Raw genomic sequence first — 143,656 nt, 5'->3', positions numbered from 1 at the left:
TAGTTATTCTGACGTCACTATGCACATGGGTGGGGGGGGGCAGTCATGATGCCTCCATTGTGAGGCATTGATGACCCCTCACAGTAAGGCCTCCCATTGGTGGAAGCTGGCCAATGGCTGCCCTTCTACTTAATCACACCCTCGGGATCAGCGGACAATGTGTTCAGTTACCACCCGAGCATTCCAAGTCATAGGGTCAATCCATTAAGAGGAATAGGGGTGGCCTTAGAAGGTGGTAGGCCCCCATGACACAGCCATACGTGCGTGCCAGGTTTCGTCCTAGGAAAAGAACTCGAGAGGGTGGCAGAAATCGTCCCTTACGTCACTATTCACATGTCAATACAAGGTGATGTCTGATTGGCTAAAGCACCCAGGTAGAGGCAGGTGATGCCTCTACTGTGAGGTGTTGCCATTCGCTCAAACTAAGGTCTCCCATTGGTGGAAGCTGGCCAATGGCTGCCCTTCTACTTAATCACACCCTCGGGATCAGCTGACAATGTCCTTGACTCCCACCTCAGCACCCATATCATACGGAAAGACTGTTAAGAGGCATAGGGATGGCTCTAAATGGTAGTGTTCCTCTCCCACTACATTTCCACCTCACACACTGAATCCTGCTCTTGGGGAAGGAATGCAGAGTAGCCTTAGTTATTCTGACGTCACTATGCACATGGGTGGGGGGGGGCAGTCATGATGCCTCCATTGTAAGGCATTGATGACCCCTCACAGTAAGGCCTCCCATTGGTGGAAGCTGGCCAATGGCTGCCCTTCTACTTAATCACAGCCTCGGGATCAGCGGACAATGTATTCAGGTACCACCCGAGCATACCAAGTCATAGGGTCAAGCCATTAAGAGGAATAGGGGTGGCCTTAGAAGGTGGTAGGCCCCCATGACACAGCCATACGTGCCAGGTTTCATCCTAGGAAAAGAACTCGAGAGAGTGGCAGAAATCGTCCCTTACGTCACTATTCACATGTCAATAGAAGGTGCTGTCTGATTGGCTAAAGCACCCACGCAGAGGCAGGTGATGCCTCCATTGTGAGGTGTTGCCATTCGCTCAAACTAAGGTCTCCCATTGGTGGAAGCTGGCCAATGACTGTCCTACTTAATCACACCCTCGGGATCAGCTGACAATGTCCTTGACTCCCACCTCAGCACCCATATCATACGGAAAGACTGTTAAGAGGCATAGGGATGGCTCTAAATGGTAGTGTTCCTCTCCCACTACATTTCCACCTCACACACTGAATCCTGCTCTTGGGGAAGGAATGCAGAGTAGCCTTAGTTATTCTGACGTCACTATGCACATGGGTGGGGGGGGGCAGTCATGATGCCTCCATTGTGAGGCATTGATGACCCCTCACAGTAAGGCCTCCCATTGGTGGAAGCTGGCCAATGGCTGCCCTTCTACTTAATCACAGCCTCGGGATCAGCGGACAATGTGTTCAGTTACCACCCGAGCATTCCAAGTCATAGGGTCAATCCATTAAGAGGAATAGGGGTGGCCTTAGAAGGTGGTAGGCCCCCATGACACAGCCATACGTGCCAGGTTTCATCCTAGGAAAAGAACTCGAGAGGGTGGCAGAAATCGTCCCTTACGTCACTATTCACATGTCAATACAAGGTGATGTCTGATTGGCTAAAGCACCCAGGTAGAGGCAGGTGATGCCTCTACTGTGAGGTGATGCCATTCGCTCAAACTAAGGTCTCCCATTGGTGGAAGCTGGCCAATGGCTGCCTTTCTACTTAATCACACCCTCGGGATCAGCTGACAATGTCCTTGACTCCCACCTCAGCACCCATATCATACGGAAAGACTGTTAAGAGGCATAGGGATGGCTCTAAATGGTAGTGTTCCTCTCCCACTACATTTCCACCTCACACACTGAATCCTGCTCTTGGGGAAGGAATGCAGAGTAGCCTTAGTTATTCTGACGTCACTATGCACATGGGGGGGGGGCAGTCATGATGCCTCCATTGTAAGGCATTGATGACCCCTCACAGTAAGGCCTCCCATTGGTGGAAGCTGGCCAATGGCTGCCCTTCTACTTAATCACAGCCTCGGGATCAGCGGACAATGTATTCAGGTACCACCCGAGCATACCAAGTCATAGGGTCAAGCCATTAAGAGGAATAGGGGTGGCCTTAGAAGGTGGTAGGCCCCCATGACACAGCCATACGTGCCAGGTTTCATCCTAGGAAAAGAACTCGAGAGAGTGGCAGAAATCGTCCCTTACGTCACTATTCACATGTCAATAGAAGGTGCTGTCTGATTGGCTAAAGCACCCACGTAGAGGCAGGTGATGCCTCTATTGTGAGGTGTTGCCATTCGCTCAAACTAAGGTCTCCCATTGGTGGAAGCTGGCCAATGACTGTCCTACTTAATCACACCCTCGGGATCAGCTGACAATGTCCTTGACTCCCACCTCAGCACCCATATCATACGGAAAGACTGTTAAGAGGCATAGGGATGGCTCTAAATGGTAGTGTTCCTCTCCCACTACATTTCCACCTCACACACTGAATCCTGCTCTTGGGGAAGGAATGCAGAGTAGCCTTAGTTATTCTGACGTCACTATTCACATGGGTGGGGGGGGCAGTCATGATGCCTCCATTGTGAGGCATTGATGACCCCTCACAGTAAGGCCTCCCATTGGTGGAAGCTGGCCAATGGCTGCCCTTCTACTTAATCACACCCTCGGGATCAGCGGACAATGTATTCAGTTACCACCCGACCATTCCAAGTCATAGGGTCAAGCCATTAAGAGGAATAGGGGTGGCCTTAGAAGGTGGTAGGCCCCCATGACACAGCCATACGTGCGTGCCAGGTTTCGTCCTAGGAAAAGAACTCGAGAGGGTGGCAGAAATCGTCCCTTACGTCACTATTCACATGTCAATACAAGGTGCTGTCTGATTGGCTAAAGCACCCAGGTAGAGGCAGGTGATGCCTCTACTGTGAGGTGTTGCCATTCGCTCAAACTAAGGTCTCCCATTGGTGGAAGCTGGCCAATGACTGTCCTACTTAATCACACCCTCGGGATCAGCTGACAATGTCCTTGACTCCCACCTCAGCACCCATATCATACGGAAAGACTGTTAAGAGGCATAGGGATGGCTCTAAATGGTAGTGTTCCTCTCCCACTACATTTCCACCTCACACACTGAATCCTGCTCTTGGGGAAGGAATGCAGAGTAGCCTTAGTTATTCTGACGTCACTATTCACATGGGTGGGGGGGGCAGTCATGATGCCTCCATTGTGAGGCATTGATGACCCCTCACAGTAAGGCCTCCCATTGGTGGAAGCTGGCCAATGGCTGCCCTTCTACTTAATCACACCCTCGGGATCAGCGGACAATGTATTCAGTTACCACCCGAGCATTCCAAGTCATAGGGTCAAGCCATTAAGAGGAATAGGGGTGGCCTTAGAAGGTGGTAGGCCCCCATGACACAGCCATACGTGCCAGGTTTCATCCTAGGAAAAGAACTCGAGAGGGTGGCAGAAATCGTCCCTTACGTCACTATTCACATGTCAATACAAGGTGCTGTCTGATTGGCTAAAGCACCCACGTAGAGGCAGGTGATGCCTCCATTGTGAGGTGTTGCCATTCGCTCAAACTAAGGTCTCCCATTGGTGGAAGCTGGCCAATGGCTGCCCTTCTACTTAATCGCACCCTCGGGATCAGCTGACAATGTCCTTGACTCCCACCTCAGCACCCATATCATACGGAAAGACTGTTAAGAGGCATAGGGATGGCTCTAAATGGTAGTGTTCCTCTCCCACTACATTTCCACCTCACACACTGAATCCTGCTCTTGGGGAAGGAATGCAGAGTAGCCTTAGTTATTCTGACGTCACTATGCACATGGGTGGGGGGGGGCAGTCATGATGCCTCCATTGTGAGGCATTGATGACCCCTCACAGTAAGGCCTCCCATTGGTGGAAGCTGGCCAATGGCTGCCCTTCTACTTAATCACACCCTCGGGATCAGCGGACAATGTGTTCAGTTACCACCCGAGCATTCCAAGTCATAGGGTCAATCCATTAAGAGGAATAGGGGTGGCCTTAGAAGGTGGTAGGCCCCCATGACACAGCCATACGTGCGTGCCAGGTTTCGTCCTAGGAAAAGAACTCGAGAGGGTGGCAGAAATCGTCCCTTACGTCACTATTCACATGTCAATACAAGGTGATGTCTGATTGGCTAAAGCACCCAGGTAGAGGCAGGTGATGCCTCTACTGTGAGGTGTTGCCATTCGCTCAAACTAAGGTCTCCCATTGGTGGAAGCTGGCCAATGGCTGCCCTTCTACTTAATCACACCCTCGGGATCAGCTGACAATGTCCTTGACTCCCACCTCAGCACCCATATCATACGGAAAGACTGTTAAGAGGCATAGGGATGGCTCTAAATGGTAGTGTTCCTCTCCCACTACATTTCCACCTCACACACTGAATCCTGCTCTTGGGGAAGGAATGCAGAGTAGCCTTAGTTATTCTGACGTCACTATGCACATGGGTGGGGGGGGGCAGTCATGATGCCTCCATTGTAAGGCATTGATGACCCCTCACAGTAAGGCCTCCCATTGGTGGAAGCTGGCCAATGGCTGCCCTTCTACTTAATCACAGCCTCGGGATCAGCGGACAATGTATTCAGGTACCACCCGAGCATACCAAGTCATAGGGTCAAGCCATTAAGAGGAATAGGGGTGGCCTTAGAAGGTGGTAGGCCCCCATGACACAGCCATACGTGCCAGGTTTCATCCTAGGAAAAGAACTCGAGAGAGTGGCAGAAATCGTCCCTTACGTCACTATTCACATGTCAATAGAAGGTGCTGTCTGATTGGCTAAAGCACCCACGCAGAGGCAGGTGATGCCTCCATTGTGAGGTGTTGCCATTCGCTCAAACTAAGGTCTCCCATTGGTGGAAGCTGGCCAATGACTGTCCTACTTAATCACACCCTCGGGATCAGCTGACAATGTCCTTGACTCCCACCTCAGCACCCATATCATACGGAAAGACTGTTAAGAGGCATAGGGATGGCTCTAAATGGTAGTGTTCCTCTCCCACTACATTTCCACCTCACACACTGAATCCTGCTCTTGGGGAAGGAATGCAGAGTAGCCTTAGTTATTCTGACGTCACTATGCACATGGGTGGGGGGGGGCAGTCATGATGCCTCCATTGTGAGGCATTGATGACCCCTCACAGTAAGGCCTCCCATTGGTGGAAGCTGGCCAATGGCTGCCCTTCTACTTAATCACAGCCTCGGGATCAGCGGACAATGTGTTCAGTTACCACCCGAGCATTCCAAGTCATAGGGTCAATCCATTAAGAGGAATAGGGGTGGCCTTAGAAGGTGGTAGGCCCCCATGACACAGCCATACGTGCCAGGTTTCATCCTAGGAAAAGAACTCGAGAGGGTGGCAGAAATCGTCCCTTACGTCACTATTCACATGTCAATACAAGGTGATGTCTGATTGGCTAAAGCACCCAGGTAGAGGCAGGTGATGCCTCTACTGTGAGGTGATGCCATTCGCTCAAACTAAGGTCTCCCATTGGTGGAAGCTGGCCAATGGCTGCCTTTCTACTTAATCACACCCTCGGGATCAGCTGACAATGTCCTTGACTCCCACCTCAGCACCCATATCATACGGAAAGACTGTTAAGAGGCATAGGGATGGCTCTAAATGGTAGTGTTCCTCTCCCACTACATTTCCACCTCACACACTGAATCCTGCTCTTGGGGAAGGAATGCAGAGTAGCCTTAGTTATTCTGACGTCACTATGCACATGGGGGGGGGGCAGTCATGATGCCTCCATTGTAAGGCATTGATGACCCCTCACAGTAAGGCCTCCCATTGGTGGAAGCTGGCCAATGGCTGCCCTTCTACTTAATCACAGCCTCGGGATCAGCGGACAATGTATTCAGGTACCACCCGAGCATACCAAGTCATAGGGTCAAGCCATTAAGAGGAATAGGGGTGGCCTTAGAAGGTGGTAGGCCCCCATGACACAGCCATACGTGCCAGGTTTCATCCTAGGAAAAGAACTCGAGAGAGTGGCAGAAATCGTCCCTTACGTCACTATTCACATGTCAATAGAAGGTGCTGTCTGATTGGCTAAAGCACCCACGTAGAGGCAGGTGATGCCTCTATTGTGAGGTGTTGCCATTCGCTCAAACTAAGGTCTCCCATTGGTGGAAGCTGGCCAATGACTGTCCTACTTAATCACACCCTCGGGATCAGCTGACAATGTCCTTGACTCCCACCTCAGCACCCATATCATACGGAAAGACTGTTAAGAGGCATAGGGATGGCTCTAAATGGTAGTGTTCCTCTCCCACTACATTTCCACCTCACACACTGAATCCTGCTCTTGGGGAAGGAATGCAGAGTAGCCTTAGTTATTCTGACGTCACTATTCACATGGGTGGGGGGGGCAGTCATGATGCCTCCATTGTGAGGCATTGATGACCCCTCACAGTAAGGCCTCCCATTGGTGGAAGCTGGCCAATGGCTGCCCTTCTACTTAATCACACCCTCGGGATCAGCGGACAATGTATTCAGTTACCACCCGACCATTCCAAGTCATAGGGTCAAGCCATTAAGAGGAATAGGGGTGGCCTTAGAAGGTGGTAGGCCCCCATGACACAGCCATACGTGCGTGCCAGGTTTCGTCCTAGGAAAAGAACTCGAGAGGGTGGCAGAAATCGTCCCTTACGTCACTATTCACATGTCAATACAAGGTGATGTCTGATTGGCTAAAGCACCCAGGTAGAGGCAGGTGATGCCTCTACTGTGAGGTGTTGCCATTCGCTCAAACTAAGGTCTCCCATTGGTGGAAGCTGGCCAATGACTGTCCTACTTAATCACACCCTCGGGATCAGCTGACAATGTCCTTGACTCCCACCTCAGCACCCATATCATACGGAAAGACTGTTAAGAGGCATAGGGATGGCTCTAAATGGTAGTGTTCCTCTCCCACTACATTTCCACCTCACACACTGAATCCTGCTCTTGGGGAAGGAATGCAGAGTAGCCTTAGTTATTCTGACGTCACTATTCACATGGGTGGGGGGGCAGTCATGATGCCTCCATTGTGAGGCATTGATGACCCCTCACAGTAAGGCCTCCCATTGGTGGAAGCTGACCAATGGCTGCCCTTCTACTTCATCACAGCCTCAGGATCAGCGGACAATGTATTCAGTTACCACCCGACCATTCCAAGTCATAGGGTCAAGCCTTTAAGAGGAATAGGGGTGGCCTTAGAAGGTGGTAGGCCCCCATGACACAGCCATACGTGCCAGGTTTCATCCTAGGAAAAGAACTCGAGAGGGTGGCAGAAATCGTCCCTTACGTCACTATTCACATGTCAATACAAGGTGCTGTCTGATTGGCTAAAGCACCCACGTAGAGGCAGGTGATGCCTCTACTGTGAGGTGTTGCCATTCGCTCAAACTAAGGTCTCCCATTGGTGGAAGCTGGCCAATGGCTGCCCTTCTACTTAATCACACCCTCGGGATCAGCTGACAATGTCCTTGACTCCCACCTCAGCACCCATATCATACGGAAAGACTGTTAAGAGGCATAGGGATGGCTCTAAATGGTAGTGTTCCTCTCCCACTACATTTCCACCTCACACACTGAATCCTGCTCTTGGGGAAGGAATGCAGAGTAGCCTTAGTTATTCTGACGTCACTATGCACATGGGTGGGGGGGGCAGTCATGATGCCTCCATTGTGAGGCATTGATGACCCCTCACAGTAAGGCCTCCCATTGGTGGAAGCTGGCCAATGGCTGCCCTTCTACTTAATCACACCCTCGGGATCAGCGGACAATGTATTCAGTTACCACCCGAGCATTCCAAGTCATAGGGTCAAGCCATTAAGAGGAATAGGGGTGGCCTTAGAAGGTGGTAGGCCCCCATGACACAGCCTTACGTGCCAGGTTTCATCCTAGGAAAAGAACTCGAGAGGGTGGCAGAAATCGTCCCTTACGTCACTATTCACATGTCAATACAAGGTGCTGTCTGATTGGCTAAAGCACCCACGTAGAGGCAGGTGATGCCTCTACTGTGAGGTGTTGCCATTCGCTCAAACTAAGGTCTCCCATTGGTGGAAGCTGGCCAATGACTGTCCTACTTAATCACACCCTCGGGATCAGCTGACAATGTCCTTGACTCCCACCTCAGCACCCATATCATACGGAAAGACTGTTAAGAGGCATAGGGATGGCTCTAAATGGTAGTGTTCCTCTCCCACTACATTTCCACCTCACACACTGAATCCTGCTCTTGGGGAAGGAATGCAGAGTAGCCTTAGTTATTCTGACGTCACTATTCACATGGGTGGGGGGGGCAGTCATGATGCCTCCATTGTGAGGCATTGATGACCCCTCACAGTAAGGCCTCCCATTGGTGGAAGCTGGCCAATGGCTGCCCTTCTACTTAATCACACCCTCGGGATCAGCGGACAATGTATTCAGTTACCACCCGAGCATTCCAAGTCATAGGGTCAAGCCATTAAGAGGAATAGGGGTGGCCTTAGAAGGTGGTAGGCCCCCATGACACAGCCATACGTGCGTGCCAGGTTTCGTCCTAGGAAAAGAACTCGAGAGGGTGGCAGAAATCGTCCCTTACGTCACTATTCACATGTCAATACAAGGTGCTGTCTGATTGGCTAAAGCACCCAGGTAGAGGCAGGTGATGCCTCTATTGTGAGGTGTTGCCATTCGCTCAAACTAAGGTCTCCCATTGGTGGAAGCTGGCCAATGACTGTCCTACTTAATCACACCCTCGGGATCAGCTGACAATGTCCTTGACTCCCACCTCAGCACCCATATCATACGGAAAGACTGTTAAGAGGCATAGGGATGGCTCTAAATGGTAGTGTTCCTCTCCCACTACATTTCCACCTCACACACTGAATCCTGCTCTTGGGGAAGGAATGCAGAGTAGCCTTAGTTATTCTGACGTCACTATTCACATGGGTGGGGGGGCAGTCATGATGCCTCCATTGTGAGGCATTGATGACCCCTCACAGTAAGGCCTCCCATTGGTGGAAGCTGACCAATGGCTGCCCTTCTACTTCATCACAGCCTCAGGATCAGCGGACAATGTATTCAGTTACCACCCGACCATTCCAAGTCATAGGGTCAAGCCATTAAGAGGAATAGGGGTGGCCTTAGAAGGTGGTAGGCCCCCATGACACAGCCATACGTGCCAGGTTTCATCCTAGGAAAAGAACTCGAGAGGGTGGCAGAAATCGTCCCTTACGTCACTATTCACATGTCAATACAAGGTGCTGTCTGATTGGCTAAAGCACCCACGTAGAGGCAGGTGATGCCTCTACTGTGAGGTGTTGCCATTCGCTCAAACTAAGGTCTCCCATTGGTGGAAGCTGGCCAATGACTGTCCTACTTAATCACACCCTCGGGATCAGCTGACAATGTCCTTGACTCCCACCTCAGCACCCATATCATACGGAAAGACTGTTAAGAGGCATAGGGATGGCTCTAAATGGTAGTGTTCCTCTCCCACTACATTTCCACCTCACACACTGAATCCTGCTCTTGGGGAAGGAATGCAGAGTAGCCTTAGTTATTCTGACGTCACTATGCACATGGGTGGGGGGGGCAGTCATGATGCCTCCATTGTGAGGCATTGATGACCCCTCACAGTAAGGCCTCCCATTGGTGGAAGCTGGCCAATGGCTGCCCTTCTACTTAATCACACCCTCGGGATCAGCGGACAATGTATTCAGTTACCACCCGAGCATTCCAAGTCATAGGGTCAAGCCATTAAGAGGAATAGGGGTGGCCTTAGAAGGTGGTAGGCCCCCATGACACAGCCATACGTGCGTGCCAGGTTTCGTCCTAGGAAAAGAACTCGAGAGGGTGGCAGAAATCGTCCCTTACGTCACTATTCACATGTCAATACAAGGTGCTGTCTGATTGGCTAAAGCACCCACGTAGAGGCAGGTGATGCCTCTATTGTGAGGTGTTGCCATTCGCTCAAACTAAGGTCTCCCATTGGTGGAAGCTGGCCAATGACTGTCCTACTTAATCACACCCTCGGGATCAGCTGACAATGTCCTTGACTCCCACCTCAGCACCCATATCATACGGAAAGACTGTTAAGAGGCATAGGGATGGCTCTAAATGGTAGTGTTCCTCTCCCACTACATTTCCACCTCACACACTGAATCCTGCTCTTGGGGAAGGAATGCAGAGTAACCTTAGTTACTCTGACGTCACTATTCACATGGGTGGGGGGGGCAGTCATGATGCTTCCATTGTGAGGCATTGATGACCCCTCACAGTAAGGCCTCCCATTGGTGGAAGCTGGCCAATGGCTGCCCTTCTACTTAATCACACCCTCGGGATCAGCGGACAATGTATTCAGTTACCACCCGACCATTCCAAGTCATAGGGTCAAGCCATTAAGAGGAATAGGGGTGGCCTTAGAAGGTGGTAGGCCCCCATGACACAGCCATACGTGCCAGGTTTCATCCTAGGAAAAGAACTCGAGAGGGTGGCAGAAATCGTCCCTTACGTCACTATTCACATGTCAATACAAGGTGCTGTCTGATTGGCTAAAGCACCCACGTAGAGGCAGGTGATGCCTCTATTGTGAGGTGTTGCCATTCGCTCAAACTAAGGTCTCCCATTGGTGGAAGCTGGCCAATGGCTGCCCTTCTACTTAATCACACCCTCGGGATCAGCTGACAATGTCCTTGACTCCCACCTCAGCACCCATATCATACGGAAAGACTGTTAAGAGGCATAGGGATGGCTCTAAATGGTAGTGTTCCTCTCCCACTACATTTCCACCTCACACACTGAATCCTGCTCTTGGGGAAGGAATGCAGAGTAGCCTTAGTTATTCTGACGTCACTATGCACATGGGTGGGGGGGGCAGTCATGATGCCTCCATTGTGAGGCATTGATGACCCCTCACAGTAAGGCCTCCCATTGGTGGAAGCTGGCCAATGGCTGCCCTTCTACTTAATCACACCCTCGGGATCAGCGGACAATGTATTCAGTTACCACCCGAGCATTCCAAGTCATAGGGTCAAGCCATTAAGAGGAATAGGGGTGGCCTTAGAAGGTGGTAGGCCCCCATGACACAGCCATACGTGCGTGCCAGGTTTCGTCCTAGGAAAAGAACTCGAGAGGGTGGCAGAAATCGTCCCTTACGTCACTATTCACATGTCAATACAAGGTGCTGTCTGATTGGCTAAAGCACCCACGTAGAGGCAGGTGATGCCTCTATTGTGAGGTGTTGCCATTCGCTCAAACTAAGGTCTCCCATTGGTGGAAGCTGGCCAATGACTGTCCTACTTAATCACACCCTCGGGATCAGCTGACAATGTCCTTGACTCCCACCTCAGCACCCATATCATACGGAAAGACTGTTAAGAGGCATAGGGATGGCTCTAAATGGTAGTGTTCCTCTCCCACTACATTTCCACCTCACACACTGAATCCTGCTCTTGGGGAAGGAATGCAGAGTAGCCTTAGTTATTCTGACGTCACTATTCACATGGGTGGGGGGGGGGCAGTCATGATGCCTCCATTGTGAGGCATTGATGACCCCTCACAGTAAGGCCTCCCATTGGTGGAAGCTGGCCAATGGCTGCCCTTCTACTTAATCACACCCTCGGGATCAGCGGACAATGTATTCAGTTACCACCCGACCATTCCAAGTCATAGGGTCAAGCCATTAAGAGGAATAGGGGTGGCCTTAGAAGGTGGTAGGCTCCCATGACACAGCCATACGTGCGTGCCAGGTTTCGTCCTAGGAAAAGAACTCGAGAGGGTGGCAGAAATCGTCCCTTACGTCACTATTCACATGTCAATACAAGGTGCTGTCTGATTGGCTAAAGCACCCACGTAGAGGCAGGTGATGCCTCCATTGTGAGGTGTTGCCATTCGCTCAAACTAAGGTCTCCCATTGGTGGAAGCTGGCCAATGGCTGCCCTTCTACTTAATCACACCCTCGGGATCAGCTGACAATGTCCTTGACTCCCACCTCAGCACCCATATCATACGGAAAGACTGTTAAGAGGCATAGGGATGGCTCTAAATGGTAGTGTTCCTCTCCCACTACATTTCCACCTCACACACTGAATCCTGCTCTTGGGGAAGGAATGCAGAGTAGCCTTAGTTATTCTGACGTCACTATGCACATGGGTGGGGGGGGGGCAGTCATGATGCCTCCATTGTGAGGCATTGATGACCCCTCACAGTAAGGCCTCCCATTGGTGGAAGCTGGCCAATGGCTGCCCTTCTACTTAATCACACCGTCGGGATCAGCGGACAATGTGTTCAGTTACCACCCGAGCATTCCAAGTCATAGGGTCAAGCCATTAAGAGGAATAGGGGTGGCCTTAGAAGGTGGTAGGCCCCCATGACACAGCCATACGTGCCAGGTTTCATCCTAGGAAAAGAACTCGAGAGGGTGGCAGAAATCGTCCCTTACGTCACTATTCACATGTCAATACAAGGTGCTGTCTGATTGGCTAAAGCACCCAGGTAGAGGCAGGTGATGCCTCTACTGTGAGGTGATGCCATTCGCTCAAACTAAGGTCTCCCATTGGTGGAAGCTGGCCAATGGCTGCCTTTCTACTTAATCACACCCTCGGGATCAGCTGACAATGTCCTTGACTCCCACCTCAGCACCCATATCATACGGAAAGACTGTTAAGAGGCATAGGGATGGCTCTAAATGGTAGTGTTCCTCTCCCACTACATTTCCACCTCACACACTGAATCCTGCTCTTGGGGAAGGAATGCAGAGTAGCCTTAGTTATTCTGACGTCACTATGCACATGGGGGGGGGCAGTCATGATGCCTCCATTGTAAGGCATTGATGACCCCTCACAGTAAGGCCTCCCATTGGTGGAAGCTGGCCAATGGCTGCCCTTCTACTTAATCACAGCCTCGGGATCAGCGGACAATGTATTCAGGTACCACCCGAGCATACCAAGTCATAGGGTCAAGCCATTAAGAGGAATAGGGGTGGCCTTAGAAGGTGGTAGGCCCCCATGACACAGCCATACGTGCGTGCCAGGTTTCGTCCTAGGAAAAGAACTCGAGAGGGTGGCAGAAATCGTCCCTTACGTCACTATTCACATGTCAATACAAGGTGATGTCTGATTGGCTAAAGCACCCAGGTAGAGGCAGGTGATGCCTCTACTGTGAGGTGTTGCCATTCGCTCAAACTAAGGTCTCCCATTGGTGGAAGCTGGCCAATGACTGTCCTACTTAATCACACCCTCGGGATCAGCTGACAATGTCCTTGACTCCCACCTCAGCACCCATATCATACGGAAAGACTGTTAAGAGGCATAGGGATGGCTCTAAATGGTAGTGTTCCTCTCCCACTACATTTCCACCTCACACACTGAATCCTGCTCTTGGGGAAGGAATGCAGAGTAGCCTTAGTTATTCTGACGTCACTATTCACATGGGTGGGGGGGCAGTCATGATGCCTCCATTGTGAGGCATTGATGACCCCTCACAGTAAGGCCTCCCATTGGTGGAAGCTGACCAATGGCTGCCCTTCTACTTAATCACAGCCTCAGGATCAGCGGACAATGTATTCAGTTACCACCCGACCATTCCAAGTCATAGGGTCAAGCCATTAAGAGGAATAGGGGTGGCCTTAGAAGGTGGTAGGCCCCCATGACACAGCCATACGTGCCAGGTTTCATCCTAGGAAAAGAACTCGAGAGGGTGGCAGAAATCGTCCCTTACGTCACTATTCACATGTCAATACAAGGTGCTGTCTGATTGGCTAAAGCACCCACGTAGAGGCAGGTGATGCCTCTACTGTGAGGTGTTGCCATTCGCTCAAACTAAGGTCTCCCATTGGTGGAAGCTGGCCAATGACTGTCCTACTTAATCACACCCTCGGGATCAGCTGACAATGTCCTTGACTCCCACCTCAGCACCCATATCATACGGAAAGACTGTTAAGAGGCATAGGGATGGCTCTAAATGGTAGTGTTCCTCTCCCACTACATTTCCACCTCACACACTGAATCCTGCTCTTGGGGAAGGAATGCAGAGTAGCCTTAGTTATTCTGACGTCACTATGCACATGGGTGGGGGGGCAGTCATGATGCCTCCATTGTGAGGCATTGATGACCCCTCACAGTAAGGCCTCCCATTGGTGGAAGCTGGCCAATGGCTGCCCTTCTACTTAATCACACCCTCGGGATCAGCGGACAATGTATTCAGTTACCACCCGAGCATTCCAAGTCATAGGGTCAAGCCATTAAGAGGAATAGGGGTGGCCTTAGAAGGTGGTAGGCCCCCATGACACAGCCATACGTGCGTGCCAGGTTTCGTCCTAGGAAAAGAACTCGAGAGGGTGGCAGAAATCGTCCCTTACGTCACTATTCACATGTCAATACAAGGTGCTGTCTGATTGGCTAAAGCACCCACGTAGAGGCAGGTGATGCCTCTATTGTGAGGTGTTGCCATTCGCTCAAACTAAGGTCTCCCATTGGTGGAAGCTGGCCAATGACTGTCCTACTTAATCACACCCTCGGGATCAGCTGACAATGTCCTTGACTCCCACCTCAGCACCCATATCATACGGAAAGACTGTTAAGAGGCATAGGGATGGCTCTAAATGGTAGTGTTCCTCTCCCACTACATTTCCACCTCACACACTGAATCCTGCTCTTGGGGAAGGAATGCAGAGTAACCTTAGTTACTCTGACGTCACTATTCACATGGGTGGGGGGGGCAGTCATGATGCTTCCATTGTGAGGCATTGATGACCCCTCACAGTAAGGCCTCCCATTGGTGGAAGCTGGCCAATGGCTGCCCTTCTACTTAATCACACCCTCGGGATCAGCGGACAATGTATTCAGTTACCACCCGAGCATTCCAAGTCATAGGGTCAAGCCATTAAGAGGAATAGGGGTGGCCTTATAAGGTGGTAGGCCCCCATGACACAGCCATACGTGCCAGGTTTCATCCTAGGAAAAGAACTCGAGAGGGTGGCAGAAATCGTCCCTTACGTCACTATTCACATGTCAATACAAGGTGCTGTCTGATTGGCTAAAGCACCCACGTAGAGGCAGGTGATGCCTCTATTGTGAGGTGTTGCCATTCGCTCAAACTAAGGTCTCCCATTGGTGGAAGCTGGCCAATGGCTGCCCTTCTACTTAATCACACCCTCGGGATCAGCTGACAATGTCCTTGACTCCCACCTCAGCACCCATATCATACGGAAAGACTGTTAAGAGGCATAGGGATGGCTCTAAATGGTAGTGTTCCTCTCCCACTACATTTCCACCTCACACACTGAATCCTGCTCTTGGGGAAGGAATGCAGAGTAGCCTTAGTTATTCTGACGTCACTATGCACATGGGTGGGGGGGGCAGTCATGATGCCTCCATTGTGAGGCATTGATGACCCCTCACAGTAAGGCCTCCCATTGGTGGAAGCTGGCCAATGGCTGCCCTTCTACTTAATCACAGCCTCGGGATCAGCGGACAATGTATTCAGTTACCACCCGAGCATTCCAAGTCATAGGGTCAAGCCATTAAGAGGAATAGGGGTGGCCTTAGAAGGTGGTAGGCCCCCATGACACAGCCTTACGTGCCAGGTTTCATCCTAGGAAAAGAACTCGAGAGGGTGGCAGAAATCGTCCCTTACGTCACTATTCACATGTCAATACAAGGTGCTGTCTGATTGGCTAAAGCACCCACGTAGAGGCAGGTGATGCCTCTACTGTGAGGTGTTGCCATTCGCTCAAACTAAGGTCTCCCATTGGTGGAAGCTGGCCAATGACTGTCCTACTTAATCACACCCTCGGGATCAGCTGACAATGTCCTTGACTCCCACCTCAGCACCCATATCATACGGAAAGACTGTTAAGAGGCATAGGGATGGCTCTAAATGGTAGTGTTCCTCTCCCACTACATTTCCACCTCACACACTGAATCCTGCTCTTGGGGAAGGAATGCAGAGTAGCCTTAGTTATTCTGACGTCACTATTCACATGGGTGGGGGGGGCAGTCATGATGCCTCCATTGTGAGGCATTGATGACCCCTCACAGTAAGGCCTCCCATTGGTGGAAGCTGGCCAATGGCTGCCCTTCTACTTAATCACACCCTCGGGATCAGCGGACAATGTATTCAGTTACCACCCGACCATTCCAAGTCATAGGGTCAAGCCATTAAGAGGAATAGGGGTGGCCTTAGAAGGTGGTAGGCCCCCATGACACAGCCATACGTGCGTGCCAGGTTTCGTCCTAGGAAAAGAACTCGAGAGGGTGGCAGAAATCGTCCCTTACGTCACTATTCACATGTCAATACAAGGTGATGTCTGATTGGCTAAAGCACCCAGGTAGAGGCAGGTGATGCCTCTACTGTGAGGTGTTGCCATTCGCTCAAACTAAGGTCTCCCATTGGTGGAAGCTGGCCAATGACTGTCCTACTTAATCACACCCTCGGGATCAGCTGACAATGTCCTTGACTCCCACCTCAGCACCCATATCATACGGAAAGACTGTTAAGAGGCATAGGGATGGCTCTAAATGGTAGTGTTCCTCTCCCACTACATTTCCACCTCACACACTGAATCCTGCTCTTGGGGAAGGAATGCAGAGTAGCCTTAGTTATTCTGACGTCACTATTCACATGGGTGGGGGGGCAGTCATGATGCCTCCATTGTGAGGCATTGATGACCCCTCACAGTAAGGCCTCCCATTGGTGGAAGCTGACCAATGGCTGCCCTTCTACTTCATCACAGCCTCAGGATCAGCGGACAATGTATTCAGTTACCACCCGACCATTCCAAGTCATAGGGTCAAGCCTTTAAGAGGAATAGGGGTGGCCTTAGAAGGTGGTAGGCCCCCATGACACAGCCATACGTGCCAGGTTTCATCCTAGGAAAAGAACTCGAGAGGGTGGCAGAAATCGTCCCTTACGTCACTATTCACATGTCAATACAAGGTGCTGTCTGATTGGCTAAAGCACCCACGTAGAGGCAGGTGATGCCTCTACTGTGAGGTGTTGCCATTCGCTCAAACTAAGGTCTCCCATTGGTGGAAGCTGGCCAATGACTGTCCTACTTAATCACACCCTCGGGATCAGCTGACAATGTCCTTGACTCCCACCTCAGCACCCATATCATACGGAAAGACTGTTAAGAGGCATAGGGATGGCTCTAAATGGTAGTGTTCCTCTCCCACTACATTTCCACCTCACACACTGAATCCTGCTCTTGGGGAAGGAATGCAGAGTAGCCTTAGTTATTCTGACGTCACTATGCACATGGGTGGGGGGGGCAGTCATGATGCCTCCATTGTGAGGCATTGATGACCCCTCACAGTAAGGCCTCCCATTGGTGGAAGCTGGCCAATGGCTGCCCTTCTACTTAATCACACCCTCGGGATCAGCGGACAATGTATTCAGTTACCACCCGAGCATTCCAAGTCATAGGGTCAAGCCATTAAGAGGAATAGGGGTGGCCTTAGAAGGTGGTAGGCCCCCATGACACAGCCATACGTGCGTGCCAGGTTTCGTCCTAGGAAAAGAACTCGAGAGGGTGGCAGAAATCGTCCCTTACGTCACTATTCACATGTCAATACAAGGTGCTGTCTGATTGGCTAAAGCACCCACGTAGAGGCAGGTGATGCCTCTATTGTGAGGTGTTGCCATTCGCTCAAACTAAGGTCTCCCATTGGTGGAAGCTGGCCAATGACTGTCCTACTTAATCACACCCTCGGGATCAGCTGACAATGTCCTTGACTCCCACCTCAGCACCCATATCATACGGAAAGACTGTTAAGAGGCATAGGGATGGCTCTAAATGGTAGTGTTCCTCTCCCACTACATTTCCACCTCACACACTGAATCCTGCTCTTGGGGAAGGAATGCAGAGTAACCTTAGTTACTCTGACGTCACTATTCACATGGGTGGGGGGGGCAGTCATGATGCTTCCATTGTGAGGCATTGATGACCCCTCACAGTAAGGCCTCCCATTGGTGGAAGCTGGCCAATGGCTGCCCTTCTACTTAATCACACCCTCGGGATCAGCGGACAATGTATTCAGTTACCACCCGAGCATTCCAAGTCATAGGGTCAAGCCATTAAGAGGAATAGGGGTGGCCTTATAAGGTGGTAGGCCCCCATGACACAGCCATACGTGCCAGGTTTCATCCTAGGAAAAGAACTCGAGAGGGTGGCAGAAATCGTCCCTTACGTCACTATTCACATGTCAATACAAGGTGCTGTCTGATTGGCTAAAGCACCCACGTAGAGGCAGGTGATGCCTCTATTGTGAGGTGTTGCCATTCGCTCAAACTAAGGTCTCCCATTGGTGGAAGCTGGCCAATGGCTGCCCTTCTACTTAATCACACCCTCGGGATCAGCTGACAATGTCCTTGACTCCCACCTCAGCACCCATATCATACGGAAAGACTGTTAAGAGGCATAGGGATGGCTCTAAATGGTAGTGTTCCTCTCCCACTACATTTCCACCTCACACACTGAATCCTGCTCTTGGCGAAGGAATGCAGAGTAGCCTTAGTTATTCTGACGTCACTATGCACATGGGTGGGGGGGGCAGTCATGATGCCTCCATTGTGAGGCATTGATGACCCCTCACAGTAAGGCCTCCCTTTGGTGGAAGCTGGCCAATGGCTGCCCTTCTACTTAATCACAGCCTCGGGATCAGCGGACAATGTATTCAGTTACCACCCGAGCATTCCAAGTCATAGGGTCAAGCCATTAAGAGGAATAGGGGTGGCCTTAGAAGGTGGTAGGCCCCCATGACACAGCCTTACGTGCCAGGTTTCATCCTAGGAAAAGAACTCGAGAGGGTGGCAGAAATCGTCCCTTACGTCACTATTCACATGTCAATACAAGGTGCTGTCTGATTGGCTAAAGCACCCACGTAGAGGCAGGTGATGCCTCTACTGTGAGGTGTTGCCATTCGCTCAAACTAAGGTCTCCCATTGGTGGAAGCTGGCCAATGACTGTCCTACTTAATCACACCCTCGGGATCAGCTGACAATGTCCTTGACTCCCACCTCAGCACCCATATCATACGGAAAGACTGTTAAGAGGCATAGGGATGGCTCTAAATGGTAGTGTTCCTCTCCCACTACATTTCCACCTCACACACTGAATCCTGCTCTTGGCGAACGAATGCAGAGTAGCCTTAGTTATTCTGACGTCACTATGCACATGGGTGGGGGGGGGCAGTCATGATGCCTCCATTGTGAGGCATTGATGACCCCTCACAGTAAGGCCTCCCATTGGTGGAAGCTGGCCAATGGCTGCCCTTCTACTTAATCACACCCTCGGGATCAGCTGACAATGTCCTTGACTCCCACCTCAGCACCCATATCATACGGAAAGACTGTTAAGAGGCATAGGGATGGCTCTTAATGGTAGTGTTCCTCTCCCACTACATTTCCACCTCACACACTGAATCCTGCTCTTGGGGAAGGAATGCAGAGTAGCCTTAGTTATTCTGACGTCACTATGCACATGGGTGGGGGGGGGCAGTCATGATGCCTCCATTGTGAGGCATTGATGACCCCTCACAGTAAGGCCTCCCATTGGTGGAAGCTGGCCAATGGCTGCCCTTCTACTTAATCACACCCTCGGGATCAGCTGACAATGTCCTTGACTCCCACCTCAGCACCCATATCATACGGAAAGACTGTTAAGAGGCATAGGGATGGCTCTTAATGGTAGTGTTCCTCTCCAACTACATTTCCACCTCACACACTGAATCCTGCTCTTGGGGAAGGAATGCAGAGTAGCCTTAGTTATTCTGACGTCACTATGCACATGGGTGGGGGGGGCAGTCATGATGCCTCCATTGTGAGGCATTGATGACCCCTCACAGTAAGGCCTCCCTTTGGTGGAAGCTGGCCAATGGCTGCCCTTCTACTTAATCACAGCCTCGGGATCAGCGGACAATGTATTCAGTTACCACCCGAGCATTCCAAATCATAGGGTCAAGCCCCATGACACATTCACTTCCAGTCACTAAACCTCATCTGAGGAGAAAGACCTGAGAAGGTAGAATTAGTCATCCCTGATATCAGATAATACTCGTATGTCAGCAACAAAGTATTCTCTTAGTGGCTGAGGGACCCATGGTGGGGAGGAGCCTCCATTGTGAGGTATTGTTGGTCCTACAAAGTACGGCTTCCCATTGGTGGATGCTGCTCAATGGCAGCTGCCTCCTGAATCAGACACCCTGTATCAGCAGAGAATTAACTTGTTTATCATCCCAGCACCTCAAATTGTAAGGTCTGGCCATTATGACAAATAGGGGTGACCTTGGAAGGTAGTGCTCCCCCGCCCCGTGACACCTCCACCTCTGCACAGTACAATCCACGCTGGGGAATGAATTCAGAGGGTTACAGAAGTCACTCTGACATTACTATTCACATGTCTGACCAAGGTTCTCTCTGATTGGCTGAAGGGGCAAAGAGCCATGACGCCTCCATTGTGAGGTGTTGCTTGGCCTCTGAAGCCACGCATTCCCATTGGTGGAAGCTAGGCCAATAGCTACCCTCCTACAGTATAATGGTCTCTCTGCCAACCACAGTGGGGGTTTGTGTTAGATCCAAAGGTGAAAAGGTCTCTTCCCCATTACCACTCTCCTGAGTATACAAAAAGCATAAGTGGGTTTTAATGAAGGGATTATTATGTCTTGAGACATTAAGTGATAAATGTCTCTAAGAGTTTGTGGAATAGGAAAGACAATATTACGCAAAATGGGAAAGTGATTTTTAAACATTTTCTGTGTAATTATGTATAAATGTATATAATATATGATCTATATAATTTATATATTATATAAACATACAATGTAAAAACCTCACCAGTCAGGAAAGGTATGGGACTTTTCCTGACCCCATTTGAATCTGTTGAAAGGGATTTTAATTTCCTTTTGGGATATATATATGAACTGGGTCGTGGTTGCTATGGAGATCTCAAAGCTCATCCTAACTTCTCCGTGGTTATGTCTGAAATTATGTCTTTGGGGAGATTCAAATTATGAGAATGAGGACTGTGGGTGTCTGCCTCTCAAGCTGCCACTTGTTATCAGCTCCCCTCATCTACTAAACCAGAAAGACTCATAGATTCCTAATCTTAATAGATGATTACATTTCATAGTAGATCTTTTATCCTGTCAACCATCCTGAATAACACACCAAATTAATTTGGGGGCATAAATGGATGTGCTTTTTAGGAGAGTTTGGCTCTATTTTCAGCTGTGAATTATGCATTAGTAAGAATTATTTGGACAGCATTCATCATCATTTCCGAAGTTAATGAAATTCCATTACACTTCAGTACATTTTCATTTCACCCAGTGGTAAATTAATTCTCTCTCCCTCTTTCTATCTCTGTCTCTTGCTCCTCTTTTGCATCATTTACAGTAGTTACAGAGTGGGAACATGGAGAGGTTGCCTAAGTAGAATAAGTTAAATAAGGGCCAGGAAAGACAGATGTTACTGATTCCCTCCATAATGATGATGTGCTCTATAACTCAATGCCAAGATGAACAAGGCGGCTTGTTTTCACAGCTGTCACTGCTGTTCTAGTGCTCGAGGATTTGGGGCAGGGTCTGGGTTCAGGGACATAGCTAGGCTACAACTTAGACGTCTGACATACGGCTCATCTCCTTAACACACAGCTCCCACTTGTGAGCTGCCCACAGCAGTGCGTGCCGCCCTGTCACATCGCTGAACACATTGCTTGACCTGGGGGAGCTCTCTGGGCAAAAGGCAGGACCAAGAGCATTGCCAGGTCCAGCTTTGCCCCCAAGGAAGAGAAGCCCGGAGCTCTCCTAGGTGCTGGATATTTTCCTTTAATTGTTATTGGTCTCCTTCTTCCTGGTCCCACCCCTCTTCCAGCCTAGGCAGAGGCTTAGGCCAGATCTTCCTCCCACAGGTTCCCTGCCCAGTGGCCAATAAGTCTATCTCTCCAGTTGGGCTCTCTAGCAACTGATCAAAGTGCACCCTGGAAGCTACTTTGACACCCCCCCCCCACCTCACAGTAGGCTTTGCATGTTTCTAGACTCTTTTTTTGGCTAATAGTGCAATGGTTAAAAGGGAGTTCTGGCTCTGAACTCAGACAGATCAGGGTTAGAGTGCCTTGGACTTCCGTGGGAACACTGCCAAGCTCTGTACCAACGTGAGTCCTAGTTCCCACAGCACGAAATGGAGATATGAGCAAGATATGAGATAATGTATGGGAAAGTATGGAGCATGGGGCCTGGAACTTGGTAAATGGCAGTTACTACGATTATCCCTAGCTCATTCTAATGATGCTCACTGACTGCTTTCTGATTTCCTGCACCTTTCCACTTCAGTTTGCGGTGGAGCACAGCCTCCTGCCCATTCCCCATGAGGTTTCAAAGGGTAACGGGAGGCACTAACACATGGCAGGTCCAGGCCTACTCATACTAACAACCCCCAGCTTCCCAGTGTAGGCTGGTCTAGGCCAGTCCAAGCCACCCTAAATGTGCCATTTGCTTCCTCCCCCCTTTTGTAAATACACCCAGCCAGCTTTGTTTTACATTGGCTATTTGGAGGTTGGCATTGTGTCTACATAAGTGAGGGAAGGGTAGGGCTTCTCTTTTTTCTCTAACTGTTCCATTCAGTCCAGCATGGAGCCCATGCAGGCACTGTGCTAGGCAGAGAAATATTTACTAAGTGCCTACAAGTGCTGGGAGATGCTGGGAGTCAGAGCATTCTAGATGGAGAGGGATAATAGATAGGAAAGTCACCCGCAAGATGCTGCAGGACTTGGGGCAAAAAGGAAGGCCATTTTCAGAGTGCTTAGTGATTTAATTATACAAATAATAGGCGACATATAACCAACTTTCAGCCTTCAGACAGGTGTGTGCTTTATCTAAGAAAAAGAATGGAACCTTTGGGATGCTTGGGTGGCTCAGTTGGTTAAGCATCTGCCTTCGGCTCAGGTCATGATCCCAGGGTCCGGCTCCCTCCTCGCTCAGCGGGGAGCCTGCTTCTCCCTCTGGCTGCAGCTGCCCCTGCTTGTGCTCCTTCTCTCTCTTTCTGACAAATGAATAAAATCTTTTTTAAAAATAATAAAAAAAAATTAAAAAGAAAAAGAATGGAAACTTTGAATCATTTCTAGAGGAAAAGGGCTCCAAATTCCAAAATATCAAATCCATACAAAAACAAGTCTGTTTCCATGGGTGAAAAAATCCTCAATCAATCAATTCTGTCAGAACAATTAGAAATGATCACAGTCAGATGGATTGTTTTCTGGTCGATGGTATTTGGCCAAACCAACCGGAATGAAATCAAGCAGCTGGCAATCCATTGATTGTACCATCATAGGTCATTTTCTAGTCCAAAAAAATGACCTCCACATGAGCAATTCAGGCATGTAATAACAACACAGACTGTCCCTTCTCTACAGTAGTTATCCCTTTAGATAACTCTTCAGCTTGATTTAGTTGCCCCGTGTAACACAATGTATATTTATTCAGATTATTTGGCGTTCTCTATTTCAATTAACTCCAGACAGGTCCCCTCCAAAGGTAAAAGGAAGAGAGTATAAGTGTATTTACCCACATTAACCAAATTGGCAGGTAGTCAGGCAAACAGAACCATGGCAACATCTGTCTAGAAAGTTGCCCAGTGCTCCCGAGCCAGGAGGGTGATTTGAATCCGGTGGAGATAAGAGCATAACCTTGACTGTAATTCATAGTTGTCAGGGAAATGGCAGAACTGGGGAGGCGCCCTATTCTTGCTGAAAGCAGAAGCCATTGATGCGGGGAAGTCATTAGCATTGATTGAGATAGGTACAGTATATCCTGGGACCACGTGCAGCCCCCTTATCAGGAAATGGTTTCCAAGGGTCACCAATCCTAGGAAGCTCAGGTTGCTGGGACTCGTCTGGAACACAGTAAATCTGTACGTGAACCTGATGGCTAAAAGGCTGCAGGAGGCATTCATTAGAGGGGGCCCTGAACTGGACAGGGTGCCCAGAAGGAGAGTTAAACCACCTGATCACAAGGTCTCTCCCTCTGTCTCTTTCTCCCTCCCACCTCCCGCCCCCCACCATTCCACAAACTTCTCCCTACTAAAAGCAATCTACAGAAGCGATCAATTTCTTAAAATTAAAAGGAGACCTGTGTTCTTTCAGTGGTGGAAATTAGGTTTCCAGAGGGGCGCCTGGCTGGCTCAGTCAGTAGGGCATGCGACTCTTGATCTCGGGGTTCTGAATTCAAGCCCCACCTTGGGCATAGATCTTATTGTAAATTAAAAAAAAATAGGTTTTGGGGCACCTGGGTGGCTCAGTGGGTTAAGCCTCTGCCTTCGGCTCAGGTCATGATCTCAGGGTTCTGGGATCGAGCCCCACATGGGGCTCTCTGCTCAGCAGAGAGCCTGCTTCCCCCTCTTTCTCTGCCTGCCTCTCTGCCTGCTTGTGATCTCTCTCTGTGTCAAATAAATAAATAAAATCTTTAAAAAAAATAAAAATTAAAAAAAAAAAAGGTTTCCAGGGGCACTGAGCTGGCTCAGTCAGTGGGGCAGGCAAGTCTTGATCTTGGGGTTGTGGGTTCGAGCCTCTTGTTGGGTGTAGAGATTACTTAAAAATAGAATCTTAAAAAAATTATGTTTCCAGAAGTAATTCTAATAGAAAGAATGTCAAACTCCCCATCTTTGGAACAGGTTTCAGGCTGAGACCAGGAACTTAAGTGTTTCTCCAGAGTTCTTCATTTTGCTCTGGAATGATTTAGTCACTACATAATACGTGGCCACTAGTGTTTTTAGCTACGGCCCTAATCAGGACCTGCTTATAACAATCCTTTATTTTAGCCGCCGCCAAGAAAAGGTCCATTCTAGATAAGAGACCAAATTAGTACACATTTTCATCTTGCTCTCCTTGAATATTTCTCCTCTCACCAGCAATATTCAAGAGATCCAAATAACTCTGCATCTTTGTCAGCATGTTGATAGTATCAGTTTTGGTTTTGCTTTGTCTCTATTTTAACCAACCTGATCGGGTATGCAGTGGTACCTTACTGTGGCTTTAATTTGCATTTCCCTCATGACTAATGAGGTCGAGCATCTTTTCATATGCATGTTTGCCAGCATTATGCCTGGCACATAATAATTGCTCCCTGCCAAGATTTCAGGTGTTTTTTTTTTTTTTCACCCTCTTCTTTCCAAATGCATGATTTTAACAGAGGCCACCAAGAGACAAGATCTTCACCTCCCTGCTGGGGGGGTTTAAAGTAGCTGTCTCGGGCTGTAGGAGGAAGGCAGGGGGGAGTTAGGAAGACAAAGGGGTGTCTTTGGGAACTTCTCAAACACCACACTACGTAAGTTTAACACAGACTTCTGGTAGTGAGAATTTTCCTAATTCTAAAAATGCTTTGTATGGTGACTAACATAATATAATTTTAAAAATTATTTAAAACAATTAAAAAATAAAAAAGCTTTTCAATACTAAAAATTCTTTTCAATTCTAACTTCTCTGGATTAAACATACAGACAACACACACACGCATGCACACACGTGCACACACACATGCGCACGCACATGGGCACGCACGCGCACACAGCAGTTTTCTCATTGTTTCCGTGAACTGTACCCTACAGGTAGACAGCTGGATTGGAAGCTGTGGCTGGCTGCATTATTACACTTATGATTCATATAAAATAAGATGAGAACATTCCCTTATCTTTACAGCCCCCCTTCACGCTCTGAAATCAAGTCTCTATAGTTCCTCATTTCTTTTGCTGCTTAACAAGAAAAAAGCAACTTGATTCTTGAAGGCTGAAACCTGATTGCATTTTGACTCACTCAATATTTGCTAAAACATGTTAAAACTAGGCTAGACATGGGGGGTGGGTGGAATTTAATGAAATATGAGACAAGATCTTAACCCCAGGAGGGCAATTTGTGGTCCTATACCTTGGGCTTATTTCAGGAAACAGCTGAAAATTCTGCTTGTAGTCCAGACTTGGTGCATGGGGCCTAGACATGATAGGCAAGGCATCTTGAAAAAAAAAAAAAAAAAAAAAAAAGGCTTTTTCTTTTCTTTCTGAACACAAAGTTTCCTTTGGTCCCCGACTCACTTCCTCTTTTAAACAGCATTCTCAGCTTGTGCTCAACTGTTTCCTGTTCACATTTTCCAAATGCCCTTGTTTATTATTCTCTGCCTTAAAAAAAACTATAGAGAGACAGCATAAAATGTTATCTAAGCCTTAACATGTATTTGTAGCCCAAGGAACCAACACAAGTCAAAAGTGTGGAGAGAGGAGGGGCGAGAGTAATATTACTACTGTTCAAATTACAGAGATGTAATTCCTCTATTACATATAGAGGAATGATAGATGTTCTTGTTTTTTTTTTTTTAAGATTTTTATCTATTTATTTGACAGAGAGATATCACAAGTAGGCAGAGAGGCAGGCAGAGAGAGTGAGAGGGAAGCAGGCTCCCCGCCGAGCAGAGAGCCCGAGATCATGACCCGAGCCGAAGGCAGCGGCTTAACCCACTGAGCCACCCAGGCGCCCCGATAGATGTTCTTGTTTAAGGAAGCTCTTCACCTAATTGATAATTAATCGGAGGAGGACGGGATTATACCTGACAACAAACACTGGAAGAAAGTCCATCCTTTTCAATGAATAATTCTGTGCCTGCTTATTACCAAAGAGAATTTTATGTGAGCGAGGAAGGTTTGCACCACTTAACTATGCAGTCAATTCTTAATTATCCATGTTAAGAGAGAGAAGCAATTGCTCTGATAAGCTGAAACAAAAGATAATCAAAAATTCTTCCCCTTAATTAGTCACCTGTCCTCCTACAGTCTGTCTCTCCCTCCGCCTGCGCCCAGCAAACATTTGTTGTTAATTAGGGAAAATGTTTTCCCGAGGTAATCTCTCCCCCTACAGGCAACTAGCCTACCAAGCCTGTGGATCAGCTCCCCAAGGGGAGGCTGTTATCACCCGAGTGTCCCTGCACGCGTCTCCGGTGGGGTCTGTTGGGGGGGCTGGCGAGGGCCGCCCCCTCTCCGCGAGTTGGAAAGGTGCGTGTTCACCAGCCAGAGTGCACACGCGCACCTCCTGCTCCCCGTCCTCGCGCATCTGGGAGGCCAAGCTGGCAGGGAGGAGGTGGTACGGGGTAGTGATCACGGGCTGAGAACATCAGGGGGAGCTGAGGGACTCTGGGTACAGTGCTCTCTGAGCCTCAACTTACTCGGTTGTAAAATGAGGATCATAATAATTATTACCTCATTGGGCTGTTGTCAGATGTAAATAGGAGACAGTGCAAAGCCCCTGACTCCATGGGTGCCCTTGGTGACGTCAGCCATTTTAGTCTTCTTATTAAAGATTGTTGATTGTGCCACGAACTGTTAGAGAGTAAGTGGATCCGCTCAACGAGGCTCCAGTGGTTCGGCTGCAAGTGATTCATTACAATCGTACTAAATAAAAACTTTTGACTGCTTAAAATACATTCTATCGGCTGCCGGCTGACCTGCAAGGACCAGTGCTTCAGTTCTCACGTCTGAGAACCCTTTCTGGGAGTTCTCCCGGGGTTCCCAAGGGTGGGAAAGGTCTCTCCGGAAATTGAGATTCCCGGGCTGGGGGCCTCAGGGAGTCCCGGGGAGCACTTCCTTCCGCACTGAGCACCCTGTTGAGCTTAAAGCTCCGGTAAGCGAGGGTTCCTGGGGCGGGGGATTCCGGCCTGACCACCCCCACTTCCCCACCGGAACTACTCCGGCTTTCTTTAAATATGTAAATATCATTGATTCCATCTCCAAACCTTGCTCCGGGCCTGGGAGCTAGTCTCCTGGGAAGGTGATTTTGCAAATAATTTAATCTCATCCCTTCCGGGTGGGTTTTATCAGACCACCTTTGGGAATTCTGGGACCGGTCTACAGTCACCGCTGCATACGTTAACTACCTGTGTGACCTCGGTGAAAACACTTGTCCTCTGGACTATGAAATGGGTTGCCTTGGAAATTCTCTGAGGATGGTTCTTTCTTGCTCAGACCTAGCGTTCTAGGATTACAGGTGCCGGCGAGGCGGGGGTGGGGGGGAGGTATGGGAAACAACACAATAACTGGCACATTTGAAGGAGGACAGAGATGGGTCACACGTACTTAATTAATAATACTGCCCGGAGAAGCTCTTCTCCTAACCTCATTTTATTTGTTTTTAAAGCTAGTCTTTTTTAAGAGAGCGAGAAAAGGAGCAGAGGGAGAGGGAGAGAGACTCTTAAACAGGCTCCACACCCAGCACGCAGCTGCCGGCAAGCGGGGCTGGATGGCAGGACCCCCAAGATCATGACCTGAGCCAAAATCAAGAGTCAGGGGCTTAACCAACTGAGCCACCCAGGCGCCCCTCTCCTAACCTCATTTTAGATAAAAGTAGAGACTAGCTTGCAGAAACACCGTAAGGCTGAACATATCTATGAAGTCCCGCAAATTATTTGGTCAATGGAATGATTTTCTCCTAGTTTTTCCCTAGGCCACCCCAGAAGGACCAGACCTTGCAGGAGGCTATGATCCTTTTCCTCACTAGGTGGCAGCAACACTTAGCTTTGTCAAAGAGAAAAAGGGTCTATTGTCACCAGTATGAGGATCTCTATCATCTCATGTTTGATTTTGGAGCATCGCCATACTGTCTGTTTCTATTTAATATTTTATTTTCCTGAACAACTAGTAATCATAAATAATGATACAGGTTTCGTGGGGGCGGGGGAAGCCATAAAAGAACCAAAGCAAGAACTGACTAGGACCCTTTAACTTGTAGAAGATGAAACAGTTCTAGCCAAGGTCATAGGAGTAGGTGAAGTGGCAAAATGGGAACTAGAGCTCCAGTCTCTTAACTCTGCATCCCAATCTCTTCCACTTTCCTTCTTCAGGGAGGTAAATATTGCCCGAAGATTTCATTTAGCAACTGTGTGTGCTGAGGCAGATTAGTTCATCTCCTTGGGCTGGAGTTCCTCATCTGTAATAAGGCCATAATAATAATAATAATATTGACTTCCTAGGATTTTACAAGAATTAGAGACCAGGGACGCCTGCCTGGCTCAGTCAGTGAAGCATGCGACTCTCGATCTCTGGGTCATGAGTGGACGCCACACATTGGGGGTAGAGATGACTTCAGGAAACACAAGAAAAAAAAAACAGAATTAGAGACCATGTGTGTAAGGGACAGAGAGGCACGTGACAGAGTCTGATACAACATACGACATACACATGCTTTTTTTTTTTTAACAAAAGCAGTAAAGCCATCCTCCGGAAATCAGGAATGGGAGAGGAATTCAAGGCTTCTTTCAAAGCTAACAGTCTCCCAACAGTCACTGATTTGGTATGGAGGTGAACTGTGTGTCTAACTCCAGGTCTCTTCCTTAGGAAAAGAAGTGAGAGACAGAGGTTACTTCCATTATTACCCCCTAACCACATCATTCGCTCACTGCAATAAGACCTGCGGTGGAGAGCCGGGCTTGCTCAGAAGATGAGTCTCTGAGTACCACATCTTCTGTAGTTCGTCAAACTCAGTTGGAAACATGCAAAAGGTCAAGAAAAAAACCACCGATTCAGGTGAGTGCCGTCTTCCTCTGCAGAGCCCCACGACTGGGGACCACTGCATTTGCAGATCACATAGGGTAACTCTAATCAGAGACCCATTTCACAGAAGTTGTTCTTAGGATAGAAACCACTAAGTCTCTCCAGAAAGCCTAGGACTGGGCTAGGTGATGTGGCCTGGTAGAGTCCTATAGAGTCACCACAGCTAAATTAAATCCAAGTGATAATAATGGCTGACACTGATAAAATGCCTACCCATCTATATGACGTTTTGTCTACTCTTTACAAAGCACTTGGGGATTCTGGTCTCATTTGATCCTTGAAACAACACTGGAGTCAGCATGGCAGGTAAGTCACCATGTCATAAATGAGAGCGTGAGAGGCAGGACAAGAGGAAGCACAAAGGCCTTGGAGTCAAACACACCTGAGTTCATGTCACAGCTCAGGCGGTTCCTAGCCGTGTGACTCTTTCTAAGCTCGTATTTCCTCATTCATAAAATAGGGATGATAATAGTGTTCACTCCAAGGATGGTTGTGAGGATTAAATGAGATGCTGCATGGAGGCAAAGGGCCTTGACACTCAAAAATGTAACTTATTGTTATTGAATCAGTGCCAATTCTTAGGTGACAGAAGTCAGAACAGGCACCCCAAGCCCAGTGGGCTGAAAGTTTTGAATTCAAGCCCACAGATACATAGAGCCACAGTTAGATTTTCTTACTGAAATGGCAGTTTTTTCTTCAAAACCCAGATCCGCTGTTTTGTTTGTGATGGAAATTCACAAGTGAATCTCCGGCATTCCTTTGATTTGGTGAAGCCCTTGGAATCCTCACACTCCATGTGAGGCTTTTCTTAGATTTTTTTTTTTAATTTGACAGACAGAGATCACAAGCAGGCAGAGAGGCAGGCAGAGATCTTAGATTTTAATACAGAAACTGTTCATCCTGTTCTGTATTAGCATGTTTACTTTTGGTCCAAGACACTGAACAGGAGGAGGAAGTCAGAAAAAGGCCAGGAAAGCATGATCACTGCCAAGGGTACAGGGGTGGGGAGAGTGAGGGGAGGAGGGTTTGCTGGGAAAGGAAGTTTCAAGCAAGAATCCCCAAGTTCCTTTTCTATGCCTAGACAGAACAGTTAAACCACTTTTTTTTTTTTTTTGCAATAATATAGCCTCCTGTCACTAGTGACACACAAACACAGTAAACTGGTGGTATTTCTCTGGAGAGCAATCTGGTTTGAGAGCTCTTTCTGTGTCTCATTCCATTTTTGAGAACATATTCCGAAGAAACAACCCCAAAAGGGGTACAGGGGTGGGAGGGCGGTAAGCTATGTAAGATTGTTCCAAGTCCCACTATTTATAATGGTGAAAAACTGAAAACAACCCAAATGTTCAATAATGGTAAAGTGTCTAAAAAAAAAAAAGTAGTCTACCGACCAGATGGAACATTCTTCAGACATCAAAATGGTAAGTATGCAGGCTGTGTTAAGTGAAAAAAGGAGATCACAATGTGGTATAGACACAAACATTACAACTATATAAACCTAAAATATATGTGGATGTGAATATAAAGGAAGGAAAAAGTGTAGTGGCTAGAACATGTTCATTCAGTTTTGTGTAGCTGCTGTGAACGCTGCTTTATAGACATTATCCCGTTTAATCCTCCTGGCAACTAATCATCTTGTCAATTTCCACACACAAAAAGCCCCCCTGCTGGGGTGGGATTGTATATAACAGAATTTTGAAAATGGGGCATTAAAACATATGACTCTGCCATTTACTAGCGGGGTGACCTTGGACAAGTCTCTCTCTAAATTGTTTTCTTTGCAAAATAAAGAGGAAGCTGACTAAGGATTAAATCTCAGGCTCCTAAAATCCAGTGCCTTTGAGCTAGCAAATAAGTCATCATTTAAGTTTTTCTCTCTCTGGTGCTTCTGAAGAATCCCAGCTCAGAATGCTCACCTGAAAGTGTTCCTTAACTTGTTTTGAAAAGTATGGCGCAAAATGCCACCGGAGAAAAATATAACTGACTTTCCTATTTTAAAACAATACACAATTCCAAATATCGTATTACTGTCATTCGTATTTCCATGACTTTTGTTGGAGACCAGACTGAAAGCGCTTCCTTTCTCCCACACCCAGAGAATTGGCAGAGGTTAGGGGGAGGGGAGTGGGAAATGTACTCAGAAAGAATTTGGAACCAGGCACAGACAGGGTAAAGCAAAAAAGGTTGAAATTTTGTGCTGTTACCTCCTCAAGGCCGAAGGGAAATTTGAACCTGCTTTGGTTTTAGTTAGTATTAAAATAATCTTGCCCTGAAAGAGACACTGTGTGTCCCACAAGTGCAAGCTGTCCTTATGGGATTGGGGGTGGGTGGGTAATAGTTAGTCGTGTGACCTGGTTTAACTCCCAACAGACCTGAGGTTCTTCAAGGCCCGTCGTCGTGTGCTTCCCTCTTGACCTTTCTCCTAAGAGAACTGTTCTCTTCTTGAAAGATCAAATAAGGCCATGTCCATTGGGGAGAAATGAGGGGAGTGCCAGCTTCCTAGTGGCTGCGGTCTATGGGTTTGGGCACTCTCTGCTCTTGCCTTGTGCCTTCCCCACGAGAAGATGTGCCTACGGGTGGGGGATGGGGTCTGGGACGGCAAGCCACCTCAAGGGGATAGACCAGACCCTATCCCATTCTAGAAAAGGCCTTCTCCTCCCCTTACAGCAGAGGAAAACAGAGAAGGAAGGTGGGTGAGGAACAGAGACATAAAGTGTAGTGACTCTTCTGGTTCATTATCAGATTTCAAGTGCATGGATGATTCCCGTAGTGACTCTTCTGGTTCATTATCAGATTTCAAGTGCATGGATGATTCCCACGGTTGTTTCTCCCCAAACAGGCCTCTTTGTTAGATAGTTATACACAATTATTCTTTGTGACTCTGGCTGCAAACCCCTTTTCCAGCATTTGAGCTCCAAAATGCTTTGTTCTCTTGGTCTCCTGTCTTCATTACTCTATTGCCTTGTGAAACATCTCCCGCCTTCAGGCCACTAATGAGAACTCAGTAGTGGAAGGTGTGGGGGTGAATGGTCAGGACTAGAGAGGATGGAATTATCTATTCCAATCTGTGCTGTGTGTTGTATTGTCATTATTAATGGTATTAGACATTTGGGGGGGGTAATTCTATTGGCCTTGTAGCCTAATTGTCAAGAGTAAGTGAGACAACATGAAAAAACCACGTGATATTTGCCGCTAAGATGTTAGCTGTTGTTATTACTACTATTTTATATTAAGCTCATACTGAGAACTGTACCTGATCCTTTCTATCAACAAAACAGCTTTTTTTTTTAAAAGATTTATTTATTTGAGAGACTGAGGGAGAGAGAGAGAGAACACAAGTGGAGTGGCAAGGGTCAGAGGGAGAGGGAGAAGCAGGCTCCCCACTGAGCAGGGAGCCCAATGCAGGACTCGATCCCAGGACCCTGAGATGGTGACTTGAGTGGAAGTCAGACGCTTCACTGACTGAGCAACTGTTATTACCCTCATCTTACAGATGCAGAAACCTAGACTTTGCATTGAATAGTCTTTAAGTGGCAGGGCTGGGACCCAAGCCACCACACGGTAATGGGTAAAGGTCATATTTGGGTATTTTACAAGTTAGCCAATCTGTTACTCTCCTAGCCAGTCAGTTACTAAATTTTGAACGCTTACATAATGACAGCATTTCTCCCAGAACGAATTTTCTTCAAATGTCATTTCCTCCTTCTACAAACAGACTGAACACATCCCTGACTCACATTTGAACAAATTCATTTCACATTTCGAATTTTCTTTCCCCTGCAGTCAGCCCTATGGCAATTCCACAGGCCCAGGGCCAAATTCCAGCTCATGGTGGAGGATGTGTGAATACCATAGGCTAGGAAAATAGCATGAGACCAACTGACAGTGGTCCCCGAAGTGCTATGTTACCCAGCTCTCCCCAGCAGGCCGTGGATTAAGATATAAATGAAACATATGGAGATGGGAAAAAGCATATGTCAGGCCTGCTGTGGCCCATGTTCCTGTCAAGCTCACGCACTGGGTCATTTTTAATCGTGAAAACACCACCAAGCAGGCTTCCCAAATATTTCTACAGAACTAAAATGGAAATCAGTGCTGTATTTCTCACACCTTCCTTCTGAAGTCAGACTCAGCTGCTGTATCCCAGGATTTGGCACACACCCTCCTCCCCCCAGAGAAAGATCTTAGTTAGTTCCTCCTGGGTACGTTTTGGTCGAATTAATCATCCCTAGGCATAATAATATCAATAACAGCACAAACCCTCTACCGAACACCATGCAGAGTTCTGAGGGTAACACTTGTTGTAAGAGCGACTTTTTCCGGGAAGCCTCTCAGGCTATGTTGGCCCTTGGCCAACTCCCCCATTCCCACCCATGTCGTCCACTCCCAGATTCAAAGAGTGATTCGATTTTGCTGTTCTTTTTGCCCTTGGCCTAGGCTGCCAGGCACTGTTTTTAGGGGCCCTCTCTTGTTCTGGCTCCCCCTACTTCTGGAAAGCTCGAGAATTCCGGAATCAGATTATCCCGAATCTGAATCCTGCCTCTGTGAGGTGGGGGAAGAGTACAGAGGGGCCCGAGAGCCAAGGTATTTGCCCAGTTCTGCTGCTGCAGAAAAGAGTTCCCAGGAGAAAGTGATGAGAGCTGAGTCCAGAGCCGCAGACAGGGACCAACTCATTGGACCCCTCACAAAAATCATGGTTGTTCAACATCCTTTTAAGCACGCCTTTGCCAACGTAGCCATATCTCAATCTGTTTCCCTCCCGTGTCCCTTTTTCCGTTTCATTGGGAGGATATGGGGCAAATTCCAGCTGGATTACATAATGGTTCCCAGCACCAGATCAGGAATTGTCACTTTTTTTCCTCCCAAAAGATTATCTGGACAGCCTTTCACGGGTGTGCAGGGAATAGAGCATTAGCTGGGGTTCCAGCTATAGGAGCTCGAGTCAAAGTGAAGGACTGAATTTCGTCGCCTTGCTGGTCATCCCTAGCTCTCACCTTTTGTGGCTATCTTGACAGCAACATCTAGAAACTACAGAAAAGCAAAGTCAAGGGTGTGTGTCTTTCATGAGAACAGAGAACTGTGGTCTATGTACCCATTGGCCTCGGGGATAACCTGCTGCCCCAGCCACCCCAAGAGTCTTCTCTGAAAACCCTCCTCAGGGGCCTGGAGGGGCTGGCTGTTGAGTGAACCTGACCCTGAAGGTTTGCTCTGTGTTGCTGAGTCCTTTAACCCAGCCGCACACATGGATGAGAACCCAGTGGCGAAACTTGCCCGGGCTCTTGGCTGCCCAAGTGTGCATTCCGCTAGACCCACGTGGCCTGAGGAGTGTGCACACAAGGTTCCCTTGTACTCTCAGCCCCCTTTTTTTTTTTTAAATCTGAAAGTACACATTCTTTAAATAGATCTGCAAGCTGGCCCTCAAGGAACAATGGGCTTTATAGTGTAGGCTTTCTACTACAACTGTATCAGCCCATTGACAATTGAATTTTGCAAAGGGAAATTTTTTTAAAGATTTTTTTTAAATTTTGAAGTAATTTCTATACCCAATGTGGGGCTTGAACCCATATCCCCAAGATCAAGAGTCACACGCTCGTGACCAGTAGAGCCAGCCCTCCCCCCCAACTCCAGCAAAGGGAAATTCTTAAGAAGAGCCAGAATAAGAGGGGGTGCCTGGCTAGCTCAGTGGGTTAAGCCTTGACCTCAGGGTCCTGGGATCGAGCCCCACATCCGGCTTTCTGCTCAGCCCGGAGCCTGCTTCCCCGCCTCTCTGCCTACTTGTGATCTATGTCAAATAAATAAAATCTTTAAAAAAAAAAAGGATAGCCAGAATAAGGATGGATTTTTTTTTTAGAGAGGCAGAGAGGAGAGGGAGAGGGAGAGAGAGAGAGAGAGAGAATCTTAAAAAGACTCCATACCCAGTCAGGAGCACAACATGGGGCTTGATCTTAACAACCCTGAGATCATGACCTGAGCCGAAATCAAGGTTTGGACACTTAACTGACTGAACCATCCAGGCCCCCCAAGGATGGAATTTTTAAATCAGTGACAATGGTTTTATTCTTTCTTAAGTAAACCCTACCCCCAAAGTGAGGCTCGAACTCACAGCTCTGAGAATAAGAACTCGCAGCTCTACAGACTGGGCCAGCTAGGAGCCCCACGTCTCAAAATCTTAAAGACCTAAGAGTTTTTAGAATAGTATGTAGTCCCAGATAAAACTTGATGATTAACGAAGTGTGATATATAAATATGCATGAGATTCCTTCCATGGCTTTTGCATTTCACTTTCTGTGTGTGATCTGGATGTTTCTCCCCTCGGTCATTCAGCTAGCTCCTTTTAAAATGTAGGTGCATATGTGCATACAGTGTGCTATGGGGTGGAGGGAAAGAGAGGGAAAACCGGATATGTTGTGTGTTGTATCAGAGACCCGGCATAGGAAACTGGGGTGCAAACCGCCCTCAGGCCTCCCGGCCACGCCTCCTCCCTCTGTGCAGTGCTCCTCCCTCCACTGTGATGCCCTTCCTTGTGTGATGCTTCGTGGTGTTGCCATGACAATACCTGGGCTTTCAGTGTACTCTAGGGCAAAGCATCTGCCTGCCCTTAGTGGAAAAAAAAAAAAAAGAAAGAAAGAAAAACAAGGCTAAGGATCAGGAAATCAGGAACTAGGAGACACTAGGTCTGTATTAGAATTTTTCAGATTTATCATCATCAAAGAGAAATAACATTAGGTACTCAGGTGTACTTGACATCACACTAGACATCATTTGGTATATTTCCTTAGAGGTATATGTTATACAACTAATAACACTTAAAGAATCAGGAACTCTGGGAATGAGGCCCAACAATGTGGGTTTTAATAAACTATCTCGACTCCTCTTTTCTTCTCATTTTATCCCATCTGGATTTCACCAATTTTTAGCTCTATTAGAAATTCCTAAGTGTCTGTAAAGGGCATTCCTTGATATTTTAGGCTTTTTGGCATCCTCTGAAGCTTCCTTTATGTTACAGGCCTGTATTTAGAATGAGAAGACCCAGCCCATGTTTGCGCTACCTTATTTGAAGTTAAGGGGGAAAAAATGAGGACATTTACTTGCCCTTTAATAATTTTAAGTCTAGATCTTTTCAACCCCCCCCCCCGTCCCAGTGGCCATCCAGAATATTTTCATTTCTTCCTCCAGTACTGCAGAGGCTTTTAGTATTTGCTCTCATTCATTCAGCCAACATTCATTGCAAGATAGACTACAAGAGATGTGGTGTCTTTCCCTTTACACATGCATTTTTTTAACATGTGTATTTTGAATCCAGTCCTGAATACTCAGCATTTATTGATTTTGCTGAGTCTTTCTAGAAGAAAGCTGCTTGAGGAGACCTACTGATCTCCACTGCAAGACCTATATTAAACACCCATTTACAATGGCTTCTTACTCAAGAGTTTGAATTAAAAAATTTTTAACGATTTATTTATTTATTTTGGAGAGAGAGCCTGTGGCAACGAGGGGCAGAGGGAGGCAGAGGGAGAGGGAGTGAGAAACCTAAGCAGGCTCTGTGTGTTGGGCCTGGAGGCCGACACCCGACCCAGGCAGGGCTCGATCTCAGGACCCCAAGATCACCACCGGAGCTGAAACCAAGAGTCAGACGCTTAACAGACTCTGCCGCCCAGGCGTCCAGAGTCAATTCTATTAAAGGCTTAAGAAACAGCTATCAACACTTGAGTTGGGAGGTGTAGTAAGACTACTAACTATAGGGGCGCCTGGGTGGCTCAGTGGGTTAAGCCTCTGCCTTCGGCCCAGGTCATGATCTCAGGGTCCTGGGATCGAGCCCCACATTGGGCTCTCTGCTCAGTAGAGACCCCACTTCCCCCTCTCTCTCTGCCTGCCTCTCTGCCTGCTTGTGATCTCTCTGTCAAATAAATAAATAAAATCTTAAAAAAAAAAGACTACTAACTATAGAAAGTACAGCTTTGAAAAGGCTCAGGTGCCTGAGTGGGGGGACTGGATCAATGAAGAAGTAGGAGGCATGGGTTAGGAGTTAAGAGTGGACTGGAGATCAGCACCTAGTAAACTGGGAGATACAGCGGAAGGCTTAGTAGACATACGTGGGCTTGGGTCCTGGCTCTGCCCCTTGCTGGCTGTGCTAACCATGGATGGGCAGGTTAGTCAGCCTCCCCATGCCTATTTCTTCATCTGTAAAATGAGGATGAGAATAGAAACTGTCTCATAAAAGTACTGTAAGGATTAAATGAAGGGATCCGTGCAAAGCCTTTAGCACTGTGCCCACCATTGGGTAGGCAATGGATAAATGACAGCTCTTACTATCTCCCCGAAGTGTCCAAGACTCACCTAATGCTCCGAGCAGAGGGCCACCACTGCCACCACACCCTTTCCCCTCCGAGGTTTAGCTGAATTTCCAGTTTGGAGGGAAATACCTTCCAAACGGGCAGTGGTGGCCTCTTCTTCCTCTCCTCAGATGCTTACTGCCTCCACCCTGGGGAGCTCAGGCCAATATGATCAGCCCCCCAGACCACCCCAGGAGGGCCCAGGGACTCCCTAAAAAGGAAAGGGCACACAGAGCAAGGCCACCCCAGTTCTCCAGGCAAAGAGAAAGGAGGAGAGATGGGGTGAGGAGGGATGGCTGTGAAGGGTTGTGGCATGGGTGGGTGGAAGGTGCTCCTGGGGTGGGAATTCCAGAGCTGAGAAAGCTTTGAGAAATGACCAGAGCCTGAGGTAAGCCTGTAGCTTAGGAGGGAAGAAAGGGGCAGATTTGGGGAAAGAAAGGAAAATGTGAATAGATTTGGCAAGAGAATGAAACCTCCCCCCGTCCCCCCAACCCTGGCATCACAGCCAAGCTGCAACAGATGGGAGGTAAGAGTCAGAAATGAGAGGCGAAGTGCCTCCACTGTGGGCCTGACGGGCTAATCTGACAGGTAGTTCAGGGATGGAGAGGAGAGCCATCCCATGGCTATGAAGCTTAAAACTCCCAGTACAGTGCCGCGGTGGTGGGAGTTGCAGTGGGAATTTGTTAGACTTGGGCAGTCCGCTGAGTGTTTATTATTACATGTGAATTCCATTTTTTAAAAACTTCATGGTTTGATAGAAAAAAAAATGTGACAAATCCTAGACCTGTTGTGCCTGTGGTTTCTGAATGTTCTTCCTGCTGGTGTCAGGTTTAAGGGGAAAAAATAACCAAGGGAGAAAAAAAGGGAGCAGGATTCCAGTTCTTTTTTTTGCTCACTAGGGAACTTACATGCTTTCCAAACACAGGAGGAGAGGAGCCGCCTGGGTTCCTTCCCAGCTGAGTCTGGGTTGGCCCCAGAAGAATTAGACTCACTCTGCCCAAACGGACGCCTTTAGTTCCAATATTTTTCCGAGAAATATACAGTCTTGTGGGGGCTCCTTAGGGAGCTGCTCTAGTTCCAAGAAAACCTCTAAGGCTGGACCCTGACATCAAATAATCAGCATAGAATCAATGGAAGGCAGGGCTCCTTTCCTGTCTCCCCGCCACGGGCCAGGCACAGAGCAGATGACAGTTTGAGTGATTCCACCTATGAAATGAACAAATGAATGCTAAACTTCCCAGTGCGAAAGAAGGGTTATCTGTGAAGAGACTTAACAGAGATATCGATGCCATGTGTGGACCTTGTTTGGATTTTTTTTAAAGATCTTACTAATTTATTTGACAGAGAGAGAGAGAGAGAGAGATCACGAGAGAGAGAGAGGCAGGCAGAGAGAGAGGGGGAAACAGGCTCCCCACTGAGCAGAGAGCCTGATGTGGGGCTTGATCCCAGGACCCTGAGATCATGGCCTGAGCCAAAGGCAGAGGCTTAACCCACTGAGCCACCCAGGCGCCCCCCTTGTTTGGATTTTTATTTAGACATAGGAAAGGAGACAACAGTTGCGAAAGTTGACCACTGATGAGATATCTGATCATTTTATTTGCCTTGCACCGTGTTTTCCAAAACTTTTAATGTTGTCATCATTTTTACAATAAGAGATTTTATATTAAAATCCAGATTTCCAGCTTATTTTGAAAAACGGGAAGATCTGGCTACAGATAGGCCCAACTCCTCAGTCAGTTCCCATGGGCCGGGATGAAGGAGTGATTGCTCTCTCTTGGTCTTCAGGTCCAGAAATAAGTGCCAATTCTTCGTGAAGGCTTCTCTGAACACCCTAACCAGAAGTGATTTTTCGTCCCTCTGAGCTCTCAGAACACATTTTTACTACTCACCCAGCTCCTAGCAAACATTGCCCATATTTGTTTTTTTGTAAACCTTTTAGTACCCCTCCTCTGCCCACCCCACCTACCCCCCAATGCCTGGGTTGGATTAAGGCCTTTAAAGGCTCTAAATGCTGAAAAGATCATGGAGGGTGCTTCCCTGTATGTACTTTCAAATCAAATTTTATTTTATTCAAAGTGGTGGTGTTTGCAAGTCAGCTGAAGCCACACTTAATAGATTAAAAAAAAAAACCCTCCATTTGGAAAAATTTCAAACCCACAAAAGAGTTGAAAGAAGAGTAAAACAAACATCTATATAATCCTCTAGTTTTACCGATTTTTAACATTTTGTGATATTTGCTGTTTTTTCCCCCTGAACTGCTTGACAGTAAGTTTCAGGCATTAAAATGCTTTGCCCCTAAACTCTTCAGCTTTTATTTCTTAAGAGAAAGGACATTTCCACAGTAGCATTCTCCCACCAAAGAAATTTGACCTTAATGCGATATTATCTAATACATGGTTCATATTCAAATTTTCCCCATTGCTACAATAATCAATGCTCTTTAAAGCTATTTTTAAAATCTAGTTTTTTTTTTTAAGATTTTATTTATTTGACAGAGAGAGAGAGAGAGAGTGCACAAGCAGGAGGAGTGGCAAGCAGAAGGAGAGGGAGAAGCAGGCTCCTGACAGAGCAGGGAGCCCGACTCGGGGCTGGATCCCAGAACCCTGGGATCATGACCTGAGCTGAAGGTAGACGCTTAACCAACTGAGGCTCCCAGGTGCCCTTTAATCTAGTTTCTAATAGAGGACCATGCTTCGTACTTGGTCGCTTTAATCTCCTGTGATCCAGAACACTCTCCAATGCTTGTTTTTAATCTTTGATGATGATAACATTTTGAAGCATCCAGGCCAGTTGTTTCATAGAATACGCCACAGTCTGGATTTGTCTAAAATTTCCTCATTATTAGATAGGTTCAGCATCTCACAATGGGTTCAACATCTTGAACATTTTTGCAAGAAACCATAAAGGTGGGGTGCCTGGGTAGCTCAATCAGTTAAGTGTCTACCTTCGGCTCAGATCATGATCCCAGGGTCCTGGGATCGAGCTCTGAGTCAGTCCGGGTCGGGCTCCCTGTTCTGCTGGGAGCCTGCTTCTCCCTCTCCCTCTGCTGCTCCCCCTGCTTGTGTGCTCACCCTCCCTCTCCCTCTACTAAATAAATAAAATCTAAAAAAAAAAGAAAGAAAGAAAGAAACCATAAAGGTGATGTTGCATTTTTCTAGATTGTCCATTTATGGAGTTCCAGATAAATCATCAAAGCTGAATTTATGTGTCTCTGCTTTGCTGGTGTCTTAATCACATGTGTGTCATATTAACAATCATGGCTACCATCATGTGCATCATGGAAAACAAGAGAGCAGGACTTTGGATACTTTATAATGCCAAACTTCCTCCTCCCCACTCCCACTCTACCCCTGACTCCCATAGCAGCTCCCACTCTCCTACCTCCACCCCCAGTTTTTTTTTTCCTCCATCCCCAGTATTAATCTACAGCCTCACCAACACTTATTGTTCACCCTTTAAATTTGCTAAATCTGTAGGTATAACATGGTATCTTCTGGGTTTTGTTTGTATTCTCTCGGACTGCTGAAGAGTGTGAGCATCTTCTCTCATGTTTCTTGATCATTTGTGATTTTTCTCCTGTGGGAGGCCTGTTTATACCTTTCGCTCACTTCTTGGAGGTTTTTTTTCCTTATGTATTTTTAGATCTTTTTGCATAATCATTTATGAACTATATATGAATCTCCAGCTTTTATGAAACAGTATTGCTTAAGGCTAAGCACATGGAGGAGGCTACTGGTCAGACATTTTGGGTTCAAATTCCAGTTCTGATAGTAACTGTGTGACTGTGAATAATTTAACTTCTCTCTGCTTTAGTTTCCTTATCTACGAGATGGGAGTGATAACGGTGCCTACTTTGTCAGGTAGTAGGGGGATTAAATGAATGAATATAGGTAACGTAGTTAGAACAGGGCCTGGCACATAGTAAGAGTCAATAAAGGTTTGCTGTAATTAGCTCCTTCCCTTTTACAGCTCCCTGAAATTTTGAGATAGAGAGGGCTCATCAAAGAGCGTGTCCCACAAGCCCTCTCCTTCACGTAAAGACCCACAAACACCCTAGAGATAATTCATGCAACTTTGAGACCTAACAGTGTCATGATTTATTTTGCAACAATTTAAAGAAAGGCTCTACTCTTGATTGGGCTCCTAGTGCCTCCCAGGAACATCTCTACCCCCTAACCTGCCTCTGGGCCTCTCATCCCTCACTTAGGCCTTTCCGTAGTGTTTCAAAGACTAGCAAACTCCGGATACAAGCGCACCCAGGAGGCGCTCAGTATAATGCTCCCTAAAGGAACGAAGGAACAAATGAAGAAAGGGAGGAATGTTACTGCGTTGCTCTGTAGACGGGATGAAAGGGAAAAAGGAATGTTGGACGGCCAAGCCGGCTGATGATTGGCTGGCCCCCCGCACACGGATGCGAGGAGAACATGGAACGTAGGAGAGGGTTTTTTTAGACCAGAGGTCCCCCTAGACCAGAGGTCCCTGCCCAGCGGGTCAGGACGTGGTGTGTAGTGAGCAGCGCTGCAGAGTTTGCGGGTCTCAGGCGGGCGCGGCGGCTCTGCGGGCCCCGCCCCGCCCCGCCCCCCGGCGCCGCGGCCGAAGCGGGCCAGACGGCGGCGCCGGAGCCTGCGCACTGGACCCCCAGCGCCGCCAGCGGTTTCAGACGCGGCGGCTCGGAAGATGGCGGAGCGCGCCGGTGGCGGCACCTCCCTGAGGGGGATGCGCGAACGCATGGGTGAGCGGCTTGGCGGCTCCCGGGGGAACTCGGAACCGCGCGGGAGGCGGGCGTCTCGTGGCCCCGGGGGCCGTTGAAGCGGCGCGGAGGGCGCCAGAAAACTTTTCTCCGGAGTGGCCTCGCGCCGTCCGGTCCTCCCCTCACCCGCCCCGGAGTTTCCCTGGACGGGACAGAGAACCGTTGTGGGACGGGGGTGGGGAGGAGGAACGGCCGGCCGGCCGGCATCACCGACGGCCGAAGTCCCGCGGCCAACGGCCCAACGGTCGCCGCCACCGGCCGAACCCCGCGGGCGGGGCGTGAGGGAACTAACGGACGCTGTGGGCGCGGGGGTGGGGGTGGAGGGGCCTGTGACCCCGGACCCCGAGGACGGTCCTGAGTTGCGCCTGCCGTTGGGGGGCGGCGGGCGCCCGCGCAGCCATCGAACGGACGCGCCACAGCCCGGGATGTGCGGCGCCCGCCCAGAGCCCGCGCGCCGGGGCAGCCTTTCCAGGCGCCGGGAGCCGGGAGTTTTCCCTCTGCGCGGGGCGCTCGCATCCTCTCCCACGGTCGCAATCCTTGCCTCTTCCAAGGACTTAATCTACCGCACCCTCCCGGTCAACGTCCGGTGAGGAGGGAGCCTTGGGGGCTGTTCCTTTGAAAGTTGGGAGAAACTTGCCTCTCCGCTCCTCCTGATTTGCCTGCTGTAGCACATGACTTCGTCAAGATGTCACCTTCCGTGGGACATCTTGCAGACCCTAGGCGGCAATGAACGGGAAGCAGCACTTCAGTGTGTTTTCTTCTGAACTGGCCCCAACGCCAAAATGTTTGTCGCCCCCAAATCGTTAATTTTCTAAACTTTGGCAGCACATTGCTTAGCCCAGGAGACTGCTCCGCTAGCGGAGCGAAATGGTATTTCTCGCTTGTGGGAGGTTACTTGGTTTTCTCAGGCCAGTCGCTATTACTACGAACTTGAGAATAAAACGATCTTAATTGATTTTATCGAAAGCCTTGGGGATTTTTTCATTTGCAGTTGAAAAATTGGCTGCGATTGAGAGGCTTTGTGTTACTTCAGAATACTTCGAATCCACTCCCCAAACAACGTATCAGAATCAAATACACTTTCATCTTTACCTAGAGAGAGAGTGCAGTAAATTCGGGTTGTTTCATTAGTTGTCGACACCTAAGGCTCTCTGCCATTTGTTTATTTCAGTGATTTAAAGTAACCAGCATTCTGGCTAACCCCCTTCCCAAGCATTTTTGGATATTGAATGTTGTGAAGTATTTTAAAATCTTTTATGAAACAGTTGCTTGGATTCACAGTATTTCCAGCCAAAAACTTAGTCATGCAAAAAGGGCTTAACCCAGAACCCTAATTGACCTCCTTGCTGCCCATTTCCTATTAGGAATTGAAAACATCACATGTTATATGTTAGAATTTTCACAGACTACCGGCTTTAACAAGATTTGCCCTCATGGTCTCAGCGTTTTTCCTGAAGGGGACAAGGAGTCATTGAAATGTTTCACCACTTTGTGCAAATGAAATGCCACTGTGACAGTTGTTTCTTTTTATTCTGTTATACAAATAACCATGAGTAGCCCTGAATCTGTTAATCTGGTCAATTTCATTTACTGCTGGGAGACTGGCTCCAAGAGTTAAAACGTTGTCCCTGAACAAGTGACTTCTAAGGGGGCATGAATTATGTACATTCATTTTATTATGTTTTCTATGCATAGCACTGTGCTAAGATTGTAATATACTGAAGAAATACACTTTTTAAAAATTTTTATTTACCTGAAAGAGATAGGGGTCAGGAGCATGGACGGGGGAGTGGGCAGGGTTGGGGCAGAGAGAGGGGGAGAAACCGACTCCCCTGAGAGCATGACCTGAGTGGAAGGCAGACGTTTAACCCACTGAACCATCCAGGCATCCCTAAATACACTTCTTTTAACAGAACATGTGTTTTATACTTTTACACATAATTGTAAGATAATTTATATGAATTTTTCAACCTGATGAGCATAAGAAACTTGCCACTGATCTGTCACCTTGTTTTTCTAAATTCACAAGTAATTTCTTTAGACAAATGCAGAAAAAGCTACTAAGGTTGAGTGAGATGATTATAGAATTTTAGAGCTGGAGAAACCTTAAGATTCTCAAGTCTAACACCCAGAGTCCCAGCTATAAAATCCTGGGCAGCTTCTATAACTTGGATGTATAGTCTAACAGCTTAATATTTTTCCAAGTAGCCATTCCACTGTAGGCAGCTCTGACTGGTAGGAAACTGTCTGTAATTTACTTTAAGACGTGCTATCTTTGAGGAATTTTTTGTTTTGTCTTGTTTATTTTTTAGTAATCTCTACCCACTTTGGGGCTCAAACACAAGACCCAGAGTTACTACCTGCGTGATCTGGGCAGTAATGTTTAGCTTCATTTTTTCCTACCTGTAAAAAATATGGAAAATAATAATATCCACTTTATAGGGTTGTTAGAATTTAATGAAATCATACAAATGTAAAGAATTTCGTAAATGGTGAGGTTGATATACAGTATTTGTTATAACCATTTTTAGGAAAGTACCATAAATACAGATTAAGGTTCTCACTTCAGTTCTGGTAATAAACTCTACTGCCTTTATTAACCTCCAGGCAAAAGGTGACTCTTTTCTTTAAGATTTTATTTGAGAGAGAGAGAGAGAATGGGGCTGGGGTGGACAGAGGCAGAGGTAGAGAGGGAGAACGAGAAGCAGACTTGCTGCTGAGCAGGGAGCCAGATGCAGGGCTCAGGGCTGGATCCCAGGACCCTGAGATCATGACTGAGCCAAAGGTCACCGAGGTGCTCTGCAAAAGGTAACTTTTAGCTTTAGTATGGGATTCAGAATTAGTATAGGAATTACAGAAATACTGTAGTATACTTAAACTGTTCCTTACTGTAGCTTTAAAATGAATGGTAAGTGAATTCTCTCATTAACGGAGTTGAATAAAATATTCTGTTAAGACATAAAGCCTTTCTCCCATTGCCTGGACATTTAAAATAACTTCTAGAGCCTGTCCTTTTGGTGAATATATTTCTTGCCAATGGGAATTTGGATATGCAGTTCTAAAAGTCAGACTTGATATTATTACCGCACTAACCTTTAAATTATTTAGTTCATTATTCCCACCACAGCTAATTCTGAGGTTACTACTGTTTAATAAGATCTTTAAATATGGTAAAATTATATATTTCAAGAGAATTTGTCCCTATGGTCAGGTAATTTGTGCCAAAATATGAACTTTCTTTGGGATTTCTAATCAGGAAAATGGAATGTGCAAAACCAACTGTTTTTTTCTGTGCTCACATAGAGATGTTAAAAGCGGGAGAGAGTATATAAGAGGGTTTAATTAATTTATATATTTAAGAATTGTTCTAATACACTAGTATGCAAATTCAGAAGATAATCTGTGGTCCTTAAACTGAGAAGAGTCTAATCTTCAAATTTAGCTAAATCATGGATTATCTGAGCTGTTAGGTCTCTGTGGTTAAAAAAAAAAAAATCCTTTTTCCTTTTTGAAATAGTGGTCCCTATGGCAGCAATTATGAGATCACTTTCAAGGTTACTCTGTAAAATGACTCCCAGATCTCCTCCTCAGTGACAAGAAACATCTCAGAGTCCTTTCATTCTTTATGGACAATGACAGCTACTCTGTTCCTTTAATTATTTTAACCGCCCATCTTCAACTGTTAAATTTTTCCCTGATATATAGAAAACAAAATTGTATGCAATATCACAGGGGCATATTTCCTGTGCATTCACAGAGGTAGAAGGAGAGTTTTCAGTGTTAATCTCCAGATTCTTCCTGAAGATGCCCAGCATTGTGGGACATTTTACATGCAGCCATAAATGAAATTCAAGGGCTCCGGAATCCCCTATAATAATTGCTGTGTGTGTCATCCTGGCATTTGTTTTTCTTACTCTCCCTCAAATTGTGCTCCCCTAATCTTGTATTTCACCATTATTGAAGTTTATTTACCACTTTTGGGCTCATTTTACAAGGCATGTGTAAATTTATCTTTGTTTGCCAGACATTTCTCTACCTAGAATAATACTATCTCAATGGGAATTCCTTGAGTGCTTCTCCACCTTCACTGCATTAGAATAGAGCTTTTAGCAACTGGAAGTGCCTGGGCCTCCGCCCAGACAGAGACTGGGGGTGGGGAAAGGCAGGCATTGCTGGTATCTTTAAAGCAACGTGGGTAAAGAAAACCCCACATCTAGGTAATTTATAAATGTACTTTTTAATATTGGGTCCAATCTCTGAGGATCTCACTGTTGACACTTCTGCTTCCAAATTCAGATCTGTAAACACCACGTCTTTTCTAAATTCTCAATTTATGGTGAAACAGTTTTTCCATTTCTGTGCCAACTCAATTTTTCTAGTACTTGGTGTGATATCTTGTCTGAGGCATTTTTGAAAGTTATTAATCATTAGCTCCTACTTATCCACAAGCTCATGCTGCCACTCCTACTAACAAGCTCTAAGTCCTCAGATAGACTGGCACAGCCACAGTAAACAGCCTTAATTCTTCTGTAAACTGTTGTTGAACATCCTAGGTACTCAATATGTCTTTGTTGTTGACCTGGATTAATCTGTCCTGATTTTGTCTTCTAGATGAGAGATGCTGTCCTGTATCATCAAGGACGATTGCCCAGGCTTTGCCTCCCTCTGTATTAGCTGTTTGTATTCATAATATCTAATCCCTTGCTTTTCTCTCCCTGTATTCTAGTTGCGGCTGCTCACGCCATAGCCGAAGAAAGACGGAATCAAAGTAGTTTCAGCACTCATCCATCTCAATCTGCAAATATAAGATCAGCTTTCAAACCAGGTGTAATTTCTAGAATGCTTTTTTATAGATGTCAGAGTGTCACGTCAGTGAAACCAGATTAATGCCTTACTATATTTTCTTTTTTGTTTTTAGTAATAGATGGGTCCGTGCTTAAAAATGATGTGAAGCAGAGGTTGGCAAAGGAGCGAAGAGAGGAGAGCAAAAGACAACAAGAAGGTATATTTTAGACTTAAAATCGGAATGAATAAATTTTCTGTTGAGGTTATATATTTTCATAGTGATTTTATCTACTTTTCCTGATCTGTTTATACATAGATTACATTTTTTCTGGAATGTATTATGTTGGATTGAATAATTATACTAAGGCAGACAAAGAAGGCCTTAAAAAATTGTTGATTGTTTAATTTTTGAAGTAGTTTCTGTTAGCTCTAATTTTCTGAAAACTAAGGTATGAAAATTTCAGCATTTGTAGAAACAAGCAGAATGGGGTTTCAATAAAGATGACTCTAAAAAGGAAAATGAAGTTGTTAATAATCCTAACATAGGCTTCTCAAGTGTAAATTGGGACCTAAAAGAATAATCTTTTTACACCTCAAGAGAATGCCTTTCTCAACTAGGCATTTTTCTCTGTCCTTTGAAATCCCTTGACAAAACTTGTGCTCAGCTTCATTCAAATGGATATCATTTTTCTTTGTTTTGGTGAGGAGTTATTTCGTCCTGGAGCTCTTTGGGGGAGTATTTTAGAACTGCATAGATGCTCTCCAGGCTTTAGTGAGGGAAAATTTGAAATAGGAAAACATCATGCTGTTCCATAGTGTGGTGTCTTAACTCCATGAATGTAAAACAAGCATAATTAAATATGGTCTGCATAGATGAGGCCTTTGAAAGAAGTTTGCTAGTAGAAGGAAAAAAAAACCCTTCTGGCCATGTGTTTTCTTTTTATTTTAATGTATATAGCCTGTTAATCTGGTGGGGTTTAATTTCGCCTCAAATTAGCAGAAATATCACATGAAAGAAAATACTTGTTTTTAATTTGGAATTTTAGCTTGGACAGGATATGAGGGTCATCTATGCCATCTCTGTTCTCTAGAATTAAGTGAACACGCAGTGCAAATTATTCTTGTTCACTTATATAATCGTTTGTTATTGGCATAGGTCATGTTATTTTTAAGAAAGAGGAGGAGATATATTAACTTTCTCCTTCTTTGTGAGTACTGTAGAAAACTTAAATATTTTCTTGGCTCTAATGCCTCGAAAATGTATTTGGAATATTTCAGCTACTAAGGAAACACAACTGCTTGAAAAAGAAAGAAAATCACGGATCCAATATGAAAAACAGATGGAGGAGAAACAACGAAAACTGAAAGAACAAAAAGAAAAGGATGAGCAGCGGAGAATATCTGCAGAAGAAAAAAGGAAACAAAAATTACAGGAAGAAAGGGTACAGTACATGTTTCCTAGCCTGTTCATCAGAGGCCACGTGCTGTCACCTGGCACTGGAATACTTTTTTCTTAGCCTTTCACTGCCTTTCCTGCCCCATCTCCTGCCAAGGGATCCAGTCCCAGTTCCCTCTCCCCTTCAGCGGTAGAGCCTCTTGTCCCTGTGCTCTCAGATCCCTGAGTTTCGACCTGCTATCTGAGGTAAAGCGGAGCCTCGCAGGCCTGGGACGAGAGCCCTTCCATGCTCTGGGATGCGGCTCACGGGTGTCTCTGCGCTCTGTGCCAGTGGTCTCATGCTCATAGACCCATCGATAGGCCGCGATCTCCCTTCTCACGGCTGCTCCTCTGACTTGAGCGCAGGCCAGTCAGATGACAGCGCTTGCTCTCCCGTCTGGCTTCCACTGCCTTTCTGCCCTGGCACTCTTCCTCCCAGCTGTGCTGGGGCCCTGCCTCTCTCTCGACCTTCCTGGACTCTTTTGGTGTCTGGCACTCTGTTGGTATGAGTCACTGCCTTCGCGATGCCCTCTCCCTTTCTGTCCCTCTTCAGTCAGTTTGTCTTTTAGTGTCCATACTTGGGCATCTGGCTACCTGTCTCGTGCTGGCTGATGCTCTCTGGCACCAGAGTTTTGTCCTGTAGGTCATTCTACTACTTTATTCTGAGGATCCTTGACTCCATGTGAATCTGCCATGCTCTCTGGGATCCCGTCCTCTTTCTTGCTGGCATTCTCTTACTTGCTTTATTCCGGGGATTCTCAAGTGTCCCTGACTAAGTCTTTGTCTGTCTTCTGGTTCTCTGGCTGACTGTGACCTTTTTCTGCCTGAGGTGCCTCATTTTTCCTTCCTCTTTGTCTTAGCTTTTCTCTCTCTCTCCCCATCTTTGGGCTCTTTGCCTATTCTCTCAGTCTGTGTTTTTATCTCTCCCTCTTTTCTTCTCTTGCTCTAATTTTAAATTTTCTTTTTCTGTCCTTTCTTTTTGGTTTCATTTGTCCCCCATGAGGCTTCTTCTCTGTGGGGCCCACTCTTCCACCTTGTACACACGGTTGCTCTCACATACCTCACCCCCAGCCCCTGCCCCGTCTGCAGATCGTCCTTATTCTGGGAGTGTTCCCATGCCATTTCTTCCCCACCCATGGTCCGCTACCACTTCTCTGTCTTTCTGTACCTTTTTCTGTGGTTGTTTATGCTGTTTTTTTTTCGTATTCCAGTATTTGATGGACTCTCATTCAAAATTTCTATCACTAGCCATCTTCCTCTGTGAAAGAGCTTCTTAATTTACTTCTGTGGTGAAGAGAATGAAGGCCAGAGTTAGAGATATTTGAACTAAGAGACTGAAAGAAAGTAAAACAGAACATTGCAGACTGGAGAGAGACTCCCAGGGACCGAGAGAAAAAAAAGACAGAAAGAAAGAGGAACCTGAGAGAGATCTGCACTGCCGGGGGGAGGGAGCCAGAGATGTGTGGGGGAAAAGAGGCAGAAGGACAAGGAGAAAGGGGGCCAAAGAGAATCAGCCTCACAGAACTAATGTGATGGAGGAGGTGGTCCCTGACAGCAGGAATGGTCGGTGGGACACTGAGCAGCCTGCCCATAGAGAGAATGATTTTTTTTTTTAAGATTTTTTATTTATTTATTTGACAGACAGAGATCACAAGTAGGCAGAGAGGCAGGCAGAGAGAGAGAGAGGAGGAAGCAGGCTCTCCGAGGAGCAGAAAACCCGACGTGGGGGGGCTCGATCCCCAGGACCCTGGGACCATGACCTGAGCCGAAGGCAGAGGCTTTAACCCACTGAGCCACCCAGGCGCCCTGAGAGAATGATTCTTTAGAGCAGGGGTGATGCGGAGGAAGGGGGAGTGTGAACAGGAGACCTGTAGGAACCACAGATGCTAGAGGAACCTGAGAACACAGAGGGCCAGTGCATTTGGAAGCAGAGGGATAGGGTTTTTACGAATTAGAAATGTTAAAATAACACAATACAAGTCACTGTTTTCAGCCTTTATTATACTTTCTGGGTTTTTACTAATTTGAGCAGCTTACTTTCTGTTAAAAAATAATAATTGTAAAGTATTGCCATTAGATAGATTTTAAGAATTGCAGTTGCTTTTCTCCTCAGAGGATATGGACGACTCTCCCATTTTTCTAGGGTGTTTTATCTTTTCCCTCAGAAGTGTTGGGGGCCATTGTAAGGATGATGTTGCTATGAAACGGTCTTCGTTCTCAGGGAAGAATAGAAAGCCTCCTGGCCCTGCAATTGATTTGCTTACCTGAGTATAGTCCGTGGTCTGTTATAGCACAAGGACTTGAAGTATCAGAAAGGAAAATCATGCGTGCCGCTCATTTCTGGCGGGGAGGTGGTTTGGCCACAGTGTGGTGTTCAGTTGAATAGCTGTTATCCAGAGCCCTTGCAGTTAAAGTTGAGGTCAAGGGGTGCCGGCTGGCTCATTCAGAAGAGCATGTACTCTTAATCTTCTGAGTTGGAGCCCCATGTTGAGTGCAGAGATGACTTAAATAAACAAGACTTAAAAAAAATAAAGTTGAGGTCAAGACAAACACATCGATTATCCCTTTCTTTTAAACTTTACCACCACTAGAATTTACGATGTTACAAACATGGGTATTATAGATGATTCTGGCATAGATTTCACTTATATGTATGTTGATTTTTTTTTTCCTGCCTGATTCTACAAAGAATTTAAGGTGTATTTTATTTTAGTTTTTAAAGATTTTATGTATTTATTTAGAGAGTGAGCAGTGGGAGGGACAGAGAGAGAGAGAGAGAGAGAGAAAGAATCCTAAACAGACTCCCATATAGAGCGCAGAGCCCAATGTGGGGTCCTGAGATCATGACCTGAGCCAAAATCAAGAGTTGGACGCTTAACTCACTGCACCACTGAGGCACCCCTTAAGGTGTATTTAACTTACTGAGCCACCCAGGCGCCCCTAGGTGTATTTAAAAAAAAAACACATACCACAGGGGAACCTGGGTGGCTCTGTTGATTAAGCATCTGCCTTTGGCTCCGGTTGTGATCCCAGGGCCCTGGGATCCAGGCTCATGTCAGGCTCCCTGCTTCTCCTTCTCCCTCTGCCTGCTGCTCCCCTTGTTTGTGCACATTCTCTCTCTCATATTAATTAATTAATTTCCACATGATACAAGCAGAGGTAAGCACAGTCTGTTCTTCAGTTCATATCCGTAAGATTAAAGCCTGTTACTCAGGAGAAGCATTGACATTGATTGATACCAGAAATAGGGTCTTCGGTTGTTTTTTTGGTCTTCATTTTTAACTATTACCTACCTCATACCCCCCCCCAATTTTGCTTGATAGAAAAATTTGGTAATGGGTTGGTGTTCTAACCCACATATCTAAATTATACTATCTAGTATATTGAATATGTAAAAATTTGTTGGCATTTATTTTAAATAGGAGAGATTCAAGGCTGTTCTCTGTCGGACATTGGAACGGAGCAGCCGTGTTGATCATCGTCAAAAAAGATGGTCATGGGAAGGCTCTACAGCTGTGAACCCAGAAACCAAAACTGGTAACTAATAAACTGTTAAACTTTAAGTTATTCATGCTCATATTTAGATATTGGCTGTTGCTGCAAGGTTGCATTTACAGTAGGGTTTTGAGCTTTGTGTTTTAAGTGAAAATGCTGCCATGTACTCTTTGGTGTGCCCAGTAAGTTTATGTTTAAATTTGTATCATGTAAGATTACAAAAAGAAATTTTTTTTAAAGATTTTATTTATTTATTTGACAGACAGAGATCACAAGTAGGCAGAGAGCAGGCAGAGAGAGAGGAGGAAGCAGGGAGCCTGATGCGGGGCTTGATCCCAGGACCCTGGGATCATGACCTGAGCCGAAGGCAGAGGCTTTAACCCGCTGAGCCACCCAGGCACCCCTGCAAAAGAAATTTTAATATTTTATCCAGTATATCCAAAATCTTACCATTTAAATTTGTAATCTCTGTAAAAATGATTAAATTTTATATAGCTTAATCCAATGCATATTTTTTCCAGTGCATATTTTAAAAATAAATTAAGTCCTATTTACTGTTGCAGCTACTATAAATTTTCCTATAAATGGACAGAGCTCTACAGTTTCATAAAACTTAAATTTACATCGTGTGTAAGGAATGACAGTAAACATTGTGCACCTAATTAGTGCACGTACTCTATAGAACTACATCGTGAACTTACTTTGTTTCAGCTAGTGATGCTTTAAGTATGAGTACAGTAAATATATCTTTCCTCAGCCAGTAAACGTTCTATATCGACTGAGAAACTTGAACAAGAGACATCTGGTTTACAGAAACAAGTGTCTGTGTCATCTGCAGGTCTTCAGAGTTCTGTTGCCAAGAGTAAGTAGTTATTTCATGTATTCTGCTGAATTTAAATTTTAAATTTAAATTTAAATTTAAGTAAATTCTTTTTAATGTCTTTTTTCACAGTACCACTTATCCTTTAGATTGTGGAACATTTAGATTTATTTCAGGAGAGCACCACCTGGTTTCGTTGTTGGTGGAGGTGGTCATTACTGTTTCTTATTTTCATCAATGTTAGTCCTTATTTCATAATTCGCATATGCATCATCAGAGGCGCTTGTTGAGTTCAGGTAGCCCAAACTGAAACACGTTTTATTGCCATTGCCTGGCATAGTAACTTGGTATAAAACGGATTCATATTCTACCTAACCAGTAAATGAGATCCTTTTTCCTAGAGAGTAGCTAGACTGGTCATTCAATTTCCGTTAAGTTTCATGAATATCACCTCATTTAAGGAAAATGTTAGCATATACACAGCAGTGGACAGGTTGATATGCTTCACATATGTCGTACTTGTTACTCATGACAACATTGTAAAGGTGACAGGCAAGTGTAATTACCTTCCTGGCTTTATAGTTAAGACCCCAAGAAATTCAGTGCTCTTCACTCTGTCATGCTTGTTTTTGGCTTATATTTTGGTCATTTGATAGATAGATTGTGATGTTGAAATTGTACATTTCAATAATTCTGTGTTTTCCTCCAAAGCAAATAACATGGTACCCATGTTTAATGAGCAGAGCATTGCTAACCTCCTCTTTACAACTCTTTGTAGTGGTAATGTGGTGTTCTTTTTTTTTTTAAGATTTTATTTTTATTTATTTGACAGAGATCACAAGTAGGTGGAGAGGCAGGCAGAGAGAGAGAGGAGGAAGCAGGCTCCCCGCTGAGTATGGAGCCCGATGCGGGGCTTGATCCCAGGACCCTGGGATCATGACCTGAGCCAAAGGCAGAGGCTTTAACCCACTGAGCCACCCAGGTGCCCCGCTAATGTGGTGTTCTTTAAACAAAAAAGAAATTATCTGCTATGACTACCTCAATGCCTTTTTTTTTGTTTTTGTTTTTGTTTTTAAAGATTTTACTTATTTGACAGACGGAGATCACAAGTAGGCAGAGAGGCAGGCAGAGAGGTGGGGGGAAGCAGGCTCCCTGGAGCCCGATGGATGCAGGGCTGGATCCCAGGACCCTGAGATTATGACCTGAGCCGAAGGCAGAGGCTTTAACCCACTGAGCCACCCAGGCGCCTCAACCTCAATACCTTTTGCTTCTAGTGTTTGCCCTTTTAATTAGTGTTCCTTTTTAAAAAAAATCCTTCACCTGGGGCGCCTGGGTGGCTCAGTCGTTAAGTGTCTGCCTTCCACTCGGGGTCGTGATCCCAACATCCTGGGATCGAACCCCATATCGGGGCTCCCTGCTCAGTGGGGAGCCTGCTTCTCCCTCTCCAGCTCTCCTGTGCTTTTGTTCCCTCTTTCACTATTTCTGTAATAAATAAATAAAATCTTAAAAAAAAATCCTTCACCTGACTGTCAGTGACCATTTCTGGCTTGTTGTGCATGGTGTTTCCCACTGATAATTGAAATGGATTAGGCAAACCATACCCATCAATCAGTTTAAAAAAATCCTTTTTGGAGGCAAACACAGAAGTGATCTTGGCGGGAAGAAGACACAGCAAACATATTCCACATCATTCCCACTTCAGTGCCTTATGAATTGAAGGAAAAAAAGGCATATTTATGGTTTCAATTTAAAAATCTTTTTTTAAAACATTTTATTTATTTGAGAGCAAGTGAGAGAGTGATAGAGCACAAGCGGTAAGTGGGGCAAAGGGAGAGGGAGACACAGATTCCCAGCTGAGCAGGGAACCCCTGATCTGGGGTTATCACATTTTTTCTTTTAATGGTCTAATGAACGTTGATCCACTTACCACCCTAACCCTTGATAGGCTTTCCCTGAGATCATTTGTAGATTAATGTGGGAAGGTTTCCTCTAGCACCTTCCTTGTCACATAATGAAATTAATTATTCACCATTTCAATCCTTTAGAAAAATTGGAATTCATTGCAATATTGTATTTATATACTTTCATGTATACACACGAACACACACATTCATTTTGATATATTTTACTTGTTTAACTAGCATTCACTCTGTTTTAGAAACTATCTAATTGCTTTGAGGAGTTAGCAAATATTTCTTCCACAGACATGTATGACATTTTTAGTATAATGAGCAAATACTAGTATGCCTTCATTCATAGGCCTCATGCTATTAAAAGAGATTTGTAAAGAGGAGGAACAGGCGATGCCTTTTAGGATAATAATTAGTTAAATTGCACTGAAAGAGCAATTCCAAGTAATGTTTAAAAAGATTTTATTTATTTGACAGAGAAACAGCAAGAGAGGGAACATAAGCAGGGTGAGTGGGAGAAGGAGAAGCAGGCTTCCTGCTGAGCAAGGAGCCTGATGCAGGGCTCTATCCCAGGACCCTGCAATTGTGACCTGAGCTGAAGGCAGATGCTTAACAACTGAGCCACCCAGGCGCCCCTAAATGATTTTTTTAAAATGATTTTTTACTAGTTTTTTTAAAAGATTTTATTTATTAATTTGACAGAGAGAGATCACAAGTAGGCAGAGAGAGGAAGGGACACAGGCTCCCTGCTGAGCAGAGAGCCGGATGTGGGGCTCGATCCCAGGACCCTGAGATCATGACCCGAGCCGAAGGCAGAGGCCTAACCCACTGAGTCACCCAGGAGCCCCTTTTACTAGTTTTTAATATGAGAAGGTATGATGGAAGGTACTTTGTGAAATAGCTTACTTACAGGTATAGTATTACTGCACACTCTGAAACAATGAATGTTGTCATTAATGATGTCAGGGAAAATAAAGTCTGTATTGGTGGTGGCTTACCTTTGTAAAATCTCTTCAAATTGAAATGAAACCTGTTTGATCCAGAGAGATGAATATTTCACACGCAAATGAAGTTCATAATCTGATAGCCTGTAATATTTTAAGTAGCCCTGTTTTAGAGCTTGGCTGATTGAAATTGTCTATTTTTCTGGGGCACCTGGATGGCTCAGTTGGTTAGGCGACTGCCTTCGGCTCAGGTCATGATCCTGGAGTCCCGGGATCGAGTCCCACATCAGGCTCCCTGCTCGGCACAGAGTCTGCTTCTCCCACTGACCGCTCTCCTCTTATGCTCTCTCTCTCATTCTCTCTCTCTCTCAAATAAATAAATAAAACTTTAAAAAAAAAAAAAAAGAAATTGTCTATTTTTCTTCTGCTCATTGCCGACTCATAGTAACTGTTCACACTATCTTGTCTTTTCTTGCAGTATGAAAATAAAGGATGTGTGATTTAATCACATGATTGAATTGATTATACCTCTGGTTCATGCTGTTCTATTACATTATCAGTTCAGGAATTTTCTTCAAATGATGCTATGTTGTCAATATCTACAGGTCCCCAGTTTAATTTATAGGTTCCCAAAAGAGAAGTTATTCTTTAAACAGATACTCCTCAGTATCCTGAGTCAGAATATTTCAAGTGAAATAGAAAAAAGTGTCTACACAAACCATGTTTTTCATTAGGTTGCTAAAATTGTGACATCTGTGCCAAAGGTTAATGATCATTTTTGTTTAAAAAAATAACCATTATAACTAAAGTATACATTACTTTAGTAATAGATGTCATGGATTGTGTCCAGAATTAAAGGCTGTATAGTCCCAATTTGGGAATTTTGATCTTGTCAGGTAGTATTAGACATTATCCTCTTAATTTTTAACTATTTTTTTCCTAATAAATTTTATTGTCCAGATCACCTAAAGAGCAAATGAGCTTTAAGTTGGGGATATAGAATCTCTACAGAAGATTGGAAATTTAAATTTTTATAAGCAAAAGTAGAGAAGATTAAAAATGTGTGAAGAGTGACTCACTTCTGAAATAATACATTTAAATAATTTTGTAAAAAATAATATTCCTTTGTAAAAAATAATATTCCTTTGCCTTTGATCTCCAGAAAAAATAGAAAAGAAGAGAAGCTCATCCTTGACGAGAAGATCTAACAAACTGCAGGCACCTTTGGAAACTGTACAAGTAGAAGAAAAACCAACTGGTTAGTTATTTCTAAGTACCCGTCTTAAATGGTGGTTTAAAAGAGATCTTTTGTGGTACCTGTGTGGCTCAGTCGGTTGAACTCCGACTCCTGATTTTGGCTCAGGCCATGATCCTGAGTTGGGCTCCAAGCTAAGCTTGGAACCTGCTCAAGATCGTCTCTCCCTGCACTTCCCTATCCCCGCGCTTCTTGTCGTTCTCCCAAAAAAAGATCTGTGTCAACATTTGGTCATCTGAGAAGTCGTTCCTAAAATTTGAAGCCAGAATATCCTTTCTTTAATTGCAAAATGTCCTTTGATGTCATACTTATTTGGCTGAAGCCAAGAGTCTGTCTTCATTTTAAAAATTTTTTTTAAGATTTTATTTATTGATTTGACATACAGAGATCACAAGTGGGCAGAGAGGCAGGCAGAGACAGAGAGAGGGGGAAGCAGGCTCCCCGCCAAGCAGAGAGCCCGATGCGGGGCTTGATCCCAGGACCCTGGGGTCATGACCTGAGCTGAAGGCGGAGGCTTTAACCCACTGAGCCACCCAGGCGCCCCAACAGTCTGTCTTTAAATGAAATAGGTAGTTCTGCTGTCATCTGAGCAGGAGGTCTATAATGAAGCTGAGGGACTAGATCACAGAGTGTTGGTATAGATAAAGATTTGTGCTGGAAGACTTAATTCTCTTCAAACATTTCACTAGTTAGTGTTAAGAAATTCTTAAGTTATTGGCCATAATTTGAACTTCAAAGCTTTGTTGTGTTTCATAGCATTACCCATGTCTAACCTTTGTGCATGTTTTCACTGCTGATTATTATATACACAAAATTTCCTTATTACTGAAGTACTTCTTTTTTAAAAAATACTTTATTTCTTTGAGAGAGAATGCATAAGCAGGGGTGGAGGGGCAAAGGGAGAGGGAGAAGCAGACTCCGTGCTGATCAGGGAGCCTGACATGGGGCTCGATCTCAGAACTCTTGAGATCATGATCTGAGCCAGAGGGAGATGCTTAACCAACTGAGCCACCCAGGCGCCCCTGAAGTATTTATTTATTTATTTATTTGACAGAGATCACAAGTAGGCAGAGAGAGAGGGGGAAGCAGGCCCCCCATAGAGAGCCCGATGTGGGGCTCGATCCCAAGACCCCAAGATCATGACCCAAGCCGAAGGCAGAGGCGCTAACCCACTGAGCCACCCAGGCACCCAGTGCTTCTTTATTTAAAGTAGTTTCTTTCTAATAACCCCCCCCCCAAACTTTTCTCTGTCAAACACGACTGTTGCTTTTTGTTTTATACCAAACCACTTACAGAATACTCTCCAGTTTGTTGATTCAGGTCAAATCCTGTTATAACAAATGCCATTGTCACAGGAATCTTTAGGAACATAAAAACTTGGAGCAAGGTATTTACAAGATGCACTTTTTAAAAAGATTTTATTTATTTATTTAACAGACAGATCACAAGTAGGCAGAGAGGCAGGCAGAGAGAGAGAGGAGGAAGCAGGCTGCCCACTGAGCAGAGAGCCCGATGTGGGACCCGATCCCAGGACCCTGAGATCACGACCTGAGCTGAAGGCAGTGGCTTAAACCCACTGAGCCACCCAGGCACCCCTACAAGATGCACTTTTAACAAAAGAATTCAGTCAGTCCCTTGGAGCTTTTGGTAATGAACTTGACCACTATGACTGTCAGTGGCATGTATCTGTAGAAGTCCACCTCAAAGTTGTTTTGCCACATACAACTTCGTGAATTCCTGTAGAGATGATACGTTGGGATAGGGCTTTGTTAGATATGTTACCTGGATTTCTTCACTGGGGTTATTGAGTATGCCGGGGACTTTGACCCTTAATTCAGGTGCTGTCTTCCCTAGCAAGGCAGTCGGATCCAGTGGTGATGTTCAGTCCCATTATTTATATATGTACATATATACATATATATGTGTATATATATATATTGCTCTCATTTCCTCTACTTGTAGGCTGGGGAAAGTTCTCATGTACAGTTCATATGCTTTGCATTTATTTGTGAGACTTCAACTTGAATTCTTTTTGTTTGTTCTCATTTAGCTCGTCAGCCATATACCAGTCTTCGGGAGAATAATTTAATCACTCGCCTGCTTGTCCCTACCAAAGCGTCAATAGCCAGGAGCAAAAGTGCTGTTTCCTTGTCAGTTCCTGGCAAAGATACTTCAGGTAACAGGCATAGAGCAGAAAGCCCGATGTGGGGCTTGATCCCAGGACCCCGAGATCATGACCTGAGCCGAAGGCAGAGGCTTTAACCCACTGAGCCACCCAGGCACCCCTGCCTTAATATTTTCTAAATTTCTTGTTGAATATTTAGGTTATAGTTTTGTTTCAGTATTATCAATAATGCTATAATTAACCTTATTACATATGTTTTCATGTCTGATTTTTTTCCTAAGAATAGATCTAGAAGTAAAATTGTGGGAACAAAGAGTATGTCCTTTTAATGGCTTTTAATGCCTTATTGCCCCAATCCCTGCTGTTAGGAGCATATACAGATCACCCCACCAGTAGTGTGGGGCTGCCTGATTCCCAACATTGGCATTACCACTTTCTTCCTCCTTTGCTGGTACCAAGTATTACTGTTTTTATCCATTTATTAGGCAAAAAATTATTTATTTATTTTAAAGATTTTTCACTTATTTATTTATTTATTTTTAAAGATTTTATTTATTTATTTGACAGACAGAGATCACAAGTAGGCAGAGAGGCAGGCAGAGAGAGAGGAAGGGAAGCAGGCTCCCTGCTGAGCAGAGAGCCCGATGCCGGGCTCGATCCCAGGACCCTGGGATCATGACCTGAGCCTAAGGCAGAGGTTTTAACCCACTGAGCCACCCAGGCGCCCCAGATTTTTATTTATTTGACAGGGAGAGAGCGAGAGAGGGAATACAAGCGGGAGTGGGAGAGGGAGAAGCAGGCCTCCCGCTGAGCAGGGAGCCCGATGCGGGGCTCGATCCCAGGACCCCGGGATCACCACCTGAGCCAAAGGCAGAAGTTTAATGACTGAGCCACGGAGGTACCCTGGCAAAAAAATTTAGATTGTTAAAGCTGGAAGAGACCTTGAAAATCTAGCCCATTCTGATGAATGTCTTACAGTTTTTAGAATGGATGAGAAATTCTCTTTTCTTACATTTAAGTCACCATATATGGAGTTTCTTACCTGATTACTTGAAATGGTAAGGTCTCTGGCCCTAGTGAAGTTGTTCTAGATTACTTTTTCAAAGTGTTGAGTATCTTATAATGTGTTATAAAAATCATTCAAAACAGTGATATTAAAAGAGAAATGACTTACTGCAAACATCAACTTTGAAGAAACATCCTCTTTTCACCTGTAGTGGACTTTTGCTTTCACTACACCTCTTAATGGTGGCGCTTCTGAAGTAACCAACTTCGAGATGTTTCTGTCTGGTGTGTGGGTTCCATTTCACTAGACACTTCCATGTTGTGGGGTAATCCCTGCAATTTACTAACAAACGCATAGTCTCTCTTTTTTCTCTTCCTGTTCTTGTATTGTTACGTGGTGCGTTTCTGTCTTGTCTGGTTTCTGTGTATAGGCGGTCTCATCCTGTCCTCGTTCACCCACAGGTACCCACAGTGCCTTAATCCAGAATATAAACATGCCCTTGCGGAGCCACAGCAGTGACGAACTGAAGAATACCATGGCGCTTCGCAAGTCAGCAGCGGCAGGGCCTCCCCAGGAGAAGGTGGAAGCACCGCCTGACGTGAGCATGGAGGCGGCCCCTCACGTGAAGGTGGAAGCAACCCCCGAGGCGAGCGTGGAAGCGGCCCCCGAGGCCACCGCGGAAGCGGCCCCCGAGGCCACCGCGGAAGCGGCCCCCGAGGCGAGCGTGGAAGCGGCCCCCGAGGCCACCGCGGAAGCGGCCCCCGAGGCCACCGCGGAAGCGGCCCCCGAGGCGAGCGTGGAAGCGGCCCCCGAGGCCACCGCGGAAGCGGCCCCCGAGGCGAGTGTGGAAGCGGCTCCCGAGGTGAGCGCGGAAGCGGCTCCCGAGGCGACCATGGAAGTGGCCCCTGAAGGGAATGAAGAAGCCACCCCCAAGGTGAGCGTGGAAGGGCCCCCTGAAGGGAGCGTAGAAGCATCGTGTGAAGCCGGTGTGGAAGCACTCCCTGAGAGCATGGGAACATCACCAGAAGTGAGTGTGGACGTGTCCCCCGAGGCGAGCGTGGACCCGTCGTCCCCGGAGGTGAGCGTGGATCCGTCCCCCGAGGTGAGCCCAGACTCATCTCCTGAGGTGAGCGTGGATGCATCCCCTGATGTGAGCATGGAAGCGTCGTCTGAGGCCAGTGTGGAAGCGGCTCCCGAGGCTAGTGTGGGAGTGTCAGCCGAGGCCAGTGTGGAAACATCGCCTGGGGCTAGTGTGAAAGCACTCCCCAAAGAGAGTGTGGAAGCGTCCTCCAAGGCATCCCCCGAGGTGGGCGCGGAAGCATCTTCCAAGGTGAAAGTGAAAGACTCTCCACAGGTTTGTCAAGTGCCTTTTATTGACAAAGTTTCTATTAAAATCTGTATTAAGTTGTGTAGGTTATGATAGGTCAGGTTTCACAACATAAGCAACTTCTTTTTTTTTTTAGATTTATTTATTTATTTATTTGACAGACAGAGATCACAAGTAGGCAGAGAGTCAGGCAGAGAGATGGGGGGGGAAGCAGGCTCTCCGCTGAGCAGAGAGCCCGATGCGGGGCTGGATCCCAGGACCTTGAGATCATGACCAGAGCCGAAGGCAGAGGCTTAACCCACTGAGCCACCCAGGTGCCCCCATAAGCAGCTTCTTAATATTTATAGCATTCTGTAAAAAATTAGTAAAACAGGATAACTCACTTTAATGATTTAAAATTCTGTGATACTTGTACAGTTTCCCCTCAAAGCTGGAATATTAGTTCATTTTTGGTAGCAGGGAGTAACTGTTACATGAACTATTTCTAAACTCTGAAGAGAAATTTTTTGAGAAATATAGCAAACCTTTTAATCAGGATTTAGAAATAGAATTAGGTTTTGAAGTGAAAGATGTTTTAAGGTGATTATTTCTGTGACCTTGAATTTTGTAATCTGAATTGTTATGCTTGAAAAGAAAATGGGGAGTTTAAGGAGCTATAATTGTACTATATTCATGGTATTTTTGTCTAAAAAAGCCAGCTGCAGTAAGGTAAATGCTAATTTATTAATCTGATCATATGCTTTGTTCAGAAATCAGAAATGGACAAACAGGCTTCAAACCCTGCTACCAAGAAGCGCCCATCATCGCATATACCGTGTTATAAATGGCCGTCATCTCCTGCAAGTGGGTGGCGTCCACCTTCTCCTATCAGTATTAAGTAAGTTTATTTGCAAGTGTTCCTGATAGGTATTTTACCAGGACAGATTTCACATCAGTGTTTCATAAATGAAATAATGTAGTATGTATCATAATGTAAATATAAAGAGAAAAAAATCTTTAAAATGGATTTATCCCATCATAAAATATTATCTCATAATATCAAGACATTATATTTATGAAATGACACTTTATAAACTTATTTAGCACATATCTATTAAAAAACCATACCAGATTTCCCCCATTAATGGTTACTTTTTCCCAGCAGGCAAATGCAAAAGAATCGCCCGTCATCACCATCACCTGTCATGTCAAAACAGTCCCAGTCTTCTCTTTCCTATAAAGTAATCCCTGTTCAGCGTAGTCTGTTGGCACAAAATGCATTGGGTAGTCTTGGAAAGAAAAGAGAAGGAGTGCCTAAAGCTGCTAGCAGTGCTGAGGCTGTGAGCCCAAAGCAGATGGTCTGTGAGGGTAAGTTCCTTTACTAAGAAGTTTATTTTGGCAACACGGAAAATCTTAGGGTAGTTTGGGAATGGTTTCCTTTGTTTTATTCTCCATTTCTGAGAACTTTAGGGGGTTAACCTTCTTCTGATAGAGAATTTAACCAGTCATTGGCACATTGCTCTCTTTTTTCCTTGCCGGAGCTGCTTACTCACCCCCACCCCCTTGTTGTTTAGGAAAATCCACTTTCGGAACTGATTTTTTTTTAAAAGATTTTATGTATTTATTTGACAGAGATCACAAGTAGGCAGAGGGGCAGGCAGAGAGAGAGGAGAAAGCAGGCTCCCTGCCAAGCAGAGAGCCCAATGTGGGGCTCGATCCCAGGACCCTGGGATCATGACCTGAGCCGAAGGCAGAGGCCTTAACCCACTGAGCCACCCAGGCAGCCCTGGAACTGATGTTAAAAGTACTGGTTGGGGGCCACCTGGGTGGCACAGTCAGTTAAGCATCTGATTCTTGGTTTGGGCTCTGGTCCTGATCTCAGGATCCTGAGATTGAGTCCCGTGGCTGGCTCTGTGCTTGGCATGGAGTTTGCTTGGGATTCTCTCTCTTCTCCCCTCAAATAAATAAACCTTAAAAAAACAATAAAAGCACTGCTTGGATGAACTCATTGCTCTAGGTGACCCCTGGGGTCCCATCCAGCTCTGATAGTGGATGGTTCCGTGAATGGCCATAAGCTGTTGTCCATCCTTGGAGAGAGCACATCTGGCCATTTGTGGCCCTGCAGGTGTACATAAAGAGTTGACAGTCATTTCCATACATGGGCTGTGACATTTTAAATACACTAGTAAATTCTTTTTTGAAGGATTTCCATGGTGATGTTTTAAAATCATAGGAATAATCTTTTGATTACAAATTATTCATTCCTGATTCCTTAAGATCCTTGTTATATGTGATCTATTTAAAATAGTCATGTGGACTGAAATATTACAGTATGCCTCTGTGTGGTCTCCTTATTTTACTGATAGTCTTGGTTTCTTTGGTTATGTAGTTCGCCACTTTATGATCAATCAGATACAGTTTACTATTACCATGTTCATCTAAACAGTAATTATTTAGTAAAAATTCTGCACAAATTTCAGAGTGCATGCTGGATATATTTTTCTTTAGTCAGGTTATTTGTATGCTTCATATAGACTGAGCCTAAGTTTGTCTTCCTAAGTATTCACTGTGTCTTAATCTTTGTCCCCCATAAGGTCACTTTAGTCTGATGTCTCTCAAAGCGGCTAAACCAAAGTGGGAGTACAGTATTTCATTTGGAACAAGTAGTTAATAAGAGATATGCTGCTACTTATGTTATTGGGAGTGGGGTTGGGTTTTTGAACCAAACCTGTTCTGTTGTAACCACTTACTTACACATTGCTAGTTACTTCTAAATTTTAGACCATGTGCGTATTATTTGGGTTTTTAATGTTGTTGGTTGTCTTGCACCTCTTTATTGGACTTAAGGGTGTTAAGTTCCCTCAGCTAACTGTCTTACGTGTTAATTTCAACTAGAGTCTAGTAATAAAAGCACACCAGGGACTATGAATGCCAAGGAGGCAACAAAAATTTTGGCAGAGAAACGACGGCTTGCTCGTGAACAGAGAGAGAGAGAAGAAAGAATACAAAAGGAAAGGGAGCAGAGGTCAGCACAAATCCACTCTTTCCGTACTCTTAGTCTTGGCCGGGGCCCAGATTTTGAAGTCAGAATGTACCTTCAGGTTCGATGTATTATAAATAATCAAAGAGTGACTGACTTTAGTGTGAATCAGAAATGACTCGTTGCCTTCGAAACAAATGTGGGAAGCATCTCCAGTAGAGAGGACACTGGTCTGTAGAGAGAGATGGTGTAGTCGTCTGGTAGCCGTGCATCACCGTGAAGATGCGCAAGGAGACCAGCACTTGGGTCAGGGTCTCACATCAGCAGGAACACCCAAGTGGTCCCGCCAGGCTGTTGCTGTTGGCATTCACTGGGGCCAGCCCCTTTCTTTGTTTCAGAAGTCTTTTGTAACTTTAGACTTTGTAAACCTGGAAAGTGTACTACCTCGTGTTTCGCTAGGACTTTCCAGTGACTTTTGTGATACCTCAGTGTCACCAGGCCTTGCCGAAATGCTTTCCTGTGGCAGCAAACCTCGTGTACACTTGAGTTCATTCTAACTCCATCTCAAGGTTTCTTGACCCTCAGTCTTGAGCTCACTTGACTTAGGGCCCTGGAATATAAATCCCTGTTCATGGCCTGTACAGAATAGCTACAGTCCTGAGGTCGTTTTGAAGTAGTAAGTATTTGAAATGCAGTCACGTGCTTTCAGTACTCTTCATGTGGGTTTGGAAAGAAAGGGATGTTGTGAATAGCAAAAACAACCTGTTAACTTGAAGAACATCATTGCTTCGTGTAAACAGCTCATTTAACATTTTAAAAGCCCTGCATATTAGTCATTGTGGATGGGCTTCCCTCTGGGCACCACCAGACCCTCCTTTAAATTATCATGTGTGAGACTGGGTGGGAACATGTGTATAATGAGGCCTTTTGGAGGGTCCCGTGTGTTTAACACAGTTAAGGATTGCCATTCTTTCTCTCCTTTTAAAATGTAGCCTACTAGTTGATAAAAATCTTTTTCTACTACCAGGAGCTAGTTTCCCCCATTTAAAAATGGTAAAATTGGAGTGCCTTGGTGGCTCAGTGGGTTGAGTGTCTGACTCCTGGTTTCAACTCAAGTCAGATCTCAGCCTCGGGTTGGGTTCTTTGCTGAGTGTGGAGCCTGCTTGGTTGGGATTCTCTCTCTCCCTCTCCCTCTGTCCCACCCCCCAACTCAGGCGTGCATGCATGCAGCCTCTAGAATAGACTGACTGCCTCAGTTGGGGGACCGTGTGACTCTTGATCTTGGGGTCGGGAGTTTGACCCCCATGTTGGACGTAGAGATGACTTAAAAAAATGCACGTATTACTGTAAGCTGTATATGGTAGAGACTGAGACAAATACTAAGAGTTGTTTGAATGTGCTGTATTACTAGCAAACCAAAGGACGCAGCAGATAAAGCGGCGGAAGGCCAACAAGAAGAATTCTCGAAACTGGAAGATGGGCAACAACAGAAGGAAATGAAGAAAGGATCTCCAGATCCGGAAGACCAGAAAGTGCTACCACAGGTTTGCTGGCTCTCCACTTTAACAGGGGTTGAGGACCAGATTCTGAAATTCATTTAAAACCCAAGGCAAAAATCTGTTTCCCCAGAAAGGTGATGAACAGATGCAGCCTTGTGCGGCTATGTTTTTCCATTATCATCTGCTGCTACCCAGGGCCACTACAAGTCATTCCCAGCCACCCTTGGCAAAATTCTAGAATATCTTCCAAGTGAAACAGAAGCAGAAAGCTGAGAATTACAAATTATTAGTTTTTTATTTTGTCTACGTAAACAACATTGCAGCTCGGTTTCAGGAAGTCCCATTGCTCGCACGGATTAAACATCCTACATGAGTTTTCCCAGTCCTGCACTCTGTGGCACTCACAGCTGCACTCCACATACCCCCCAATGGAGATGATAAAAATTATGAGTGCCTCCAAAAGTTTGAAGTCCTCCAGTTCCCCAGTAAGAATGTCTCACCCATGCAAATTCAAATCCTCTGGTGAATAAATCCACAAACTGAGCTCAGACTGTACACTCACTTTGAATTACTAACACAGCCTACTTAATATTCCAGTTTTAGTGTATCACTTAATAGAATCAGTTGTGTGTCGCATAAGCGCTTGTGTGCATTTGCATTCCCTGGGAAGCTGTCTGTAAGGATCCTCTCCATGCTTTCGAAAGGTGTAAGACTTTTGGCTCCTGTTGCTGTGTTAATGGATAGCTGTATAATTCCTGATTTTGGGACCATAGTAGCCTGATAACCACGGTGCTGGAATGGTGACCCTGAGGTCCTGGAGGGGACAGACATGGCTTCTAAATCTTCAAGACGATGGTTAGCCTGGTTTTGTGCATTTTTAGCTGATGTTTTGAAAACTCAGAATTCATGAATGTCGTGTGTATAGGTACTGTCAATCAGAAGGTTACATTCTTTTATGCTGGATAACCTTTAACTGTTTAACTTTCTCAGCTGTTGTTCGCAGTTATCACTTGTATATTGAGAGTAAGTGGTATTTTTATGCAAATTTTCTAGAAAGGGGACGCCAAAATAAAAGCTCAGGAGGAGGCTGACAAACGCAAGAAGGAACAGGAGAGAATTATGTTACAGAATTTGCAGGAGAGATTAGAGAGAAAAAAGGTACTGTTTCTGTTTTGGGAGTTTGGTTCGTTTCGAAAACAGTGTTGGGCACATGATACCAAAACATGTTCTTCAAAATCACAAGTAAGTGGTATGTTAGCCTCTGGTGGTTTTCCCACTGCAGCTCTCTTCTTCCTTATCCAAGCTTCTCACCCATCCTATGTAGAAGGGTCTCCTCTTGCTGACCTGACCTCTCCGTGGCAGACCACTGATGACCAGTACGGTGACACCGCGGTATCACAAACCTCTGGGAACAAAGCTCCTTTGAGCAGAATCACTCTGGTCCTGGGAGGGCTTGGTGGAAGCTAGTTTCTTCTGGACTGGGCTGGAAACCGTAGCAGCTGAGTGGGAGGGAGCAGCAGGTACAGGCTTCTCTCAAAGGCCGAGGTGCAGGCTGTTTGTAAGGTGGGACCTCACTTTGTGCAACTCAGTTTGGCTCGTCTGGGATCAGGAGGCCCCAGTCCAGGCTGCACGGCCTCTCTGTTGGGAGTGGGTCACCCTGAGGAGGCCAGGTGTGCGCCAGGGAGAGAATTCTTTCCCTCCTGTGTGTGCGCTCTTTGCAGCCTCAGCCTTCTGACAATGTTACATCGTTGGGGTGCATTCTTTTTGTTATTATCCGCTTCAGTCGTGATCTGTTCAGACTAAAACATTAAAAAGTCCTAACTGGCTCGCAGTATGTGCTTTTAAGTCATGAATTTCTGAGTCTACAAAATGAGGAGTGAAAGGTAATTGGATTTCTGGGTTAAGATGGCTAGTTCGGCTGCTACCCCCTCCAGATGTTTTCAGGATGACTGACATTGGGATTGAGAGGGCCCCTGGCGGCCGCCCCGAGCTCTCAAAGTGGTGAAAGCTGTGGCTTGGGACCAGTTCTGGTGCGTCTGCTTGTGGAAAATGGAAGTAATCAACTTCCTTGGGACGGTTGGTTTGTTTTTAATCTGTTTTCACGTTTGAATTTTTATTTTCCTTTAAATAGAGAATTGAGGAGATTATGAAGCGGACAAGAAAGACAGATTCGAATACTGCAAAGGTAGTCTATGTGTCCCCACCAGCAGTGCGTAAGAAGTCCTGTTGCTTCAGCTGCTTGCCGCCTTTTGGCCAGTCTGGTGGTAATGCGAGCATCACGCGTGCGTGTCCCTCATTATGGGAGGTGGAACACGTTCGGTCCTTAATGAGCTGTCCTGCTTTTTCTTGTGCGAGATGCTTGTTCGGGTCTGTGCCCAGAGCCTTTGGGCTGATACTGTCTTTCTCTCACTGACTTGCGGTTCTTCCCCTGTTCTGGATACTCCTACTTTCCTGCTCGTTTGTGCTACATGTGTCCTCTGCCAGTTCGCGGCCCGTCTTAACGCGTGGCCTCCTGCTGCATAGAAGTTCTTAATTTGCACACTACCGAGCTGATTGGTAGTTTTCTATGATTAATGAACTTGAGTGCCTTTCCGTCTACTTTTTGGCCATTTGGAGATCTGCTTTGGTGAAGTGCCTTGTCAAGTCCTTCGTCCATGTTTCCTTTCAGCGGCTTGCTTCTTACTGATGTGTAGTTTTTACCTCCTCTGCTTCTGTGCATGTGTAGGTATTGTTCTAATTTGCCTCATACTCTCATAATGCTTTTTGATGAACAGACGTTCATTTTCATGAATTCAAATTCAGCAGTTTTTTTCCTTTATGGTAAGTGCTTTTTGGGGTTGCTCTCACAAGTATTTGCTTACCCCAGCATCCTGTCTTTTGAGGCATCAGATGCCTCTAAGGCCTTTTCCCTCCAAATTCTATGCCCTTTACCCTTTGTGCTACCACACTGGTATTTTAGCTCTTTCCAGTTCCCCAGTGTGGTCATTCATACCGTGGCAATGTAGAATACAAATGTCATTTCTGGAAAGTGCAGCGAGTCACCATCTGAAAGATCATTTAGCCTGCTGGCCTGGGAAGTTTCCCCTCAAGAGACAGCCAAGAATTTTTTTTTTAGCTGTTCCATCAGTTGGCCCTACCTTAGCTTAGTTCGGACTCAGCATCCCAACCCAGAGCCATGGCCCCCTTGGCTCCCACTCGGGGAAGTCTTTCATTCCTGAGTGTCTTTCCCTAACCGAAAGACACAACTAGGGCCAGCTCCTCTGTCCCCTGTCATCTTTGGGCCCAAGACATTAGATTTTTTTTACTTTTTAATTGAAATGATGAAAAACAGCCATCAATCAGTCCAGCATGAAACCTCTTCTCTCTGAAATAGCCAAGTCAGGCTGATAGAATATTAGATGTAATCCTGACTTCTTTTCTCATCCTAGGCTGCAGAACCGTTTGTTGATAACACGTACGAGGAGGACGAGGCGGACGATGAGGATGAGTCAGAAAGTGATGACAATTCGTTTGATGACCTGCATCCATCAGGTTTGCTTGCCTTTTGAGTTTTGTTAGTCACTGTGTAGGAGTTGGACTGTCTGGGTTTATCTAGGGGCACCTCTGCTTCTGAGCTGTGTGGCTTTGGGCAACTTACCAAACCTCTCTGTACTCAGTTTTCCTACCTGAAAAAGGGGAAGCAAATGTGGTCCTCCTAGGGTAGCAGGAGGTAGCCCCTTGCAATAGGCTGATCCATGTCGTGCTGAGAATAGGACCTGGCGCGTAGACACCTCGGGGGAAAGCCTGCGGCGGGTGGCGTCCGTTAGTCGGGTGCAGCTTGTGCCGTTAGGCTGTAGGTATGTAGCTCTTACCCGAACGTGAGGCTTAACGAGCATTTCCTGGCTCCCAGCCTTGGACGGCATCCGTGATTAACCGCAGGAGGAATGCCACTTTGCACCTCCCGGAGAGGAACGTCACACCTGTTATGACCTGAGAACCCTCTGAAATGTATGGCCGAGTCCCTCATGGGTAGTCACCACTTCATGGCAGCAGAACTAGGCACTCTTAACCCCACAAATGGAAACGAACATGCATTTCTCTCTCCTGGGCTAGCTGGGATACAGAGGGGAGGAGACCTAGCCTCAAGGCAGCCCGTGGCAAAACAGAGGCACACGGTGATACTGCCACGGGCGGGTTGGCCCGAACGCGGTGAGAATAGAGCAGTCAGAGCAGGGCCAGGGGCACGGAGGAGGCCGCACTGGAATCGAGGCCGAAAGAAGAGGCGAGATTGGCCCGGTGGCTGGGCAGGAGGAGGGGTAAGAAGCCTGCTGCCCCGCTACCCTCTGGCCTCCGACTCTTGCCTGACAGAGGAAGGAGGCAGGTTCCTCAGAGGTGGCTCCTTTGTGCTTTGAGGCCCAAGCAGGCCTGTGCGCCGGGCGGCACCCTGCACCCCAGCATCCCGCTGCATGGCCCCCCTCGCCTGTAGGCGGCCGCTGTGCCCCGATGCGCCACCATCACAGCCTTCCCCTTCTGTTGCCTTCGTTGTCGAAACTCCAGTTTTAATCTTCTTCCTTTTGTTTTCCAAGCCTTTATAAATGGCATGGATTCATCCACAAAACTCAAAACACATTTTAAAAACATGAAGAAGAACACTCCCAAGCTGGTGTTTTTAGACGCCACCTCTGGCCAAGTCTGTAGAGAGACAAAAACATTTTTTAATGGCGACATGAAAAACTTCAGACAAAAAAGTGCGAAAGACCCTTTGGCTCAGGCAAAGGGTATCAGGTGAGTCACTCAGCAAGCTTATCAGAATAAACTTGGTGGGAGTCATACACAAAATTACTGACTGAGCTCTTAGTTTTTGCCAAGCACTGTGTCAAGTACTTCCAGAAGTAAATTGATCCAAATTGATCCCCACAGCAGCCTTGCTAGGTAAGGGCTATCATCTTCACTTTTACAGACGAGGAAACTGAGGCACGGAGAGACGACGGGCCTTATTTGCCCAACATCCCATTGTGATAAGGCAGAGCCCACATTCAAACCAGATACATCCGGCCCTAAGCTGTGCTTTTGTGCACACTGGTGTTGCTCATAAAATCTGGGAGGGGGGCACTGAGTGACTGCCGCATACCAGGTGTTTGATGTTGCCTGTTCCGATGCTCGTTGCAACTCTGACTTCAGTGTGGATGTCGTTTTACATATGGGGAAACTGAGGGCAGGAGTTAGGTTGGGAGAGAGGCAATAGATTCTTAGGAAGGCTCCCTGGGGATTGCCCAAGAAGATGTGAGCCTGGGGCGCCTGGGTGGCTCAGTCATTAAGCATCTGCCTTATGGCGCAGCTCATGATCCCAGGGTCCTGCTCAGCAGGAAGCCTGCTTCTCCCTCTCCCGCTCCCCACTGCTTGTGTTCCCTCTCTCGCTCTGTTTTTGTGTCAAATAAATAAAATCTTAAAAAAAGACACGAGCCTCCAAGGCCCACGTGAACACAAGGGGCCAAGAGGCTCAGTGACGGGCTGGACTGAGCCCTGGAGCGGGGAGAGCCAGTCCGTCCTCACTCCATGGTTCTGGCCACGTCCTGGATCCACTTGAAGTGGGGGATGGGGCTTCTGGAGGCCTGCGTGCTCAGCTGCTCTTGGCCTTGCTTAGTGTTTGCTGAACCCTGGGACTTGGCAGGACACAATTTGGAAACCAGTGTGTTCTGTGATTTCCAGGGTCTCTTCCCGCTTTCCCATGCTGGGATTCTGAAGGATAAGTTACTTATCCTAAGTTACTTACCCTTCATTTAAGGATAAAGCTTCTTTCAGGATAAAACCTTGGCTTTGGGTTAGTCAGGGTTCTAACCTAAGCATCTCTTTCCAGATCGTCCACCAAAAGAATGACTAGCCGTGCAGCCAATACTAGAAAGGCAAGTGAAACCTGTAACACCGTGGGACCTTCCAAGAGTTTAGACCCAGAGGCACAGGAGTGGATCTGTGACAAAATTATTGACATCAGAAATGAGGCAGAGTCCCTTATGTCCAGTACCCCTCCTGATAGCCGAAAATACCATCTGAAAGGTTCCATGACATTCCACCAGAGTCCCCCGTTGCCTTTAGACGACAAGAAAAACAATTCTGTTCCTGCTCCATCGGGTAAGGCCTCCTCCTGTCTTTACCTTGCTTGAAAGGCAGTTGGCCATGAACTCTCCTGCTTCTGGCTCTTCCCAGGCCTTCTTGGCACCCTGTAACTTTGAGGCAAGTAGGGAGACGGTGGTGGGTCTGAAGGCTAAGTTGGATATCAAAAAGGGTCTTCCGCTGAGTTGGCTTTGAGAGCATAAAGGACTTGATTCTAGTTCTGATGCCCTGCCGTTTCCTACCAGATACGCAAAGTAGGTTCTCGTCAGCGCCCCTGGTACACCAGCTGCTTTACAGTGTGCAGATAAATAATCATGTAGGGCGCAAGGTTCGTCAGCCCTTTGCACTTAGTCTCTCAACCTGATTTCCCCAAACCAAAAGGCCTCTGCTTTTCTTTCCTTTAAGAAGCTTTTTTTTTTTTTTTTTTGAAATTGAGAGGCAGCGTGGGCCTATTTGGGGGTTGGGATCCTGGGGTCACTGTGTGTCAGGAACCATGGTTCGGGGAGGGGGTTGCCAAAGGTCCTGGACCCACCACGAAGAGAGGCTGGGGCCCAGCGGCAGTGCGACCGGCATCTGCTCTACTGTGCTTTTTCTTTTTCCCTCCGGTCAGATATGTAAACTTCGTGCAGCCCAGAAGAGAATTCACCCTCAACTCTGGATCTCATCTTCCAGACCCCCTAATTTTTCAGCCTCTGACTTGAACCTCGCCACTAAAATGACCATCACAAACAGGGAAAACAACAGACAGACGCCTTAATGTGTATCATCTCAGAAGATGCACAATATCATCTTGACTCTTAACAACATCAGGGGTTCTGAGTAAAGAGTCATTTTCGTTGCCCTGTAAAAACCTCTGCTGTCTCGTTCTTGTTTTCCAGCTGGGGTGTGTGAGTGCCCAGCAGGAGGGCCTTTCGGAAGTGGCCACTCTTTAAGTTTCTAAACTGAGGAGGAATTTTCTCTCTTAAAATACTGCTTATTCTGTTTAATAGTTAAATTACTTTAGAAATTCAGAGCAGATGTTCAATCTCGTAGAGACCGTATGGGGTGGGCGAGGGCCTCAAGATTGCTCGTAAGAGCTTTGCTGGGTTGTTTCTAATAAACAAGCAGGAGGTTGCAAAATACAGTAGGTCACATGTTACCATTACGTATGTATGTTCTTAACTCTGCTATCACCTGAGTGCATAGGCCCTGGTACTCCCCAAATGCTCCGGGTCCTAGAAAGTGCTCTCAGGACGGTGTTAGCACCTTCCGTGCTTATCGGTGTTACCTTTTTTGAAGTGCACCTTGGGGATTTATTTCCAAAAACTGTGCAGTGTTTTTATCGTACCTAAGACAGTATGTGGCTGCAGTTTGGCAGGGCACATGTCATGCTCCTAGTTGTTTGCAACATGTCTTCTTTTGGTCCTTGTACCTGCCAGACCTGCACTTCGTTTACACACTCAGCCTTGGGATGTAGGGACCAGAGCTGCTTGCCTTGCCCTAGCCACTGGCTGCAAGTGAGCACAGGAGCGGTGCCATTCTTTGGTCTCTGTGATAGGTGTGCGCACACACACGCAAATGCATGTATGCACGTGCATACACACTTGAGCACACACGTCCTGCACGCACGCAGAATAGGTTTCCTGAAATCTGTCAAATTCTGCTTACACACACCATCAATTAAAACTTGAATGCGGGATAGTCCTACTGCTGATGAGTTTGCTGGCGAATCACAACAAGTTTCAAGCAAGCCTGTGTTCCTTTTCTAGCCACCAGCCTTGGATTAGTAAAAGGAAGGAATTCTTTCTGATTCTTTAATTCTTGGGCATTCAGAGTACTGTACCATTGTTATGGGTTAGAACTTGGTGGCTTAGATTTGAAAACTACTTTTATACACTAGCTCTTTTGTCTAGAAGGCAGAGACAATCATCCCGACAAAGAGTTTCTGGTATTTTTCTGCACAAATGTCACATGTTGAAACACTGTTATACCCATGTTTGTATGTGTGCTCTGTGAAATAAACTTTGCAGATAAAGCAAGTTTTCTTTATCATTCTTTTTTTAAAGATTTTATTTATCAGAGAGAGATCACAAGTAGGCAGAGAGGCAGGCAGAGAGAGAGGAGGAAGCAGGCTCCCCGCTGAGCAGAGAGCCCGATGCGGGGCTCGATCCCAGGACCCCGGGACTATGACCTGAGCTGAAGGCAAAGGCTCTGACCCACTGAGCCACCCAGGCGCCCCTTCTTTTTCATTCTAATCATAAAACCCTTTCTGCTGGTGGTGTGAAGGTGGCCCTAATTGTTAACCAGGCTGTGAATGGAGGCAAGTGGCGGGTTCAGTAAAAGGTGAGCAGACCCTCTGCTGTCACCTGTGGGGCATGGAGGTGCGTATCTTCAAATTCTGTGCCTGTTTCAGTGCTTGTTACTCTCTCCAGTGGTGGCTCTTCACTTCTCGGGGAGGCCAGTGGTCATAAAGTATTTTTCTCCGGGGCACGTGGGGGGTTCAGTGCAGTGGCTGCTTTGGGCTCAGGTCATGATCCCGGGCTCCCTGCTCATCGGGGAGTCTGCCTCTCTCTCTGTCCCTCCCTCCCCCCACCTCGCCTGCTCGGGTGCTTGCTCTCTCAATTAAATAAAATCTTGAAAAAAAAATTTCCTAAGTATCTTTATATTTACTGTGGTAAAATTCACATTTATGTTGTTGGGCAACTGTCTGGTTCCAGAACATTTTCATCACCCTCGAAACACCCGTCCCCTTTAAGCAATCACTCCTCACCCCCCTCCGCGGCCCCTTTAGGGGCCTCACTTGGGGTGCCTGCCACAGGGGACAGTACTCTGCCTCCTCCATCCTGCGGGTGCGCACGCGCGGGCAGTGGCCGGGCGCATGTCGTCCTGACTTCCCGACCCCTACCCGGTCCTATGTGTGGCTAAACCCCGCGTTCCGACCCGCCCGTAGGTGTCTGGTTTCCCGCCCGGAGACACATTCTGTTCTGCTAGGTTTTGTTTCCGACAGGCGAGGCCCCTGCTTATCCCGTCTCGGGGTCCGGTGCCGAGAACAGCGGCAGCCAGCCCCGCTCGGCCTTGCACGTTGCTGGTCCGGCTGCAGCCGCCGACCCCGAGGGCCCGGGCGCACGCCACCTGCAGCCGCTCCCAGCTCCCAGGTGGCGGACACTGGCTGAGCCCCTTGAACTCAGTGGGGGTATAGGACACCTTGGTTACCTCTCGTGTTCCTTCCTCTCTAGGTAGTCTCTTAGTGTCCCTGTCCCTGAGGGACGGGTTCCGCCTATGAGCCCGTTTGCTATACCTGTGTCCTCTCGCGCAGGTACGATGCCTTGGGACAGCTCTGTTCCCAGGCTGGCACAGCGGTGCGGTAGGGACTGCTGGAAAGGGTGCTGGACCGGGACTGAAAGTACTAAAGTCCCGCGTCTTAGCTGAGGTGCCTGTGCGCTTGCTGTGGGACTTGGCTTGTGTTTTCACGTGGCCGTGCTATGGTCTTGGAGTCCCTCGTGTCAAGAGAGGAAAGAGCAGCAGGAGCTAGTGCCAAGAAGCAAAAACCTGGAGGCAGGCTGGACCCCACAGTTCCGTCAGGGGTCCATTCCTGGTGGCCCGGTGGTGCCCTCCCCCCACCCCCTGCCCTGCCACCCCAGGGCCATGGAGGCCTGGTCTGTAGAAGCAGGCCCTGGAGAGGCCGCCTCGCTGTTGCTCTCCCTTCCCACCAATCCAGTCGCAGTGTTCCTGGATGGGTGCATCCAGGGGGTTCCCCAAGTCTTGTAATAACTATAGTTACATCTACACGGGCCATACGCCTGGGACTTTATTATTAGGCATCTTTAAACCCTGTGAGGACGGGTATTCATTTTTACCTAGGATGACACAGATTGGTGGAGATTGGCACTTGTTCAACATCGTACAACCAGGAAGAGGCAGAGCTGATGCTCAAATTCAAGGATGATCGTAAAGCCAACAACCCCGTCTTGCTTTGCGAGTGGGAAGTGTCCTGTGGCTTGCATAGTGGGTAACAGACTGCCTTTGATGCTGGAGGTATGAGCAAATTGCTAACATTTATCGAGTGCTTTTAGTGGATGTCAGTCGTCCTGCTAAGCGCTCATTATGTCATCTGCATGTGATTCCAGGAGGTAGGAATTCTGTCACATTTTACAGGCGAGGAAAGCCCAGATAGGTCAGGTCTCAGTGGCATAGTGAGTGGCAGAGCAGCTGGGATTTGAACCCAGGTCATCCGCTCCAGAACACACCCTGTGAACCACAGTCTGTTCTTGATATTCCGATCCCTGTAATTACCAGGGAGAAGAGGGTTCTCTGATGAAAAGCTGACATCTCCCCTCCCTCCTCCTGTGTCTTTATAGCGTCTGTCTGCAAATGGAGTACTGAGCAGACCTGATGGTTTTCGCAGTGTGATGCGGCAGACACAGCCCCTACCGCGAGGGGCTCACCATTTCGGCGGCAATGCCTGCTCACAATGACCTCCGGCAGACCTCTCTGACCTTCCGCCTTCTCACCTGGAAAATGGGGCCTTAGTGCCATCAGCGGGGGGGCTGTCAGGGTTAGCTATCTAGCCAGACCTGTTCGCGGGTGAGGAACAGGGCCGAAGCAGCCTGCTGGTCCGGGGAAGGCAAGGCCGAGCTGGCCAGGCCGGCCTGGCTTGGGCGGCACCGAAGGCTGCGGCCATGGTGCATTTTCACAGCGGACCCTGGCCCTGGTGTGGGCTGGAGTTTTGCGGGCCAAGGGGGACAGGAAGGCCAAAGGGTGACACAGGATGGAAGATGAGCGTAGAATCTAGGGCAGATGAGAGAAGTTAGGAAGGGAAGGGGCTGGGAGCAGTCAGTGGACTGGGGGGCCAAGCACCAGCTCGGTGAGAATAAGGACCGCCCCTCCGCTGGGTCCCTGAAGGAAGTCCCCACTCCACGCCAGGCTTGTTTCCTCTGGGCTCTGCCCCTTACCGCGATCTCCATAACCCGGCCAGCTCCCTTGGGAGGCGGGGGGGGGGGCGGGGTGGGAGGATCACCCCAATTCCCCACCCCACCCTGCTCCCTTGGGGCTCCAGATGACCCAGCACTTCCGTGGCTTTAACTGCTCCTTTCTCTAGTGAGACAGACACAAGGGGCTGTCACCTGTTCGTAAAAATGCCCGTGGTCTCTTGCTGGCAGGTTGACTCCCTGCTGACACGGTCAGGTCCCCGTTAGCATGAGAGCGGCCCCACCCTTTGCTTTCATGACTATGGCCATGATGCTCAGCAGACCGTCGCCCCATCCCCGGGCCGGCCACAAGGGGGAGCGAGTTTCTCCCGCCTGCCCGAGGGTGGAGGGAGCGCTCGACAGCGGCGCTCCGCAGGGCACAGGGAAAGGGCAGCCGTCCAAATGGGGACTGTGACCCTCAGCCAGCCTTCAGCTGCCATTCCCTTCCTCCTCCCCGCCGCCCCGCCCAGCGCCCCGTTTCTTTCAGGGATGTGAGCATCTGCGAAATGCTTCTTTGGGGTCAGAGTGGGGTTTTGTTGTTTTTAACTGGATCCGAGGGCTCTTACAGCTTTTATCTTGCTCCGAATTCCTATTCCACGCTGCACTGAATGGAGTCCAGGCTTGAAGGAAGGAAAACAGTCATTGGGGTTCTGGGATCAGTCGTGTCCCACCCCAGCGGCAAAATGAAAAGACCAGGCAGGTTATTTATATGCTGCTTTATTTCTGTAAGGATACACTGAAACGTTAGAGGATAATAGCTAATGACAAAATGCAGAAATGAGGCGTTGGCTTCGCTAACCACTCCTACGAGAATGTTCGTATGCACTGGCATTACGTGTTTACTTGTGGTACTGTCTCGTTATACTACGTCCTAGAACAATGTCGATGAGAGTGCGGTGAGGTGAGCACTACATGGGCGTCCGGCTGGCCCGGGAGGGAGGTCGCCACGGCCCCCAGAGATCCCGCTAAGCTCTGAGGGGCAGTCCTTTAAGAGTCACAAGAAGAGGGACTGGGCGGGGCTCTTCACCACGGGGACCAAGAGCAGACAACTACTACGTTATTACATCACTGTTCGGAGACGTCCTGTCGGGTCAGTGACCGTCCCGGTGCCTGCTCAGCTACCCCTCTCAGGTGTTAGGGTTACTTCCGTAGGATGGACTTCAAAACTGCAGGAACGCTGGAGGGGGCGAAAATACTGACATGCAAGTCTCCAAACCCATAAACTATGTTACTATTCATATTAAAACAAAAATATTTAAAAAATAAAAGAGAAAGGGCAGCTGGGTTAGTTCTGTTAAGCTTCCAGAAGCATTCGCGGTGACGATGTTCCTGTGCAACAGGCTCGTTCTCTCGGGTCTGCCTACACTTTGCAAATCACCTGCACGTTCCATGCTTGAAAGTAGGAACGTTCAGAAAACACGCCACACGGGGAAATTGGAAGTTAGTATGGGGAGGGGGAGGTCAGTTTAGAGTTACTTAACAGCTAAGTTCAAATGTTAACTTTCTGGAAATTCGTATCAGTCGTTCGAAAGCACAAAAGAACAGAAGAGACTCTGATGAGCAAGTTCAACCATGCATTTCGCTAAGTTTGCTTTCTGCTCACCAAAGACGTGAGCAGCCGAGTTGCAGCAGCCGCTGCAACTCTCGCATGGCCCGGGGACACAGGGACACGGGGACACGGCGGGTCCTGGCTGAGCCGCGAGACGCAGCTCGGCAGGGGCTTCGTGGGGTACGCCACTTGCTTGCGTCACTAAGCAGCTACATGGTCAGCACTTTTCTGCTCTAGGATAAACATGCAGAAGAGTCGGTCTACCTAAGTGTGTGTGTTCTCATGGCAGCTACGGAGAAGTGTACTTGGCCGCTACATCCTAGCGCGAGCACTGTGCGCCCTGGTGGGAGTGACAGCGTAGAATGGGGGCAAAGGCAGGAGGAGGACTTCAGAGGCGAGAGGCCACTCTGGCCCGGGGGGTGGCGCTGGCCAGAGGGCGAGGACACAGAGAACAAGACTCGATTCCATTTTACAGGACAGGAGCCCCTGTCACTTTACAGCTTTTTGGCACAGTCGGGGCAATACACTTGCTCCTCGTGGAAAACAAAGCGCTTGTTGGCCAGGTTCACGGAGCACTTTTTGCAGTGGAAGCAGTAGTCGTGCCAGGATTGTCCTTCATAGGCCACCACACTGGAGCCTTTACCAAACCCTGGGGAGACAACAAAGCAAACAGAGGAGCCAGCTGAGTGCGGGCGAGAGGCAGGCCGCCGCCTGGCCCGTTCACGTTCACGGAGCCGACAAGCACGCGGGGGCCGCATCGGTCCGGCCCGCCCCCCCCCGCCCCCCCCACCGCGCACTGCCCCCCTCCCCTCAGTGCGCCGCCGCCACCCTGCTCCGGCTCTCCAGGACCTGAGAAGATGCCAGAGCTCGGCCACGAGCCCACACTCCCCTGCCACCACTATTGCCCCTGTGACGCGCACCGACCTCCCAGCATAACCAGTTTCTTTGATTTAGGTCAGGGCCATGGCATCAAAGTGGCCACCAGGAGGCAAACTTGGGCTGTTCGTGGGGTGTGCACTTACCGGGCCTCGAGGAGCTGCTAAGCTTCGATTTTTTCTATAAAGAACCACCACCCACGAGGGACAAGTCCTCTCTCCACCCGGATGCCTGCCCCGGAGGTTGGCGCTGGGAAACAGGGTGAGAGGCAAGCGTTTCCCGTGGCACACTGGGGGCTTCCTAGCTTTAGAGACTGGGTGGCTCACTCTTGACACAGTCCTTTTCCCTGAGGATGGCAAAAGTCTTCTCAAATGTACATTTCAAGGCTCCCCGGGGAGATGGGAAAATTGGAGGCGGGGAAAGGGCCCAGGGCACGTGGACCGCGGCCGCGAGATGAGGAATGAAGTGATTAGCTCTGCTCTGATCGCAAAGAAGCTGCCCGCAGCGACCCCTCAACTAGCCTGCCGCTAGGGGCGCTCTAATCCCAGCTTGCCACTCGCCAGCGTCCCCTCCCCCCACCTCCCCACCCCCCCCCCAACCCTGCCACCACCCACCCCCGGCCTCTCCCTGCCCCGCCGGAACCCCCCACCTCACCGCTCCCCTCCCTGCGCGTGAGTGCGCACGGTGCCTGCCTGCCCGTGGCCGTGGCCGTGGGTCTCAGGCTCGTGAACTCCGGCAGCGTCGTTAGTCAGCAGTAGTCAGGAGGTGTTCTGTATGGCAAAGGCTAAGCTGGCCTGAGGGAGAATCCAAACTATTGGGGGGGGGGGGCCTTCAGGATCACAATGGCAGGGGGAGAGGACATTCTCTGGGGCCTTTGTGGATGAAACCGACGACGGAGGAAAATGAGAGATGGTTACCATGCGCAAGACCTAGCCTGGCAGACTTAGCAAGGACTCTTTAGCCTACCAGTGATGGGGTTCTTGCATCCAGCACACTTCTTGGCCACAAAGTTCTTGTAGCAATCCACGCAGTAATACTGGTCCTCCACAGCGGTGAAACGCTGCCCAGCCAGCTTCTTAGAGCAGGTAACACACACAAAGCACTCGGCATGCCAGGGCTGATCCTGGTAAGTGATTCCTCCAGATGTGATGGCCTAGACCAGGGAGTGTAGCACCGGATTCAGATTCAACAACCATTTTGTTGAATGCCTACTATGTGCCAGGCACTGTGCTGGGCGCTTTGGTATACAATATCTCATTTAATCGCCACAACAGCCATGGGAGGCAGGTGCCATTATTATCCCCGGGTTCCAGATGAAGACACCAAGGCTCAGAGAGGGCGAGCACCTGCGTGAGGTCACGCAGGTGGCAGAGGCAGACCTCTAGAACTGGGGCCGCCAGGGGTCTCCACAGTGCGTGTGTCCCTGGACAGCGGGCCAGGGCCCGGGCGCCACTTTCTCCTGCCACAGTCTCCTCATCTGCAAACCGAGAATAATAATTCCCACGTCGCAGGGCTGTCATGAGGATGGAATGGGATAGTGTGTGTGCAAGTGCTCTGCAAACTGTCCAACGCTTCTAGAAACAACAGTCCCTTGACAACGTACCTTGTTGCACTTGACGCAATGCTTGGCAAATTTGGTCTCATGGCAAGTCACGCAGTAGAAGTCCTCCCCTTTAGGGAAGAAGCTTCCAGTCCCGATGACTTGCTTGCAGTTGCTGCAGGTGAAGCAGTCTTTGTGCCAGACGGTCTTCTTGTACTCCACGTTCTGATCTCCTGCGGTGGGGGGGAAGCCAGCGAGAGCCCCCCTGTCGGTGCCCTGCAAGGGGCTGCAATCCATGCCCCCCCCCGGCCCTGGGCCCTCCAGAGGGGAGGGAATGTAGGCCCCACAGGTCTCGGCCTCGTGCTTCCAAAGACCCTCCCCGTGGGGGCCTCTCTCTCCACCGGCCTACCTACCAGGGTGGTGCGGACCCAGCTTCTATCAGGGGAGGAGTTGATGCCTGAAGCCCCACCCCGCGCCCCAGCCTTGGCGGACCTGACCTGGCTCAGAATTCCACCCTGAGGAGGTCGCATGCTTTGCTCACTCACTCTACCCAAATGAGAAAGCGCTACATACTTTTTACTTCTTTCTCTTGCCACAGACCGCTCTCTCCAGTGTTCTTTAGCTGCCGAGTGTGTGCGTGTGTGCGAGCATATATGTGTACGCAGATATACGTGTACGTATATGCGTGCATATATACGCTAAGACCTAAGCGCGGCTCACAGCAGCATCACCCCACCACCACGAGCCCCGGCATCAGCCCGGCCCTGCGGGCCTCCTCCCTGGCTGCCCCGGTGGGGAGAGGGGACACTACCTGCCACGATCGGCTTGAAGCACCCCTTGCACTTGGGGGCATCCTCCCGAGTGGTGCACTTGTTGCAAAAGATCTTGTTGTCCTTGGCCACAAAGGTCTCGTTGGCCAAGGGGTGAAGGCACTTGGCACAGCGGAAGCAGGTGTCATGCCAGTAGCGGTTCTTATAGTGAACCTCCTGGAAACCAAGCAGGAGACGGGCTGCTGTGAGAGATGCTGGGGGGGCCAGGGGCCCTCCCATCACGCCCAAGATCTCTGGGGCAGACTACTGTGACGACACAGTCCCTTACACCTGGAGACCCTGAGGTGTTCTTGTGAGTCACATGAGAACACCGAGGCGAGGAAGAGCTACCGGGGACCCCCAGACTGGGGTCGGGGCGGTGGGGGGAGCTGGGGACTCGCGCTGGAAGCCGGGGCCTCCACTCCCTCACCACCACATCCCTGCCGGCCCTACCCTGTACGGGTGTCCCCCGCCCCACACACCGGGCCAGCCCGGTCACCTTGGAGTCGGCGCCGATGGGCTTCCGGCACTCCGCACAGGTGTTGGCGCAGAACTTGTCGAAGCACTTCAGGCAGCAGTGGTGGCCATCCTTCTGCACGTATTTCTTGCCCTGCAGGTTGTCCCTGCAGTAGTGGCAGTCGAACTTCTCGGTCATGGTGCCCACCTTGTAGCTGGATGGACCTGCAGGGGGCAAGCAGGCAGAGCAAATGAGCCCAAGGAGGAGGGGAGCGCGCTGCCGCCGAGGCTCCGGGGGACAGCTGTGCGGTGCCACCAGGGCCTGGAGGTCAGGTCCCCGCTGCCGCCGAGCCTGGCTGGCCACGGGTGCCAGGACCGGACGTCCTTCACCGGGACCCTGGGAAGAAAGAGCCTCCCCACTGGCCGGGGATCAGAGTCCGCGGCCGGTGGGTCCCCGGGAACACGGGAGAAAGTCCTGCTGGAGGAGCAGGCAAGTGGGTCAGGGCTTGTGTAGGTCAGACAGGGCTTCTAGAAAGGTGTGGTGCCTTCGAGCCGTGGACACACAGCTTGGGCACCGCTCCAGCGGCAGCTCCGGGAGGCAAACTGCTCGGCAGCCCGAGGAGGAGGAGCCGCTGCTCTGCTCCCCCCACCGCCAGCCTCGGGCTCTTCCTCCCAGACCCTGCTCCTATCTGCAGGAGTCAGCACGCCGGACAGACAGACCGGGGCTCACCGCCCAGAGAGGAGAGGATGCTGGCCCCGTGAACAACCCTTATGGATCGGTTCAAAATGCCTGCATCTAATCCTTCAAATCCGGCAGAGCACTTTTAAATCCCGAATGGACCCTAAAGAGCTCCATCCAACAGAGTTCACAGACCCCCGAGGCCTGAGTGAGCCATGACCCCAGCATTCTCTGTCCATACTGGCAAGGTCCGCCACCGTGAGCACTTGTCACGGCGATGAGCCATTCTGTGACACGCCAAAATGCAATTCCCCCTTTGTTCGAGCAAGTGAGGCTCGAGAGTCAACGAAGCATTTGCGGTTTTAAAAATTGCGACGTGAAAGTATGATTGCGGGGGGGGGGGGCGGCGGGAGAGAAAGGCTTTAAAAAAGTGTTAAGCTGATCATTCCAAGAACCCCTTCCACTGCCTTCATAGGGAACAACTCCCCTTGTCCCCAAGCCCCCACCACCCCCTCCAGACCCCACAGACTGCACATCTGTAATCGCTGCGAGCTAGCTAAGGCACTCCGTTCCCCCGCCACCAGAAAGCTGCCAGATCTACGAGCTCCCAACTTCTTGAAACATATGCTAATTCTCCCCGCTCCTCCTGAAAAAAAAACCGTACGTGGGCAAGTAGATAGCAATTATTTAATTTGCGCAGGAAACATGAGAATGGAGAGAATCTTGCGCTGGCAAATACCCCCGTGGAATCTAGCGAGGGAACGAGGCGAGACGACCGAGCAGCTGCCCCGTACTCACCGTGGCTCTTCCACTGGCTGAATGGCCCCGGACTCCCACTCTGGGTCCCATTCCCAGTTTTTTTATACAAACACATGTCCAAGTTGTTTGGATCCCGTTGCCACAGACAACCAAATAGCACAGAGTGAGCTAAGGAAACCACACCCTGCGTCTCCGAGCCCGCCTCGGCCAAGGCTGGTGAACTCTCCCTCGGAGCTGGGCGCATTTCGGAAGCTGGCCTCCAGACAAAGCAGATCGCACCACGGACGGGTAGAATGTTCTGGGCCAGCTGCAGCCCCTGCTCAGGCTGGCCCTCGCGCAGACCCCCTCATCCCCAGGGAGCGAACAATGGAAAGCGAGTGGGTGGCATTCTCGGGCAAAGACGGTTGCCTGAGACAGTTATGCCAGAGCTCAGAGGTTCATCGAGACCAGAGAATGGTCCTTAGTGGCACTTTCTCCCCCAAAAGGCCAGTGGGATGTTCCCTTATGTAATCGGGTTAGAGAGGAAAAACAGAGACGCAGGGGGCCCGAGGCCTGGTCTCCTTGAGCAGCACGCTGTTTACCTAAGGCAGCTTCGAAAGTGCCATTAGCCTCTGTGCAGACAGAAAAAAGTGCCTGTCACCGTGAGAGCACGTGGAAAATCACTCTCCTCTTCTCAGCCCTGCTGGTCTTTCACAGGCCACACAAAATCCTCGTCTCACTAGCTTTTGCATGTTGAAATTGTGCCCTCAACCAAGATGGACTCTACTTGGCCGAGTAGAGAAACCAAGTAAATGCCAGGAAGTTCAATTATCAGTGGCTCCGAAATGCCATTTGGCAGGAAATCAGAACTTGTAAGATTAGACGGCACCGGCTTCCTGCGTGGCGAGGAATCGTGGCTGCCTTAGCCCTTCGGAGACTATCTTCCTGGACCATATGGGGACATCCCTCCTCCTCCCTCACCAACGTCCCTATTTAGCATAGAACTTGGAGTCACGCTCCTTTTCCTATCATTCCTTTGACGTCTGCTGAAGAGGAAATGGTCTCCAAATAGTTCTATATGTGAGAGCACGGCGGCTCGGGCCGCCTGACGGAGTCCCGTCTCGTGCTTTATGGCAGAAACTGGGGGTCAGTGTCCCACAGACAAGCACTGCCAGGAAGCACAGAGAGGCCCCTTTAGGTATTCAGAGCTTGGGGGAGAAGGAGAACCACTACAGTAAGAGAGATCTGACCTGCCGAGCCTCTTTCACTTGAAAGCTACCTACTTTCAAACAGTCACAGGGTGCCTGGGTGGCTCAGTGGGTTAAAGCCTCTGCCTTCAGCTCAGGTCATGATCCCAGGGTCCTGGGATGGAGCCCCGCATCAGGCTCTCTGCTCAGCGGGGAGCCTGCTTCCCCCTCCCCCTGCCTGCCTCTCTGCCTACTTGTGATCTCTGTCAAATAAATTAAAAAAAAAAAAAAAACAGTCACTTTGCCAATGCCAAGTTCTTCACTGGTTACTTTCATGGTTCTAGAACATGACTTGCTTGGTGAAATAACCCCATGGCTCACCAGCTGAACACGCAAGCACCAGGGCAGGGTCCGGAAGTGGGTGAAAGGGAAATTAAACAAGTCACCCCGAGTTAAGGGTGCCGCTGTGCAGAGTCCCACCTCTTCTAGGTTTTGAGTCCAGGCTTTTGGGCATTATTAGTTTTTCTTTCTGCAGAATGAACGCCCAGGGCCACCCTCTGTTCCCCTGCACTGCACACTTGAACCCGAGCCTGCACCCAGAGGGACAGATTGCAAAGGGCATGTCCTCTTAGGGCTCATTTCCACAGTGGACTCAAGCCTTTTTTGTGTGTGTGTGGAAACGCTTATTTGTCAAGATAAAATAGGCACTTCTAGGAACGTTAGCTTTTATTGCCTAATAAGTAAACAGGCTGGAAACACTTGAGGCATGTTAACAATGCCGATGTCAAATTCATGAACTTTAGTACTTTTTTTGCAATGATTCCAATGAAGTCGAACTCTGGGTAACCTGAATTAGTTTATCTCGTGTTTTTCTAAATTAGGATTATTGGGTCCCAAACTGTTTCAAGCCTTCACGGCAGCGTGCTTAGGAGGAAGCCGGAGGGGTACGTTCCTGCTGATGAGATAGTCCCCGTGTCAAAACTGTGCATGAAGCATGAACGGGTATGAGGGCAGGAAGAGTCTGTTACTGCTCATCTTCGGAGCCGCTAATAGCTCGGGGAGAACAGAGCTGGGACACACAGAGGTTCCCAAAAGATAGCCAGCGCTCTGGTGTGTGGGCTCCCCGAAAATGAGCCACAGTGAAATTCTGACTTCACGAGGAGACAAACACTTTGTGCCTCCCTCTGTTCCCCCTTTGTTAGAAATCAGAGAATGGACAAAAATGAAGATAGCATTTCACCTGTCTTGGAGGCTCCCTTTAATCTTACTAAATTAACATATACTTAAAGCGTTTATCTCTTAGGGGGAACTTTTTTTTTTCTTATCTCCCTACCCAGGTTGTCTTCTAACCTTCCAAAACTTCCAGATCTGTTTCCCCTGACCTGCGGCTGTTACCTGGGAAAGGGCGCCTCATCAGTCATCACACAGTCATCACACGAGTCACTGGGTACAAACTTACTTCCCTTCCTGCTGGTCCCTGCCCACCCCGTGGCTGGGTCTGCCCTCCCGCAGCTCTTGCACTGATCTTAGGCTCCGACGTGTGCCCCGCAGCCGTAGGCAGGAATGAGGGTTGTCTAGCACAGAAGAAGTTTGCAAATTCCCGGGGGCCCTGCCTCTTGTCCACTAAGTCACACGCTATGACCGTGGATGGACAGATTGGGGGCGGGGATTAGATCACTGCCACAAAGCTCCTAAAACCTCTTTCATTCAAAGCATTTTATAACAGATTTGTTTTTAAAAACCGGGGCACAGCTCCTGCCACCCTAAGGGGCTGACGTCTGACCCTCAGGCCTTCAGAGAAGTAGCAGGTTCAAATGTGGTTGGAAATGTGACCGGCTGATCGCATTTTAGAGACGGCTTCCAGGATGGCAGACTGACTTTCTTGCCGTGCCTGCTTCAAAGGACACATCATTCTTCACTTAATAAGTAAGCTTCCTCTTTCAGAAAATTCCTGAACGACAGCCAACATGCTAAGAGGTGCCTACATAAACCTCAGTATCTCAGTAAGAAGTTTTGGCTCTGATGCCATCACGTACACATCAGAGAAACGTCTCATTAGAGAAGACTCAAATTGTATTCAATAACCTCTCGCCTGTGTTTTTATATGGATTTTCTCACGTATTTCTTGCTAATGTCCACTTTCCCCCTCATGCCTGAGTGGCTCAGAATTGGAAGGTTTAAGGAAACCGTGACCAGGAGGGCAAAGGAGCATTCTTCGACGTGCTCTCCCTGAGTGGCGTAACGAACAGCGCAAACAATGAACTGCAACCCAGAGGGGGAAAAAAATTCGGGTTATTTCTGGTCTGTGAATTGCTAAGTCCAACATACCGGCCCGTTAGTCACCCCATGTATAAATACTGGCTTGCAAAGAAAGGGTATATTGCTTTCCCAAGAGGTGTCGTCAGACATTTGGGAATAAACACCTAATTTGCTGCGATGAGACGGAGGTCATGAGTCATGGCTGAAAAGTGGTCTCTCACAGAATTTCATAGAAAATCAGAAAGTGGTTTTTTCCCTTAAAAACAGAAATGACTCAATGCTATTTGCAAGTTCGCTTGTATGCTGCATTTAGAGAAAAACCCATAATCTCTATCCCAGTCCTACTTTGTCCAGATACGAAGCTTTTCTTAAGGTTGTGCACATTAGGCGGGCACCTTCCTTTGATTTTCCGCCCTGGCAGCAAGAGAACAGGGGTTCTTAGTTTTTCTAGTTGTGCTAAAGTCACTGGCAGCCGGTATGTGGTCATTAGAAGTACACATTGCTCAGGTTTCACCCTTGACCAGCTCTTCTGACTACCATTTTTCAGTTATTTCAAGAACCCGACCCAGTGGGATTACTTGCTCACCCCACCATGTCATTTTCTATCCCTGCCCCCCAAAAAAGACTGCCAGGTGTGTGTGACCCACTGGGCAGTGGCTGGCAAAGGGAACGAATGGCGATGGAATAGGGCAAATGGTCTTACTTCCCTCCCCATCACCCCCGGTCTGGCCCTCAACTTGCAAGGCCAAGGGTAAAGGAACTGAATCTGCATAATCTTGCAGCCTGAAAGCATTCAATAACAAAAGTATACATTCTTGCCCTTGAAATGTCCTTTCAGTATAGGGACAGCCACTAAAAACGGATCCTGAACCAATGATCTGAGCCTCTCCTTTGTCCATACAAAACCCATTTCAGGGCAACGTGCAATTTCTTCACGTGAGGACTTCTCTCTCGTCTGCGTCACAGACCTATGAACTTAATGCAATACAAAACGACAGCTCCTGGTTTTAAAAATCATCTAACAGGTGTCAATAACCTAATTTAGTCACGTTTATCATCTCCAGATTTACATAAAGCAACAATCGTGTTTGGATTTGGCGCAAAGTAAAACCAGAGGTTGGTATGTTGTAAACAGGTCACCTTTTAAATGTATTTTCAAATGTATCTCCTAATCCGTCCCTTAATTAGTAAACAAAATGGGGGAGTTACTCTACCAGTTACCACGTGTTCAAGGTCCACTGGAACAAGTGGTACAGCTGAACACTCTGCCTGCACCCAGAGAATGTGTATGTTGGCTGATTATCACGATCTCAGGCATGTGCTACCATGTTTGTAAAATGGCTCCTGGAGGTGGGGGGCGGGAAGACAGCTCTTCAACTTTTGGAAACAAGAAAGACATTGCGTATTAATTCATTAAAGCACAGAATGCATTGCAGTGCATTTGTTTTAAAATATCTGAGGAGAAATTTCTCAAAGAATTGTCATTACTTATATTTTGATGAGCGGGCCCCTGGGTGGGTCAGTCGGTTAAGTATCTGCCTTGGGCTCAGGTTGGGATCCTGGGGTCCTGGGGTCCTGGGATCAAGTCCCCACATCAGGTTCTCTGCTCAGCGGACAGCCTGCTTCTCCCTCTTCCCTCTGTGCTCGCTCTCTCATGTAAATAAATGAAATCTTTAAAAAAATAAAATACATTTTGGTGGGCAATTACAAGTTTTCAAAAATCACTTTTCCAAAAGACTGCCACCAAAAATTACTTAGTCCCGTAATCTGAAAGCCAGGAGAGAGGACGAAGTGCCTGTTTGTAAGAGAGGGGACCGTTCCTTAGGCAGAGAGGGCAAAAGAGCCACAGCGACATTCCTGGCTTTGGAGGAAAGACAGGCAAGCGGGGTGACTTCGGAGAGCCGAGCTGTCAGTCCTTTCGCCCCTGTTCCACGGGTGTCTGTCCACGGCCAAAGGGCTTCCTTCATGTCAGGTTACAAAACAAGACGACGACTCTCACGGTCATGACGTTCTGGTGATTCTGAAATGTTGCCCCCTCTCTGATAAGAATAATTCCTAACCTGTTACACCAAAAGGATCATAGCTGCTTCTCTGTGGCAGGACTAAGCCCACCGCTCAGGGAGGGGAAGATGTGGTGGGTCACTGACGGACTTTCTCCGGCCCCATACTCAGCGGCCCTTCCCTACACACCTTAAATTCGATTTAAAGCAGTCAAGATGAACATTCCTAGCTTACAAATAACAAAGAATTGCTCCCCCCCACCGCCCACCACCACAAAATCTTTCCTTGCACAATGTCTTGCAATTTCACAGGATGTCCTGAAAACTGTAAACTATAGTCGTAAGTTTAGATTTAAAAAAAACAAAACAAAACCCACAAGCCACTCACACTGCCTTTTGTCTCTGAAACAACAATAGAAAGCAAGGACAGAACAGAGATGAACTAGGACTTATTTAGCCTCTAGACAAGCCTAAAATCATTTCATTAAAAAGTATCTTTAAGTCGAGTGATGGATTCACTGCTGCAAGAAAACTGTGCTCGACAGAAGATAAAGAAGAGGAAGCTTTACCTGAGTGCCTATGGGAAGCCATGGCTTAGAGACCAAGTTCAGGAGCAGCACCTAGACCCGTCTCTTCCCTCGACCCCAGCTGATAAGGCTGTGGCTCATTTGTGAACATACATTTAAGGGGAAGCGGCTAACACAAAAATAACCGAGAGCAGATGGCCCACCCCTCCCCAGAGATCACAACCTTAATCCCACTAGAAAATTCTTAACCATTTTAGGTGATCCAAGGGAGAAGAATAGGACCCAGTAAAAATACCAAACACTACATATAAATACCTGTGGGGCTACTCAGCATCCAAATTAGCTCCAGAGCCAGAGAGGCCACATAGAAAGTCATCCCTGTACCGGAATAAAATTTGGACTCGGCTCTGGCATAGCTTAACGCTGAGCCACCCTTATGAATCCACTTCATATGCCTAAACAGCCTGCGCTGGGCCCTAGGAAGAACTCATTTTTGTGCTGCTAACGAGAGAAAGAACCATAAGGGACAGACTTATGGTAACCAGTGTAATTAAAAGGTGTTAGACACTAGGAATACAGAGGTCGGGGGCATTCTCCACTGCTCCTTGCTATGTACCAGACACCAGCAGAAGAGTGAAAGAGCCACTCTAGCCACACATCTCCTCAGTGTCAGAGGACAGACGGACACCTGTATAGTCACCATGTACACAAGGAAGATACTTTGTCCCACAGATGAAATCTCCTGCTTTCAGTGTCAGGGACAACAAAAGTAAAAAAAAAAAAAAAAAAAAGGGATGAAAATGAAGAGAGTGACCTAACGTGTCGTAACAGCTGGAGGATGGCCTCTAAGTCCCTCCATGACCCCGTGCCCGCTCCTTCTCTGCCCTTATCCCACCCGTCCCCACACCCACCCGCACCCTTCACTCGAGCCTCACCCTAGCTTCCCTGCTGGTCTCTGCACCCTCCAGACACGCCCCACCTCGGACCCCAACACCCGCTCCCCCAGCATGGGGTACTCCTCTACCTCCTTCCTGGCTTTGCTCCAAGTTACTTTCAGGGACATCTCACCGCACCACCTATTTAAAACTGCAACCGCGCTCCCTGCCCCACTCTCTCTCTGCTTCCCCAGTGTATTCCCCACAATAAGTGTCTGCTGAGAAATGAATTAAGAGAAGCAGAAAGCGTTCATCAAGCCTCATATCAAACTAACACACAGTCCCACCTGGAACCCAGAAAGCGTCTCTGGCTGCTGAACATGAAGGAAGGCCTCCGACCTTCACTCACGGGCAGGCCCTGGGCTCAGTACCATATAGACACTGCCTTGTCTAGCGCATGTCACTGGTTTCAGCCCAGTTCTGGGCCCCCACCCACCCCCAGCAGGCGGGGGGCCGGTCTTGTCTCCTCTCCCCAGCCTGCAGCAGCTGAGCCAGAAGTGCTTCATGGATATGTGCACGAATGAGTTTTATGATGATTGTGCTCTTCAAATGTTTAATGAAAAAGTTATTCTTGGGGCGCCTGGGTGTCGCAGTCCGTTAAGCAACCAACTCTTGGTTTCGGTGCAGGTCCGGATCCCAGGGTCATGAGATCGAGCCCTGTGGCAGGCTCTGTGCTCAGTACAGAGTCTGCTGCCTCTCTCTCTGGCTCTCTCTCTGTCTCTCCCTCTGCCCCTCCCCTAGCTCATGTTCGCTCTCTCAAATAAATAAATCTTTAAAAAAAATGCACATGAGCAGGGGGAGGCACAGAGGGAGAGGGAGAAAGAGTGTCTCAAGCAGGCTCCCTGCTGAGCCCAGAGCCCGACATGGGGCTTGATCTCCCAACCCTGAGATCAACACCTGAGCTGAAACCAAGAGTCAGACTCTTTTTTTTTTAAAAAGATTTTATTTATTTATTGGTTAGAGAGAGAGCGTGAGCGAGCGCGCACAGGCAGACAGAGTAGCAGGCAGAAACAGAGGGAGAAGCAGGCTCCCCACCGAGCAGGGAGCCGGATGTGGGACTCGATCCCAGGACGCTGGAATCATGACCTGAGCCGAAGGCAGCCGCTTAACCAACTGAGCCACCCAGGCGTCCCAAGAGTCAGACTCTTAACCGACTGTGCCACCCAGGTGCCCTGAGTAAGTTTATTCTGAAAGACAGCTGAAGCTCTAAGTCCTAGTTAGCTAGAAAATGCCAGAACAAAAAAACCTAGGAGGTCGCAGGCAAATTTATTATGTGTTCGGTCCAGGAATCAGCCTGGGAGAAGGGGGGTGACTCCCAACCCGCCACATCCCCTTTCTCAGTGGTCTGATGAAACTCGACAGGGAGACTGGCCGGCTGGGACCACGCGGCACCCCTGAAGTAAAGGTCCCTGAAATAAAGGTCGCCTGGTGGAACCACGTGTGTCGTAGCAGGTAATTGACCTTTATGAACCGGAAACCAGACTTGAGCGAGGAGCGTTTGAGGCCGAGGTTCCCCGCGGGAAGCCAGTCCTGGCTTCAGGCCTCGCATCAGGACAAGTGCAGGAGCTCGTCAGCGTCCTGAAAAGTCCCAACAGACCACGGACAGACAGACGGCCTCACCGAGTTAGCAAACCACCAGAAACCTATTTTGTCCGAAACACGAGAGAAAATACATAAACCAGAGAGTCTCTTTCTGACCCGTTATTAGCTGGCGGCCGAGGACAAGCCGGTCTGAGCGGGCGCCCGGGCCTGCGTCTCCCCCCACCCCGCCCCACCAGCCGAACCCCCCTCGTTCCTTCCCAAGCCTCAGGAAGCACGGACAGGGGTCCCCCCGGCTCGGGGCCCCAAGTCAGAGCCCCACTTTCACAAAACCCAGACAGAAAAGGGCCCTGGTGAGGTGACGAAGGGCTCCGCGTGCGGAGGGCTGGTAACTCTGCCCTGCCTGGGGCCAGGGACTCAAGGACCGAACAGTTGCTGCTTTCGTTAGCATCTGAGCCGAGTGGAGTTCGTTACACGTCACCAGAGTGATGTTTAATGGTCTCCTCCGCGATCGCCGTGGTGATCACGAGGCGCCCGCGCGGACCGCTGCTGGGCTGGCTGCCGTCTGAGGAACGGACCCCGTCGCCGCCCGAAGGCCGCGCTCCCGCCTTCTCTCCTCTCTCGCTCTGGCGGGCGATCTTTCAGGGAGGGTCAGGCCTCAGAACCCCTGAGCTTCCTCTCCAGAGCGATCCTCCGAGAACCACTCGGTTCCGCGGCTGGCTGTCTGTCTGCTTCTGCCCTCCAGCTGCTCTGCAGCCGGCCCCCCCCCCCACCCTGGGCTCCGCCTGCAGGGGCCGCCACCCCCGCCTTCGCCTTGGTGTAGTTTACGAGGCAAACACTGCCCGGATGTCCCGCTGGGTGGCACGAGCCATTTTTCTGGTCACAAAGAGCACGAGGCCGTCCTTCCTTCCAAAGCGCATCGACACTGGGCATGAGGTGCCGCGAGGGCGAGGCAGGGCGAGGCAGGGCACACGAGGGGGCCCCGAGACTCGGCAGCGGCCCGAGCTCCGCGTGCGGGCTCAGGTAGGGCTTGGGGGACCTGAGGGTCTGGGAGCCGGCCCGGAGGACGGGTCAGAGGGGCGCTCTGAGGACAGGCACGGCGAGCAGGGCCGGAGAGCGCGGGCCACTCCAGAGGCATCAGGAGCTGGCGACATGGGGGGGGGTTTGGGGGGGCCTGGAAGAAGTGGGGGGAGGGAGGATGGGGGGGAGGCCAGAGGCAGGGAGATAGCCTGGAAGGGTACCGCTGGGGCCCGATGGGGTGACACGGGGCGGATGGCGGGCAGGAGGAGAAGGGCCCGGGAAGACAAGGAAGCGCTAGGTATGCGGGCCCCGGCTGAGGCGGGTGGGGAGGGGACCCTCGGAGGCGCAGGGTCGTGGGGGTCAGGGCAACCGTGGGGGGGGGTAGCCTGGGACACGGAGCCAGCAGGAGGAACAGTGGCACTGTGTCTGGGCCCTTGTGAGGAGGTTCTTCTGAGGGATCCACAGCTCGCCCCCTTGGGGGTGAAGATCTGAGCTGTTGCGTTGAGAGAGAGAGAGGGGACAGGGGCCTGACAGTGTGGGGCCGGGGGAGTCGCGTTTGTGGGCCTTCCCGCGGGGCAACCCGACCCCGCGCTCGCGACCTCAGGGACACCACACCCCGGGGACCTACGAGTCAAACACAGCCAATTCGGTGACCCGGATGGCCCACACCGCGGGAGCGTCCACGTCTCGCAGCCTGGCTGGTGGCGCCCTCCTCCCTCTCCTATAGTCTCCTCTGACCAAAGAAATTTCCAAAGGGTTGAAAACGTATTCCCATGAGTGCGGCCAGAGGCCAGAGCCCGACAACCACGTGGGATGGAGCGTGTACACACACCAGGGGCCTCATCCTCGCCCATTCGCACACCCGCCCTCGTCTGCCCAAGCCCACGACTGATGAAAACACTGGACCAGGGCTTTTTTCCTCCACAGAAGTCTGTCTGGCCACTAGGCCCTCCGCCAACAATTTTACTGAGTGACTCTCCAACCGCGAGCTTCGGGCAGCTAGTCATGCACTATGATATGATGGGATTCCACGGCGGGCTCTCCGGAGTATCTCTTGTCCCGTGTGCTCTTGCCAGCAAAGGCCCGGTACAACTTCAGCCATCTCATGTTCCTGTCAATCTGTAGGGTGGGAAGAGGACTTTTTCCTACTGACAAGTCAAATTTTGCAAAGTCACTGCGCTTAAATGTCATAGTCATAATTCGGGGCAAACGCGTGAAGATGTAAAAGGAGGGAGGCCCCCCCAAGAGCCACACAGGGGGCGACTTCATCATGCAAGATCCAAAAGAAAGCAAAGCCCCAGAGAACTGTGCCTCCCCAAAGGCTCCCCGAATTGCAGGGCAAAGGAAAAGGAAGGCCCACGAAAGGCAAAGGCCTGCCACCAACGAGGTCAGCTATGGGCAGCGGAAGACCCCGTACAGAGCCAAGCACCTCAAAAATGCTCATCATGCCGGAGAAGACCTGTCCACCTCATACTGCACCAGGGCTCACGTGGTTTCCTTGTAATTTCTCTTGCTTGGAGAGAACTGAAACACGAGCCGCGGCCTGCACTATTTGATTTTTGAAAATGTCACTCTAGGATTAGGAAGAGTTTTATTTTCTTATTTTTTAAGGTTTTATTTATTTATTTGATACAGACAGCGAGAGAGGGAACACAAGCAGGGGGAGAGGCAGAGGGAAAAGCAGGCTTCCCGCTGAACAGGGAGCCCGATGCGGGGCCTGAGCCCAGGAGCCTGGGATCATGACCCGAGCCGAAGGCAGATGCGTAAGGACTGAGCCACCCAGGCGCCCCCAGGAAGAGTTTTAAATGTCTCCTCCTCCTGGAGTCTGCCCCCTAGAGTCTCACCGACATGTAGGAATGATCCCAACAACATCCTATAGATATTTGTATGGGCCTCTGACCAGAAATCACCATCGGGACAATCAATGTTGAACAAATGACTTTCAAAGTAAGCCACTATAATGACTTCAGATTAAAAAAAAATAAAGGAGTGGCACTTAAAACAGAAAATAAAGAGGAAAATGACTTAAGCAAAGAAACAGAAACCAAGAAGAGTTTTAGAAGGAAATACGTAATGTGAATGCAGAATCTCAGATCAGATGAAAATAAATGTTTCATGAAACTGAGAAGCTAGCCAGGATAAATCTTTGTCCTATTTTAGGTGTTAAAATTCTCTTCCAGTCTATTTCTACCACCCACTTGTGATGTTTCTGTTTTATTTCCATGTTGCCATGTGCCATGACTCAAAACACCCTTTCAATCATGCTAAGTCCTGGCATTCACCGAGCCCACCTGTTAGGGACATTTCAAGCCTCAGATAGATGCTTGAGGGCGAGACATTCCGTGACCCCAGTCTATAATTCACCCGGCTGATTAATACCCACAACAGGAAAGGACAGGACCTCGAAAAGCTCCCATCTCTTCATTCTTAATGCTGCTAACTGGGATTGGCTGCCTTGACCAGAGATGTCCTCACAGCACCGCAAGAGCCCTGCTTCCTGCAGGGAGAGCTCACCTAGTAACACATACCCTGTCTTCACTTACCAAAAGACTGTAACTACCATGCTACCCTATCACGCACCGCTGTGGCCCTGGAATTCAGGGCAAAGGTCAGAAACCCTTGTGAGTAGCTCTGTGGGGTACGGTCATGAGGCACAGAGTGGCAGTGAGGGCACAGGAGGAAGGAGATGAAGCAGGGATCTGGGGGTCAAGCGAGAAGTCCACAGGCAACAGCACTGAGAGAGGATGATCCAGGTTTCTGGAGGGTCGGAAGGACATCACGGTGAAAGCCTCGCTCGGTCCCCCCCTGCCTGCCAGGTCTCCCGAGGGCCATGATCTGGCTGTCTGAGCAGTACTGCAGCCCAGATTCGAAGGCCACACTCACAGGCAGACCCGGGAGGGTGGTGGCCCCCCGTGATTCACGTCTGAGGGAGCAAACGTGACTGGCTTTCTGGGACAAGGACTGCTGTGTGTGCAAGGACGGGCCTTATACCGTGAAAATGCCACAGCGAGACCAGAGTAAAGGCCGGTGTGATCTCGTGGGTGGCCCGCCATGACCTCACTGCCCCGAAGGGTAGCTTGTTTTCTCTGTCAGTCCACATGGTGAGGATGGAGTCTAGCGGGCGGGGTCTGTGTGCGATGCCCCCCGTCACAGAGACGGCGTAACGACACAGTTGGAAATGACCAGGCCCAGCCACCCCACTTGACAGGGAGGAAAACTAAAGCCCAGAGATGGGACATGACCTGCTTCACTGCCTTATCAGCAGCTCCAGACCTGGAACCTGAGCGTCCGGACCCCCGACGCCCTGTCCCCCGCACATCAGGCTGCTCAGTCACGCTACTGTCAAACTTGGGAACGCAGTTTATGGTCCCCTGACTTCTGAGGGTCATCGGCAGGGGCGAGCTGTCTGGGTCACAGACCTCCAGGCTCAGGGACGGCGGTCCGATTCGCAGGTGAAACACCTGGCAGGTCCTCTCCTGCTACTGCAACAGTCCAGTCAGAGACCAGACACTTGAGCTGAGGCAACCGGGAAGGAGCCAAGACAGGGAAGGTACAGGTTGATGGAGGAGCAAAGGGCCCACCTACAACAGCTGACACACAAGGAGCACGAGTGAGTGGTTCCAAACCTCTTGAAGTCAAGCAATGCGCTCACCATGCCAGGCCGCGGGTACGTGAATAGAATGACGGGAACACAGAGTCCGGCAAATAGAACATGAGAAGGAGTCTGCAGCTACAGTGGCAGGAGCCACCAAAGGTCACACACTTGGAAAGATGACCTCGTATTTACCTCAAATCCCAAGCTTTCTTGTTCGTGTTCAAGCCGTGTGAGAGTCAAAGAACAAATACGTGAATATGGACCAAGTGTAGAGGAGCCCAGCCGGTCTCAGGTACGGAGAAGGAAACCAGGGCCCAGGGCGAGGACGCCACCGCATTCCATGGGATGCAGATCAGATGGTGTAGACTGGGCCGTCGTGATTTTTGAGGGCATCCGTGAAAGAAATTCAAACCTTAATTTTTATACAAGACTGTCTGAACTAACGTTGTTCTAAGACAAACAACATGGGATTTGCCCTGAGTTTAATACAGCTGTATCTGTTTTCTCAAGTTTCAGGGGAACAGTGTAGTGGCTAAGGGCATGGACTTTGGAGACAGAAGGCCTAGAATCGAATCCCGTCTCCACCACTTACTGGTTGTGTGCCAGCAAATTCTACTTAATGTCTCTGTGCCTCAGTTTGCTCCTCTGTAGAATGGGGATAACAGGAGCACCTATGTCAATAGGGCTGCTGTAAGCACGATATACTGCTATTTATTCAATTATATTCTACAAGTGAGGATTCCTGAGCAGCAGATTCCTGCAAAAGAAAAACTTCTTTTCGAGCTTACCACTTCACAGAGGACATGTGGAAAAGAGGTAAGAGCCCACCTAGAAGGGTTACAGCGTGAGAGGTCTCCATGAGGACAATTTTAAATGTCCTAAGGACTCAGGGCAATGAGCCTCTGGCAGCACGACAGCCCAGGCATGGACACAGAGGGTCTAGGAGCAGATGGCGGACACCTAGGGAGAATGAGACTGCTCTCTTGATCCTCTAGTGAAAACAGAAGACCCCTTATGTCTAGGGGTGGGGAGGGATTTTTCCCTACATCCCTCCAACCAATGAGGCCCAGTGAGCCCAATGGATGATGAGACTTCCCAACACAACAAATGAAGGCTTGCTCTGATGGGACTACTTAATGAGGAAGGCCATCCGTGGATCGCATCTCCGATCTTAAGTTGGCCCATGCCGATCAACGAGAAGAGGCTACCTGTACCATCAGAAACAGCAGCTCTGGCCATAACATAGGTTAGTTTTGTATGTAATACGTAAATTAACTCTGAACGAATGCCAAGGGCATGGGTCTCAAAGACCTGTCTTAGGGGCGTCCAGGTGGCTCAGTCAGTTAAGCGTTTGACTCTTGGTTTTGGCTCAGATCCTGATCTCAAGGTTGTGGGATCGAGCCCCGCATCAGGCTCCACACTCAGCGGGCAGTCCACTTAGGATTCTCTCCCTTTCCCTCTCCCTCTCCCCCTGCCCCTCTTTCCACTCATGTTCTCTCTAAAATAAATAAATAAAATCTTCAAAAAAAAAAAGGAAAAAAAGAAACCACCATCTTATCATCTTACTAGGCCACGCAGAGGAAGGGCTCAGCAGCAGACCTGAGGTGAGCTGGTGTGCAGAGAGACTTGGCTTGAGTGAGCACAGTACGGCCTGAGGTCTCGGGGGTGTCAGAACTGCAAGACACATCATCTCCCCCGCTCCTGACCAAAGACACGTTGTGGTCAACCTCCCATGCCCACCCCAAGAGGAATTGGGTTGAAGCTCCCAGAGTTGGGAACACTGACACAACACTGTTACCTGCCCAACCCACAGACAGGCCAGCTGCCACGATGGGAACTGTCCTGCTGGGGGACAGTCCGTAGTGCCACAGCACCTGTGAAGGACGAGCGACTAGGGGGAGGAGGAGTTATGTCTGTCAGGCCCACTGGTCTCCCCTCCTTTTACAAAGGGCTCCTTAAACCCTATGACTCAGCTCAACCCAGGAGAATACAAGAAAGGGAAAGGGAGTGGCTCCTGGGAACAGGGAGGCAGGATGGGGCCGGGGGCTCCTCTGAGATCAGTTACTGGGAGAGAAAGGGCAAGAGTAGTCGGAACGGTTCCCTGAGGCTCCTTTCCAAGCTGCCGTGGCCTTCTGTCCCAGTGGCACGGACCGGGGAAGGCCTCTAGCCGCAACACCTCGAGCCCATGTACCACAAGTCCTTAATATGGAGCAGGGTTTCGTTTGTCGGGGTCACCAATATTCCCCAATGAAATGAGATCACTGGCGAGTGTCAGGGAAAGCAGCTAAAGGACAGAAGGCCCCTGGTGTCATCAGTGACACTATGTGAAATATTTTACAATGGAAGTATTTCTTAAGTGGGAACAGAAGGAAGTTGTTCACGGCTTCATATGTTCACGGTGATTCTTTTTTTTTTTTTTTAAAGCTGCTACCTCTAAAGATTTTTTTTTATTTATTTGACAGAGAGAGAGAGAGAGATCACAAGTAGGCAGAGAGAGGGGGGAAGCAGGCTCCCTGCTGAGCAGAGAGCCCGATGCGGGGCTCGATCCCAGAACCCCGGGATGATGACCCGAGCCGAAGGCAGAGGCTTAACCCACTGAGCCACCCAGGTGCCCCCACGGTGATTCTTAAAGTTTCCACGTTCCTGACTCCACCAAGTTGCTGTTCAGTTTATGTATTAAGGTCCATTTTACGCACCATAAAATTCACCGTTGCAAAGTGCACACCTCAGTGGTTTTTAGCATCTTTGTAAAGTCGTGCAAACATTGCCCTCATCTGATTCCAGAACATTTTCGACACCAAGAAAGATACCCTGTGGCCATCGGCAGTCACTCCAGGCACCCCCCCTTTCCTCCAGCCCTCCAGCGACCACTTGTCTGCTTCCTGTGTGGGGAGCTACCGATTCTGGACACTTCATACCAATGCAATCATACGATGTGTGTGATCCTCTGTGCCTGCCTTCCCTTCACGAAGCCTGTTCTTTCCAAGTTTCATCCGAGCTGTAGCAGGTACAGCCCTTCGTTGTATCTTCCTGCCGAATAATAGCGCATTGTGCGGCTACGCCACACCCTGTTTATTCACTCGTCTGGTGGCGGACAGGAGCGGTTTTGGCTTTCTCGCTGTTGTGAATAATGCTGCTCCTGAACCTTCTGTTTTGTGTATGGATTTCCTTTATTTTTGAAATAGCAAAATGTTTTTTTAAAAGGTACAAGAGAGTCTAGAGTGAAAAATCTTTTTGTCCTGCCTGTCCCCAGACACCTACTTTGTCTCTCTCCATCAGTCACCAACGATACCAGTGTCGTCTTAGGGTTCTAGAGATACTGGGCCTAGGAAAAGAGGGAGCTGTATACGTCTGGTCTTCTTCCCTTTTTAAAAACATAACGGTGATGCACTACACATACTCTATTCTACACCTTGCCTTTTGGACTTAATATATTTTCAAGAGGTTTGCATGTGAGAGCATAAAGAGCTTCCGACTTTTACAAGGTACCTAGTATTCGGCTGGGCAGACACTCCGCAATTGTCTTCATTGGTCCCTTACTGAAAGACACTTGAGTTGTTCTCAGCCTGTTATTACAAACAACGAACCAACTCATAAAAGTAGTAAGTTCATTTCATCGGATTGCCTTCCCCTCACACCCAGCAGGGGTTGGACGCACGGGCGAGTTGCGATTTACAAGGGATGCAAGGGAGCCAGTGGGTTGGGTGCCCCCCCACCAAAGCTTACTGAAATGGCAGATTATTTTTGTCCTCATGGGGAGGATGCCATCTGGAAGTCCCATGCCAACTATGCTAAGGTTACCCTGAGTTAATAAGCCACCCAGACAGGAAGTGGCTTTTGATTCCAACTTTAGTGCTCTTTGCACCAAACCTCAATGCCTCGCCAGTGAATTACAAAACAAGAAAGGGAGTTAAACACTTATCCGGACAACGCACACGCACGCTCACATTGCTGGCCGTGCGGGGGAGGGGTCCCTGGCCCGGCACCGATGGGGCACTCCGTGCTCATCAAGTCTTTGGGCTGAGAAGCTATAAAGTATATATGGTACCTGATTTTCAAATGTTTGTGTTCTCCTCTGTTTTTAAAAAACGCAAGGCAGCTGCTGGGCTGGGGGTTACAATGGAGCGATCTGAGGCGGCCACGAAGCCTGGCGGGTGATTAGACCAGGACTGTGTCCCTGGCGCGCACCGCCAGCCCAGTGCCTGGCTCTGACTCACAGGCCTGACCTTCAGGCCACACGCTGGGAAAAGAGAACCCCAGCCTCGTTCCTCGCAGAAACCGGGTAGGGATTTTCTGGCCTCTATCTGCAGCAAGGTTTTAAATGAACCCCGTGAGTGTTCCTTCTTGAAAGCAAGAGAGCAGCTCGATGTCCGTGGCCTCAAAAGTCCGTCTTTCCTGAAATGGGCGCTTATTCCAAGGTCATCACTAATCCCGGGCCAGGTGACCCGGGTTCTCTTCATCCCTGACCTACCAGCTGAGACCAACGAGAGAAAGAAATGTCCCCAGCACCGCACTCTGATCTCCCAGTGGACACTGGACAAGTTAACTCTTTGGAGTTCAGGAAAAAGGGCAAACGTTTATGAATCAGCGTTAATATATGCAAACCGATCTAGAAGCATGCTTCCCAGCTATTTCGGTTAGATGTGAAAACAGGGGTCCTCAGTCATAGGGTTGTAGCAATTCAGTGTGGCAAACCGGGAGTATTATAAAAATCATGAAACCAAATTAATTTTAATTCACTTCAAACTGTCTATTTGTTTAACATCACAAATTAATGCTGAAGCCCATATAAGCGATCATACTGGGTCAGGAAGTGGACAGGGAAGAGCTTAATTCAGGAGCTTAACCTCGGCAAAGCCAATTACAAGTGGACTTTGTGAAAACAGAGATTAGAGTATAAAAGTGAAATTAACTTTAAGCTTTCATTTAATGAAAAGACCTGGGAGTGTTTTGTTGACTTGACTGTTTTGTAACTCAAGGAACGAGCAATAGATGTGGAATCAGAAATCCCAGAGAGAATTCTTGGCTTTGTTGGTTCATTTCCCTTCCCCATTGATACGATGGGGATGTTAATACCGATCGGATTGTTTTAGGAACTGAATTAAATCGTCTGTGCCCTGGTACTGTCCGAAATGAAAAGGAACACTGAAAAGACAGATGTGTCAAAGAAAAGAAAAATACATACATCTATCACGCTTTGTACCCAAGCAGGTAGTGTCTCCTCGCTTTTCAAGTGGATCTAAGTTTTCACATGATTCACACCCCACGAGTCTCACAAAAAAATACACCTATTGGGGGCACCTGGGTGGCTCAGTGGGTTAAGCCTCTGCCTTCGGCTCAGGTCATGATCTCAGGGTCCTGGGATCGAGTCCCGAATCGGGCTCTCTGCTCAGCAGGGAGCCTGCTTCCTCCTCTCTCTCTCTGCCTACCTGTGGTCTCTGTCAAATAAATAAATAAAATCTTTAAAAAAAATACACCTATATCATGCACCATGAAATCTAGGAGCAGATCACTGGGAAGAGAATGACAACCTCTGTGACGGGGATTCTGTGTCCTGAGCCCACACCTCTCAGGACAGAGAATTCAGAAAGGAGTCATATGGGCATTTCACTTTCAATTAGGGTCTAGCTCTTTAATCCTCTTGTATTTCGTTACGATTTCATTCTCTGCAAAGACACAAGGGCCTGGGAACAAATGTGTAATAGGCAAGCTCCACATAATCTTGGCTCTTGGCTTTGATCTACTAATCAAAGGCATACCTCCTCCTCTGCACACTTGAAGAGGGGCAATTTCAGTTGCTTTGGGTCTCTGACATGGTTTACCCTTCCATCTCCACAAAGAGAATAATTTGGAAAACACTCAACAACAGAAAAAATTACCCCAAGGTTAGTCTGAAGACTTCTATCCTGGAAAAAGCAAAGAAAACAAGGAGCACTTTTTATTTCTGTTGTGGAAAGGGCTGGAGATTTAGTAACAACTTGAAGAAGTGAGTTAATCCCTTTGTAACGCGGCCAAGACAGGGTTTATTTTCCTACTGTTATGATGGTAACTTAGAACACACAGGACAACAATATCAAATATCAATTCCCTCCAGAGCTGTAACTTTCTAAATGTAGTAAGTAGTAATTTGTCAAGATCATCATTCGACATACAAATAATTTCTACATAGTCATTTGAACCTCCATGCCACGTTCTGTATCACATCCTCAAATGCTATATAAACCAGGTACTGTTTTCATGAAAGAAGGCTACAGGTGGTACAGAGGGATAAACTGAGACATTAAAAAGATTAAGTGTCTTGCCTTAAATGAGGGGGGGCGAGGTCAAACCAAGAATAGAAGCACAAGTTTTGTCACCTGTCCTAATCATAAATCTAGACAACTGTCCACCTTCCTGCTAGCAGTAAGTACACAGTCTAACCCATTTCGATGTGTTTTAAAAAACACGTTTTTGCAAGGAAAAGATGCACCTTCTGAAAGGATCTGTGGAAATGTTTAATGAAGGTGGTACTGTACATGGGACGACAGAACATAAAGTATTCGTACCTAGAACAACCCTTTTCAAAAATTAAACCTGATTCATGATAGCACCTGATCGTTAATGAAATAATTCAAGCACCTGAGCTGTAACAAAATCTAGCAGCAGTTGTAAGCTGCTCTAGTATAGCGAAGACAACTCGTCTGCTGCATTGTCATGCTCATGCCACGGACTCCAAACGGGCCAGTCACATTCTGAGATCAAAGACCAAGTCTGGGTGCCTGTGGGGCTCAGTTGGTTGGGCATCTGCCTTTGGCTTGGGTTGTGATCCCAGGGTCCTGGGATCCAGTCCCATGTCAGGCTCCTTGCTTGATGGGGAGCGTGCTTCTCCCTCTGCCTCTGCGTCTGCCTCTCCCCCTGCTTGTGTAAGCATTCCCCCCATCTCTCTCCCCACTCAGACAAATAAATAAACGAATAAAATCCTTAGAAAGAAAAACAAACAAACAGAAGAGCAATTAGGGACTCCCGGGTGGCTCAGTGGGTTAAGCATCTGCCTTCAGCTCAGGTCATTATTCCGGAGTCGCGGGACTGAGTCCCGTGTCGGGCTCCCTGCTCAGCGGGGAGTCGGCTTCTCCCTCTCCCTCTGCTTCCTGCTTCCCCTGCTTATACTGTCTCTTTCTCTCTCTCTGTCAAATAAATAAAAATCTTAAAAAACCAACCAACCAAAGAGCAAGTCAATGGTAGAGAGGAATCACAAAGTACATATTGTTCTATGGTGCCAAGGAGTTTTTATGAGCTCGAAAGGGTGGTGTGTCCATCTGAGGAGCTCAGTAAAGTCTGTACAAGTCCCTGTGCATAATTTGGTCCTAGTCAATTTCTGACACATTTAAAATGTATCTCATCACCCGGTTCTCCACCCACATCCCCCACCTACTCCCCGCCCCCAAAGATCTCCTCTCCTAACTTTTCGTTCGTCTACGCTAACATTTCGTGGAAGGTCAGAGAGACGGGGAACACAGCAGGGACCTGCTTCTGCCCAAGCAACAGCAGCTGGAACTGGGGTGGAAGCTACAGGAATTGCCCCTATGGGGAGTGGGAAAAGCTGCTTGGAAATGCTTTTAAGGGATCTGCCAGCTAACTCAAGAGTGCAAGTGAAGACTTCCAGAAGGAAGTATACCCAGCCAACCCCCTGGGCCAAGGGAGAGCGTTTGGACAGGATTCTGGGGACTGAGAATAAAGGGAACAACAACACAGCTTTGCAAGAATGTACAGTGCTTTCCGTACAAAGAGGGGCAAAAGCCATACACTCAAAGCTCTCATCTCCATCCTGGTCTCATCGCTCCAATTGTAACAGGAGTGTTTTATAATAATTTGCACTTAACACCTTGACACCAGCGTTTGGGATCGGGTCCAGCGGAGACCAATTTAGTCGTCAGTTAACTGCTCCCCTCTGCTTTCCAAATAAAATAGATTTTGTTGGAGTGACCAACACTTGCCGTTCATAACAGTTTTAAAGATGATCCTGCCTCTCTGTAAGAGCTGGAAGGTATTCGGCTCCTGTCTCAACAATGAAAACAAAATTTACAAAGATACCCCCCTTCTTTATTAGGGTTCAGTAACGTATGAGTCACGAGAAAGTTCAGATTTAAAAATACGCCAGTGTTCTTTTCAACACCAGGCCAGAATTCCAGAAAATCTGTTACTTTTAAAAGAAGGCTTCTAAGATTTTTCCCAGTAAAACCGAGCATTTATGTCTTTCGTGGGCCTCTACGCCAACGTATGCACGTTACACAAATGTGTTCAAAAAGCCAGACTCCAAGGGTGTAAAATACGTAAAACTCCTTAACTGGCGAAATCTACTGCACTTACTTTGAAATGCATCCAAAGAGAGCGTGAATTTATGGATAGACAGTGGGATGCGTAGAAATGGTGATGGAAGAGAGTAAAACATTAATGGTGGACCTAGATGACGGGTATATAGGTCTATATATATATATATAAATCTACATAAGCAAACATTTCAAAACACAACTGCAGCCACACACATGCGGGTGCTGGCTTCAGAAAGGCATTTTAGACAAGCACAGAACGTGGTATGGTCTAGAATGAAGGGACGGCGAGTACCACCGCCTCCAGCTCAAAGAAACCTGCCAAAGCTACCAGAAAGCTTTTCGGGCATAATCCAAGAAGCCCTGAAAAATCTCATCGGGAACTGCAATACTGCGGACTTGGGTTGAGCAGTCTGAGCTATGGGCCAAGGGAAAGACCTTTTAGAAGGTTCTCTGCTCCATTTACTCGGCCCCAGCTTTTTTTTCCCCCTTTTATGGCCATTTCAAGATGAAAGTATATACTTATCGCTTTCCAGATTCCTAAAGGTACTAGAAAAAAAAATCTAAATATAACAGATGGCTAAGTGCTCATGGTAACTGGAAACCAAACTGTAACTTCAGCTTTCTTAGGCCAAGGCCTTAACACCATGGCTTTAGTGCAACGCTCTTGCTGAAGACCTTTTGTCTTTATTCCCGTAACAGAAATATTACACTGGCTTTGATGGATGACAGATAGGTGTTAACCAAAATTTTATTTTAAGTTGACATGAATAACCTTTCCTTATTTTCAAGTCAACTGGTAAGGGTTCCCCAGTATGTTAAAATTTACTATAAAACACCGCTGAATAGGTCTGCTGCTTTTTGACAGTTTTATTTTTTTTATTTTTTAATTTTTTAAAAAGATTTTATTTACTTATTTGACAGAGAGAGAGATCACAAGTAGGCAGAGAGGCAGGCAGAGAGAGAGAGAGAGAAGCGGGCTCCCTGCTGAGCAGAGAGGCCGATGCGGGGCTGGATCCCAGGACCCTGGGATCGTGACCTGAGCTGAAGGCAGAGGCTTAACCCACTGAGGCACCAGGCATCCACTGTCAGTTTTTTAAAAATAGTTCAATACACTTTGGAAAGTCTAATCCCAACGTTGGTGAAACCTCTGCCACATTTCTATGAATTCTAGGGTTCCACGGAATATAATGGGAAAACCAATGGAATGGAGGGACCCATGAGGTACCTGGCCGGCTCAATCGCTAGAGTGCGTGACTCTTGATCTCGGGTTGTGAGTTTGAGCCCCACACTGGGCACGGAGATTACTTAATAATAAAATCTTGCAGGGAAAAAAAAAAAGAAGGGAAGGACACTATACTTGTACTGTTAGTATTTACGAGACCCATGGCCACTGAGCCTTCCCCGGACTGTGTGAGAGGTAGTGCACTGCTCACTTCCTGCTTCTGAACCTCCTTCCCCATCCCTTGTCAGACCTAGCTCGAACCTTCTGCCCCACTAGCCTCAACCCTAATTCTCCAGTTTTCCTCATATAAACGAGGCCCTCAACTCTACATCCTCGGCTGGCGTTCCAAGTCTCGACAATACAAATCACGTGGCTGGGGAGAGGGGGCAGTGGCATGTACAGGTTGGTGTGCTCGCTGTACTTAGACAACAAACAAAAACCCTGTCTGAAAAGGGAGCTTATTTCACATTCGACTTACCGTCTCTTCTTAGCCGCTGCCCCCGCAAGTGCCAGGACCTTACAAATCTGAAAGCAGCTCTAAGGTCAAGGCTGAAACCACATAACGACATGCACGCTGAAGTGTTTGGGGGTGGAGAATATGGATGCTGGCAGTTTATGCTGAAATGCCTCCAGAAACACAGACAGACTAACGCATGGATGGATACGTGAAACGGCGAACACAGTGAAATGCTTAATCGTAGAATCTGGGTGGTGCGCAGATGAACTTTCCTGTATAGCTTCAACTTTTCTGCCTATGTGAAAAACTGCATGATAAAAGGCTGGAAACCAACGATGCCATGCCACAGTGAGGTAGGAGGGACTCTTCTATTCGAGAACACGCTCCAGTGATGTCCGGTATTAGAGGAACAGGGAGTCCAACAACGATCCTGGGGCAGTCCTGAGTAATAACATGGTAATGCTAATTCATTAGGTTTCTAATTCATGAAATGCCCTTCATTCAATTAACGGTTTCTCTAGTGACTGTCTGCAAAGCCTTTAGCACTGAGTCAGAGCTGATATGGAGGGTATCAGAGAAAACACAGTATTTCCACTTTCCAGGGGGGGAGGACAGCAGCGCCCGCTCACCTGCAGGGGATCTGTTCCACGACCCCCCATGGATGCCTGAAGCCACGGACGGTACTGATGCCAACATGGACTGTTTTTTCCTGTATACATACCGATGGTCAAGTTTCATTTATAAACTAAGCACTGTAAGAGATGAATGACAAAAACTAATAATAAAATAGACCGATGAGAACAATATACCGTCATAAAGGTTATGCAAACGTGGTCCCTCTCGCAGTAGCTTATCGTGGCACGCTCTTCCTCCATGTGGTGCTGATGTGAAGGAAAATGCCTCCGTGATGAGACAAAGAGAGGCGAGGGACGGAGGCACCCTGACGTAGCATCAGGCTGCTTCTGATATTCTGATACCACGTCGGGAGGAGGATCACCTGCTTCCAGGCCATGGCTGACTGTAGGTGACAAAAACCCCAGAAAGTGGAACGGTAGCTCAGAGACGGCAGCCCCAAGCAAATCCCTAACTCCCTTTGGGCCTTCGATTGTCCCAGTGCCAAAAAGGGAACACCCAGGACAGGACCAAAGGAGCTGGGCAAGGTCCTGTGTAAAATCCGTAAGGACTGAGGATATGGAGGACACAGCTGGTAACACGAAGGAAGGGCTAAAATAGCGGAACACAAACCTGTCTCGGGAGCCCAATGCCAAGAGGGGAACTCACTTTCTCCACTCGTGAGCATATGAACCACTTTCATGAGCAGAAGGCACTATCGATTACGAATCCCCTACCACACGGACACTGACAACTGTGTACACAAACCCATCATAGAATCCACAGAAAAAGCACCACTAGCAAATGTCAAACTTTAAAAAAAAAAAAAAGCGCCACTGGCTCTGGAATAGAAACACTTAGTATATCTTATGTAAATGACTAATTCGTAGCCCTGAAGAATGTATAAAAATGGTCCTATTGTATACACACAAGACATGGTTGAAGAGGAAGACCACAGATTTTCACCAAACTCCCTTAGGACTGCTGCTTGATATCTTAGGCGAGGAAACATTACGAAACTGACTGTTCACCTGCTACCCGGCTACCCCTGTGGAAGACACGGGATGGGAAGGACGGAGCTCATCTGGCGGACGGCACAAGAGAGGGAGGCGGCTGTTCTACATACATTTTTGAATATTTCATCCTTTTTAGTTAAACTGATCTGATGCCTAGAGCCGTTTAAACAAAATGGAAATACTCACAATTACAGAAATAGTAAATTACGACTAGTATTAGCACGGTTCTCCACGCTGGGCTTTCATGTAAGGCTGACAGGATAAGCATGATGGTGACAATGACAATAAGGAGGATAAAAAGTGCTACTCTTTCTCAAAAGCACTGTCAAGGGCTTCGGCCTTCAGGGTTTGAGGTCTGCGAAAGCTCTGACCTCAGCTGGGCTTATTGTACTGACCAGGATAAAATGTACATGATTTAGCTGTGACCTTAATCTGAGAAGTTTCAAACCTAGGACTTAAGTGACTATCCAACATTCATCTCCCAAGTATGGATCTCTTTACAGGCGAGCATCTGTTGTTGGCTTCTCAAGTCTTTGTCCTATTAATAGACGAGCTGATGATGGAGAAAAGTCTTAAAACAACTTCCACATCCATGGAGTTTTACGACGTTAAAAAGTCTCAATAAAAACATTAAATATTCACAAGTTCCTACCCGACCTGAACCGAATTTGATGACATATCTAATCCCTAATATTTCACTGTGGAATAAGGATGCAACACACTTATGTCACCTCCCACCCTGGCCTTCGCGCCATGCTTGTTAGTCATGGATGGGTTCCTTTGCTATGGTTTGAAAGAGAATTCACATATATGAATTTGCTCCTAGAGAAGATATAAGGACTTGCAAACAGGTAAATTCTCCACGAAAAGACTAACACAGTATATACAAGCCTTATATAAAGTAAAGCACTCTGATGTGATTATGGATAAATCATTAAAGTTCCTAAAACCGGAGTATCCTTTGAAGTCTCAAAGCATCATATGGGAGATGACACAAAATTTTAACAGTTTGAACCAACTTTAGTCCAAGATGGCTTGACACGAGCTACCTTGGAGGTCAGACATCCCAGGCCTTTGTTTCACATCGAGTGGATACACTAGACTTAACCTGCAGTATCCAAATCTAGCTTCTTCCACGGGAATCCTTGTCCAACCCAACCTTTATTATGGACTTTCATGCCTCAGTTCAATATGCTTTAAGTCTGAAATGTGGTTTAAACATGTACATGCATGTGAACTTATAATCCTGTAATGGATAAAGAAGATATGTTTTAAAAATAAAGAAATGCGTAACATCCAATCAGTCAATGTTCCTTCCCATTGATTTAACTTTTCTTACAAACGGTTCTCTTATAGAAAGTTCTTACGGACCGTTCCTTCACACTATCTACATAGTACTTTATTTCACTGAAAAGGAAATGATTTACTGGGGCTATCAGTAATGTGTGCATGTGCACGTTTCTGTAGAAGACTTCTCAGTTTCTTTACAAGTGCTACACGAACTCTGACTGAAGACGGCCAAAGAGTCCAAGACTCTGGAGATCCCACTTTTCAAGAAACCTATGAGGACCCTTCCTCTAAGTGAGGCAGTTTCCCTCCTCCAGGGAAAATGAATTCCTTCTATATCAGAGGCTGAGAAAGCTAGGCCATGTACAAGAGGTCAAAATTAAGTCCATTAAATCCCAGCACTGGACTTAGTCACCATAGAGACAAGGGAGATAAATAAACCAGTAACCTTAACAAATGGGCTGCACCTTTGCCAGACAGATCTCTGACTTACCATTATTTTTACTTAAGCATCTCTCAGTCCAAACATAACGGACGAGGAAGACTACAAAACCAAACAGAACTGGGCCCAAAAGCAATAGGAACGCTCATGCAGGCAAAGGGCAGGCAAAGAGTCAAGAGCTACCCCCCCCCCCCAGTAATGTGCTCTCTGTTCCCCTTGAACAACGATTGCAACATGAAGCTCTAGAGGCAATGACATATGGGGAAAATATGCGGTGCTCAAGCCAGAGGAAACCATGTCAGAAAAGAAAAACAGACATGAAGTAACTGACCTAATTAAAGGAGAAGAGTACACTTCCAGCAGGGAAACAAGTCGATCTGACACAGGGAACCCAGCTGGGCGGGGGGCGCTGTACAGAGGCTCGGGACAGCAGAGGGGACTCTGTCACTTAGCTCAAGGCCACCAGAAGAGGAACTGGGCATTGCCCTTGCATTGTGGCCCCACTGACGCTCTACTTATGGGTACCCGGAGCCTTCAGACAGCGAGATTTGCTCGCTGGCACTGCTACCCGGGAAGGGAAAGCTCGGAGACAAAGATTTACACTCGACCACGTGGGTCACCGAGATGTCTCTCTACCAACCACAGAAAACAGAAGAAAAATGGGGAAAGAGAAGGAAAAGGGAAGAAAACCAAGAGTGGAGGATGATGGAACAAAGCAGCAAGTAGGAACTCTACCCTCAGAACCCCAGGCCTAGGCTCTAGGCAGGAGTCCCCACCAGATCTCGTAGTCTCATAGGTATTTACTCAACACGAATGGTTTGTGACACCAGTGGAGGAGGTGAAAGCTGGGCAAGCTCGACCTCGAGGCAGGCCGTGGACCTGCGGTACCAATGTACAAACCGCAGACGGTAATATGGAGAAAACCTCAAACGATGCGTTCCCTCTCGCTCTTGTCCACATGCATGTGGCTCTTTACCAGGCTGTCATCACAGCACACAGACAGATGTGCATGGCGCGTTTTAGGAAGGCCGTGTTGTACAATCCTTCCATACCACTCTGCATGCCTCAAGATGATCATTTCAAGGCGATTCATGGAATTCCACCACACAGATGTATCCCAATGGCTTAACCAAGACCCCTTCTAGAGTCCTTAAACCGATTCTCTAATGTTGGACATGTAAATCCTTTCTTTTTGTCCATGAGAATACCTGTGATAAATACCTTCATTCTCTTCTTAGAACAACTTGTTTCTTAGAACACATTTCCCAGCATAGGATCACGGAACCAAGGGTACTAAACTTTGGGACCTTGGCCACAAACTGCCAAATCATGTTCCAGAAGGCTTATTACCAGCTTCCAGTGCCACCAGCAGTAAGTGTTTCTCAGTTTCGAGGCAACCAACTGTATGAGCACTAGGTTTTCCTTTTGTTTCTGTTGACTTAATAGGTGAAAAATACATCTTCGAGATGTTTGAATATGCTTTACCTCTGCACACTAAAGACGCTGAACGTTTCTGCAGGCATTTATTTGCTCTGCAAGATAACAGTGCATCTCTCACCCTCCTACCTGGCCACAGAATTCACTCAGCTGGCGGCTAGGGAGCACCTACCATCGTACCTACCTGCGGAATTCATTCAGCTGGTGGTTAGGGAGCATCTACCATAGTACCTAGCTGGAGAATTCACTCAGCCGATGGTTAGGGAGCACCTACTATTGTATCTACCTGCAGAATTCACTCAAACACCAGTTAGGGAGTACCTACCACTGTACCTAGCTGCAGAATTCATTCACCTGGCGGTTACAGAACACCTACCATCCCACCTAGCTAGAAAGTTCAATCAGCTGGTGGTTATGGAGCACCTACCATCGTACCTAGCAGCAGAATTCATTCAGCCGGCGGTTAGGGAGTATCTACCACCATACCTAGCTGGAGAATTCACTCAGCTGGTGGTTAGGGAGCACCTACCACCGTACCTACCTGCAGAATTCATTCAGCCGGCGGTTAGGGAGCACCTACCATCGGACTTAGCGGCAGAATTCACTCAGCTGGCAGTTAGGGAGCATCCACCATCAGGCTGCACTATCTCGGCGCATTCTGTGCGTGATATGGAAATCAGCTATCTTACCAAATGTGCCACACTCTTCTCCTGGTGTGTTTTCCTTTCATGAGTTTTTCCTAGCTTTCCTGAGGTTTAATTAACAAGAAATATACACGCTGCAGTTAGAGAGCATGCTGACCTGACACGGGCTTATGCTGTGAGCCGATTACCACTGCCAAGTTAGTTAACATATCCGCCACCTCAGGGTTCCTGTTTCTTGTGTGGGGGCTCGAGAACACTGAAGACCTACTCTCAGAAAATTGTTATGTATTGAAGCCTGTTGATACTCTTCCTTTCTGACTACCACTCTCACTATATAGCTCACAAGGCTATCATTTATCCAGGGACTCGATAACTGTCCTATTTTCTGCGGTCTTATTTACAAGTTTTCTAAGCGTCTCATAAATATATTCTCCTACAACTACAAAATTCACAATTCCAATTCCTACTTCACTATTCTTGAGCTTTAACACATGTAGCTATTTTACTGTAGGTACTTAATTTAAAGCATGTTTTAAAATAAAAATTTATCTTTTATATAGCTATGTTATATTAAAAAACTGACTTCTGGGGTGCCTGGTTGGCTCATTTGGCTGGGTATACAGCTCTTAATTTCAGCTCGGGTCATGATCTCAGAGCTGTGAGACAGAGCCCCGGGCCGGGCTCCACACTCACCAAGGAGTCTGCTTGGGATTCTCTCTCTCCCTCTCTTTCTGCCCCGTCCTACCTCTCTCCTCCCTCCCCCAAATAAATAAATAAATAAATAAATAAATAAATAAATAAATCTTTAAAAAATTAGCTGACTTTCTAAACTTACCCTACTGGTGGACTGAACTAGAAGTGAACTCAGGTTTACCTATGAAGAATCAACCACAAACAGCCTGCCCAAGACCTCCTCCTCTTTCTTGGGCCAAAGAAAAATATATGTAGAACCGTCACTACGTGAGGGGTGCCTGGGCGGCTCAGTTGGTTGGGCGTCTGCCTTCAGCTCAGGTCATGATCCCGGGGTCCTGGGATCGAGCCTCACATTGGGCTCCCTGCTCAGTGAACCTGCTTCTCCCTCTCCCTCTGTCTGCTGCTCCCCCTGCCGTGCACATGCTCGCTCTCTCTCTCTCTCTCTCTGTCAAATAAATAAATAAAATCTTAATAAAAAAAGAAAGAAAAGAAACATCACTGCATGAGCTTTTCCTTAGGATTTCTTTAGGGTTGAGTCCCCTTGCTGGTCAAAGGGACATGTGTCCTCGGACTAGCAGTGGTACAATCCAGTGTTTACTGGAACTGGGAAATCTCAGGCCCTTCTCCCAGACTTCCTGTGTTAGAATCCAAGTATGAAAGTTTGAGAAAAGCTGGGGGAAAGAGCACAGGAATCCCCCAAACTCTGTTGATGCTCAATCAGATACCATGAGGAGGTAGCTCTCTCCTCAAATGTTTACTCTCAACCCTTTTGGTGGAAGCAATCTCCACACCCAATGTGGGGCTTGGACTCACAACCCCAGGATAAGAGTGGCACGTTCTACTGACTGAACCAGCCAGGCGCCCGACCCTCAACCCCTTCAATGCAGGCTCTTAAGTTAAAATGAGTACCACCCAACCTCATGTACCTGAAAATTAAAAGCTAATACTTTGAGAGAAAGGATGGCTCTCCATCTGGAACCTCAACTTCATCTAAACTGGAGGCTGAAAACTCATATGCCTCTAAGAGCCAAGCAGCTCTTCAAAATGAGTAAAACACTCAGATAACAGCCACCGACGCCTGTCCCTGGTGTCGGGGAGGTTTAGAGAGTGGCAGAGGCTCTGGCAAACTTCGGAGCCCGCCTCCCACCTGAAGATACAGCAGCTCCTCAGCTCCTCAGTCGGCTGTTGCCCAAGAGGAATGCAGGCTCCATGTGGCCAGATCTTCTGATATTTCAAAAGAAACTGGAAGTCTGGGTCTTTAAAACATGTGAAATCTCTCAATTTTTAAATGCTGGCAATTCACTTAAAATTTTAAAAAGAACACCTCTATGTGCCAGATTCAGCCCACCAGTTTGAGACCTTGGCTCTAGACTGACGATTTCCAAATTCCTTAAGCTTGTGGAACCCATCTGTGCTGGTTTTCATCCTTACTTGCCAGGGCACCAAGAAGAGAGGTCACATCAATATAAATGCTACAAACCAAATCACTATGACTACTATATTTTAAATTTTTGTTTTGTGAATATTACTAACTGCCAAATCAATAATGAAAGTGACCATATGTCAGTGATACAAATATTTCCTAGATGTGAAATACATGTTTAATTCATTAACAACATTGTCACTACTACAGAAACAAATACATAGAATACCCAGCTCAAGGGCGCCTGGGTGGCTCAATCGTTAAGCATCTGCCTTCGGCTCAGGTCATAATCCCAGAGTCCTGGGATGGAGCCCTGCACTGGGCTCTCTGCTTGGCGGGGAGCCTGCTTCTCCCTCTCCCACTCCCCCCGCTTGTATTCCCTCTCTTGATGTCTCTCTCTGTCAAATAAATTTAAAAAAATCTTAAAAAAAATATCCAGTCCATGGGTGTGTTAAGAATTATGTTGGGTTTGGGGCGCCTGGCTGGCTCAGTCAGAGGAATATGAGACTGTTAATTTCGTGGTTGTGAGTTCGAGCCCCACGCTGGGTGTAGAAAGGACTTCAATGAACAAATGAATGAATGAATCAGTGAACAAACAAACGAGTAAATAAATACAAAGTTTAAAAGAAAGAAAAAAAGAGTTATGTTGGGTTGAAGTTTTTGTTCCAAGTAATTCCATAGTTAAAAGGGAGCCAAATGACAAATACTGTATTAAACATAAGTTGGGATTCATTATTATCTAAAAAACAAAATATCCTCATATGAAAACTGCAAAGTCCATTTTCCTAAACAGTTCAATTGTTTCGAGCAACCTTAAACGACAGAGTGTGAAATACACGATTTACATTTGTTTCCATTTCAGGGCATGTGGGTTCCAGGCAGGGCTGCGCCCCCAGCATTAGGCTTGCATACTTCATTATTTGCACGTGTCTTGCCCAAGGCGGCATAAATCACAGGCCCAGAGAGCACACCGGCGACAGGCACTTTGAACTGCGCCCCTGAACCTACCCGGGCCTACGTGATACTGGGCAATTCAGTTAAAAAGGAAAACCAACTGTCAGCTTCCCCATCCGCAGACAGGAAAGGCATCCAGGGGTGGCCTACACTTGGGGAGCACCAGACCAAAATGTAGTACTACTGTCCTTGGCCCGTGCCACACGCCCGGCCTCAGACACAGTAGGGCTGAAGGAATGAGTCCATGAGGACGAGGCAAGTACAGCAGCGTGGGGGCCGCCGTAGATTCCCGCTGCGGGGAAACCGCATTCAACAGACTCCATGACACCACCTGTGAAACTCACTGCTCTAGAAGGAAACCCACGGATGCGGAGTTTGGTGACATTAAAGATGCCGCTGGGGTGGTTTAATATCACAAGACGACTCTGAGTGTGTACTCAAAAGCCTCCAGTGAAAATGTTTCCTTCCCAGAATACACACTTTCCACAGAAGCGGCCCCAGGGCGGCAGCCTCCGCTCCTCAGACCGAGGGCAACCGGCTTCCAGCTGCCCTCAGGGTCCTCAGAGGACACTGGGAGTCACGGTTCTGCTCTGGTGTTCTCCACGGAGGGGGAAGACCTAAGATTTCATCTGAAGACAGGTTTCTATCTTTAGAAAAAACGAAGTCTGAAAACCACCCTTCTAGGTAAAGGCTGCAGATGGCAGCCACGGCAGGGCTGGGACCCTCGGAGGGCAGAATGGAGCGCTGGTGGCCAAGAAGCTGCGGGTGCTTTGGTCTGTGGCCAGCTGGAAGCCCCAGGCCCCGGGAAGATGCTCCAGCTTCCACGGAATTGAGGAAACTGACAAACCGCGCATTCAACAGTCCTAAAAATCTGTTCTACTTTTTTTTTTTTTATTCTTTAAGGTGTGAATATATAGATTCCAAAACGTGTGAAGAATTCTCCAGCAAGTGGGTGTCAGGGAAACAGCGAGGGCCAGCTTGCGAGCCTCGACCGTCGCTGAAATCAACGGCCCACACCGAGTGTAAGAGTCCTGAGTCGTCTGGGGCCGGCACGTGTCAGCTCCTCTCCCACAAACATGGGCGTGGGGGAAGGCTGGGGCCCGGAAAGCAGAAAGCTGGGGGCCCCTGACGCTGGGCCTGGATGAGCCAGCTCTGAGATGTGCAAAGGTGACTATGTCGCCTTTCCGGGAGAGCCCTGAGCCATCGAGTCATCCCGGAGGACTGAGACGTTTTGGCCACAGGACTAAAGGAAGCCGACCGAGGATGTGTGCTAACGAGACGGTTGCCCAATCTGGCCCTTCACACCCATGCAGCCGGGCTCTGAACTTCGGTTTCCATCCGCAAACAGCGCGCTGGCCCCTGCCGATGTAACCCCTTGGAAGCCCCCTCGGGCGCTCCTACCCCAGATCTTGTAAGGCCAGCAGCGCACACCTTGGCTCCCTGCACCCAGGACGGCTGACTGAGTCAGCCCGACCCTCCCACGAGGTCGCCTGGGCACCAAGCCCCTCCCTCGATGCCGCCACTGCTCTGTGGAGCTTTCCTGCTCCCTACTGTCCGCGTTGGGACATGAGCACCTCTGGGTTCTCGGGCAGCTCTTCTAACAGTTCCGTTGTGCCTGGCACAATCACTTTTCATGGCCCCAAATTAAAAGCAAATGAGATTTTTTTTCCCCCTCGAAAAGACATTCCCCAGAGAGCTAATATAATATTTAGGATAAATAGGGATACTAGTTGGATCAATTAAAATGAATCCTCTTCAATCTACTATATAAATAAAGCTTTTTTTTTTTTTAAATAGTGTTGACCCCAACATCACCTACTGGAAGACTGAAAATCAGTGTTTGAATTTGTGGCCATCGGTAAAACTTACCTTACACTGGACGCACGAAGACTGGGATGTAGTCAGCAAGGGCGGGACACAGTAGATGACAACTTCCAATGTGCCTGAGTCAGGAAAAAAATGCGAAGCGAGATGCGAAGTTACCTTTTCAGAAAAGTTAAGAGAGTCTAAGAAAAAAAAAACCCACAAAACCCCCCCCCCAAAATACCCCAAAGTCTACTTCCTTCGAAATGGCTCACAGTAACACCTTCTACTTCGTATTTACAACCCTCAAAGTTAAACTGCCAAGATGTTCCGCATATTTCCCCACTGTCTGTTTATCGCATAACATTCGCACCAGCAGGCGGATCTGGCCCCCTCATTATCAGGCTGCATTAACTCAAACACTCAGCATTGTTAGCACAGTGAGCTCATGGCCTATTTCAGTTTTAAATTAACATTTGGCAATCACCCGGGTAATCAAAACAAATGACTCAGTCGTTTAGAATAGATTTATTAGTTGAGCCTTACCCCCCTCCCCTTTAACATCTTTAGAATATTTTGCCACAGGAGGGCTAGGATCCAGGCAGAATGTAGAGCACAAGTCACCAGAGGAATATTTAGAGGTGTTGCCATGGAGACGAGGGGCCGCGTGACCACCGAAGTTATCTCCAATCAGCAACGGCATTGGGATGACAAGGGGGCTCATCCCTGCCCGGGGTGGAGGGCTTGCATCGCTAGCAAACAGGTGTGCCCTGTGCCCTTCCCATCATCCAAGCAAAGACAGTCCCCTGACATGCTGCCCCCAAGTCCTTGACGCCTCCCCAGAGGCACCTCGATGCACCCTCTCCCCAATTCAGAAGGGCCAGCTGGGGCTAAGGAGAAAAGAGGTGCGTGAAATCCTGACGCCCAGCCCAAGAGTACCTTTAGAGCAACTGTGAAAGGGACATGAGCAAATGAGACCCGAGGAAAAGATGGCTCCCTGGAAGGAGGGCCCCCTCCGTTCTGTTCCCTGCTCCATCTCCACGCCCGAACGGTGTCTGACGGACACACAGGACACTCTCAAAAGGGATCTATGGAGCCGTGTCTGGTGGTGCAGTGCACTAAACCTCTGACTCTTGGTTTCCGCTTGGGTAGTGTGATCAAGATCAGGGGGCCCTGACATGGGGGACTCTCTCCCCCTCTGCTCCTCCCCCTGCCCTACCTCTCTAAAATAAATAAATAAGTTTTTTTTTTCCCCTAAAGAAGTATTTATGGAGGGGCGCCTGGGTGGCTCAGTCCTTAAACATCTGCCTTCGGCTCAGGTCATGATCCCAGGGTCCTGGGATGGAGCCCTGCATCAGGTTCCCTGCTCAGCGGGAAGCCTACTTCTCCCTCTCCCACTCCCCCTGCTTGTGTTCCCTCTCTCGCTGTCTTTCTCTGTCAAATAAATAAATAAAATCTTTTTTTAAAAAAAAGTATCTACGGAACAAGGCAGGGCAAACATAGACCGTGGATTATAACCAGGCTCGTGAATGCCCACCTCCCGCCCCCAACCAACGTTTCCTTGGGCTGCTCACCAAACAAGCAGGGGTTAGAGAGTTTTAAAAGGGTCCGCGTAGTTGAAAAGAAGTAGCTGGCCCAGTTAGTCCAACAGGCCGACGGGTTCATCTGTGTAGAGATCTTAAAGACAACTGTCATGCTGAAGACAACTACTCCCAACTCAAGACAGACAAGGATGCTTACCACAGGGACAGACTCTTGTCTGCCAGATCAAAAGCCCAGAGGAAGGCCGTCTGCACCAGCGACCAGGACCAGTCACTAGCTTTCAAAAGCAAATGTCTGAAAGTAACTGACTTCAAAGAAATGCCTTCTAGTCCTCTTCCCACGTCTGTTTACCTGGAGCTACATACGAATATGCATTACTTGTTCCATGTTATGTCTCCTCGGTCCTAAAGAACCTGCAGGGTCTCTGCCTTGGAGGCAGGGCCAGAAACCCCACCTTTCTTTCCTGACGGTACTCAGCAGGGCACATAAACATATACAAAAAAGGCTTCAGCCAGTCTCCTTTCCCACTACCCACAACCCATTCACATGGAACTCACGGATTCTAGAAGGCGCCACACCCTTTCAAGCAACTGGAGTGCGAATGCAGCATGGCACAGCTGTTCACATGAGGGTGCTGGAGTCAGACTGCCTGGGCCCAAACACCAGCCCGGCCTCACAGCCGCTGTATAAACCTCTCTGAGCCTCACAATGGGGAGCCACCTCACAGAGTGGCTGTGTGGCGGGAGGGCAGCACATGGGAAGCCCCTGCCAGTGCCTCACCGAATAGGAGAGGGGCCCAGATCACCCCCAGGATCGCAGGTGCACAGTAAAAATGTTATCAAACTCGGATAACGATTTCCTGCGCTGCCACAAAGCACTTGGCACCACCCACGCCCCTGCTCAGGTTCAGCCCAATGTAAACTTCAAACCCAAACCCATGACACACGAGCGTTAATGACCTATTTCATCTCACTCCCCCTTGTGGAATGGATTTCTCCTGGAAATGGGATTCCGTACACACGGGGCTCCACCTGAGGGAATGGGTTCTGGGCTTAAAGAACTGGAGCCCACCCTGCCAGTACCTTTCCTGCCTCCTTGGTCTGCTCCCCATCTCTACAAGTTCAGGCTTGGAGAGGCTGGGTGCGGGGTGGGGGGGGGGGGCAGCAAAAGACTGGCCTAGCCACCACACCGCGACCCGGGTCCTCCTTCCCATAGGGAGTCCTTGCCTGCCATGTTCCCACACACCCTCCAGAGGGCAGGAGAGAGAAAGGCCCAAAGGCTGGGCAGGCGGAGCTCTCACACTGGGGCCCACCTTGGGGTCCCCCAACCCCCCCCCCCAGTCGGCCAAGCCACAAAACATGCTTTCCCCCGTCAAGTGCTAGACCACCAAGGACAGTAACAACAGGCAGGGAGATAATAACGACCATTCTCTGCGTCCCCCCTTCCCTTCTCTGTCTGTGCTGCTGTGGCCCCGCAGAACACCAAGCCGGGCTGGGGAGGATGAGACACTCGTGGCAGGTGGGAGTCGTGTACCCTTCCCGATGTGCGGTGTGGAACCGCGCCTCTGGACACACACGACACGGACTGTACTGACGACTGTGCATAAGTCAAAGAATAAAAACCCAATGGCAGCCAAACACGCTGGGTAAAACGTTGATGACAGCGAAGTCAAACCCAAACAATCTAGGGTTAGTCATGCTTTAAAAAAAAAACATGTTCGTCTCATCCCACCCCGACAGCATTAATAAGTGCTCATTTCACCATTCACAGGATTCCAGAAGGAGCCAGCAGGTTTATTTGGGTGACATTTAACATACGTAACCATTCTCCTGCGGGTTTAACAACAGTCTGTTGCTGTCACAGACAGGGGTGACCCTGTCACTACTGATAGCCAAGCTTCAGCGGTCCCCAAATCACCCATAGATTGGGTGAATTACGTGGAAAAAATAAAATCCAAGAGCCAGCAGCTGTTGGAATGAACCGAAAAGACCAGTTGAATCAATCACAACGGATGAGCCCCACAGATTCATTGTCTCCTCTAAATTCTCTGAAATGTGATTGTCATGGTAACCGCTCCTCAATCACGCTCCTCAGACTATTCTCTCTTACCTCCGAAACCAGAGAAAGACCGGTGAAGCCCGAACATCTTCATCAGGTCCACTCGGCCTGGCAATGGGCGGCTCAGTTGGCTCGCTTTTCCTATTTTTTTTTAAGATTTTATTTATTTATTTGACAGAGATCACAAGTAGGCAGAGAGGCAGGCAGAGAGAGAGGAGGAAGCAGGCTCCCTGCCGAGCAGAGAGCCCGATTTGGGGCTCGATCCCAGGACCCTGGAACCATGACCTGAGCCGAAGGCAGAGGCTTAACCCACTGAGCCACCCAGGTGCCCCCACTTTTCCTAGTTTTATCCGGGTGCTCACATCATGGTGGTCAGAGACACTGGCCTATGTACTGTCCAGAACACACTTTAAATGCAGCTTCATAAATGCAATAAATACAAATGAGTCGGCCACGGGCTGGTTCATCCGGAGAACTGATAAGCTGGCTCTCATTCAGCAAAATAATTTATTGGCAAAAATTAACACAGAAGAAAGATGCCTCGTTTGCAGTAATTTCAACATAATCAAGATCTGGAACATCAGCCAATCTCTAACAATATATTAACTTAATAAACAAAAACTGAAAGGATGTTACGTTACAGAAACGCAGTAAAATCTAATTTTGTGTCTTTATATCAGAATTTAGTATAGAGTATATCACAAAACATGCTCTGGAAGATCATGTATTTATTCTACACAAGTTTCTAATCCTTGTTATATATAACAGAATCATAATATTCTTCACAATTTTTTCTTTGTTTTACTTATCTATTATATACAGAGCTGCCTCATTTTCAAATGGCTGGCTGGTAAGCCCATTGTATGAAAGTACTATTTTAGCTTTTTAAAATTTTTTTTTTATTTTTTTAACTATTCTCGCTGGGTTTTTTGAGACAGAGAGCAAATGGTGGTGGGGGAAGAGGGAGAGGGAGAGAGAGAATCCTCCATGCCTCAGGGCTCGATCCCACAACCCTGAGATCACGACAGGAGCCAAAATCAAGTCAGATGCTTAATGGACTGAGACACCCAGGCATCCCACTTTATTTTTTTTTTAATATTTTATTTATTTATTTGACAGATGGAGATCACAAGTAGGGGCAGAGAGGCAGGCAGGGAGGGGGGAAACAGGCTCCCTGCTAAGCAGATAGCCTGATTCAGGGCTCGATCTCAAGACCCCGGGATCGATCGCAAGAACCTGGGATCAAGACTTGAGCCAAATGCAGAGGCTTTAACCCACTGAGCCACCCAGGTGCCCCCCACTTTATTTTTATTAATTTATTTTTATTTTTTGAGTCTAGTTGACACACAATATTACATTAGTTTCAGGTATGTAACATGGGCTCCCCATTATTACCCACAATTTGGAAAGAGAAAGGTTTGATCCTTACTCAGTTTCAGAAAAAACAGGCTATATTTTTAAAAGATATCCACTAGATAAACTACACGTTTAAAGTTGCGATCACTCTGGATTTTTCCCCAGATTTTTACAGTTCCTTTGGAAAATTAAAAAGTACATACCTTTACCAAAGTTGGAGTGATGAGCCATTTTTTAAACCTTGCACTGAAAGACATGTAACACTTCTAAAATATTGAATCGGCTTTTATAGGTTGCCAAACAAGGTAAGAAAAGGTGCCTTGCCTTTCAGATATAGCATGACCTATAAACTAACAAAAGGGGGAAAGGTGAGCGGTGCCCCTACCATGACCCAAATAAACACTAAGAAGCTCTTTCCATGGGCCATTTCTGGATGCAAATTTAAAGAATTTTTTGGTCATAAAGGAGGAGATATTAAATACAAATATATTTATTTTTTGACTGGGGTACTAAAAGCATTAAGAATACTTCTGCAACAAAAACAAAAAATAGGGACACCTGGGTGGCTCAGTGGGTTAAGCCTCTGCCTTCAGCTCAGTTCATGATCCCAGGGTGCTGGGATCGAGTCCTGCATCAGGCTCCCTGCTGAGCAGAGCTTCTCCCTCTGCCTCTGCCTCTCCCCCTGCTTGTGCTCTCTCGCTCTCTCAAATAAATAAATAAATAAATAAATAAATAAATAAAATCTTAAAAACGACACACAAAAAAATAAACAAGTGGGACTACATCATACTAAAATGCTTGAGCACCGCAGAGGACAACCGTCAACAAAACGAAAAGGCAACCTACTGAATGGGAGAAGATAGGTGCAAATCATATATCCGATGGAGGCGCATATCCATTACAGAAAGCACTCCCACAGCTTCAGGGCCAAAACCGAACAATCCAATTAAAAGACGGGCAGAAGATCTCCACAGACATTTTCCCAAAGAAGACATCCAGATGGCCAACAGGTACATGAAAAGATGCTCAACCCCATTCAGCATCAGGGCAACGCAAATCCAAACAACAGTGAGCTTCCACTCATAGCTGGCAGAACGGCCATAAGGAAGAAGACAAGAAACGACAAGCATTGGTGGGGATGTGGAGAAAGGGGCTCCCTTGTGTGCTGTGGGTGGGAACGGAAATTGATGTGGCCGCTGTGGAAAATACTATGGAGATTCCTCAAAAAAAATAAAAAAGGAACTCTCATCTGGTAATTCCACTTCTGGGTATTCAGCCAAAGAAAATGCAAACACAAACTTGAAAAGGTATCTGCAGCTCCACATTCATTGCAGCATCATCTATGACAACCAAGACATGGGATAAAGAAAATGTGGTAAGATGCATAGTGGAATATTACTCAACCATTAAAAAGAATGGAATCCTGCCACTTGCAATGACAGGGAATGGAGCTTGAGGGCACTGTGCAGAGGGAAGTCAGAGAAAGACAAATACCAAATGATCTCCCACATTGTATGTGGAATCTTTAAAAAAAGAAAAAAAGCTTATAGAGAACAGACAGGTGGTTGCCAGAGGCAGGGGGTTGGGGGTGGGAGAAATGGGTGAAAGGTTCAGAAAATAAAACAACAAAGACCAGAGCTATTTTTCCACATAGATCACTGCACAATTGCCAGTAAATGAGCTTGATGAGAATAAAGTAGAAAAATGAAAAAACATAATGAGACTTCAAGAATACATAAAGAATAGGGCCACCTGGGTGGCTCAGTAGGTTAAGCATCTACCTTCAGCTCAGGTCATGATCCCGGGGTCCTGGGACTGAGCCCCACGTCGGGCTCCCTGCTCAGCGGGAAGCCTGCTTCTCCCTCTCCCTCTGTCTCCGTTGCTCCCCCCGCTTGTGCTCACTCTCTCCTCAAGTAAGTAAAATCTTTTAAAAAAGGGGAGTACTTAAGAATGAAAAAGCCATCTATAACAGAAGAGGGGACACTAAGATTATCAGACATTGGGAACAGATGTGAATAATGCAAAACAACCAAAGCAAAACAAATCAAAAGGCGAAATCCAGCAAGAAAAATGGAGTGGCAAATATTTGCTAAAGTCAAAAGGTAAAACCTTAACATTCTTGTCCTTTGCCCTAATGTTCAATGGTATTTTTGTTTTGTTTTAAAAATATGAAGATTGATGGCCCTTCAATGACTATTACAACAGCTCCCAGATAAAACAAATGATAAAATAAAAATTCACTTAATTGACTGAGAGGCTCGATTTACTCATTGCCAAGTTTGTGACTTTCCCACAACTCCAAGCATTCTTTCGTTAAGAAATAGGATTGTTTCCCCTGCCATGATGACTGTGGGTAGTTTTCTGGGGGACTACAGTTCTGTATTTTTACATAACTCACTGGGGAATACCAGCTCCTCAAATCAAAGCAATGAGGGACAAATGATGGACACGGATCCATAGAATGTGACAGTTCTGATAGAAGCATCTGGAGAGCACCGGCTGTCTCAGAAGTTTGAGAGGAAGTACTAGGCAAAGACATTCTAATCCTGCCCTCACTCCCACAAGCCATCACCCAGTCATGTCTACTCGATCTGCAAAAGAGCCTCCAGACCTTCTCTTCCTTATAATCTCAATTCCACGACCCTAATTTGGCCCATCACCACTTCACATCTAGACCAACTTCATCAGACACGCCCCTTCTTCAGAGAGCTGCCCAAATAATTTTTCAAATGTACCACCGGGAATGCATCCCTCCCTTTCCCCTCAACCTTCCTCCATCGTAATCTAAAGACCAAATTTCCAGCATGAAATTCAAGGCCTTCCCATCAGACCCATTTCACCTTCCCCCATTCTCAACTCTGCCTCTGGCTGACTTCTAGCCAAAAGTTTTATCACTGCTAGAGAAGAGCAGGTGCTTTGGCTCATGCCCCCCTCCCCTTAAACCAGAGATTCTCAAATTCTGGCTGCCCCTGCAGAGCTAGAACCACTAGCGACATCTGGGTGCTCCCCCCCCCACCCGCCAAATTCCCTCCGATGAATCTAATGTGTAACCAAATCTGAGAACGACTACCCCGAATGCCTACAGCCTGTAGCTGTGAAAGTTTAGTGGGCATCAGAGTCTCCAGGGGGCGTGGGAGTTATTCACAAAGTGTTGGGCTCTATCCCCAGTGTTCCTGGCTCATTTGGTCTGGGGTGGGCCAATGAATCTGCATTTCTAACAAGTTCCCCGGTGACGCTGCTGGTCCAAGGACCCCACTTGGAAGAACAGTTGTCAGTGGCTAAAATTAGTACAGTGATACGTATAGATATGTTCTGTAGACACACAACATAACTACTGTAGGTACACCTCATTTGGCAAAAGAGAATGTACCATCTTCTGGAACCTCTTCCATGGTTGGCAAACTTGGGCTAAGAGTCCAGACTTCCAGCTCTCTCCTCCTCCCCCTCAGTTCCATACTCTCCCCCACACCCTTCCCGTGTCCCTAACATCTTCTGCAATCAGAATGGAAGTTTTTTTGCTTGAAGAGATCACTTTTGTTTTTAATAACTCCCCACAGCACCTAGGAAACTTAGCCAAGTGCCTTGCACATAGAGTAAGCGCACAACAAACATTCGCTGATTTCATTTTATGATGTTCTCTGGCTCCTACTTTAGAAAGCTGGGTCTGGCACCCCATGAACTGTTTCCTCACATGTGGGCAACCGGGCGGCCCTGCTCCCATCAATTAGCCACAGAGTAAATCCTTCACATCGGCGTGCACTCTGCTGGAATCCACAATAGGGACAAGAATAAGCACACAAAGAAGAATGACAGGGGCTTATAAGGGGACACAACTCAACTTCTGAGCTGCGTCTCAGAAAACATTTACAAAGTACCCCTGGGTTCCATCGTCTCACAAGCCCAGTGCTGCAGGACAAACCCCGTCATCAGGGTAGAGCACTGCTCTAGTAGTGCAAATGCTTAGGCCAACAGTTCCCCAGCTCTTTTGTGATGAGGTCCTCCTTGTTCCTTAACAGAAAACCCACAAGTAACTGAATTACGGGTAAAGAGGAGACAGACGGGAAGGAGGAGATGAGGGGCCAAAGGGCTGGGGAAGTACTCAGGCAAGGAAAAAAGGAGGCCTTGTGACTCGCCACGCCTGTCTCTACCTATAATGCAGATACAGCACGATGTGGTCAGATGTTTAATTGACCACGCCAATGATGGCCAGAAACTCCTGTACCATCAAGTCGGCTGCAGAACATGGTATCCATGGCGAGGGTGGCCACGAGGAACGCGCTGGCTCTGCCTCCATTTGGTCACCACTGGCAGAGAGGGACCTGTGATCTTGGCAATGGAACTGGAACCCCCTGGCCTCCACACGGACTGTGACTCAGGGGAGAGCTCTTTTCTGTGCCTAACGGAGGGGGCGGCACAGGTAGAGTGGGTCAGTGCAACCACATGGTGGCATCAAGAAGAAAATACAAAGAAGTTTATCTGGTAACGGGTGTAATGATGAGTATACACACAAAAAATTACTTCTGACATATAAAACGTGTTTTAAATTTTTTTTAATTTATTTATTTGTTAGAGAGAGAGCGAGGGAGCACAGACAGACAGAGTGGCAGGCAGAGGCAGAGGGAGAAGCAGGCTCCCCACCGAGCAAGGAGCCCAATGTGGGACTCGATCCCAGGACGCTGAGATCATGACCTGAGCCGAAGGCAGCTGCTTAACCAACTGAGCCACCCAGGCGTCCCTAAAACGTGTTTTAAATAGGTGAGCTCTATAACCAACTCTCCCCTTTATTTGCATTTTTTTCAGGCAACTCTGGAGTTTTTCACTCTGGGTCTAATGACAGACCCAACGGGATGGACACAATCTGTGACCAACCACATCCCCAAGGCATCCATTCCTTGGGTGATCACCTTCATTTATGCTCTAATCCTGGATGTCTCATCAGTCGTTTCTCTTCTAGTCTCCCTCAGTCTCAACACCCCTCTCAGAACCCAATCCCTGACCTCTGCTTACTACCACCTGCCATAAAACGCTCTGTGGTTTTGTTTTTAAGTACACTCTATCCCCAACATGGGGTTCAAACTCATGACCCTGAGAGTAAGAGTTGCACGTTTCACCCACTGAGCTGGCCTAGAATGTTCTGTTTCTACAGCCAACTCAAGAAAGCAACACATCCTTGCAGTTGGCTCGTAATAATCACCCAGTTCCAATATATAGAAACCAATTACAATAAGACCTTAAAAACCTCAATCTTCTTACCGGGGTTTCCTGGACAGCTGGCTGCAGTGAGTAACGGCATGGAGGTTCTGATGCTAAGTCTCTACCCTATCTCACGCCAGACTGACCTAGATATTGGCTCAGAGTCGGCGTGAGCTCAGCAACTATCACTGCTGCTCGTGACACCGTAAATACAAGGGTCAAAAAAGGGAACATGGAGTTGTAGGGCGGGGAATTTGTTAAGTCCGGGGCCCTACTCCACCACAAAGATGGCATGATGTCCCCCAATGGTGACAAAGCAAGCAAGACCCAACCCAATGCTCCCACAGACCTCTCCAGAAACTACTGTGCAACCAGCCAGCTGGAACTGGCCCACTCCCTCGGAAGCTCCCCTTTCCATTTGGCGGGGAGAGGGGGCCCAGGATACCACTTACAGCCCCCCAGAAGCACGTCTCTTATGTTACTAGCGTTGAAACACACACACACACGGCCCTTCTATCTGCAAGTTCACAGTAAAAAAGTGCCTGATATAGTCTTGGTATTTCTGAATCCTAAAGGGTTTTTAAATAGATTCGGGGAGCAGTTTTAGGTTTGCAGAGAAACTGAGCAGAAAGTACGGTTTCCGTTTACCTCCACACCTCCCTCCTGGTTTCCTTGGTTAATATCCTATATTCCCGTAGCACGTCTGTCACAACCGATGAGCCGGTAGTCACACGTTATTATTCCTTAAAGTCCATAGTATACATTGGTGCTGTGCCTTCTACGGATTTTGACAAATGTTGAAGGTTTTCTCCCCTTTACAGTACGTGCTGAGGCGCGATGAATCACCTACCTTACCTCGAGACGACTGTAATTGCTTTAGCTTTGTAAAAGGAAGTTTCCTAGGATTATAACATAAATCATTTGCTTCTTGTGAATGATTCATGGTTTCAAAGCCTGTCCCCCCGCCCCATAGCCCACAAACACATTCAACTCTGATTATCTGGAAGCCAACCGTTCACCACTCTCAAACCTCCAGCGTGGCCCCAACCTTGAAAGGAGTCTGGAGAAATGACAGGACCACGGAACAAAAAGAAAAGAAAAACAGCCTCTGAAATGATAGCTGACATGTCGGAATTAGTCAGTTTGCTGATAACTCGGTCTGGAGAGGTTTACAAAAACAGCTTTGTTAGCAGAAAGCGGGGCAGTGGCAGGGCAGTAGCATCAGGAGACAGAAAAGCCGAGGAAGAAGAAACCGGGAAGAGGAGGACGGGGCGGGGCAGACGCAGTGGCACGCGGGAGCGACAGAGGGACACTAGCCGGACTGCGTGATGGCAGTGAAAGAGACCACCAGCTAGACGCACGCAACAGTGACATGGACGGTTTTCCAAGGAGCGAGGGAGGAAGGGACAAAGTGCCTCTCGGTACTCTGGCCCCGAGACTGCCTAATTATTCTTCCATCTCAATCTGTCAATGGGAAGGCAACGTTTAACATACTAAAAGCTTGCTTTTCACATGGGCGTGGAAAGATGGCACTCCTTCCACCCACAGAAAATGCCTTCCGAAACCGTTTGGAAGGCTCAACGGATAGGGTTTCTTTATTCCTGTCTATCGATTATGTACAGACACTAGCTAGAGGTATCAATATATAGACAAGCAAAATATTTACTAGTGTGAAGCAAAATTCAAATTATTTCATCTGTCCTGCTCTTGGGGGATGTGACAGAGCGCACGGTAACTACTTCAGAAGAACACAGCCCACTCTTCTGTTTTTATCAGCATCATTTCCCTCTGGGCTGCAATCTAAGCTTACAAAGCGGCTCTCACACAAAAGCACGTCGGCGGTTGCCTGGGGATGGGGGCAGAGGGTAGAATGTAAGGGCCGAAGGAGCACAAGGAAAGTTTTGGGGGAGTGATAAAAATATCCTACCTCCTGCTGGTGACACTCGCTTCATGGGCGCATACGTCTGCCCAAGCTCAACAAAGTACACGCCTTAAGTGGATGCACTTGATAGTCCATAAATGATAAGCAATGAAATGGATTTTAAATCATCTCGATCATTCTACAGTGTACATGTGCACCACATAATGACATGGTACACTTTAAACTTATTGAATTTGATTATTCCTTAATAAAGTAGGGAAAACATTTGATATTACAAAAGGGGCTCTAGGGGCACCTGGGTGGCTCAGTGGGTTAAAGCCTCTGCCTTCGGCTCGGGTCGTGATCCCAGGGTCCTGGGATCAAGCCCCACATCGGGATCTCTGCTTGGCGGGGAGCCTGCTTCCTCCTCTCTCTCTGGCTGCTTCTCTGCCTACTTGTGTTCTCTGTCTGTCAAATAAATAAATAAAATCTTTAAAAGGGGGGGGGCTCTAGCTGACAAAAGGGAGGGCTCTAACAAGGGCAGACAGCTTTAGCTGTAGAAGCAAGTATAAACATTCATCTCCTATCAGATACACAGCTGCCTGGTTTCTTTCCTTCGCATGGTTCGCTGTGCTTACCACATTGCAAAATTCCTTCCCACGTCCTTCCTTAAAAGATGCAGGGCTTTTTTGTAGACTAGAAGGGAAGCGCCTAGGATTTAAATATTTGAACTGATCCTGGGATCTGGAGATGCAGAATCATTGACAAGGAACTTAGTTAGTGTCCCTTTAGCTTCCAGAAGCTACCTGGCTGAGGAACTGATCATTTTAGGAATTTAAGACTACAGTTATTTATAGGCTGTTTCTTAGAAGCTGCTGAAAAACATAAAATTGTGTTAATTCAAATCTCTAAATCTACTACCATGGCTTACTGATGCAGAAATGTTTGGACTTTATGGCTCCTATGTGTGTGCTTGTGTATACTTTGTGGTCTCTAAGAGACCTGTGGGGGAGGAGGGAACACCTGTTACTTCCCTTCACCTGGCCACATATAGTGCACATGATGGATTAGGCCTGGGCAGATGCTAGCCATCAGCTTCGCAAACAAGAATGATGTGCAAAACCAAGCTTCAATGTCTTCTTAGTAAATCACACATTTCCAATGTGACACGAGTCAAGCTGTCTTATCCACACCCTAAAACTGAAAGTAACAAGTCTTAATCAAATATAGAAATTTAGTTTTGTCCCAGCCTCATCAAAAGCACCTTGCCGATAAAACCTATGTACTCCCAGCTAGCATTTTCTTAGTATTGAAAAGTAAATGTAAACTCTTGCGGCTATTACAAATTCTTGTGATTACAGCGCATATGGTGAACGTTTCCTGGCTTGGAATGTATGTAAGACCCAGAGAGTTTATGTGGGTAAAGAAAATATGAATTCGGGCACCTGGGTGGCTCAGTGGGTTAAAGCCTCTACCTTCAGCTCAGGTCATGATCCCAGGGTCCTGGGATTGAGTCCCATATCAGGCTCTCTGCTCAGCAGGGAGCCTGCTTCCCCCGGCCGGCCTCTCTGCCTACTTGCTATCTCTGTTAAATAAATAAATAAAGTCTTTAAAAAAAAAGAAAATATGAATTCTACAAGCACTGAAGTGCTGACAGCAGACTTATTTTGACTGTTCTTTTTCTAGGTTTCGCCGCATTTAAAAACCACTACACATGTATCTTCTGTGCATTTTAGATCTATGGCTGTTCAAAAATGAAGCCCAAGCAAATCTTGCTGGTTTAAATACAGAGGAAAACCCATTTTCTGAAGAGAGATCCGGTGTACTCCAGGACGCCGGGAAGTGCCGTTTGCGCCCCGATAACGCGCACAGTCATTAGCAGGCAGTAACGAGGAGCAAGCGCAAAACCTACTTAAGAACACACCCCTAGGCAAGGGTACAATTTTCTCATTTGTTCAAATGGTAAGCCCTTGGCAATGAGTATCCGATTCATATTCATTATCTCACGGAGCTGCCGCTTCGCTGGGGCCCGGGCCTTAGACAAGGGAGGACGTCGTGTTTGCAGGTTTCCATGTCTATGCAGCCGGCATGATCTCTATACGCAGCGTGTGCTTAATTCTCGTCCACCGGGGAGGTTTCTCTACCAAGTGACACCGGCTCTCTTTATCCCACGCCTGCTCCGGAGAGCGGCTTCCCTGCCCGGCCCGGGTTGGGGTGAACCTAACACTGTCAAGTGGGGTCAGCAGAAGACACAGCGGCAGACGAGCGGAACGATGTGGCTACACCCAGAGCCCAGAAAAAAGCAAGTGGGGAGAGTCTGCTGGGCTGAAAAGAGAGTGACCCCAAGAGTGAGAGAGACACACAGACAAAGGAGATGCAGACAGAGGGAGCTACAGGAAGAAAGGAAGCAGGGTAGGCGAGGAAAGGGAGGGAAGCTTGTGGATGGTTTTCATAGGACCACATTACAATTCCTCTGTGGGTCTGTGTTAATGACACCACACGGCCAGCATCTGCTATGATTTTAACTTCCTACCTAAGTCAAAGCAGATGCCATCTTTATTTTTTAAAAAGATTTTGATTTATTTGACAGAGAGACATGGAACACAAGCAGGGAGGAGTGGGAGAGGGAAAAGCAGGGTTCGTGCCAAGCAGGGAGCCCGATGCGGGGCTCGTCGATCCCAGGGCCCTGGGATCATGACCTGAGCCGAAGGCAGACGCTTAATGACTGAGCCACCCAGGTGCCCCAGATACAATCTTTAAAATTTCCTTCCCACATTTTTAACAGACATCCCATTTTACAAAGGAAAAGAATACATTCATGCAACAACAGCCCCATGGTCTTCTAGACCATCACGTAGAAAGACTCTCATAAAGTCAATTTTCACTTCTGCGACTATAGGCAGCTTTGACATGCCTTGATACTTGGTACTTGCCAGGGGAAATTAAACGGAGAGCTAGATGCAAGAAAGAGGTTCCCCACCACTAATGCTCAATTTCAATAAAGCAAACAAGAGGACAAATTCCTATAAGGCTTCCAGCTGATTTTTTTTTTTTGGTCAGTTTTTTTAAAGTCATCTCCACGCCTAGTGTGGGGCTCGAACTCACAACCCTGAGATCAAGCATGGTAGGCTCTATGGACTGAGTTAGTCAGGCGCCCCAACTCCCAACTGTTTTGATCATTTTCTGAAGTTGGGAAATACTTGGCCTTTTTGGTATCCTTTTGTATAGTTAACATACTTCCACCATAAAAGTCTTCTTTTGAGGGACAGGTCAACAAAGTTTGTGACTGTAAAGAGTTTTTATTTAGGAAATAAAAACTTACCTCTGTACGTAGGACCTAAAACTTCAAACTGGAACTCCAACATTAACACGTTATATTTTTATATCTGGAAGCAGATGCTCCACACCTCTTTGAGCCTCAGTTTACTTATCCACAAAATGAGGGGGAGTGGGTCTTGACAGCCCTTTCTAGCATGGGAATGCCATGACTCAAGTTGGAGGAGGAGAAATTTAAAGGAGCTTACATGATCATTCTCTAACTCCCCGGCACTGCTCCTATCTCACTCCTATGACCGTGACTTCTCTCTAGAGATGTAATAGTAACTCAAAATCTTTTAGTAAAGTTTTAAAAAAAAATAACTTAGGCTACGTTTGTAAGTCGGAGACTTTGCAGTTGGACTCCCTGGAGTGCACCATTAAAAAAACCACTACATTTTAAAAACAATACAAAACACTGTCACTAATTTCTGGGTGGTGGGTTATAACCGATTTTTCTATTCTTCTTTAGGGTTTTCTGTATTTTCTGAACTTCCCTACAATGAAAAGGTACCAGTACTGTCATTAAAAAGTTGGATTTTTGAAAGGGATTAGTGCATTCTTGCAAGTTTTATCAGATCTCTCAAGTCTACTCTAAAATCATGAAGGGGGAGTACAAAATCCCTAACACAACGTGTGCCCATGCTCAGTGGCTGATTGCTGCAGCCTGAGTCATGACATTATTATTATAATCAGAATCTATGGTTCCCAGACCTCTGTGGAAATCAAAACATGCATTTTATCTAAATAACATTTCTTTTTCCCCCCAGCATCCTGGCCCTTGAGAATCATGGTTAAAATTCCTTTCCAATTTAAAGTAAATGAAATGAAACATGAAGTCCTCCTTCTACACACACACACACACACACACACACACAAAACCCCCAGAAAAACTGCTTGCCAGACAAAATATGATTGCTATTGGGCTGTTTTTTTTTCCTCTTGTTATGCTCGAAAACACAACACTTCAAAAGTTAAAATAAATATTTAGCTGTCAAAACAAAACACACCCCCCATATGGAAAACACAAGTATGAGTTTGATGACGTTTATTATAAAAACAACTTCCACAGCAAAAACAAATGTTTAAATTGTCTAAAAAAAATGACAAAACCAGATGATGTCATTACTAAGTTCTACTTGACGATCCCAAGAAAGGTAGCAGGTGCACCGCAGAAAGAATATGAACACCACCGGCTAACTTCCAGGGTCACGGTCATCAAAAGTGTTCAAAAAATTCAAGTCAGACAGCAAATGAAGTTCTTCAAAATGACAATTACAGGCTTGGTTCGGGTAGATCCCTAGAACAAATTTGCTGCTGAACTCATTTCTCATCAGTGGAGGAAAGTGCAGTGATTCAACTCCCCATTCTCTACCTGATTACAATCCATCATCTATGACACGTTACCTCTGAAGTCTCTTTTTATCCAGGACCAGTAACTCACCTTTGTGCAGCATGCTCAGCTCACACCCCTTCACTGACCCCAAGATTTAGAAAGCAGCAAGGCACCGGAGCTTAGTCATGGGACTTACCTTCAAATCCCAACTCTCCCACTTGGTTGTGCAATCTTAGACATGCTACTTCGCTAGCCTCATCTGTGAAATGCACATCGCTACTTTGCAGAGTTGCCGGGAGGATCAAATTACACAATGGGTGTAAATTCAGTGGAGCATAATTTCTAGAACTATAGTAGGCCTTCAAGGAATGTCAGTTCCCTTTCTCCCCCTATTCCTGGCCACTTACTTCCAAGTATGATCAAATTTAACATTCATGGTTTTAATTACTCTCAAGCAAGCTCAATGGTATATAGGGCATGTAGTAATTTTAATTTTTGTTAAGTAAAATTTTGAATGGCGCATGCCACGAGGGAGATGGTACAATGAGGTTGTGCTAAAAAACCATGAACTTCTGAAGAGTAAGATGATCTTAACCCTGATGTCTGCTTCCAACCCCGACCAGCTGTACAATCTAAAGCAAGTCCCTTTGCGTTCTGAGTCTGGTTCTTCATGTATAAGATAAAAAGAATATAGAATGTATACAAAGGCCCAGCACAGCACAAGTACCATAGATGGTAGCTCTTACTGGTCCTTTAATTATTCAGGTCGATGTACTGGGACTAGTCACTTTTAAGACTAGTAGGGTGAGCTCAGCCAACATTAAATGTCACGTCAAGACGCTGTTACTGCTTTCTACTCTGCCTGAAGTTACGTTTTACTGCCTCTTGTAGAGGGAATTCCACCAACCTCAGTACAACGGACATTCTGGGCCAGGTAATTCTTTGTTGTGGGCGTTGCCCCAGGTGACACAGACTGCCGAGGCCGAATCCTTGGCCTCTACCCGCTAGACACCAGCAGGTGCCGCATCCCAATTCATGACAGCCAAAAATGTCTCCAGACATTGTACAGTGTCCCATAGGGGGCCAAACTGCCCCAGTTAAAAACCACTGGTCTAACACTATCCACAAACAGGGCAATGCACAAGGATCTTGGGAGGCACCCCTGCAGGAGGGCGAAGGTTTGCCAGACCTACTATTCAGTATCGTTCACTCTTTTGTGTTCCAACGTCCATCATCCAGAACTCAAAGTTGACCACAGAAGAATAATTTTGCTTGGCCCCATTTGCTGTTTGAAGATAACTTTAAGTCACAGGAAGGAATGCTGGCCTAGCCACTGTCTCCTCACAGCTCCATGAAGTGACATAAAACCACTCCCTCTGCCCCTTCCCTGCTTGTGCTCTCCCTCTCATGCTCTCTCTCTCTCAAATAAATAAATAAAATCTTTTTTTAGAAAGACGACTTATAAACCATATTATTACCCAAATTGGAAAAGTACATCTTTGTCAGGAAGGTGTGGTACTATTTATACAATGAACATCTCCCTGGCAAGAAATGACTCCACTGTGCTCACGGCAGAAGCATGTTTAATGTGTATAAAGTGCTATGTTAATACCCAAAAGACCCTGCACACCCCTTGATTATTCACAACAAATTCATGGTCTGTTTTTCATTCTAAAAACTGCCCCAGAAGGCGGGAACCATTTCTTATCCACCATGTATCCCTGGATCTCGCACAGAGCCTCCAACCCAGGCGGCAACTCAGTAAATGTTTGTTGAATAAATGAATGGTCATATATTCTGCTTAATTAAGTACTCTGTTGACAAAGAAAAAGAAAGAACCTTTCTTTGCTCTCATCCAACGGGAGCTGAAAGAAAAGATCTTTTTAGGAGAAAATAATTACAGTCTACTCCCTTTTACCCCAAATCCAAACAACTGGAAAGTTCAATTAACCAAAAAAATTTTGTAGGCAAAAGTTGGGGAAAGCAGCCAAAGAGATAAGGCCTAAAGTTCAAGCAAGCACAAACATTTGTTCAGTTCCCAATGTTGCTGGCACCAGAGGGGGAAAAAGGGAGGGGTGTAGGGCAGAAGGGAACCAGGAGGTGGAGAGCAGGAAAACAGGGATCAGCCTCTGATGGTTGGCTGCCATTCCTTCGACAAACTGTTTTCTTTTTTTATTGTCAAAACTTTGGGGGTGAGAGTCAAATTTCTTTCTTTTTAATGATTTTATTTATTTATTTGAGAGAGAGAGAGAGAAAGAGATTACAAGTACGCAGAGAAACAGGCGGGGGGGGGGGGAAGCAAGCTCCCTGACTAGCAGAGAGCCTGATGCGGGACTCGATCCCAGGACCCTGAGATCATGACCTGAGCCAAAGGCAGAGGCTTAACCCACGGAGCCACCCAGGTGTCCCAGAGGGTCAAATTTCTACTGCAAAGACTTGATTTGCCAATTATTCTTCAAATGGCTATATGCAAAAATCTTCAAGACTATTTAGAATGATTCTTGATCATTCTTTCATTAATTTCTGAAATTTCTTCATCGTTTTTCCTCCTCCAGTCCTGCGAGGCAAACAGGTTCTCAAAAAGCTGCCTAAAGCATCCATTTATTCCTTTTATCTGGAGAAACTAACCCCCCCTCCACCCAACAAAACTTCCCTCTGTAAAAGATTTTACCATTCTCAGCATTCTATTCCTAACAGAGAAAACAATCAGACTTAAATTGTATTTTTAAATGCACAAGCTTTAGATTGTTGCCTGTACACAGAACGTGTATCAGAGTAACATTAGAAATGGTGCACTTAAAAAAAAAAAAAGAAATGGTACACTTAATAATGCTTTTTTAAACACATTTTCATCAGTCTCTGAGAGGAGAATCTCTATTTCCACCTAAAATACTTTCAGTTTCGCATTTCCAGTAAACAAAATAATTACTTAAGTGGTCCATTCATTTGGTAGATATTAAATTACCTCCAATACACTGGTATCATACCGGAGGAATCTTACACTAATTTTTTTGAAAATTTCACTCAAAAAAAACCCCACAAAAATTCAATATGGGCATGGAAACAGAATTCTAAAAACCATATATGATTACAGATCCTATATGGTGGTCTTTGATACAAACTTATTGCAAGGCGGTATGCACAAATCATGGCCTATCTGACCAATTTCCTGTTGCATAAAGATTATACTTGCTCTTAAAAATGTTAAATAACCATTTTTAAAGACTGAAGGTAAAGACTAGATTGGAACCTTATGTAACCAAAATGGGAAGGCACGTATAGCCTCACCACATTAAAGGTGGATGCCTTTTTAGTATGCACCCTTCTAAAGCAAATATGAGCATGAGTTTCCGAAGGCAAAGCTACCATCCCAGAAGCCCTTGCTTCTTCAGTGTAAAGAATGGGGAGGGTTCTGTTCCCGGAGAAGAGGAGCTGGGGAGGGAAAGGCTTTGCAAAATTCCAAGGGACTCGTAGTTGAAACTTATGCTATTCTGTAAATGTTCACATTTCCAAGGAACAACATCAAATTTACATTAAAACTGTCTTAATCAAGATAACGAAAAAAAAATTATTCCTACTGCTCTATAGGCTTGCCATAGATTTGATAACCGAGGGAAGAATTACAGGCAATTATAAAATGATGGCTTCAATTAGGAAAACTGGATCTATTCCAAATTTAAATCAAAGGGGGGGCTCAGATAATCCCGATGGGATAATTTAAACGAATATAGGGGACTTCCAGCAAAGACGTACATTTATTCTATTTCTACTTCGTCCAAAAGCCAAGCCAAAAAGAAAAAAAAAATGTCAAGCAAAATGCTAACACGACGTATCTCTTGCCCTTCAGGAAATTAAAAAACCAAACCCGGAGTCCCTTATATAAACCTCGTTCTCTTTTCTTTTCCCAAGGGGTCTCCCAAGCACAGGGTTTTTATTGTAAAGGGCAATCCAAACAAACCTGAGAAACTCGCACAGTCCCCAGCGCAGAAAATAATATAGCACTGAACACGAACCACACACAGTCTTCCCTTGCTCATTTGCAAACCTCTACCTAGTCCTGGACGGCTGGGAAGAGGCCGCCAGTAATGTTAAAGAAAGAGAAGGAATGGAAGAGAACGAGAAACTTCGAAAGCACAAACCTCTCTCCCAGAACCTAGAAGAGACAGCACCTTGTAGGGATTTCACGCTTTTCGAAACGGAAAGGTTACACCCTGCAGTTTTGAAAATCCACCTTCTAAGGCTCAACCCACGTGACAGAACGTTCCTCTGGCTTCTATAGGTTCCACGCTGGAGCTGCAATCTCCCACTCTCCCCACCCCCATTCGCCCACCCCCCGCCATCCCCTCAGTAAGAAGAACCGTTGCGGACCCTCCCTGCCCCCCTCACTCTCTCTGCACTCCACCCCAACCCCTCCAACCGCCCCCCCAGCATCCCCGTCGAGAAAACCCCGGCTAGCCCGCTCACCTCCACGCCCGCTCGTCCCCACCCCAGTCCTCTTCGTTGTGCGAAGCCGGGCAGGTCCCCCCTCGCTCCCGCCCCATCCCCGCCACCTCGGAGGTGCATGCCCGGGGAGAGGGGGGCCCGCCTCGCCCCGCGCCCCCCAGCCATCCTGGCTGAGAACACCAATGGGTGCCCCCACCTCACTCCGCCCCCACCGCCCTCCAGTCTCGAGAGGAAAACCAGGGGCCCCTTCCCCTCCCCCCGCCCCGCTCCCCACCATTCCGCGGAGAAAGCACCGGGAGCCCCCCCCCCCCCGGCACACCCGCTCCCCCGCCCCCACGCCACTCCCTCCCCAGTCGCATCCCTTCCCCACGCCCGCCACCGGCGTGGCCGAGGCACGCACCCGAGGGACCCCGCGGCCCCCACCCCGGCCGGGCGGCCGAGGCCCGGGGCCGCAGGTACACGCCGCGGCAGGCCGGGCGGCCCGGGCGGCGGCGGGGCAGGAGGGCGGCCGCTCCCCCGGGCCGCGGGGCCGACGGGCGGGAGGCGCACACGCACGCACACGCGGGGAGAAAGCGGGCTTACTGCCTGGCGATGCTCGCCCGCGCAGCTGTCTCGGCGGCGGCCGCTGCCTGCACCGAGGCCGAGGCGCAGCGGCAGCGGCAGCGGCGGCGGCGGCGGCGGCGGCGGCTGCGGACTGAGCCCCCTGGGCCGGGCGCTGGATGTAGGGCGCGGGAGGGGCGCGAGAGGAGGGGCGCGCGGGGGAGGCGGGGAGGGGGCGGGCGCGCGCGCGGGGGCGGGGCGCGGCGCGCGCCTGCCAGGGCTCTGCCGGCCGGGGCTGCGGGGCGCGGCGCGCGCGGGAGCCGGCCCGGCAGGGGGCGGGGGCGCCACGCGCCCCGCGCGGGCACGTGCCCCCGCCTTGGGAGCGGCCGGGCTGCTGGCGCGGAGCGAGCGCGCGGGGAAGGAGGCTGCGGGAAGGCGGGGACGAGCGTCCCCCCCCTCCCCCGCCAAGGGGCGTCTCTGGTCTGGAGACCGAGGGGAGGGCAGGCGGGCGGGGGGCGCTCGGGGCCCCCCCTCCTCCCTCGCGCTGCAGCCCTCGAGGCCGGCGGGGAGTCACGAGTCACTGCAGGCAGCCGCGGCCAGGGCAGGGGAGGTGGGAGCAACAAAGAGAGTCGAGCGAAGGTGGCCTCACCGGCGGCCTCCGCTAACCTGCGCACTCCCTGCAAAGCGGTCGGGGTCCGGGGTGCGCCCGGTTTCAGCCGCAGACTGCGGAACCCCGTGGGTAGGAACGCTGTGGGAGGATCCACCGGTGACCCTTCCCCTTAGTAACAAGCTGGTGGGAGCGAAAGGAGCTCCATGTATACGCCTAATGCCACCATCCATCCAGAAGGCTTTTACATCACCCAGAAAAGCACTGATGGCTAAGCGGCACGTGGCTACTCATTCACTCGACATTTGGTTTACTGCGCCCTCACCACGAGCCAAGCCCAGTGCCAGGTGCTGGGGATACAGCGCAGAGTCATACGAAGCACCATCCGCCCTGCCCGGGGAGCTTGCAATCTAGAGGGGGGGAAGACAGAGGAAAAAGAAGAGAGAAAATTTGGGCTAAGGCCTGTGCAGGAAAAGAAGAGGTTGCAAAATGGGTGGTTAGGAGAGGAAGGAGGAGGTGACGTTTAAGCCGAGCCCTGGAAGTTCTCACAGAAGCGACCATAGAAATAGCCAAGGAAGAGCCTTCCAGAAAGAGGGAGCAGATGTGTGAAGGCCAGAAGGAGGGGGCAGATCTTGATGCCTTGAAATTAAGAGGTGGTGACTGATCGGCACCAGCAGAGCCCGGGAGAGAAGCATAATAATAAAGCTGGACAGGACAGGCTGGCAGGGACCAGATTTCGCCCCGCGTGCTAGGCCATGGGCAGACTATTTTATTCCAAAAACAATGGGAGGCCAGTGAATGAATGGCTTTATCCCAGGGCATGACGTGATCTCATTTATATTTCTTTTACATTTCTTTTCCTCTTGGAATAATTGTGAATTCACATACATTTGTAAGCACTTATACAGAGAGGTGCTGCGTACAGCTTACCCCACTGCAGAACTATCCTACAAGATCACAACCACAATATTGACATTAGTACAATCTACCAGTCTTACTCAGATTTCCCTGGTTTTACTGGTACTCACGGGTGTGTGCGTTTAATTCATACAATTTTATCACATCTGTAAACGCGTGTATCCACCACCACCATCAAAATGCAAAACAGTCCCATGAATATAAGAATCCATCCTGTTCCTCTTTCATGGCCACACCCACTGCCCTAGACCCCAAGTTCTTCCCTGCTGGTGACCATTAATCTGCCCTCCATTTCTATACTTTTGTTATTTCTAGAATGTTATGTAAATGAACCCTACATCTGTAACCTCTGGGGATTGGCTTTTTTCCTCCCCATCTGCTTAATTCTCTTGAGCGTGATCCAAATTGTTGCATGTATCCATAGCTCTTTCTTTTTTACTGCTGACTAGTATTCCTGGTCTGATTTATATTTTTAAAAAAGATCGCCTTGGTTTTGGACTTGATGGAACTGAATGAAAGAGGAAATTGGAACTCAAGTGGAGACAGCGTAGTGTAGACAATTGTCACTGTAAAGGAGGAACAGAAGTCCAGTGGAACAGGAGAGACAAGTAGGGAGCAGAGAAGGTTCCCTTCTCTCTTTTGACTTTTGAGAGATGCAAACATGTTTAGGCATAAGCAGGAGGGAGGCATTGCTGATGAGAGAAGGGCTCCCTAAAGACCCTGCCCAGGCGAGATGAAATGAGAGCTGGATTCTGTGCAGAGGGTGGACCCTCCACCTGCTCAAAGGCATTCTCCACTGTGACCCTAAAGGTATATTGGGAGCGGGGTGGGGGGAGGGGCAGCTGACTGTATGTATAGATCAATCAAATCCAGTCTGATGACTTCTGTTTTCTCCTGTGATGCACAAACGGGCTGCTGGCCTCCCTTAGGAGAGACCATAAGTCACTGCAAAGTTCCTCTCTCTCTCCCTGGCACCAGTGGCCTGGGCCTTCCCTTTTCCCATTCCAGGCCCTCAGAAGCACTGAACTTTGGTCCTTCCGGATGGCAGAAGAGACTCCGGCTTCGCACTTGCTAGGGAGAGAAGCAGCTGATCTGCCCCACTCTGATGCCTACAAGGCTCTGAATGAGCAGGCAACCCCTGAATAGAATACCAGCCCAGCGTCCAGCCCAAATGTAGCCAAGAGGCACCCAGAGATGGAGGGGTCTGAACGGAGGGCCCTCTCCCAGCACCCTCCTGGCCATCCTTAGGCACGCAATCAGTGTTATTTGTGGTTCGTTTCTCACCAGACCCCTTTCTCCACCCCTTTCCTTTCTCCATCTTTTCTTCTTTCCTTCTCCTTCCTTCCTACCACCCACCCTCTTTCCTGCCTCCTCCACTCCCCCCCTCCTCCTTTCCACAGATCTTCACGATGTGCTCCTTGTAGGTACAAGGCACGGCTCTCCCACATGGCCCCCGCTGGGTCTACAACGCAAGGCCAGTCCTGTCTGCCTCTTCACACTTCATCTCCTTGGATTTGAACTCAACTTCTGTGGGTCATGGAAACACATTGTTCCACTCAAAATATGTAGGGGACTGTGTTGCAGAATAAGCAAAATGAATAAAAGAACAAGGCGGCCCAAATTGTGAACTTGTGTGCTCCGTTCTGGTAATGTTTTCAGCATTAGAAAGCAAAAATAAATCACACAGACTAAAATCAGATGGTGTGATCTCAGATCTGATCTTCTTTTTCCTTTTTGTTTTAGTAAAGAAATAGGCAGGAGGAGAAAGGTCTTAGATTTCAACGGAACTTAAAACACCTTTGGAAGGAATTATGAAGCAGTTATCAGCATATGGAATAATCAAGTCCTTTGCCTTCTCTTCAAAAAGTACCATCATGACTAATGAGTCTAAGTTCTCGAGAGGGTATTACTCTAATACTGTATTATTATACCAGTTTATATGCACCCCTTTATTTTCTCATTTTCTTTACTCTTCACATTAGATACTCATCCCCACTGTACAGATGAGAAGACTGATACTCAAAGAGATTCAACAACTTTGGAGACAGGGCTTAAAACCAAGCAGTGTGGCCCCAGAGCCCACAATCCAAAGCAGTATACTGTACTTCTGAAACGATGAAAGAGGGGAGTTCAGCACTTTCACTGTGGTCATCCAAAGTGGCTGATTCTTTCCGGGTCAGTGGTTCTTTTTTCCAAAGTGATGCCAAGTCCTTGATCTCAGTGACTTTTCCCTGTCAACGAAACCCATGGGGTGCAAATCTCTTCTTCCACAAGGGCCTCAAGCCTACTGATGATCGCTCCAGTTCATGACCTTTACACGAGGTGGAACCTGGCGCGTCTCCCAGGGAGCACAGCTGCTTCTCTGGTCAGCCTTACATCCCACTTCTTCCTTCTCAGATGCAGTGGGTCAGCAGCCTGGGGTCTTGGAGGATCTTGAAATACATCCTGTGCAGTCCCCTGTGGAAAATGTTGTTCCTGCATTTCATTCGATGACAACAGGGCTTCAGCAACTTCCTGGACATCCCCCCCCCCCACTGCCTGCACACTCCCTGACCTGTTTTTCTTTTTTCTTTTCTTTTTTTTTTTTTAAAGATTTTATTTATTTATTTGACAGAGAGAGATCACAAGTAGGCAGAGAGGCAGGCAGAGACAGAGGGGGAAGCAGGTTCCCCGCTGAGCAGAGAACCCGACGAGGGGCTCGATCCCAGGACCCTGAGATCATGACTTGAGCCAAAGGCAGTGGCTTAACCCATTGAGGCACCCAGGCGCCCCCTGACCTGTTTATCTTCTCATACTCCCTGTCTTTGTTAATGGCATGCCGCTCACCCGGGTACCCGCCGCAAAAGCTTCCATTAGCTTTTTAAAAAGCTTTTATTTATTTATCTGAGAGAAAGAGAGAGAGAGAGTGAGCATGCACAGAGGGAGAAGCAGACTCCCCACTGAGCAGAGAGTCCAATGTGGGATTTGATCCCATGACCCCCAGATCATGACCCACAGCCCCAAAATCATGACCCAAGCCAAAGGTAGGTGCCCAACCAGCTGAGTCACCCAGGCGCCTCTTCCACCACCTTTGACTCCTTCACATCCATTTAAGTTACCAAATCCTGTAAAATCTGCTTAGGAGGCACCTGGTTGGCTCAGTCAGTAGAGCACGTGACTCTTGATCTCAGGTCGTGAGTTTGA

At 47.8% G+C, this 143,656-nt stretch overlaps 2 protein-coding genes across 14 annotated transcripts; one reads left to right on the top strand and one right to left on the bottom strand.

Annotated features, from left to right (window-relative positions):
- Nucleotides 1-42,585: 42,585 nt before the first annotated feature.
- MAP7D3 (MAP7 domain containing 3) lies at nt 42,586-74,366 on the top strand. Its single transcript, XM_080795303.1, has 19 exons — nt 42,586-42,682; nt 47,427-47,525; nt 47,619-47,702; nt 48,764-48,927; nt 52,343-52,457; nt 53,173-53,277; nt 57,252-57,347; nt 59,395-59,520; nt 60,937-61,829; nt 62,552-62,679; nt 62,947-63,149; nt 64,677-64,806; nt 66,173-66,305; nt 67,314-67,418; nt 68,392-68,445; nt 69,689-69,791; nt 70,826-71,024; nt 72,097-72,368; nt 72,961-74,366. Exons 1-19 carry the CDS (start codon nt 42,628-42,630, stop codon nt 72,966-72,968), a joined length of 3,072 nt encoding a protein of 1,023 aa, XP_080651429.1. The 5' UTR covers nt 42,586-42,627; the 3' UTR covers nt 72,969-74,366.
- Nucleotides 74,367-77,995: 3,629 nt separating this feature from the next.
- Nucleotides 77,996-139,110, bottom strand: FHL1 (four and a half LIM domains 1). Of its 13 annotated transcripts, none has more exons than XM_080795832.1 (7): nt 138,991-139,110; nt 117,371-117,444; nt 82,570-82,751; nt 82,073-82,247; nt 81,325-81,494; nt 80,688-80,874; nt 77,996-79,494 (listed from the first exon to the last, which is right to left on the bottom strand). In XM_080795832.1, the coding sequence occupies exons 3-7, from the start codon at nt 82,723-82,725 to the stop codon at nt 79,340-79,342; spliced, it is 843 nt and encodes a 280-aa protein (XP_080651958.1). In that variant the 5' UTR covers nt 82,726-82,751; nt 117,371-117,444; nt 138,991-139,110; the 3' UTR covers nt 77,996-79,339. The 13 variants fall into 13 exon arrangements, 10 of the variants coding, with proteins under 10 accessions (XP_080651958.1, XP_080651965.1, XP_080651966.1 ...); XR_013966324.1 differs by lacking the exons at nt 117,371-117,444; nt 138,991-139,110 and adding an exon at nt 89,959-90,067 and having other exon boundaries at nt 78,000-78,473; nt 79,110-79,494; XM_080795836.1 differs by lacking the exons at nt 117,371-117,444; nt 138,991-139,110 and adding exons at nt 79,868-80,067; nt 84,004-84,035 and having other exon boundaries at nt 78,003-79,494.
- Between the last annotated feature and the right edge of the window lie 4,546 nt (nt 139,111-143,656).

The sequence above is a fragment of the Martes martes genome (assembly GCF_963455335.1).
Source record: "Martes martes genome assembly, chromosome: X".
Taxonomy (NCBI): domain Eukaryota; kingdom Metazoa; phylum Chordata; class Mammalia; order Carnivora; family Mustelidae; genus Martes; species Martes martes.
This window is presented reverse-complemented; position numbering and strand designations above follow the sequence as displayed.

Excerpts from the sequence above, each read along its gene's own strand:
- MAP7D3 (XM_080795303.1), top strand. The coding sequence starts at position 42,628 with ATGGCGGAGCGCGCCGGTGGCGGCACCTCCCTGAGGGGGATGCGCGAA. Across the intron at positions 64,807-66,172 it reads CAAAAGGAAAGGGAGCAGAG|CAAACCAAAGGACGCAGCAG; the intron begins GTCAGCACAAAT and ends CTGTATTACTAG. Across the intron at positions 71,025-72,096 it reads GCTCAGGCAAAGGGTATCAG|ATCGTCCACCAAAAGAATGA; the intron begins GTGAGTCACTCA and ends ATCTCTTTCCAG.
- FHL1 (XM_080795831.1), bottom strand. The coding sequence starts at position 84,208 with ATGCGCCCAGCTCCGAGGGAGAGTTCACCAGCCTTGGCCGAGGCGGGC. Across the intron at positions 82,248-82,569 it reads CCATCGGCGCCGACTCCAAG|GAGGTTCACTATAAGAACCG; the intron begins GTGACCGGGCTG and ends CTTGGTTTCCAG. Across the intron at positions 80,875-81,324 it reads ATTGCGTCAAGTGCAACAAG|GCCATCACATCTGGAGGAAT; the intron begins GTACGTTGTCAA and ends TCCCTGGTCTAG.